The following is a 143,259-nucleotide window of genomic DNA, read 5'->3' as shown; positions in this document are numbered from 1 at the left end:
ATTGACATCTTTTATTTGTTACATTAAGCTCCTTAATTGTTTGAAAAATATTATAAATAACTATATAAGGAAAGTTATGTTAAAAGTAAATAAAGAAAAGTATTTTTGTAATTTTATGAAATCTTAGTGTAACTTAATTTTTTAAATATCTGTCTCTCTTTTCATTGGATAAAATAACTTTTTAATCGATGGTGTATTTTCCATTTTATATGGACAAATAAGGGTAATTTTTTTATATGCATATGTATACTTAAGTGTTAAATGAAAAGGGTTATATGCTAAGGAATTTTTTTACTGAGTAATGCAAGTTGTTTCAACTCTTCCGCTATTATATCATACTTGAATGCTAAACTGATCAGAGGAATAGGAATCACGATTAAAATACATTATGAAGTTTTATATATGATTTTGTAATTTTAAAATGGCAACAAAAGCCCCAAATCTGTGGTCTTCAGTGTGAAAGATGAAAGTGAAATTGAAGCGAAGTACATTAACAAGAATGCATTTAGTTTATGATTTTACACTGGATCCAAGTAATGAGTAATATGCTACTCTTAATTTAGTTGCTAAGGGACAAAAAGATGAGTTAAGGGGGTGACGATTAGTTATAATGATCTTTATAAAGCCTACGAAATTACTCTCCCTGTCGACAACGAAGGTTAAGATTTGCAAAGACGCGGTAAAACACTAGTTCTTCGATTTCTCAGGTTGACACTTTCAACGCTTCATGAAGGATTCAAAGACAACGGGATTAACCATTTTCGTCACCTGAACATACATATCCCACTTCTATAATATTTTCAATTACAAAAGAATTGAAATTAATAAATCATATCTCCTCTCAACCATTCCTTCTCCCTCTCTCACACAAGGAAGTTCGATCGATCATTTCGATTTTGTAGGTGAAAGACTTGATAACTTGAATAATTGATCATGATAATTTAACGTTGTAATGAAATTGAAGAGTAGAATATGTATGTTTCATAGTTACAACTAATTACAATTGATACAGAATATCTTGGTGCAGCTAGTAGCGCAACCAACGAATATTAAGCTATCGTAGTTAAGAACTATTCCTTGTTGCGAGAAGAGCGCTCCTTTCTTTGCCCACCAAGAATACGAGAAATTTGCAAACCTCTGCTGAATGCTTGGTTGAACAGCATACGGGTTTGAAATTCTGAAACAAAAGGAAACCAAGCCAGAAAAGCAACAGGAGTGAACAAAAGCAAACCCATCACAATCTCATAACCTCGAGCAAGAGTTTTCACTGAACCCCAAAACCCAGCCCGCCGTACTAAAGGTTTTAATGCTTGAGCAATCTGCAAAATAAAAACCACAGAAAAATAAAAACCACAAACAAGTCGAAGGCAACATATATAATGCAACTGAAACACACTATACTAAAACAAATTATATACACCAATATTTCCTTAATTCTTCATCTATCATTTTCAAAATCGAATGTCAACATGAGTTCATGTAAAAAAAAATCAGTCTTCGGCCCACGTTCAGAAAATTTCCAAATATAGATAGATAATGTGATCCGGGATGAACCCCTCCTGGTAGGGCTGGTAGTTCCACAGGAATTTTCATTTAGTAGGTTAGCAGTGGAAAGAGAAATTCACCTGCAGCATTCCCCAACCAGTTGGCATGAAAGCAAGAATGCAAACAACAATGTCCTGCACTGTCATATGCGGAAGGGCAATCAAAATGACTAGAATCGAGACAAAAGTGAGGAATATCAGTCCCTTGATTAGTCGGAAGACAAGTTGAAAGTTTGCACTAAATTTACGCCTCCCAACAGATACCGTCTGAGACAACAAGAAAAACAGAATACCCAAATGTGTCAGACCATAGAAATTGCATTTTCTTTTCAGGAAAGAGAAAAGAACAAGGGCATTAGTGCGATTCAATATTGTTTGTCAATTTAATGAGCAATGGCACCGGTTAGACAACAGAATGTAAGCATAGAAATACATTAAACATGCCCATAAAAGATACTCCCATAGCTTGTTACTAACCTTCATTACAAATAATATTACAAATATCACCAACCACGAAATGCCATAGACCTGTATGCCAATGAAAGGTATCGATAGTTCCATTAAGCTTACCACATTATAATCACTGAGATAAAAATGCAGGAAAAGATAACAGCGTAGGTTAAGAATTACCAGAAAACTTTTTTGGCCTTTCTTCGTAATATTCAAGTGATATACCAGACCATATTGGTAGATAAAAAATCGCAATGATAACAGTATCTCTACTATGATTCCCCGAATTCCTGAATATTGGAGATGCTCCTGTTCCTCTTCCCACCAAGATTCCCAACTTTTTTCAGGTAGAACACCTATACCCCCTCGATTACTAATCCATTTATTCCAATCAGTCCAATCATCGACAATCTTTTGCCATTCAAACCCAGAAGGATTGAACAAGAAAGGAGCAAACAGCCAGGTACCCACCATAAACCACATTGATGCAGTAATCAAGATATATGCAACAGCACTTCTGTAAGAATGACCAAAAATTTGATACACAATAAGCAGTATCATGAGCTCAATACCCTTGACGAAGTGGCTACGAGAGTAAAGTCTGTAGTTGTCAGCAAATTTAGCATGGAAAACCACAAATCCCCGACCAGTTGGTCTATATTTAGCACCTCCATGCAGCAACGTTCTTCCAAAATAATGAGTTTTTGTCCCAAGAGAAAATGTAAAGAATACTGGGGCCAGCTGCAGTTGCATTAATATGAACTCGCTGAGAGCAGTTCGGAAGCCCCTCTCCAAACCGATTTCCATCAACATGGGCAGGGCCATCAAAACCCCAATCTGAACAAATGACTGAGAAGCAAGAGCCACTTGAAGAGGCTTATTGTCTCGAATGGCTTTTTGAGTACTTAGACCTTCTTCAAGCCCACTAAGAACAAGATAAAGGCGACCATAGAGGAATATATACACAGTGAGAACAGTTATCTGCATAAAAATGAAGAGGGGAAATTTTCAAAATTCCATGGTATAAAAACTTCAAAAATTTGACCATTTAGCTCATTTTATCAAAAATGTACCCCTCCTCCCCAAACCTAAATTAGGGGGCCCAAGTTGGGTAAGCAGTTCAACCCCCACAACTGCCACTTTTCAATCTCTTTGGATTCCAACAAGGATCTTGCAAGTTGAAATAATAATAATAATTTTTAAAAAGTAAATTTAAATCTAATTCAATATCACAAAAACAACTTATAAAGTGAGATTTGCATTCTCTTATATACTAAATTTGGTCATATTTTAGTTAGTATAGAATCTCCAATACCCTCTCCCGCACAGAGAAGACATCTTAAGTGATAGACTATATAAGTGAACTTTAAATCAAATTCATCCTTACATACTAGTCAATGTGGGATTTTCAACAATAATAATAATCTACATAATATGCAAGTGAAAAGGTAATTTTGTGATAACGTACAAGGGTGCTGAAATAAAATCCAACTGTGGTGAAGTAACAAGACAACATTCTGAAGAAGTCGAAACGGTGCCCAAGTCTATATACATCTCGACTTAGTGTTTGCTCCCCATTGCCATTAGCTATTTTTGCTTCAAACATAGAAATCTGATTGAGACCCACATCTCTTCCCTTCCCTACTTGTATGTACTCATGGTGAGTGACATTTCCTTCACGTAGTGTAGAGTTGAAGCCTAATAGTAACAGAAAAAGTCCAATAAAAAAAGCATTCAATCAAACAAAAGTAAACAATGAGCAATTGGAAGACACAATACCAGCAAAAATATCTTCGCTTAGATTGATAACCTTGGAGGCTTTACACACACCCCCTCTTGTGAGGTGAAAAAGTCTATCAAAGACATCAGGGTGACCATAATGGAAACGAACCCTACATAAGTAGAGAGAAAATCAGTTTAGACACTTCTATTTATTTTTAAGTACTCCCAAGAGAGTAATAGCTTAACTTCCTGCAGAAATCCAATGTATTAATTAGTAGACCAAAAGCAGTCAAGAGTAATGCCTTAAACCAAAATGAGAGTGATTTGTTATTCTCCACCCTATTGACAAAGACCAAATGTCAATTATCTAACAAAATCTATCTACCAATTTCAGACATTCAACGTTCCTTTTCTATTTATGTTTAAGAACTCACTCTCTAGGAAGTTAGCAATTCTGTCATGAAAAAGTGGAAGTGCATTTATTCCAAAATTCTAAAAGAAAAAAGAGACTGTAGAACAGAACAACTTACTTCAAAGGATTAGCCAACAATCTCTGACCAATTGTCACAAAACTTGTCTCCTGATTTGACATGAACCATGCGAGGGAAGAAACACTGGAACCAGAACCAGACACTAGTTAGAAAGACAAAAAAATTGTATAGTTGCAAATAGACCAATACAGATTTACCTTCCAGTAAAAATATGCTCCCTAAGTCCAAGGATACTAGGAAACCGAACACCATCATGCTTTTTAAGAAACTCTTGCAGCAAATTTCTCATTTTCAAAGCTTCTTCCATGTAGTTATCCTATAAAACGTGCAACTCAATCACATGGCCTTAAGAGACCTCACGATTATGAGCACATATATGATAATCATACCTGATTCATATCTATTGTTTGCAAGCCCTCTCCACGTGTGAAAATTATGGCATGATTCTGATTTTCAGGCTTGCCCTCACCCAAAATTGCTGGTCCAGGAAGCTTTATTTTATATATAATCTGATTGAAACAATCAAACAAAGTATATTACTAAAAATGTGAATGATAGTTTAGAAAATAGTCAAGGTTAATAATTGCATTTAGTTATATAGAAATGGCTCGCCATTTTTTTTAAAATTAAATAAAACAATAATTGCCTATTTATGGAAGGGCGTATTCAATTTTATTCCACTGTTTGTGTATATCAGAAGAAAAAGGGGCCATCATCGTTTCTTCCTGTCCTGAATAATATAAACAGAAACATGTGTCATCCTTTTCCTTCTTCAACCAACACGTGTCATGGCATAAAAAGATTATCAATAAACTTTCGTAATTTGCTCAAAACCAAAGATTTTATGTTTGAAATACAGAGGAATTGTGCAACATTGCTACAACTCTAGTTTTTACATTCACTTTCTGTATGAATGTTTCCTCGTACTAGAGGAACTCCTGCCGCCCATCTAGCTGGAATTTCCAAAAATGTCTTCTAGTAGAACTTCTCCAATCAAAACAAAAACATTACTAGCAGGGAAAAAATAAGTAACACGTTCATCAAAATCCAAATACCTGGTCCAGATTCAGCTCAGGCTCTGAAGCACTATTTGATTTCGGCATAGCCTTAACCAAGCATGAGTAATAAACCTTGTTGATCTTTTTCTTACTGTCTTTGACAGGTTCCTCTACCTCATCAATATAGGCAACTCGAAGAGACGGATACCTGCCAAATGCAAACATATCAATTAAACACCCTTCTTGTTTACTTTATATTTCTCTCCTCAGCCAAAAGGATCATTAATGAGGAAGCTATTTTAGCCCATGCATTGTACTGATTCTTGCACCGGTTTTAAATATTAAAAATTACTATATAGCTAAAGTTGAAGTTAATATTTCAGTAATTTTATGAATGTTTAGGTTTTAAGCTACTACTAACTTAAAAGGTCTTGGCTAGTATGTTCATGGGTATTGGTCTTGGGGAAATGCAATAAAAAAAGGAAAAGCTCCCAAAACTAACAATAGAAGCTTTTTTGTTCTCTTACATACTTCAAAACTTTTGTACAGAGCTTCTACTTTTAAGTAAGAAAGAAACTTAAAATTACTGAAACTCCATTTTTTACCTTGTCATAAGCCTTAATATGTCCTGTGCACGGGGAGAACCAGACCGCTTGTCAATGCCATATTGTTGACATGATACCACGTATGTGAATTTCATATCAGCTACTGCTTGACATTGTGTCCACAATGACCTTTCCCCCCTTGAATTGTCATCTGAGTTTTCTATGGCTTTATAACCTTCCATCAAATCTGCCCATTGGTAACAATTCAGCCACACAAATCAAAAGAAAAAGTAAAAAAACCTTAAAGCTGTATATTTGAATAAATAATTAACTGAGTGGCAACCACAGTACATATAAATAAAGAAATTTCACTTAATCATTCCCAAAAGAAGGAGCATTACCTTCATCTTTCGCCATATCAAGAAAAGCCTGCAGTTCCAGAGCCTTTCTGTAATACATCATGCCTCTTACTGCATTAATTAGAATTTTATATAAGTCAATTGCAATGATATGTTACATTCTTCTAGGAGGCTATTACGTGTGCACATAAGTAAATANAAAATATGCTAGTATTAAAGATTTGTATCTCTTAAGTGTTAATCTTCCACTGATTTATTCAGTACACAGGTTTCGATATAATAACGAGACATGAATTGGCCATGGTGTATGTGAAAGGGTAGGTCCCCCTCTCTTCACTTTATAAATAATGTCTTTGGGACAGACAGAAAAGACTTGAGTAGGAACATCTTATCTTATAATTGAAAGTTACACAAGGACAGACCATTCCAAGGTGAATAATTGTAAACAGCATAGAACAAGACTCAAAGGCAACCTGAAGAACAATGACTTCAAGAGGTTTGTACCATGAATATTGTCTCATTAATTTGGTGTTGTAATTTTGCAACTGTGATCCTATTTAATCATTAATGAAGAGAACTAGGTATTCATGATGAATGAAAATTATTTAACACTAAGCACTTGAAATCATGAGTGCACAGGGGAGGGATGAAAGAGAGAGAGGGAACCAGTTCTGGTCAATGTTTGCCCTCTATATGATGCCCAAAGCCGAAGTTCTTCTACTAACTCGTCAGATTCACTCCCTTTAATATCCTCCTCAGTAGACTTCACACGCTCAAGAAAATTGTTCCACTCATCTGTGCATTGATAACCAAAAAGGTATAAAAAATACATTGGATATACTCAGAAATTTTTATATTTATGGAACAAAAGAGATATGGGAGTATTGGCAAACCAGGAAAAATCTTTTGCAAGTAGAACAGTATTGAAACACCATCCTCATTAGGTGAATCCAAATCTTGTAAGGAAAATAGAACTTCTTCTGTATAGTATGGTGTCAAAACCCTATAACCAAAATCCACAATAACTAAATTAACAATAAATTACAACAATAAAGCATTGCAAAGGATTTGGGACTAAAAGATTCCTTACGAGAATGAAAGCATGTTGCGAACTTTTGGTGCCATAGGCATGTCCATAAACAATGAATTTGAGAAGAAAGAAATACGCCTTCTTGCTTCTAAGTTAGATGGTACATCCATGGCAGATTCTTTTGTCGTAAGCAGCAAGTTAAGTCGTTTAATCTACCCAAAATGGGTAAANATGTCATTAAGAAAGCACTTCATTTAAACTTTTAGCAGAATAATTTAATTAGTAACAAACCTTCTCTGTCCAAGCTGCAGTAACTGGTTCAATTGGAAACTTGATAGCTCCTACAGATGCAAACAATTGGTGATGGGGCTCAGGCTCAAGGTGAAGCATCCCCTCATGTCCTGTACCACCATGGGTTGAATCCACCAAACTGAAACAATATGGTTATTATCATAATCAGGGGAGGGAAAAGGGTGCAACTAAAAGATATGGCACGTGTTTGGTTGAGTTTGAAAGCCAACATGTGCATCAAATACATGAAAATTAAAAGCTTGAAATGTGTACATTTTCTAAATGAACAATGAGAAACAAGATAGCAGAGACAACAATCTATGTGTACATTACCTGAAAATCTGATCCTGCTCCTCCATCATTATATCTCTCGTCACAACCTCCAGCATGTCCTGGAATAGAATCACAACTTGGTCCCTATCTTTTGGATCATTATCCAGCTGCAATAATTCAAATAACTTGGTAAGATTTTGACAAACATACTAAATTGTCATAGAGAAACAAAATGTACAAAATTTGCATGAAATAGTTCTGAAATATTACCAAATAGTTTATTAGCTGAACAAACTGTTTATAGAGGTTAGGAAGTGCACTCATTCTGAATTCAACAATAAGTTTATCGGATTCTATATTTTTATCCACTTCATTGAACATGTACTCTATAACCCTGAAATGAGCAACACCAACTAAGTTATAAACAAAAAATAGATGGACACCACCTTTCAGAAGTGAGGTTGAACTTGAAAAAATACATCCACAAAGTTATAAAGCTCAAAATTAGATAGACAAAGAACCTTTCAGATTTCAGTTAAGACTTCAAAATATACATCAACAGAGGTGATAAAGCTGACAATTTCCTAGAAATAAATAAATTCACAAAGTACAACTACTTACGCTGTCTCCCGTTCCCCTTGAACCAATAGCTTAATAATGCTCTTAAATGAAGCATAGCACTCACGGACAGCACAAGACATGTAGTTGTCAGCCCCAATTCTTTTCTTTAGCTCTCTATCCTTTCCATTGCTGTCCTTAGCCATATCTAGTGCAATTGGGATCTGAAAGGCACATGACCACAATCGCAATTACTAAATGATTGGACATGGAAATGATAGTAGCAAAGTCTATCAAAGTGAAAAAGAAAAACAAACCTTGCTAGCAAGTAGAAAGGGGGGCCATTGTATAAGATCCAACTGAGTATCAGCCCAATATGGTACAAGCAAAAGGTTCATTTCCCTAAAAAAACATAACCACATTAACACATATCCTTTTGAAAAAATACAGCTCTTCATTGATTGATCAACGGATAAATTAGATCAAGAACTACAAACATATTAAGTATCCCTCACATTACCTATCACTAATAAGATCTTCTTCCCTGAAACTAGTAATTATTTGGTTCCAAAGTTGTGCAAATCTTGCAGCCTCCTTCCCCTTGTTAGATGAGATCTGCATCAATCGATCAAGTATTGTAATGCAAAGTTATGTCATTTAACCTGAAAGCTAAATTAAGTGATGATAAAAGCAAAACAACTAACATTGGGAAATCTGCGGGACAAAGTGGCCTTTAGTCCTTTTTTCTTTGGCTCACTTGTTTCTTCCGGAATCAAACTGGCATTGAAGGCACCAGGCAATGATTCAAAACGAGACCTTAGCATTCCTAGTGTCCGTATCTGATATCAGGATACAGGATAAGCAGTAATGCACAATAATTATTACTGAAGAGAAATAGATATTATATTCAAGAACTACTGCTCAGTGCATAAAAAAGCCTACAACTACTGGATAGTCGTAGCTCTGTAATTAATCAAAAAGAAAAAGGTTCAATCCCATAATTAAGNGTTTAGAGTCAATGGACTCAATTAAGAGCAACTAAAAGTTAGTTGGTAGTCATTCAGATCCAGCCGTTTCCAGATATAAGTAATGGACCAACAATACCTTCAAGATAGATTTCCCACCCAAGTATATCAAAAAAGACAAAAATGAATTAACATAAAAAAATTAATTATCCAAAACAACCCACAATCTAAGTGACAATAGCAGTTTAAACAATATACTAACCTCCCCAAGCCGACGGAAAGCACCATAAATACCACCAAATAATGTTGAGAATATGGCATACCAAATTTGGGTATCCATGAAGTATACCTGACAAAAAAGAAACTATACAACTATACTACTGATGTTTAAAATAGAATATAAATGAAGTACATCATAAACCCATACCAGGATAATTGGAGACCAAAGAGCAATGACAACACCAATATTGTTCCTTGCTGAAAAACATACAAATAACTTAAAAAATTTCTCTGAAAAAATAAACTAAAATGAAAGTACAAACATAAATGCTTACTAACCATGAGGAAAGAATTCATGCCACTGAAAAGTTGTGATTTTTACACTCATTATAGCTTTTGTAGGTCCCACGAGAGGTTTTATCTATGGAAACATGGAAGAAGGTTATAAAACATGTAAAACAATTGACAAAAGAAGAAGTCCATTATGAAGAAAAGTCAAAGATCTGAAGCTGGAGGATAAGAGAACCTCCTAAACAAGAAAAGAAAAAAAAAAAGAAAAGCACAGGGTAAGAACAAGTAAAATTCATTGATTATTACAGAACATGCAGCTAAAATCCCAACTAAACGTCATTCACAAAAAATACAAAATTAGAATTCAATAATTGTTGAAATAATGAGACCAAAAACCCAAAAAAGAATTGACTATATTTTCTAACCATCATTTTGTGAAATTTTGAAGCTAAATATGCAAATTCAAATGACTTATAACGACAACTGAAAGACATGATAGCTTATACTAAGAGATAAAAGATGAAAATGAATAACCTCGATATAGTAACTAAAAGCCAACTTTGTAATTATGAGAAGCACCCAAAACATTGTGTACCTGACATAAAAAACGTTGATAAATTAATATCATATGCTAGGCATTTTGAATTGTACCATTCACATATAACAGAAACTATTCAACTTAAACTTACTTGAAAAGCGAAAAGGCGCTCTCGTGCATTCCCCTACCAACATACAAACGAGGCTGGCAATTATAAAGCATTAGAAACACCAAGTTATTACAAAACTAATATCCCAAAAGCAATGACACAATAGTTCTTAGAAACAAAAAATATAGTGAAAAAAAATGGATTATGGCCTACCTGTGACCACCATAACATTAGCATCACAACCCTATAGTTTGATCTCTCAAGATGACGACGAATAAAAGGGATCAGAAAGAATATTGCAGCAAGCATATTCGGTGACAGGTAAACAACAACAGCTAAAATAAACAATGAAGGAGCACTTGAACCACCACTTCCAAACCAACTTTTAATGGTCTGAGCAAACCCAGGAGGATTATCCCAAGTATATGCATAAGTAACTGACAGAACAATCACCCATGCTGCAGCTGAAACAACTTTTAGAACGTATCTTAACTTCACATACAGCGACATACTCCACTGTGCTTTCCAACTCAGGATCACATCTAGAACAGCTGCCATAGTGGGGGAGAAAAGATTAACGTGAGTAACAACACTTTATGAAATAACAAAGCATTCCTACTCACTCCTTTGATACATTCTCAGCAAGAAGAGAAAAAAAAAAACAATTGACATAGATATTGACCTCCCCCAACTCGTTTTCATTTTCAAGACAAACCCAATCTTGATATTTTATATAAATTGCTCAGCCAAGGAAACAAGGTATGCTAATAGCTCCCCACAATGAATTTTGGTCAGGCATCTTGAACACTACCTTCAATTAGCCAAAGTTCTTACACAAGTAGGTCATTTATTTAACAAAGAAATGTTGAAACTATAACATAAGTAAATGAATATTCCAAAACACTCTCGAGTAGTTATACAGGAACAGGATATTATTGAGTGATAAAGATCAAAAAATTAAAACAAGACCGCACACAATGAATATAGGGAAAGATGGACCATTTCAAAGTCACAGCGCCCATTTGGCTACCACATAAAAGCAGTTCCTCTTACAGCAGCACAACCAATATACAATCAATAATTGAGATTAACTTGGGCATAGCTAAACTACGTTCAAGTGCTCAGCAGTTCAAAATTAATTCTATCAAAATCTAGCCAACTTAAATAAGATGGTTTTCAATATACAACCAAAGAAGCCCAAAATGGCTTTCAAGCTGAATTGTCTCAACTTGCTAGGAAAACTATACGTGATGAGATATGCAAGGCATCGGATCCATAATTGGAAATTGAATGTAAATGCAACTAATTGACTTTTGCCTACCTTGCCCAAACTTCAATATAGCTGCTGTTATAAACACACTCAACACCTTCTTGAACACGTCACCTCTAAAGATCACACTTGGATCACCAGATCCATTCCAAGCAACAATAATCATAGCCTAGAAAAAAATTATCCATTTTCAGAGATAGACTCTATTCTGCAAAGCATTGAAGGGAAAAAATAACTGACAAGGTTGGAGAGCAACAAAATGCAAAGAATATTTAAAACCTGTAAACACAGAATGAAAAAACTCCACATTCGGTCGAAACTCCTGAAAATATGCCAAAATGATCTTATCTCAACAAAATTCACTTTCCCAACCCATCTGTCTCTGCTAGGTGGTTTGTCATCCTGTACATACAAGTTACAGCAAGACTTAAGATACAGCGGTAAATATAACATATAGCTACAAACATTCAAAACATCGCAAATGCATAATTTCATTTATTGCGTATATAGAAGCATCAGAAGAACCTTATATAATCAGGACAGAGTCTAAAGTTACAATGCTTACATTAGATTTATCAAAAAACAACTTTTCAGAAGGCAGGCAAAAGAAATCAGCATCAGCACGCATTGGCCAACCTAACCGAAAACAATCAGCAGACCTACAAGTATGTTGTTAAAAATTAAATCATTGACAGGTATGACAGTCAATACAGAGAAAAAGTAACATTAACCTTACCAAAAATATTCATTTAAATCGTCATAGTTCCTCCACTGTGAATGCTTTGACCTTCCCTTTTTGCTGCGTGCAGCTTCCTTTTGACCAAGGAAATATCAATTTATTCATCAATGTGAAAAATGAATGAAGATAAGTTTATATGGATCTGACAGCCACAAAAACAAAATGAAAGAAGGACAAGCAGACTGCAATCAATGCAAGACAAACCTTAGCAATCACATCGTAGATAGGAGTGACTACTTTCCTTAAAAAAGCTTCTTCTTCACCTCCATAAGCTGGCTTCACATTCTCTCCAGTCATTGGACTGACATTACCAGCAAGCATACCATACAATTCAAAAGCCATCTACAGGAACCATATTGAAAAGAACCAATTCATGTCAATATTCACAAAAAGTAGCAAATTACCATCAAAGTCTCATTCATTGACAACAAACAAGGCAAAGCAAAGGTGACAACGTGAGTAAATCCCAAAACCATAGGGGAGAATATACACACACATGCACATGGCCTGCTAAACAGTAATGAAAATAAGATTATGCAACACCAGGGTAAAAAACAACAAAATGACAACATGATAAAAGCGTCTATATATTATAACTACATGTTTCAATACAAACAGCCACAGAAAGACATTAAAACAGCATCACATTCAAAGGTTGAATCTCATTAGTTCTTACAAGTTCACTTTGTGTTTCTTCTATTTCTTACAATAACTATCCTTTACAAATTTAATATAATTTTCTTAGAGAAGAAATAAACAAATCCGAGAATACAGATCCCAAACATAGCCAGACATCAAACACTAGGTTAACACGTGTAACTCAAAAAACTTGTTCATGGACTTCATACAACTTAAAAATCTTTATTTAAGATTAGACATGGATATACAACCATGACAATTTAATGTAGTAAAAATCAAACAAGTACCCTATAGATCATTATCATTTTAATTTTAGGAGACTCTGGTTTACAGAGTGTCATTCCATTGGGCTACTATAATTTGAACTACATATCGTGAAAAAAACATGATACCAAGTTATCTTAGACAACAGCACAAGGCAGACAACACCCAACAATACTATACTAAATAGTGACCTCTAAAGATTATGATGAATGATGTGACGGTAAACAGAATAGAGACCAAATCAACCAGTTAGGCTATGATACATAAACACAATGTCAGCGAGTGACCAGAAACAAAACACAAGTCAGCAGAATGTATTTGTTATTTTTGTTCCTACGTAAAATCTACAGAACCAAGAACAGGCACACACAGATATATGTAGGGATCAATATGCTTGATAATGAATTCACACGTCATTGTATATACAAATTAGCTTTTCATTGCAAATGCATCAAAACATCCCTAAAAATACAAAACATTGGGAAACAACCCAAACATGCTGGGAAAAATAGATAATCATCACAAATCTATTCAAGTTACAATGCATACATGGTGATATATATAACAAAGGCATTCTGGCATGAATCGTAGGTTGGCAGCTTCACCCCATATTAGAAGATACAGTCCCATATATAGTAGTTTACGTTGCTGTACTTCTTGTTGTATAGTAGGTAACCTGCCAAATGCATCCACAAGATGTTACAAGGAGAACTTAAAATTTTTACATTTTCATTGTAGATAAGCAAAGTTAAGAGCTGCTAGTCAGCAAGACACGGTATAATATTTATCATCACTTAACATAAAGCAAAAACACTCACCAAAGGCTACTTTTCCGACCCAAATACTTGCACCATTTTTTGTAATTCTTGAAAAGTTTCTTCATCACTTCTGTGAGGGCACGTTCATCCAACTAATCAAACAAAGCAAACTAGTCACAAGTGGATAGAATACAAATTACAGTATTACATTTATACTGATGATAAGTAGGTAAAAAAATATTAAATGGTGTCTGTTTTATTTTCTTCAATTTTTCTAGATGTGTTTTCACTAACAATTAACAAAATATCACCTTATCTTCACTTTGTTGCCTCTTATCAAGGATTTCCAAATGGGGGAGTTAAAGCAACAAAATTTAGGGCCTGTTTCCTGTTTTCACAAATAATTACAAATATGTTACCGTGTTTTCACCTTGTTTCCTGATTTCAAAAATTTGTACTAAGATGTGGAGGAAACAAGATAAAATAAATAGGGAGCACGTTTTTCACCATTTACAGTACAAATCTTCAAAAGCAAGAACCCAAAGTAAAATAAGGTTCCTTTTTGTATTTAAGTAGTAAATAGTACGTGGAAACGAAATAATGCTCTAATTTCTCAAACTCAACAGCTCCCTAGTTTTCACCATTTCCTTCCCGGTATCATAGAAACAAGAAACAATGAAAACAAGGACGACTTTTCCTTTAATTCTAACAGGAAAGTTATCAACATAAAAAGAAAACAAGTCAAATGCTGCCTAGTTTTTTTTGTTCATAATTCACAGATGAAGATAGATTGCCATCAGAGATTCAAAATGGAATGTTTATGAAATGTGCAGGACCTTTGACCCATGATAAAAGAAATACAGTAATAAGGCAGAGGCTTTGTAGCATGAAGAAAGAAAGAATAGGTTGCACAGTATCGTATCAACAAAAGAAATCACCATGCCCACTTACACTAAAACTAGAAAACATTAAATATACCATGCATCCCCTACGCTCTAAACATACAAGTTCAAAGAGCATTCAAATTTTATGTATTAAACTGAGCCCAACAGACAGAAGCAGCCTTACAAGATTAAAAGGGAAATAAAATAGAAAAATGCTTGGAAGATATTGCAGAAGAAAGGACTTATACGGTATAGTGTCTTTGCCTCATGATCAACAAACAAAACATGTGTTTTTTTCTGTTAAACTTTTCTTCTTATATTAAAAAAATATAAACTGGGTTTTCTATGGAAATGAAAACTGAAACTATCCATAAGTTTAATTTAAAACTGACCTTTGGTTGCTGATCAGGCTTTGGAAATTGTCTTATGTGAACATTAGCCAGTAGTAAGATCAAATGCTCTCTCTGATTCGCAACATTGTGTTTCTGCAGTATGTATAAAACTGTATATTAAAACCAAGAGGAGGCAAAGAAGTTCAATTCAATTACATAGTAATGAAGATGTCAAAGTTTTGTTTAAAAAATAAAAAGTACAACATTAAAATAGATAAAAACCTCAGTTTCTGATTGTGTTATACCTGAAATCCAAACATTGACCCAAGCCAATCCAAAATGTCTTCATCCTTTTTTTTCTTGTAGTCCTTGGGCCATGGAAGACCCCTAGTGTTCCGAAGAGCATACACAGCAGCTTGGATCTATAAAGATAAATAAATAAGTATGTTTCACTCTAAGTAAAATGATCAGAATTACAATGTGTGGAACTGAATTTCATACCTCGGGAAATCTCATTATAGCCTGGTTAGCACTATCGGGATCAAGAGGAAGAATATTGTAAGGAACTAAGATCTCAGTTTTCTCAGCAACTTTATCTTGGGTCTCCAAAATCTGTAACAATGGCAATGGCAATCTAAATCAATCATGCATACTAGTGATGTACAATCCTGTAAAATCCTAGGAAGAAGGGGACCCCAATAGGGAAATGACATCTAGGGTGCCACAGAAAATAACCTCACGGTCAACTTCCATAGATTGTGTCATGTTAACAGCCTTCAAAACCTCAAAAAGAACATTAGCCGTGTTATATGCCTTGGTGAGCTGCGCACTGAAAGAGACAAACTATTAGTCACGCAATAGCAGGATAACATGTCAATAGGAAATCATCTAGAGAATTTACCGGTCAGCTTTATCGGCAGCATTTTGTAAAGCTTGGATATATTTTTTGTAGTAATGCTGATAAAAACTTTGCATCTCTCGAGCATCACTTTTCTTAACCCTTCCTTTCAGAGTTGGATCATTTTCCTAACAATTATGGAACAAAATGCCCAAAATAAAACATAGAGAGACTCAAAATGAAATCATTTAAACTAACACAGGATCATAAAATTTCATACTAGGCAACAACTCTTTCTACTCATACATAATTCGTTCTGGAGACTTTAACAGCTTGTATTTGTACTGGTGTCATCTTTTAAGTGGATAGAAAGCATTAAAACTTCAACATATACAAGGTAAGTGTAAAACACCGCAGCCTAAGTGCGGTAGAGTCAATACAGAACTTTCAACTAGTGCTGATAAACTTGATTCTAAGGTCCCACAGATAATAAAGAAATGAGCACCATCAATGATGACCATATTCCACTCTGAACTAAAGAATTTTCACAGTTCATAGATTATTTCCATACTTTATTAACAATAACAGCAAATGACAGACACGTACACAAGCACAGTGCATTTGTACAAGATCCATTTCTTCAGGTTATCCAAAATATTTAAGGGTATATTGGAGAAGATCAAGTGGGGAAGAGTGTATGCAGCAGAGGTGGAAAGAAAGGAAATAGGAGAATGATTAGTTACTCTTTCAAGGCGTTGAAGAAGTGCAGTCTTGAATTGCCGAACACCACGACCGCTTGAGTTGGGATCCAGCCTATGAGCTTTCTCAAAAGCGTAAAAGCGGCCTGCAATGCAAGATCAGCATGAAATTGATGCAGAAATAGAAGGAAGGATGATGAAAGTGGGAAGTGGAAAGTGAAGAAAGAAACATACAGAGATATGCAACCCTGGGATGAGTCTTTTCAACTTCGTTAGCGACACGAAGAATGGGAGCAATTTCGACTAGAGAGGAAGGCACAACCTCACTGTCAATGACCGACTCTCCCAAGGTCCCGGCTGTCTGCGTCCGTATGATCCGCCTCTGTGGCGGTGCCTCGGACGACGGCCCCGCCCCTCCTCTGGAAGCCGACATTCCGAACACACTGTGTAGACAAAGAAGAAAATGGTGATAATGAGTAAAGATGCAGAAGCATAAAGGCGAATGATAGAAGAGAAAAGTACCGAACAGAGAAAAAGGAAAGCTGAGATTCGGATTCTGATTAGGAATGGGAGAAGGAAACCCTAGCACAGAGACTGAGTGTGGAAGCTAAGGTGCTTCGAAGCTAAGGAAAAGGTGAGTGAGAGTGAGAGTTAGAGTGAGTGAGAAATGAAATTTGTATGAAAAAGAGAAAGAAGTTACTATTGCTAGTTGCGGACATATGCTTCGCTGTGCTGCACTGCCAAACAAATAGATATTATTTTCTTTTCTCTTCTTTTCTTTTCTTTTCTTTTCACCACATCTTATTTTTTTATTCTCAACTTTCATATGGATTAGTACTCATGAAAGACAAAGATTCCAAAATACACTTAACAAATTAACCTTATATTCTTCCACCCATAAAATAATATAATCACGTCATCTTACTCCAAAACATACCTTTGCAATGCAGTATAGCTTCTTCGGTAGTTTTTTTGTGTTACACTCAATTTTGAATAAGCAACTCCAAAAGTTAAGTCAAAAATGGAGGAGATTTAATTATATGATTAAAATAAATTTTATACATCTTCTTGAGTAAATTGATTTTAAATAAAAATAAAAGGCTAATGCTGAGTAAAAAAATAAATAAACAGTTAATATTGTGTGTATGAGTAGATATGGGTAATAAAATAAAAAGTTGTATAGTTTGAAAAGTTTGTTCTTTAGTAAGTTATTTTTAAAGTGACTCAAATATCAAATATTTTTAATTTAACTTCTGATTAATGAGTTTAAATTTTAAGCGAAAACTTCATCCTCTCAATTAATGTGCAAACAAAATGATAGATATCATTACGAGATATCTTCTTTCATTTTCTCATACAATGTATTCTGTTAGGAAAATATAAATTAAAAAATACTTTTCATATACACTTAATCAATTTAATGTTTAAAAAATATGTTTTTAAAATTGTGAAAAGCGTCTAGTTTTTTTAAATAAGAGAAAAAGGGGGTGCATATAACAAAAAATTGTGAGTTTTTTCGTGTAAGGCTCTGCTATATAAGAAGAGAGAGAAGAAGAGGAGCCGAAGAAGATAGTGAGTTGAGGTTTGAATTGGGAAGCGCTCCATTCTGTGTTTGTTTGATGCGTCGCTGTTAATTTATTGAACCAAATGTGTTTGTTGTTATAAATTATGAAGCTTTTTTTGAATAGGGATTGATCGGTAAGAAAGAAGGATGAATCAGAACCCGCAATCGAGTGATGGAAGAGGCGACGATGACACTGCTCTCTCCGATTTCCTTGCGTCTTTGATGGATTACACTCCCACTGTAACTTTCCTTTATCTCTGTTCTTCTAATTTCCCATCCTGCACAATTTAATCATTGTTCCCTTTGTTTAGATACCTGATGAATTGGTGGAGCATTACTTGGCCAAGAGCGGTTTTCAGTGTCCTGACGTTCGATTGTGGGTTCCTCCTCTTATCTCCATTTTTCTATTTTCTTCTTTGAGGAAACAGATTATTGATTACTATCGTTTCTGCTTGGTTTCTCTTGTCTTTTTGTGACAGTTATTGAGACATCTATTTATTTTTGGCTTAATTATGGTTGAATTTCCTAATAGATTTAGGTATTCTTAAGTTGAGTCTCTATTTAATTATTGTGTCCCATTGTCTTTGTAGTTTAACCCTAATCATGATATTGTTTTATATTTATATCTCTTAACCCTAGATACAAGTGATCAAGATAACAAGAAAAGATAACACTCAATACAGTTAGTTAAATAGAAAAAACATAATGAAAATATTGAGTATTTAATAAACCAAGAAAACTTAATAGGGTCTCAATTGAAAATAACCATGCATTTGCATAATGTTGACGGCTACAGTGGTTTCATATTATGATAGCTTGTCGATATTTTCTGTAAAAAAAATAAAAGGCAGAACCGATCTCTAGAAGGAAATAAAAAATACCATATTAGGAACCCAAATATGTCATGGATGTCATGGACCCATCTCTGCTGTGTCCCTCTGCCCTTGCAGCTGTTATTTTAGAGTTTTTAAGGTATTTAGATACAAGGGGATTAACAAACAAAGATACAAGATTAATAGTTTATATTTCTTTCATGGTTTTTGTGCAAATCACAACTCTTGTATTTATTTATTTTTAACGTGTCTCACTCTTTCATTGGGATTGTTTAACATGGTGCAGTCATTATATTGGCAATGAGTACCCACTGTTAATCAATTTAAGTGGGAAAATGATGAAATATGCTAGCTATTTTATTTTTCTTTTCACTCTTACTTGCTTGATTTTGTATTTCTTGTTGTGCATTGTTGTTTTAGACCCCCAACACAGTGGATAATATGTGCTTATTGTAAACTAAATTGGTTTTCAAAACTTTGGCATTTTGGTTGACTGTTGCTGACTGATTTATTGGATTCCTGACCCTTGCATTTCTTGTTCATATGCTGTGACCTTGACTTGAAACACTCATCATTTTTTCAGGACTAGATTGGTAGCTGTTGCCACTCAAAAGTTTGTTGCTGAAGTTGCAGGAGATGCACTTCAGTATGTTTATTTTACTTGTGTTTTTGGTTGAATCTTTACCTTCTAGCTTTTATTTGATTTATTTTTAACCTTGAATTACGCCATCACAACTAACAATTCCTGTGTTAGTTACCTTTAGACATATTCTTCTATTGAAGTTGATTTCTGGTTTCCTAAAAGTATTGAAATTTTTGCAAATGTTAGTTCATGCTTGCCAGAGGAGCTTAGGAGTGTGTCTGAATTCTAGTTTTTCTAATGAGTGTGTATGGGTATTATATAGCAAATGCATATACACATGCATTTCAATGGAACTATTTGCACTATTGCACTTAAGTTTTTGTGTGATTTTATCCCTGCTTATGTAAATATCCATAAATGTAGAGTCTACAATGAGAGGACAAATGTGAACCAAAAGCTTAATATTAAGGCTGTTGACAAACTTTTGGCCCCTTGGGATAGCAACTTTTGGTATTATCCATTTAGGAAATACTGCACTTTTATTGTAAACAACGTACATTCTTTTTTAAACTCATCATCTTAAGTAAAGTTGAATAGATGATATAAAATATTCTATATCAACTTAGATCTTTTTTCGTGTTGGTTATATTTTATTTCATTTGATTTCATGTCACTCTCTACTCACGTATGTCTGCAGAGTCTTACTGTCCTATAGTTTAGATAATAAGTGTTAATGTCTTAATAGAAATATAAGTGGCCAACTTGTTTTTTAATATTTGCTTTGGTCCAAGTGTTATTGATTTTCTTAGTTTTACCAACGTAGAATCCCACAAATTTCTTCCCTTTTTAATCATCCATGAGTTTTGTTCTTTGCTAAGTTATAAGTGCATTGTTATTAGTCATTTAGTTGCCTTGTCTTTCTTTTATGTGTCTATACTGGATGATGAGTTGACTAGATGTTAACTGTAGGCACTGTAAAGCAAGACAAGCAACAATTCCAAAAGACAAAAGGGACAAGCAGCAAAAGGTTTTGACAGCATATAACTGATTTTCTCTATACGTTCATTATGTGTATGAGCAGTACTCACATTTCATCATGTATAACAGGATAAACGTTTAGTTTTGACCATGGAAGACCTATCGAAAGCATTGCGTGAGGTAAGAGTAGTTTGCTATTTCTCTTCATTGTAGGGTCATTGCAATGCATTAGTGTATTATGGATGTTTACTCTCACTATGTAATATCTACTCTCCACTCCTGACTATATATATGAATAATTCACCCTCTTCCATGCAAGTCTGTGATAGCCCATCACTCATCTTTTAAACCTTTACTTTGCTAGCTTATCTCGATCTTTTTTTGCTCTTTTGTAAGTTTATAGAAAATGGTGATTTTGGTTAATATTCAATAGTGCGCTGAAGGTCTTAACCCAATTATGACAATTTACACATCTTCTGAGAGAATATAATTGGGAACAGAATAGTAGTATCATCTCCACTGCATTGAACACCGTCATTGCCAATGACATATTTCACTACTTTCTTATCTTAATTGGTTTAAATCCGTTCAATGGCTTTTAATTCCATGTTTTCTGCCATGTCTGACCAGCTGGCCTAGTTTCATCATTTTCTTTATTTTTGGGGGTTCTTCACAAAGAGTTTAGGGCGGGCAGTCAGTCTTAGACACATGCCATGTGTAAGCATGGTCAGCTGTCGGATCCCGTTCCCCTCTGGGCCAAGAGAAACAAACTGCAAATAATCGCGTCATCCCATTTCGGTGGTGTATTAGTGTATAATAAATGTTTTTAAGCTTCTTCTTAGATCAATATTATGTGTTTTGTTGAGATAGAAGAAGATAATATACCGTTCATGTTGGCTAATTTTGCTGCTATGTTAATATTCCTTTACTTTGAGTCCACTAATTATCTTTTATGAACAGTATGGCGTGAATCTAAGGCATCAAGAATATTTTGCCGACAGCCCTTCTACTGGAATGGATCCTGCTACTCGAGAAGAATGAGTATTATCTTGTTTATTTGTGTGTTCCGGCTTCTAAAGTTTTATGTGTAGTAAGTATTGATTTATATACCATAGCTGAATTGAGTACATTCTATTTATTGATATGTTGCTAGTTCTGTGTCTCTAGTTTTATGTTCAGTGTACTGAAGTCATAGCGCGGTATGCCCATTTTACTTTCAGTATACTGTTAATGTAGTACATTCTATTTATTGATATGTTGCTAGTTCTGTGTCTCTAGTTTTATGTTCAGTGTACTGAAGTCATAGCGCGGTATGCCCATTTTACTTTCAGTATACTGTTAAAGTATTCTATTAGCAATGAACTTAACTTAATCACGTTTTACTTTGGTTCTCAATTTTCAATTGGTATGGGTATAATGCGTTGGAAAAGTCATGAAGGTTTTTATATATTCATTCTGGTTCAATTTTAATGTTTTTTTTTTTTTAAGAATACATAGATAATATATGGTGACCACATCTATAAAACACTTTTTTGTGAGTAGTCTGCGTCATTGATCTCTGATTTAATTTGCCATTGATTCATGTTTCAATGTTTGTTCAGCCTTTATTCTCCATGGATTCACATATAACCAATAGTGGACAGAGTTTATGGGATAAATGTTTTTTATATACAATTATATTATGATAAAAATTGCAATAAAAAGGGTTAAATATGTTTTTAGTCCCTATATTTTGGGACGATTTTGGTTTTAGTTCATTTTCAAACTAAGGTACAATTTAGTCCTTCAACTTTAGAAAATTCTGGTTTTAGTTTTTTTTACCAAATTTTTTTAACTTTATTTGTTGTTTCAAGCACGTTTCATTATAGCATTTAGATTGTTTACACTGTTTGACATATTTTTGCTTCAATAAAAAAACAAATAAAGTTAAAAAAAAATTGGTAAAAAAGACTAAAATTATAGTTTTCTAAAGTTGAAAGACTAAAACCAAAATCTCTCCAAAATATAGGGATTAAAAATAAAAATATACTTTTAGAACATTTATGATAAAGAACCTTTATTATGATATAAGGTTACTTTACTTGTTGAGTAATTCTTAAAAAATTTAAATTTAATTCAAAAATAAAGATAGAAAAAAGTGGATTGAAAGAGACGAGTAATTTAGGAAATCAATTTTAGCTGTTAATAAATTAAAAGTTTGGATTAGTTGTCAAATGGAGTCAAATTTTAAGTTGAAGAAACGGTATTATAAAGTAGGTATAATGCTCATTGTATAAGTTTATTATAAGTTTATGATAAAATATTTTCGTGGCAAATATGTCTCAATACATAAGTTTGTGATTTTTTTGTAAATACGGAAAAGCTTATTATTTGGCAATAATTATATTTTAATCACTAAATTGGGGCAATGAAAAAGGCAGACAATTTACACAAATTTTTTTCTTAATTACAAATTATTTTAATAGATTGAGTTATGGATAAGATGAATAGTATAAAAGATATAAACTATGTTTGTTCGATTTCGTGTTGTTTCTTTAGTAAGAAAAAATATTTATTTGAGTAAATGCTAACCCCATAAAATATGGGGCAGTGAATCTACAAGAGAATTAATAAAATTGAATATTGTTTTAGTAAACCTGAAATTTAATGTATACCAAATATTTATATTTAAATTTTTATAAATGGAGACAGAATAAGGTTAACCTATTTACCAGAAAGTAGTAAGTTGTTTGCACAAAACATTTTGTGAAATTAATTATAATATGTGTGTGTGTAAACTTATATTTCATTTTTATCCATATTTTATAGACATGAAACCTTCTCCCATTTAATTGTGTTTTGTTTTTAAGTTATTTTACTTGAATAAGAATATCATTTCCATGGAAATTTTATTAGGTTTTTTACTCACTCCTTATTCGTGTATAAGAATAAAAATTATTTACTCTCTTTTCAAATATTTATCAAATTTCATGTGCAACAACTTATATTTCATATTATGGTGTTTAATTATAAGGTGAGGAAATAATGTCATCAAAGTTTGATTAGTCTGATGGGAAAGTTTGTTAGATATAATATCGTTTTTTATCATCCGTTTTCATTTGCTCAGTGTAATATTCAAGTGGTGATGAGAGTAAATATAATGTTATCGTGATATGAATAATAATTTAAATTCATCAAATTATTTCACGCACGTCAGAAAACATCCATTCAAAGAATTTGATGTATTTGGTTGTATATGATTAAAACAATCAAGTGTATTATATTCAACTTAGTATTATTTATCAAATGGTGCAATTTATAAAATGAAAAAAATCAAATTTTATTATAAAAAAGTTGTACCAACTTGACACAATTTTGATTTACTGAAATAAAATCATGCAAAACTAAAACAACTTCGACTAAAATCACGAAAAAAAAAAACTATAATGAAGTAAAGTTGTACTAAATTAATACGATTTCAGTTTATATAACAATATATTGAAATCATACAAAACTGACAACTTCAATTTATATTATGAAATATGTTTCTGATGTAGGTTTCGGAATAGAACTCAAACCGAACAGTTTTCCTTCACTTTCGAACGGGTGTGACTTGCACATTAGCACTCTGACGCTTAAGTCAGTAAAATTACGATAATATTCAGAATGAAAAAATAACTAGAACAAAAGTTCTTTACCTGGTAAATCCATCCTATATTTATAGGCCACAATCGTAACCCTAAAGTGCGATTTGTTCACAACCATCGATCCATAATTCCAAATATCTCGCCCACTAAGTGTAACTTCTTTACCTGCATCCGAAATTATCGCCTTCATATTCTCCCCCCTACCTCCACGTTGGATCCTTACTCTTGCAAGTTAACTTCAATCTTTCAACCGATCTATCCCTTGCCTTTCCCGATCGACCTCTATCCCCGACCGATCTTCCTCTTTACTCAACCGATCCACATACACTACAAAATATGATAAATTAATACAACTTTAATTATAATTAAAAAATTACAATACTGAAATCCAAATCCAAGTTGGCATAATTTCTTCAAAATGAAGTTGGAGTAAATTAACATAAGTGTCCATTTTAGTAAACTTTTTAAGTTTTACACTTTTTGATGAATTTAAAGAGAAAATTGAACAATTTTAGAGTTTTTGCCTAACATACACACTAAAAGGTTCATGAGAATATAATGTGACTTAATCTATGTTTATTATCATAAAAAAAAAATCTTAAAAAGTCAATTAAAAGGTAGTATGAATACTTAATATTTTTTATTTGCTATTATTATTTTTGAACATACGTGATAAACAAATAAAACGAATAAAATAATAGTTGTGAATTCTCTAATGACCTTATACAGTTAAATTAAACAAAAAATTGCTTTTATACAATATATAAAAAACACATTTTGTTTACAATTTTATTTTTTAAGTGATTTTTTTTTAAATTTAACTATTTTTAAAATTAAAATAACTATTTATAATAAAAGTATATACAAAATAAATAAAAATATATATAGTACAATTACAACCGTTCTTTATATTATTTTTATAATTATAATAAAAAAAAATCTATTATTTTTATTATCATAAAATAAAAGTAATCATATAACACATATTTCCACTTGTAAGAATGATTTTTGTATGTAATTTAAACAAATAATAATTTATTTTATTATTAATTATTTGTTATTACCGCCTTGTCAATGTCAATTCATCAAGATATATAAGAAAGAAAATATTTGAGAGTGTTGTGGGCCGGAGTAGGAATGACCAGTAGAAAGTTAAATAATTTTTCTCAATATATTTAATTTTTTATAATTTTGTATCCATATATTTTAATAGATATTATTATTTTTATAAACATTTTTTTAATAGATAATTATTTGAATAGAATATATTTGAAATCGTGGTTCGTTGGACCATATCGTGGCTTAATAAAATATCAAAATTAATAATAAAGTATTAGTTCACATTTATATATTTCTGTTTGTTTTTATTGTAATATTTTTATTTAAACATAACTTTAATACAGTATACACATGTTTTTTCTATTTCTAGTGTAAAAGAAAGTCGAATAAAATTTAAAACAATTATATATATATATATATATTATTTACCAAATATATAAATTAAAATTAAAATAATAACATAAAAATGTCCACTATATAATTTATCGACACTGATAGCATAGTCCAGTAGATAGATACAATTACATTTATGTATGAAATGAATAGTGAATTATGAATTTAATTTTTGTACATCTTTTACCATGAATTTATGTGAATGCTAAATACTATGAATATCCTTGTCCGATGAGCAAGTGGGGTCTGCAGTAAATTTGTTTCTCACCTTCTTACTCCTTAATGAAAATTTGCCATACATACCTATATATATATATATATATATATATATATATATATATTTTTTTTTTTTTTTTTTTTTTTTTTTTTTTCCTGTCTTAATATTTTTTCTTTTATCAGTTGTATTCCTTTTTTTCTTTTTCCCCTTTTTCATCTTAATCTTGTATGATATACTTTCCTCATCCACCACCGAACCCTAACCCTAACCTTCATCCATTTCTTCTGTTCTCTCTGCTTTTGCTTTGCAACAATTCCATCTATGAATAGCCAGTCGCAGCTTTCATGAGCATATAATGATCTTAGCGTTGCGAATCGATTGCATGGGTTTGGAGAATGCCGGAGCTTCGTAGTGGACCGCGACGACGTCGTGCTCCGGTTGGTCGTAGAAGCTCGGAACAACCGTCATCGGGGGGGAGATACGTGAAGACTCGCGCTGCAGTTGCCAGGGAGGCGGCGGCGGCGGCGGCGGAGAGGCCAAGGACTCGTTTGGCGGCTAAACAATTAGAAGAGGAGAAGCCGGTCATTGTCATATCCGATCATACGAAGAAGGAAGTTGAAGGCGGCGCGATGGGGGATGAGAGTGGTGGCCTGAGTGCAAACAAGGGTGTTGCGCAAGAAGATGATGCTAACCCAGCTCCTTTCCCGGATAGGGTATTCTATTGCTTTTTAGTCACTTGTTTTTTTTTGTTTGACCATTATTTTGGTGATGTTAATATGTGAATACTTATAATACTTGTTTCCACTCCGCAGGTTCAAGTAGGAGGATCGCCTGTCTACAAAGTGGAGAGAAAACTCGGCAAAGGAGGATTTGGACAGGTTTTTGTTGGCAGGCGAGTTACCGGTGGTAACGACCGTACCGCTGGTCCCGGTGCCACTGAGGTAAGAACTTATCCTGTTATCTGGCTGTTGTATTCGTTGTATGGCTTTAAGTTGATTGCATGTTTGTTTTCTTTCGTTTTTCAGGTGGCTTTGAAATTTGAGCATAGGAACAGCAAAGGATGTAACTATGGCCCTCCTTATGAGTGGCAAGTCTACAAGTAGGTGCTCTGTTTATTATTATGTTATAAGAAATATATATGTTGTCAGTTGCTTTTGATTATGTACAAGGTTTGCGTTGAAGTAAATTGGCCCGGTATTTGACCCTTTTAATGGTTTATGTGGAAAGCACCCTTGGTGGCAGTCATGGAATACCTAGAGTACACTATAAGGGAAGACAAGGAGAATATTACGTAATGGTATGGTCTACACAACAGCCGTTTAATATTTTCATCGCCAACTTACCTACTTAACCTTGGGTGGCTATGTATGCAGGTTATGGACATGCTTGGTCCAAGCTTGTGGGATGTTTGGAATTCTTCAAGCCAGGCGTGAGTATAAGCTAACCCCACTTATTATATCTGGTGTGTTGTTTATTGGTCTCGTGTTTTAAAAAAAACTAGTATAATTCTTCTTGTTTATTGTAAAGTTTTTATATGGAAGTGAGGTGACCCCTTTTTTAGCTTCATTTTCTTCCACATACATATACTACTAAATATTAAATAAATATACTAATGGAATGGACTTAAAGAAGTTGGAATCTTGTGTTAGATTCTTTGTGGTGTCATGTCATCTTTTGGTTTTCTTTTCTCTAAAAAGTTGGTTTTGTCTTGAGCTAAATTTGATTCCCTTTTTGTTTTTATATAAATGATACTTGAGTAAATACTTACTGAATTTAGCTTTTAATCCATTATATTCATTAATGACGTATATGATAACAAGATGCATACTTTTTCCCTTCCATTATGCATTATGCCATCTCTATTTCTTGCTGTGCCATTCTTTTTACGTTATGAACGATCCTTGAACTGCAATCAGCTAACAGTTCACTTATCTTGGCCAATCTTTGAGTATTACTGTACAGAGACACAAATGGAAAACAAGCAAAGGCAGTTACCATAAGTCCTATAAACTCTATCACAACAAATGATACATATACGAATTATTAGTATTCAACCTATAGGTTGCAACAAACAGTAATTATTGGAATTATGGGTCGTCATGTCATAAAGTCCACTTTGAAAAGTTGGAATCCGTATTTAGCGTACATTGTTTTGTTTAAAAACCATGAGAAAAACGCTTAAGGCCAAAACAGTGAAAAGATTAGATATTATACGTATTTTCATTCTCAAGCTAACCTAAGAGAACCTACTATTTTGGAATTTATTACTTCTCCCACAAATACCAACAAAATGTCATTAGGTAGATTGGCTATTCACTAATATGGGGAGCCACATGAATTCCTTCCAATGGTGTTAGGAGGAGCAACCACTATTGTCCAACGAATCTAAACACCAAGAATAAAACGAAGAGGTTAAACAAAAATTCCCAATTTTAAAGGTTTAGGGTTTTAAGGAAACTACAAATATCGCAGTATCAAAGTTTTCAACAACCCCCACATAACCCGTTACTAATCTCTTTCATATTATAATTTCTCTGTATTTATGGGTTATGAATTTAGCCCATGGAGGTCCAAATAAGGTTTTTGAGGGATGGATAAGGTAATGTTACTTTTAGATTTAATCACCTTCCCCATACTTGTATGCCTCATGGGTGTGAAGACTTTGAGTTCTGAAACAGTGGAGGGTGAAGAATGAGAGAAGGGAGAGTTCTGTTTTTTTGCTGGAAGGGGGGAGGGGGGTTTCTTGGGTTTGATAAAATAAAAGGGGGGGCCTTGATTCTTTTTACTATTATTATAGATTTGAAGCAGTTTGTTTCATTGTACTTCACTTCGTCCTTCCTTTTCTAGAGTGTATAAGTCGTTCATTGTTTATTCTTTGAAGTTCCGTTGACAGCTGTGTTTTAAATGTGTAGAATGTCTGCAGAAATGGTTTCCTGCATTGCAGTGGAGTCCCTCTCAATCTTGGAGAAGATGCACTCTAGAGGGTATGTTCGCAAAGCAATTTTTTTTTTTTTATATTAATTTTTTTCTTGTTGATTTGTTTTCCATAATCCAAGTTTGAGTTATATTGATTATTGGTTTCTAAACATGATATTTTGGTTCCTGTTGCTCATTATAGCTATGTGCATGGCGATGTAAAGCCAGAGAACTTTTTACTAGGCCAACCGTCTACACCACAAGAAAAGAAACTGTATCTTGTGGACCTTGGATTAGGTTAGTAGGTTCAATTCAAGGATGATACACTTCATCCGTATCTACACTTTCCTTTTTGACTTTTCTTATTTATTAGCGCTTCTTTTGCAGCTACGAAGTGGAGAGACACGTCCAGTGGGCTGCATGTTGAATATGATCAACGTCCTGATATGTTTAGGTTATCTTTTTCCTTTCAATTTTTTCTCTTGAATTCATATAATTTTTCTATTATAGCTTGTTTCATTTATCAAAGTGCTTCTGACTTACATTTGTAATTTTTGTAGAGGGACTGTTCGATATGCCAGTGTTCATGCTCATTTGGGAAGAACTGCTAGTAGAAGGGATGATCTTGAATCTCTTGCCTACACACTCATTTTCCTTCACAAAGGCAGGTTACCTTGGCAAGGTTATCAGGTATATACATTGTGAAATAAGTCTTGTTTTAGCAATTTATTTTGTTCCAATCATCTCAGGAAACGTTTATTTTGTTTCTCCAGTTTTTTGCTCTCCCTAGACTAGTGCTCATTATTTGTTTTTGTTCTGAAATATACGATATTCATAAAAATTCATAAAATATGATCCCAAGAAAAGGATAATCTAGGGTGTGCTTGGAAAACTATATTTGAGTTTATTTTATTATACATACACTAGCGTGTAAATCTTATTATTAATGATTCAGTATGATATGGCTACCAATTGAATCTGTGCACAAATCATGCAATTCAATGTTTCACTAATTTTCTAATTTTAGTGTTTCTTTTTTACCTTTTTTCCACTTCACTTCCTGACTGACAGCCTTAGATTGTTCAATAAAAGGAATTGAAGAAACACTTCCGACCACTTCTGAACTTAATATATTTGATTATTCCACTACTTTATTTGTCACCCTCTCATTCAATGCTTACCGTCTACTTGGTTATTTCATTGCTTGGTATCTATTTTTGTAAAATAAAGGCTTTAAAAACTCAAATATAAACTACAATTTTGTTTTATTAGACTTTTTTTGTGAAATTGTTTTATATATTTCTTTTTTAAAACTATTACATTGAACACTATTTATGTAATAATCTGTATGGTGTATTTGAAGTGATTGTTTATTTTCCTTGATTATTGCAGTTCAATACTTCTTACAACTCATGATTCAAAATTTAAGATGACGATTCATGATTTGAATCTCAATTTGATAACCTTGTATGGAAGAGCTTATGAAAGTAACTTAGAATGTGTTCACATGTCATAAGCTCTCCAGCTTATGAAAACAGCTTATAACTTGTATAAAAGCAATTTAGCCATATTTCCTCTTCATTTATAAAAGCTAAAAAATAATCCTTATATGTTACTACCTCCTATCTCATTTATAAGAAAAAAAATAGTACTTTTCTTATTCTCAAATATAAGGAAATGTTAACTATTTTTACTTCATTTCATTTAGTCATTTTTTTTCTGAAATACTTTAACTTTAAGTGATGTGTTTATCTAAAAACATGCATAGTCATATGGTCATATTTTTATATATAGAATTTATGATTTTTCATTATCCTTTTGCAACACTTGTACAAAACTTATTTTAGAATGGAGAGTGGTAATTGGGTTTTTCTACATATACTGTTTTAATCTGATTTTTCCTTATTTTTAGGGTGATAACAAATCGTTCCTTGTCTGCAAAAAGAAGATGGGAACATCGCCTGAGATGCTGTGCTGTTTCTGCCCTGCTCCTTTTAGGCAGTTCCTTGAGATTGTAGTGAACATGAAATTTGATGAAGAACCTAACTATTCTAAGTTAATTTCTTTGTTTGATGGTATGCTTGGACCAAATCCCGCATTGAGGCCAATTAATACTGAAGGTGCTCAAAAGGTATAATCATTACTGTCTGGTTAGATTATCTGTTTTTCTGAGTGATCAGTCTTTATTATTTTATTTTTTTTACATGTGTGCGCATGTGTGGAAACTATATTGAACCAAGTTGGGGAATTTTCCCTTTTTACAAACAATTTTCTCTTACTCGCTCAGATAAATGTTCTACTTTTGGAAAGTTAATTATTTAAGTTAAATTGTGTGGCGCAGTGTGACAAGCAAATTTTACTAGTAAACCATATCAGGCTTAATGGGCTTGGCTGAAGTTTCAGTAAATTTATCCACTGTCACACTGGTAGCCATTCATCTATGCAATTCTTATTATTAAATAGCTGGTAGTCAGGCATGTAGCAACCCTGTTTGTTGTGGTGCGGCCTCTCCTACTAATAAAGTATAGAGCTCTCTGTGTTTTGGCACTATTTTTATTTTCATGATTTTGGTCTGTGCTCATGGTGTGATCCTTTTGTTCCCTCAAATAAAATGTACCAGGTTGGGCAGAAGAGGGGTAGATTGAATATTGAAGAAGAAGATGATTCACAGCCCAAAAAGAAGGTCCGTTTGGGGGTTCCTGCTACACAATGGATTTCAGTCTACAATGCAAGACAACCAATGAAGCAAAGGTAGCTGCAGTCTCTTTTTGGCAGGACTTTGGTTTAATTGAATAATTAGATATCTGAATTTTATTTTGGTATGCACTTTGCTTAAATTAATATTTTAACAAAATGGTTTTCCAAGTCAAACAAAAATGTTTTCTAACTCAGACAAATGTTTGGTTTAGTTTTACGGGGCTCTACTCAACCTTGAATTTGATTTCACTTGTTTAATATCATAGTTTGGATATATTTATGTACAGACCCGGTTTTAAGTGCATTTACCCTTTTGGTACGGGAGATGTTTTTTCTTATACGTAAGTTGAGTCCTTCTAGTAGTTGAACTTATATGTTATTTCATAGCTTGCACTGAATTTATTGAATTCACTGTAGGAAAAGTATGAGTGCCAGTGCTAAAATATTTATAATATGCTAGAGTATTTTCTAAGAAATAAGTAATTTTAACAGTATTTATAGTATGCTAGAGTAATTTTTACATAAAATGCAGTGCTCCAAATTTCTGCTTTACCTTGAAGGCAAAAGTGTGTACCAAGGTTGTTAAAGTTCAGAGTTTACTTAAATCCTTGGAGGTTCCATTAACTTGCGGGAGTTTATTTAATCTTGAAAATCATAAAAATATCAATAGTAAAATAAGATTCTATATTTTAATTTCATGACAAAGCAAAATAGTAAAATAAAACATCTCAATAGAGTCGATACATTACACTCAAATTTTGAAGGAACAAAATACTATATTATTAAGTTTATTATTTTTTATTTTTATATCATATTATTCTTTTAGTTTTTAATTGTTTGGTTATTATATTATGTATGTTATGCTTTAAATATTTTTATCTTTTTAATACTTAATTTTTTATTCTTTTTTTATTTATTATATTATATAATAAGTAGCAATTATTGGTTAACAAGTAAAGAATTCATTCAAACCTTTATTTTAACGGACCCACTGAAAAATATATTGGACTTGAATACGATAGTAAGCAATCTGACCTGACCATAATGAAGTCACGACTCAACAAATATTAACAAAAATTCACATGGGCCTTAGTTGCAGCCTGGCCCACCACTTTCCTTCTTGCCAATGTCTCGTGTGCGGCTTAACGTAATGCAACTACACTATCGATTTGTTTTATTGTAATAGCCATGAAATCTCTTTTTTGTAATGCAATTCTGCATGTTATTCACCATTGATTACACCCGATGCAATGGGTTCTCAAAGCGTGAATTTTTCTCTGCTCCTCACATCTGTGACTGTGGGTGGCTCTTTTCAACGTTTATGCAACAAGTTAGAGATGACTGAACCAAAAAATCAACTTCCAACTGAAGATCCAACCAAACACGTATAGTATGATGTAGAAATGTAAACTTGACGTATAGTATGTTACGAGTTGGATAACCATGGTGTCTACTGCTTGAGCATTTGTTACAAGTGTTTTTGACTTCTGAATTGGTTGTAATTAGGTATCATTATAATGTAGCGGATGCAAGATTAGCACAACATGTGGAGAGAGGGATTGCAGATGGGCTCCTCATTAGTTGTGTGGCTTCTTGTTCCAATCTCTGGGCACTTATTATGGATGCTGGAACCGGTTTTTCCAGTCAAGTTTATAAGTTGTCACCATTTTTCTTACATAAGGTGAAATTATATGATATAATATAAATCAGTACATGTCCTATAATTTATTATTTGTTTTCATATGACGAATCTTACCCATGACTTTCTTTTCAGGAATGGATCATGGAGCAGTGGGAAAAAAACTATTACATTACTTCGATTGCAGGAGCTAATAACGGGAGCTCTCTTGTTGTGATGTCAAAAGGTATGCATTTTAACTTTTTATTATGAATGGTTGATAACAGACTATTTATTACCCCCTTAAAATGATGCTGTATCTTATTCAATACTATGATGTTTTTTTGATGGATACAAAATTCTTCCCCAGCTATACACATCGTTTGATGTATCGTTTTGGAACCTGAATCATAACATGAATAGGTGAATCGGATGTAAATTGTGTAATTCACGATTTGGTTTCCATTACATGTTATTCATGACGAGAAAAACTAAAAAAAATCAGAAACACATAGGAAAAGAAACTGAGTGAAGTTGAATATCAGATAATAGAACCAACACAGAAGGTAAACAGTAAAAAGAGAATGAGAGAAGGGAGAAGATGAGAGAAGATGAACAGATAAGGGAGAAGATGAGAGAAGATGAACAGATAAGGGAGAAGATGAGAGAAGATGAACATAAGTGAATCAGTATTTACTATATAATATTTATACAGAATTTACAGCCAAATTATCAATTTAATAATTTTAGTAGAGCTGTAGTAAACTAATTCAATTACTGCTAGCATTAATGTTTTTACTTTATTTGTAAATTTATGAGGGAGAGGGAGAATGTAGCCTTTTATTGTAAGGGATAAACAACACTTCTAAGTATTGATTGTCTTTACGTTCTAGGTGAGCTTTGCGTACAGTTCTCTGTGGACAAATATTTGAATTTCTGCAGATCTATTCTTACAAGCATTCACCTGTTGCTAGATTTGATTTTTGGTGATGTGTGGCATAACTTATGCAGGCACGCACTATACACAACAATCTTACAAAGTAAGTGATTCATTCCCATTCAAATGGATAAACAAGAAGTGGAGAGAAGGTTTTCATGTGACCTCAATGGCCACTGCTGGAAGTCGTTGGGGTGTTGTTATGTCTCGAAATTCTGGATACACTGATCAGGTTTGTTGTTGATATTCTACTTCTGTATATGTAACCAAGTTTCTCTTTGATTATTTGTTTTTCTACCTTCTGAATGTTTGTATGTTATTGAATAAAGATGTGTACCTTAAGATTCATTTTTCTTTGGAGTAGTAATAATTGTCTAACACTAACAGAATTTAACCAAATTGTGCTCATTTCCAGAGCTGTTTGTAAATTCAAAGTGCTAGTGTTCTCATTGAACTATTTTGGTTTGTGAAGAGAATTTTGGCTAGCTAATTTTTTCCTTTTTCATTAGTTCCAAGGTTTAGATTTGTCAACAAACTGTAACTTCAAGAATTAAGAATCACTGGTACATTTTAAACATCTCGGATTGCTTGATACTGATTTTCTAAGATATATATTTGATAACTTGTCTCATGTTTGGTCTGATATGCATTTTTCTTTCTGAGTGTCTGGCTCGAATTTTTCTTCTGAAATTAAATTATTTAAGTTGCTTATTGCTAGTATATATTCATTGCTTTTTCTAGTGGTTATGTACAAAAATTCAACTGCTTTTTTTGGTTGGAATAGTCTGTAATGCAATCGCTGAATCTGTCACTGGATCTAATACTTGTCTAACTATCCACTTTTTCAAATGTAGGTTATTGAACTTGATTTTCTCTATCCTAGTGAGGGAATCCACAGAAGATGGGATAATGGTTATAGGATTACAGCAACTGCTGCTACATGGGATCAATCCGCTCTGATACTGAGCATTCCTAGGCGCAGGCCAGGTGATGAAACCCAGGAAACTTTGCGCACATCTCAATTTCCAAGCACACATGTTAAGGTAATGGTTGTTGAATGAAGTAGTTGATTTCGTTTGTAAAGTCCGTACCGAGACTGATGTGTTTTAACTTGGGTTCTGTTTGTGTACAGGAAAAATGGTCAAAAAACCTTTACCTTGCTTGTTTGTGCTATGGGCGAACAGTATGCTGATTTGCTTTGTAGGCGAATGCGTACAAATCTTTTTGCGCCTCCTATTGGTTTCGGGAGCGATTTTTTGTGATGTAATTTTTACATTCCAAAAAGTCCATTCATTCTGAAATAAATAGGAAGTGGCAAAAGAGATTTAGGAAATTGGATCTAGTATTTGTTGTCTGTAAAATTATACATTTTGTAATGGCCCAATCATGTAATAACTTGGCTGAGAATTGTTGTATCTATTACAAGTTCCTTGGGGTGGGGAATGTGGCAGTTAATGTATACAGCTTAGCTTTATATGTTACTCCAATATATGTATATGGTTTTATCAAATTTTTTGTCAAGATTGTTTAACTGACCAGTCTTAATAAAACTTTGTATGGCTATTCCCTGTGCATGACATACATGAGTTTCTGTGCATCTTCACAAATACGAGTAGGGTTCGTGTATTTTGGTATCTGAAGGCTGTTTCTTTCCTATGTAGAATCCATCAATCAAAGAAACGAAGTCTTCCTTTCGGTTATTGGAAATGATTTCCATTACCAGGTTAGTGGGGTTTCATTAGTTATTATCGTTCAATGATCTATTGTAATTTTTTTACTAGAATATCGGGATGTTAAAGTTTTTTTCTTATAAATAGTAAATATATGATGAAAAATTCTAGCTGGATAATTCTAGATAACTTGAAATATTGTGGTAAACATATTTAGATAGAGAATTTATAAAAAGAAAAAAACTTTAAAATTTTAGAAAATATTTAATTAGGAAAGGTTATAGAATTTCAATTATCAAGGAACTTAAAATTCTTAATACTATATTGAAACTTATGTCTTAATTCTATGTCTCGCTGTTATCGTTTCTCTCATCTTACTATTTCTCTTATTTTGATTATTAAATATTTAGAAAACGGAATGTTTATTTTCATAGTCATTTATACTAAAAATTCAATTTTTAAGTACTTTTTTTGACAAATAGTACGAATTAGTTCTTTAAAAATAAAACTTTGTAATTTAAGAAGTTTTAAATTAAAATTAAAATTTCTAGTATTTTAAATTTTCTGAAATTTTAAAATTCTCATTCAAGTACACCATTGTGAAAATTTGGTAAAATTTAAAAATTCTAAGTATTCTACGATAAATATATTAGGGTTTGAAGTGGAAAAACTCTTTAAATTTAATATTTCAGTTAGTTTTAAAGAGAAGGCTTAACCCAAATAAGTATACCGAAAAAATAAAATGTAAGACCAAGTTCTAAGTATATGTAGAAATGTGATAGTGGCCAGATTTCGATATATATTATTAGTGATTTTATACAACAATTTAACTAAGTTTATTGGTTGAAATATCCTTAGTGATTTATTCTTTTACGTTAACTATGTTTTTTCTTAAACTTTTTTGTGATAAGAGAAAGTGACATAAAAAAGTTGCTACCTATATATATATATATATATATATATATATATATATATATATATAACATTCATATAAGCTGATTATTTATAAAATGGTAAAACTTATATTCTTGTCCAATTGCATTTTAACAATGTAATTATAATATATTTAAACAAAACATGACAATCAAATGAAAATGTTATATTATTATGGTTTTTTTCTTAATGAATCTAAATATAAGCAAATTCTATAAGATAGTTTATTCAATACATTGAAAAAAATGTGTAAATACATACATATGTATAATAAAAATAATAATAATACAATTATAACATACTTTACGACTAACTATTTTTACTTGATATTCTTTAACTGACTCTTACTTTTGGATTATTGCCTCTCTTTTTTTTTTTTTTTGTTTTATCGGCAGATGCATGTTTAAATATTTTAAAATGAATTTGGAAATTGAAATAACCTAACAAAAGAAATTTCACTTAACTTATTTTATGGTAGTGCACATTATCAATCTATAATTTTTCATATCAATGTACTCAATGAATCATCTAAAATGATTTCCCACTTTACATGAACTTTCCCTATGAATCTTATATCGGACAATCGAGTTCAAGCAATCTGTAATCTAAAGGTTGATTTCTTGCTCAACTTTACTCATCTAAACTTACATCTAACTTAATAGAACACTTCAGAGTATTCCCTTCCATTTTCACAGAAGAGGTGCAAATATCCAGCATTTACTTGTCGTTGAAGTTTATCTAATACAAATCCAGGTGTTAGTGGAGATCAAAACCAAGCAGGGTGATTTCATGTAGTTGGTGTCCTTCCACACGATTCTCTGCATTCGTCTCTATCAATGTGCTTTCTTTCCAAATGTGTAATAAATAATTTATAGAAGGAACTACAAATACAGGGATGCTGCAAAGACAATGTCCCTCTTTATCATGGATACAGCTTCTTCAAACTTTGCCTCAAGTTGAGTTTCCCCAATTGACTTAGCTGCTGCTATTAATTGCTGAAGAACTTCCTCAAGTCGTCTAATTGCTCTAATCAAGCTACCTTCAAAGACTTGTGTGATTTCCATGATCTCATAGAACTTTGAACCTTTCGCCCAAGCATACACAGCCTCCATAATGTCAGGCCTAAATGACTTCACAAAGCTCTCGACGTCAATTTCCACCTATTTATTTTTACAAAAAGTCAAAGAAAAAATAACTGTTAATGCATTTTACAACTGAAAATAAATGGAGACACTTTAGAAAGCCTACTACAAGATAGTGAACAGATACACTGAGACGCTTACAAAGTTAAGCTAAATCTAGTGTTCAAGGATATCCAATTCCTTTTCACAAGTCACTACATAAAAGTATTTAAACATTAAATATCATTTTCTAAGTCCACCCTTGATCACTAATATTGAAAAGAAACCTTTAACAAATTTAAACAAACTTCATCTATGTGAATTAGTTAAAGATGATTTACAATAAGGAATAGAGGGGAAACAGAATGGTTAAGACAGACAGAAAACTAAGACCTAACTCAGAATTAGGAGTATCAAAGACGACAATCAACGATTTCTTACTTGAAGATGTTACAGACAGTAGGAGTAATTTGTTAAAAAATTAAATGAAAAATCAGATCCTATACCAGGTTAGGAAAGATACACTCCTAAAGGAATGCGAGAATGGGACAGAGGATGTCACCAAAGAAGGGCGAAAGAGCGCAGCTGAACAAAAGGAATCCCATTACGTAAGTATGGACAAGTACTAGACAAGTCCACCATTTTGTCAAATCAAGTGGAACCATAACTTAAAATCTGATCAATTTGCATTGGAAAAAAATGAAGTGGTCAAAATGTCTATAAGGTTTTCCCAGTCATCCATCCTCAAAATGGAACTAACTTGTATAAAACTTTTCAAATTTTCAGTCGAAACAATAATTGACCAAGATTTTCCAAAATAAAACCTGAAAAAAAAAAGTGCATCTAGAGACCAGATATGCAATGCATTGTTATTCTGTCATTACCTTGCACTCGAGCTGGAGTTGGGCAACTCTCCGAGCCGTGTCTTGTAATTGCATAAAAAGCAGATCAAGTTCTTCCCGAGGTTTGGCACCATCATGAATTTTTTCCTGCCAGACAAAACAAGAGAGGAGAGAAACCATCTCTTCCACCTTGATGTCCTTAAAAACTCCATTGAACATTAGTTCTGTTAGGGTCAATTCATCTGCACTACTAATTTCACAAGCAACCTTCCCTTTTAACTCGACCACATTGTCACTTGTAGCATATCTGCAAGGATGATCTGACGTGAATATCATTTTCATCAGCAAAAGTTAATTAAATAGAGGGGGCTGAAATGATCCAATAGAGAGAAACAGAAAAAAAAAAAAACATACAAAATTTGTCAAATTCACAAATTGGACTTTAAAAGTTGGCTGTAAATGATTAAGATCTATTTGAAAGTTCTAAGAAGTATTCGCCAAATACATATGGGACTTTTGAGGTAAAGATGGTTTGGTGCCTTTGACTTAACGAGGTTAAAGTAAAGAAAAGTGATCACAGGCACACACACAAAAAAAAAATCAGAAAAAAATGACTAATCCATGTGGTAGCTTTAGGGGAGGGGAATAAGTAACACTACAAGAAAAAAGTAGAAAAGAGTGGAGGATGGCTAATCCAACTTATCGGGGGATAGAAGCCTTCAAATGACAAAATGGAAAGAAAACAAACGGTTTTTTGTTGCATTTGTGCACAAAAACTGTGATAATACTCCAAGAGAACAATTAACTCTTTCTAGGACTATTAGGAAGAAACTTTTGATACAAAGAGCTCAGAGCAGAACATGAACAGTTATTCAAGTCAAAAATTCAAGGTCTTGCAGCATAATAATAAAAAGAGGAAGGGTGGGAAAGGAATGAAGTATTAAACAAGTTTCTTTACCCGAGCCTCCGAAGAACTCTCTTTCTTGCTTTAAGTTCATCCTTGAAAGCCAAAGTAGTAGAAGATCTTAATGTTTTCTTAATGGACTTTATCTTTGCAGTAAGTTCTTGCTTCCTCTGTAAGACTTTCAATTTCTGTTTTATAAGTGGCGATTTCGCAATTTCATGTTTTTCAAATAGGCTCTCCAAAGCTTCTATCCTACGAGATGCTTTTTTATATGAGTTGTTTTGAATCTGAAAAAAAATTAAAATGACGATTGTGTTATCAGGAAAGATTCAAAAGGAAAAATAAACTAATGAATGAATAGATTATCACAATACCTTCATGTCTTCTTCAGGATCTAGAAGGGGCAGTCCTTTCTCACCAAATCTAGAAAGAGTTTCCAACACTTTCTTCAGTGTGTTTTCTCGTGCTTCCAATGGCAAAAGATCCTTCGGTATAAATAAACGCAGACTACTTATAGTATTGACCTGTTAACAGTAGAACATCAACATTAATCATAATTAAAAATAACGCATATACACTCCATTAAAATCAAACATTTTAACAATGGATTGGCCAGTATGAGATCACAAATACTGAATTTAAATCCCATGTAAGCTTCAAAGGAGCAACACTAAAAAGTAAAAATTAAGAATCTAGTGTTAAAAGTGTACAAGTGCAACTACATACTACAAATATAATGAGAGCAATTTTCTGGTTTTTCTATTTCTTCATTCATTATACCGTTTTTCAAGTGAAAGATGTGTTACTTTGGGCTTTACTATTCCGTTCTCCATGGAGATTCCATGTCATACGAAATACTATGATCTCTCCATCTCATGTTTCTTCCATTTCCCACTTGTTCACAATATTAACCATAACTAAACCTTCGGATAGATTTGGAAAGATCATATTTTATTGAAGTGCAATTTCATTAAAAAAAAAATCAAAATTTAAAAGTCCCAACCTTGCAGATATATATTACTTCTGTTAGCAGTTTAAAAATACTTACCTGAGAGATGGGAACTGAAACCACTAGAGGTTCTCCAACTTCTTTAAGAGGAACAATCTTCATAGATTTTTTTCCAATTTTGTCTTTCTTCACAACACATCTTGTAAGAACATCAACATTATAAGATGCGTCCTCAGGTCTCACACTTGCATCATCTGAAATTTTTATTATTACTTTTATGATATAAACAGACTAAAATTTCAACATACAAAGGTGTATAAAATCACTGGAAATCATTAAGAATTCTTACCATCAGAAACACTTTTAACCCTTTCAAAATTAATGACCAACCCCCAAGTCAACTGGTCCTCGATAAAAACGGGGGTTAGATCTTCATCACTTGAAGTGCAATCAAGAGAAACAAGCCTCCCAGGCTGTAGAAAAGGTAAACAGTGCCTTGGAGATAGCACAATGTCACGGACCTCCTTATTTAAACTTCTATGCTGCTCTAGTAGATTGAAATAATCCTTTAGACTGTTTTCTTCTTCAATAACAATGGATTCCCTCTCTTTTTCAAGCAACTTTATTTGTTTCTGTATAGACAAAAAACAGTACGAAAAGTGATACTTTTTTCTTCATATCATACCCAGATCAACTTAAAACAGAGGCATATTGATGGATTAACTTTTATGTAAGTAGTACTAGTATAATATCAAGAACAACAATTTAGACTTGAAGCATTGACAAAGAAAACACCTTCTCAAGATTGGAAGAGGGAAGGATAAAGTTCAGACCATGTGTTCAATTCGTAAGATATACCAGATGAAGGACTAATTAAACCAAATAGGATTTAGACCAACTAAATCAAAAAGTTTGACTCTGACAAGTTTACAAGACAGAAGTAAAGGGATATGCAATACAGATTGCTATTATCACAGAAGCCAAATGAGAAGCTCATTTATTCATATGGTGTATAGCCCACGCTTTTGACATGGGCTTCTTTAGAACCATTGAACACATCCCGTCCTAGGGTGTAGAACATTGTGTTAAGTAATTCCAATGGCCTGATTTCTGTTAATTGGGAGAGTCAAAGTCTTTTTAGTTAGGATTCTGACAGAATTTGCCAGAGAGAGAAGAGAAAGGGACAGAAGACTAGAGACATTCTGTCCTGAGAAAGATTGGACTGCAGGTGGTATCTCAGGTTCTAAAAATCCATTGTCGAATCTCCAAACCCGTAGCTATCACATTGAAACGAGGTGTAGACATTCTATTCCTAAGATAGAAAATCAGTAAAGACAAATGCACGATCAAATGGGTAGAAAACAGAGATGATTTGTAATTCTAGTACTCCACTGTAACCACTGGTAAAAGAAAGAAAAACTTTGTTCTAGGTTAGTGCTTCAATCAGGATAGGTGTAATAAATCCTTGTGATAATTGGCCAACAAACTGAAATATTCCCCTTTTAACTCTAAACCCATAGAAACAAGGTGTACACATTTTATTCCTAAGATAGGAGATCAGTAAAGACAAATACATGATCAAATGCGAAGAAAACAGATGATTTGTAATTCTAGTACTCTACTGTAACCACTGGTAAAAGAAAGAACAACTTTTTTCTAGGTTGGCGCTTCAATCAGGATGGGTACCATAAATCCTTGTTGTGATGATTGGTCAACAAACTGAAATATTCCCCTTTTAACTCAGATGAAAGTGGAATCATATGGAAAGGAAATTTCCATCTGAATAAAATTAGCCAACTGAGTTTGAAAGTAACAAGAAATATTTTAAACCCACAATCATAAAGAATATCGTATTCATCGGATGTAACCCTAAACTTTATAGAAATAGCAAACGATTTGCATAACCTCATCACACTACAGAACACCCAACCCCAAAAAAATAACAACACATATTTCTAGCCTTCATAAATTTAAACAAACCTCAAGATCAGGAATGGCACGATCAGCTTGGAACTGAAAAAAGGAATTACGAATCAATTTTTCAGGATCACCATCTTCACACCGCATTTGATTTAAAATCGTGTTGTAGCTTAAATGAAAGGCACTGAAACGCAAGTGAAAGCCAATGTGAATGTCAGAATAAAGATAATTTATTTATGCAAGCTATAAAATGAAAAATAGAAAACATGCTTTAGGTTTTAAAGTCTTCATTATAGCATTATCTTTTATGCAAAGTTACATCATCATAACATTCAGATACAATGCATGATTTTCTAATTACCGATAAAACCTATATTGCACTTGGTTGAGTTACTAATCATCAAGGTCACTCACACAATAAGCTGTCATAGAAAAATAGGGAGTGTAAGATATGTAAGTATATTTCCATTATTATATGATTTTTCATCTGTAACTTGAAGTGATATTATTTTAATTGCTGTTTATGTAAATAAAAGCTTGTAAAACAAGCTCTTTTGCTATAGCTCAAGGCACTATTCCGAACAAGATGCTAACTCCATTCTTCACCGTTTGGTTTATCTTTCTCTCCAGAGAATTACCAAGCTGGAGAATTAGAAGGATTTTTAAATGAGTAGAAAACTAATGACTGACGAAATATAAGGCATCAGCACGGTCAATAAGTAAAGAGCTTTAGAATGTCCATTCATTAATTTAAAAATACATAAAGCGTGCTTTATTTAATTTATAAAACAAGAAGAAAATCATTAAGATTGAGAAGATGATTACAAAAAATTAAGAGGATATGATAACCTCTTTAAAAAAGAAATAATGTAACAAACAATTAGAACAAAGCAAACAATAAAGATCTCTCAAAGTAACTGTAAGACAAACTCTCTCTCCCACACACACACACACCATGAGCTTGACATCAAGTGGAAGCCAAATGCCTAATCTATTCCAAAGATGCTACCCATCAAAGGAAATCTCAAGATGCAGGAATTGTCAAAAACACGGCACACTTTCATCACCTTAAGAAGATTTAAATTTAAATATCTTGTTATAGACTGTCCCTTTAAACCATGTGCCATAAGATAAAAGGCCTCCGACTCAGCCCTAAACCAGCATTCACCAGAAACATTGAAAAGTTTATGAGACAATAAGTACTGGATAGTGAAGTGCACCAACAAGAAATCCATTTTGCTAAGTTTCACTATCATTGAGACCATATCCCTAACAAAATGGATGAGTAAACCCTCATCTTGCAGAACCTTGAAAGATATGAAACTCTTTAAAATTAAATTAAACCAACAATTTACCTATTTAAACTATCAGCTGCCCCTTTAACCATGTTTTTAGCAGTAGAAGGCTCCATCTTTTCATCAACCATGAGGATACATATCCCACGCTCATCAATGCCTCTTCGACCTGCACGACCACTCATTTGAATATATTCTCCACTGGATATCCATCTAAACTTGTCCCCATCAAATTTCCGGACATTTGTGAAAACAACAGTTTTTGCAGGCATGTTCAAACCAATGCTGAATGTCTCTGTGGCAAACAAACACTAAGGAAAAATACTCTAGTTAGAATTGCAAGAATCCATAGTTTGAATCAAACAAGGATTGTTAACTGTATCAATAATATATGAACAAAAGATGAAAAGAAAAAAAAAGAGGACGGGGAACCCCCAACTAGTATGAGATTTAAACTAAACTTATGTGCCTTAACAACAAAAAATAATATTTTATTAAAATACCAACTTTTAGATTTATATGATTAAATAATATAAGGGTGGATACGATATGATGCCTGCAAACAAATTGCCATAATTGCTTCTGACTAATCAACCATTACCCCTAATAAAATTGTCTAGCAGAATGTAGTTATGTTTTTAGCATGGGTATGTAATTTTATGCCTTTAGCTAAGGTGTGAGCACACAGTTACATAACAGGTTCATGGCTTATACAGATGAAAGAAAGTATCGTATCCCGTCATTTCTTTCCACAAACCTTGATTAGCCCTTCTTGAAATAAGATCTCAATCACTTCCTTTAGAATTGGGAGTAAACCAGAGTGATGTACTCCTATTCCACGTTTCAGCAAAGGCAGCATGTTCGAAACCTGAAAATAAATATATAGAAAAAATAAACAAAGAATAAGGATACCTTATAAGTGACACAACATGCAACTACATTGCTTTTATTGTATTTCTAAACAGTTAGTTAGAAGGCAACGGTACTCAGAAAGGACAAGCTTAAACATCAAACAAGTTCTGAGAGGATTCACCAGCAGGTAATGTCTCCTGCTGGAGATTTTCCTCAACCATACAATCTATAGTTCCCCATAAACAATTTCCAATATCCTCATTAAAAGTGGAATTTACACTTCAGTAACAACAGGTGAATGAGTTATGGTCCCTTTACTCAGGTCAGACAGATAGCTATGGTTGTCCTGACAAGAATTCTGATCATGAACTCCACTGACTTTCTTCTTAAACACTTCCCCGGAGCCCACCCCCCTAACCAGAAAAAATTCCTTTAAAAAATTATCTATAGATAAAAATACTAAGCTGCAAGATTATGTGCTCTATGTACGGTAGTGCTTTTAAGCAAAATTAAACATGCTACAAAGAACAACTTTTGTGAAGTAATCCTCTTCTGGATTTTCCATGAACAGTGGACATTCCTGTTTACCATTGAGCAGTCCTACTTCTATCTACCTAGTTTTAAATACTTTGGCAAATCTAAGGTTAAAAAGATGTCAGCATACAGTCTTTACATTGTTTGGTGCATTAGTTTGGAGCAGTTAAATGGAACTTAAATGGAATAACATGGTTGGAAGGAAAATTTGATCTGGGCCAGGATTATATTATTAGTTTCTACTAAGTGCTCAGAACCTGATTGTTTCAAGTGTGTTGCAATATCCAATTGTGCAAAGCAAAGAAGCTGCTTAATGTCATTACCCCTGACTTTATTGCTTCCTGTGTTTTACTTTCTGCTGTTTTCATTTTGTGCAATGCTTGACTCTTGAGGATGTGAGGATATACCACATATCATCCTGAAAATAGAAATTTTAGTTCCCTCATAGGAACAGGGGATAAGGATCAAACTCTGGCCAAAGGGTAGCACGGGGCTCTATAGAGAAGGTTTGGAAACAAATGTGGAAACCAGTTACAAAGTTGTTAACGCAGGTATGTGTATGTGTATAGATATACATCAGATGATTTTAATCTACAATTTGACCACAATATGTACTGTGCACAAACTGAATATATGATCTTAACTTTTGGAAGGTCATGGGTGAATATATTATTTTGATAGACTAACATTTCTTTTAATTGTATTCAACAGAATAAAGCACAACTACAAGTATTTCTTAAATCCTGCATTCTTTAAGGATAGATTCTTTGCCACATAGGTTTTCTTAGAAGGCTTTAGCCTAGTCCCCCCACGTGCCTGTTTGGCTCCTTTAGTTGTTTTTTATGGTACGTACAGGCCCAACATAGTTGAGATGCCAAATAACATAGTGATGCTTTAGCACTTCCATCTTTTGATAAAAAATAAAAAATAGAACTACCAGAAGAAAAGTCTTATTTCACTAGGATAAGTCATTTATATGAATCACATGACACTATTGAGCTCGTCTGAACACCAAATTCAGAGGGAGGAAAGGAAAGCACGATTACAAAGTGATAATATATAATCCACAACAGCAAAAAAAAAAGATTCAGAATAATAGGGCTTTTGAATCTCTAGTACATGAGAAATGTCAGATGAAAACTTCCTTGAAACAACCATATCAAAATTAAAATGCTTGAATGTAAAATATAATCAAATATCGCCAGTGAGAAATAAAATGTTGAGTTTTGAACCACAACTACATCAAAGCTCGTCCAACAGGGACTTTGGTAAGTTCCCTATAGTCCCTAAATGTCCAGGCGTAATAAATCCTAAGCCCACTACTGTTGACATTCTTGCTTTCTTAGGGTGTAATAGAACTGATAAATGTAATCAGAGTTAGAGTCAATAAGAACCTCTACTTAATTTTATTTTTGAATAATTCAAGAAATGAGAAGAGCTAAAACTCAGCAATATGCATATGTAGTAGTCATGTGCCCCTGGCAAGTGGGGAGAACACCGAGTTAAGGAAGTATCTTGCCTGGGGTAGTTTCTTATCATCATCTGAAAGCATGTCCATAGCACTATTAAATATTTGCTCTATGTTGTCCTTCTCATGATCCCCATTAAGATCCATTTTTGCCATCTACAGACACAGAGGACATTAGAGATACACTGTTATATAAAGAGAGAATGAAAAGAAAATAAACTGTTTTTTTGACGATGAACTGTAAGTTGAACTTTACCTGCATTGCAAGAAGCTCACACTCCCTTTTGCTAAAGCTGAACAGTATCACAGGATCATATTGACGCTGAATGATCATTTTCACCATCTTGAATATGTCACTTTCTTCACCAACTCTACCCAGGGTCAAACCCTTTTGCCGCTTGCCGTTCTCTTTTCTCTTATCACCCTCAGTGGTAGGAACAAGAGCATTCAAAGATTTCTGAAAGCTGTCTTCGCGAAACTTTCCCTTATCATCCACAACCAGATATAGACCATCACCCCCAGAAGGAAAAATGTAATGTTGAAGGGGTGTTGGGCGGTAATCAGTATAGACAACATGACAAGGTTGTTTATGCACCTGTATGTAAGCTAAAAACATCAGAGAAACAGCAGAGAATTAATGTAATAGAAAGCAAATCAATCAACGACCTTTGCCACCCAATCAGCAAATTCCTTAGCGTTGGGGACAGTGGCAGACAGGAACACAAAACGCGAATTCTTTGGCGACAAAACAATACTTTCTTCCCAAACCACGCCTCTCTCACGATCACGCATGTAATGCACCTCGTCAAAAACAATCCAAGCCACCTCCCTTGTGATCTCAGACCCTTTGTACTGCATGCTACGCCAGATTTCCGTAGTCATGACCTGAATCAATTAAATTTCAAACTAGAGACAACATATTGTTCCCTGTTAAGGAAAAGTAAAAGCTGAAAAGCGGCGTAAGGTTGTAAAAACCGTCTGTCACCACAACACAAGGTTTGCCGGGTGTACATGACCACAGCATTTTGTCCACAACACGTGACAAAACAGCGACGGCAACCGCAATTTAAAACCTTGGAGCAGCGTACTTACCAAACAAGAAGCATTGGGATCAATGGTGACGTCTCCGGTCATCAAGCCAACGTCAGAAAATTCTTCCTTAAATTCTCTGTACTTCTGGTTGCTGAGAGCCTTGATAGGGGAAGTGTAGATGACGCGCTGCCCATCTCGGAGGGACATAGCAATAGCATACGAAGCCACTACGGTTTTGCCAGCAGAGGTATGTGCAGACACCTAAGTTAAGTTACACAAACAGCTCCAACAAGTGAGAAAATCAATAATCAAAAAATCAAAACAGAAAAGAAAACAGAATTTAGCTTTAATAATGACCATGACAGACTCGCCGTTTTCAAGGCAAGTGATGGCTTGGGACTGAAAGGGATCGAGAGTGAAGGGGAACTTCTTGGCGGGTTCTTCGTGTGTTTGAGTGGGCGGAGAAGAAGGGTGGGTGTAACCGGGAGGATATGAAACGTGGTGCACACAATCATGCAGTGGCAGCGAAGATGAAGTTGAAGGCTCTTCCGGCGACTTTCTCTTCAGTGACCCCATTGTTGGTTGCTGAGTTACTATGCCTTCAATCTGCATCTTCTTCAGCTGCTGCCTCTGAGCAAGTACAGAAGAATAAGGAAGTAGAAAGCATGAACCCTAAACCTAACAGAGAAATTTCAATACCTGAAGCCGACACGAGACGGGAGGGAGAGAGAATGCTACGCGCCGCCACACAACACAGCTTCGATGCCTTCGAATGGGCGGCAAAAGACGGGGACAGTGTTTACGTGAAAGGGGCTCTCCAATTGGTTTGTCAAATAGATATAACACCACGCCCTAAAAATTACTGATTTTTTGCATGTTCAAATAGTGGGAAAATTTATTCTCTTGTGTAATCTCCATCATTATATTTAAATTAAATAGATTTTAAAGCAATTTTACTTTTTTTATTAAATCTTAAATATATTATTTTTATTTTATATTTATTTTTTTATCTTAATTAATTTATTATCATTTTTATTTATATTTTATATTTAACTTATATTTTTTTTATTATAAATAAAAAATCTTGTGTATTTAGCATAAAAAAATTATAATTTCTTGTATAGCTTTTATTATATTCAACACTATCCATCAACTAAAATTATTTTAAAATTTGTAAAATGAATAATTAAAGACTAAAGTTATAAATTATTAACAAACTTAATCATTAAAATTACATTAATCCGTCAAATCCACCCATGCACCTGCAAAGTTATAATTATCTTTCAATGGTAATTCATTCATAGTTCCCATCTAATGTTTTTTTTTTTTTTTTAAATTGAATTTGTATTATATGATGTGAGAGATTTTGACTAATAAATTCTTGAGAATCAAAATAATATCCTTTAGGATAACTTTGGTTTAATTCCTCTTATATAATTTAATTCTTTAATTTTAGAAAACTTTGATTTTAGTTCTTTTTACTAAATATTTTTAATTTTATTTATTGTTTCAAGCATGTTTCATTATAGCATTTGGATTGTTTACACTGTTTGACACATTAACGCGTTTGAAATAACAAATAAAATTAAAAAAAATTGATAAAAATGACTAAAACCAGAGTTTTTTTTGAAATTAAACAACTAAATTGTATCTTAGTTTGAAAAAGGAACTAAAACCAAAATCGCCTCAAAATATAGAAACTAAAAACATATTTATCCCTAAAATTTATAAGTATATCGTATTGCTATTTAAATTCTTATGTTTCAAACATTATCATAAGAAAATTGATGAAAAACAATAAAATTCAGTATCAAATGTATTATAATATAACATGAAAGAGATACAAGTTGAAATAAATAAATAGATAAAAACTTGAAAAAACGTGTGATAATAATTTTGTAAAAGGAGATTTATTTATTTATTTATTAAAAACACTAAACAAAAGAAAGAAAAATAAAAGGAGCAAGAAAATAGGCTAGAACCTCATGTCAAAAAGTTTTTGAAAATACTTTTAGAGGCAAAATTTGAAAAAGAAACATTTTTATAAGTTAAAATTAAGTTATACAAAAAGACAAAGAGACAAACCTCGATTATTCATATAAGATGATTTTTACAAAATAATTTAAATATAAATTAATTTTATTTTTTTCAAATATACCGTTATATTTTCCTATAAAAGTATTTTTCAATATGTTTCTAAAAGAGAAATTTTATTAAACAGGTATTGGTTATATTTTTATCATTTTAAAACTATTTTTAACCAAAACAACCTTTCACCTCTATTTAATATCAAATACTTTTTCTAAAAGATATTTATATTCAAATATTTAGCCAACTATATTATAAATTACCATGATTACATTTTTTTAGACAAAAGGTTAAATATCTAGAAAAATAATTATGATCGATTATTAAATATTGCAGCCGTACGTAGTATCTATACATATATAGCACATCGCAACCTATATATATGTAGTCATAGTCATTTACATTGTGTTCGTTTCTGGTTGATTTATTGTTTACGTAGATAGATTCGTGATTTAAATAGATTTGTTTTGAGATATTTTGAAGCGAGATATTGCAATTTGATGTTATTTTGTTTGAAAATGTATTTTTGCCTTAAATATATATTTTTACCATTATAATTGATTACATTTGCAAGAAAAATAGGGAAAATTGATTTCCAATCACCTTGGAATTGATTCTATTAAGAGAAACACAGGTTTTCCTTTTATATTTTAGTAATAATAATAATAAATAATAATAATAAAAAGATTAATAATAATAATAATAATAATAATAATAATAGAAATAATAATTAAATTATATTGGATTAATTATTTATTTATATTTTATTGTACTATTTCAAATCATTTTTACCAAAATATATATTACTCACATATATCATTTTATATTTACCATTATTATTAAAAACAATCTAATAATCTTTATTTTTTTATCTATTAAAATATTTTTTAATTTACCATATCAATTAAATATTTCATAGTCTTTTACAAATTTTATTTTCAAATTTAATTTCTATTATCTATAATTCCTTAAAAACAACACAAAAGGAAACTTTTCATACGTGATAACAAAATGCATATGATGATAGTTACTAACATCAAATAAAAGAATTTATGAAAAAAAAAAAATCTCTTAAAATTAGTTAGTTGGAATCACTTAATAAATTCAGATAATATAACTTTTCTTATTTGAAGAGTTTAAGCAGCTTCTTCTTCGTCTCCTGTGGCCACCCGCAATTCCTCCAAACGCATCCACAATCAGCTCTGAACCACCAGAATCGATTTTCATGGAGGAGAATCGGTTCTCACCTCCCATTCTCGCACAGGCACAATGTAACACTTGTCTATACTCACGCATGGAACAAAAAAAATTAGGGGGGATTTTGTAATTTCACTCTTCATTCCCTCAAATCAGTCTCAACTCAAATTCCTTATCCTTTTGAAATGCTTGATGGGTTTTGCGCAAGCTTTCCCTGTAACCTCTATTAATAACCTTCCCTCACTCATTTGCACCTGTAAGAGGAAACTTTGTGTTTCTACTGCAAAACTCAGCCGAGACAATGACCCATTACTTCTTTCTGCCACTGCTTCTGCTTCTCTTCGCTACCATGAATCTCTTCGACCAGGCAAATCAACCCATCTCTGCCTTTCATTTTACTGTACTCTCTCTAGGAAATTCTATCTCATTTAGACATTTCATCGAACAGTTCAAGGGTTTTGATGAATGATAATAATACATGAGCACGGTTTAGTTTTCTTGCTTCAAAGTACAAAAAAAGCCTTTATCTTTATAAGAATGGTCCAACAAATGGTAGCGGTAGGTTCGTAGTGCTAAACTAGCATTTTATTGCCACCATTCAAAGTAGGTTGTTTGAGTTCACTGTTGGGAAAATATTGGTGGACACCAAATGCTTTTTAACATCGAGAGAGGAAAAAAGAAACGAGAAATATAGTTATGATAGGTGATATGATCTGTCTAGAAAATAGAGAGAAAAATAATAGGCATTGACGGAACCTTTGATTTAGAAAGGTGAGAATGCATCATTACTTTTCTCTCTCTATATGTGTGTGAGTTTGCATATATCACATTTTTTTGAAGCAAATAATAAAACAAGATGAACGTGTCTCACAATATCACTTCTTCGCAAGTGCAGAGCCTCTGTTTCTAGACCCATATGCTGGTTGCTTTGTCCGTGATAATACTCCCGAAGATGTGATTCAGGACTTGCATCCCTACTGTCTCGCAGCCAAGTTCATTGATGATAAGCTGCTTCATACAGTTAGTCTTATTGATGGACTAAAGCAGGTACCTGCTTAGTGTGTGTATGCTTCTGGGAATAATCTTGTATCCTCTTAAATTACTATTTTTCATTAAGTACTTAGGTAGTTATGTGGATGATATTGCATAATTTGTCATGATTTTTCCTTAATTGCAGTTAGTTTTTTTGACTGATGGCATGGATACACGCCCATACAGACTTCAGTGGCCCACTTCGACCATAATATTTGACATATCTCCTGAAATTGTGTTTAAGTTTGCAGCTGAGAAGCTTAAAGGTGATATTTGTTGAACTAGTGGACGATAATCTTTTAAGCATTATCATTGTCAAATCTAAATGTCATTGAACAAAGTTTATTATAGGGACAATAGTGTGAGCCTAAAACCTTGTAAGTACAAATGCAAGCTAGATGGATCAGGATTTGGATTCTCTTAGTCAGATAAGTATTTTTAAATGATTACAGCATACGAAGAGAAAGGTAGACACAAAGTAACTCAATATGTGCAATGAAATATTTGTTTATTTCTCTTTCGTCAAGGGAAAAGCTTAGGAAAGAATCCAAATCCAATTGGAAACTGTTCTATATAGACTACAACGTTCTTACTATAAATTCAACAAAATCAGTTCCTTGGTTAGTTGTGCGTCAGAAAAATCCGTAGAAAAGGATGCAAGAGTTGGTTCTTTTATTTTGTATTGTGCGTTCACTGTGATGAAAACATCTAATTGTGTCTTTTTTAAAAGTTTCAGATGTTGGGGCTAAGATACCCAAAGGTTGCATATTCTGTCATATTCCACTGGAATCATCTGACATGGAGCAGGCTATGCAATTTAAGGGCTACAGTGGTAGTAGACCAAGCATATGGGTCCTGCAGGTAATTAATCCTATCATTTTTCGTAAACTCTCGAAATCAAAAGCAAAGTTGGTGTTGGGGTAAGAGGGAGTCTTTGCTTGAGAGGTTAGTCACGTTGGTTTATTCCTGCTCAGGGATTTCCAATGATGACGCTGGCAAATTTAGAAGAGGTTTTGTCAATGATTAGCAGTTTGGCCATGAAGGGATCCCTTTTTTTAGGAGAGCTTCCTGCCTGCTTAACTGAGACAGACCCAGAAATCAAGGTCAGTGCACAAGTAATTTAATTAATTCCTTAAAATAATTTTCTTCACCATGCAAAAGAAAGCAAAAAGAAATCTTTTATTGTCTCTTGCACAGTCCAATACAAGGCAATGGATGGATAAACTATTCATGAGCAAGGGATTTCGGGTGGAAATGATCAACTATGAAGGGATTGCCGGGAGTTATGGTAAAGATTTTGCATCAGGGCACAATAATAATATACTGTTTGTAGCAGAGCAGCTTTTACATTCTGATGATCAGGTGAGGCACTTAGTATTCAGATTTACATGGTATATCGCAGTGGTGTGTATAGAGCATAACAAAGCAATGATACTATGGCAGATGGAATCATGGAGACTAGAATTTCAAAGGATAGAGAATGAAGGTGACGAAGATGGTTTTGAAGAGTTATAGATAAGCATATAAGCTTCATCTCACCCTCATTAGCCTCAAAAGGACACTTCTATTGCTACAAGGGCCTTTCGTGGCATTATCCTCTATACAATTGATGGTGTGCTTTTATATCTTTGAAGGAGTGACCAGTTATGACTAAAGTGCAATATAGCTTCGCTGAGCTGATATAAATTAATAATAATAGTTGAAAATAGTAAACGTGGTATTTTGTCAAAAAGAGAGGAGGAAACGTGTATTTGAGGCCGGATAGGAGCTTGTGTGAGACCCCAAAATATTATAATATATTTTTCTCTTCTCTGCATAACTCAAATAGTAAACGTTTCTGGTTATATGATAGTGAACATGTGTTTAAGTGTTAAGTGTATGAGTCTAATATTTTTAGTCGGTCTGTGAGAATATCATAGTACGTACCGGTATTTTTTTAAAAAAACACAGAAAATGTATCCATTACAGTATAAAATTTATACTGTCTATGATTTTAATACAGTACATATAATCCTTGCTTTTGGATAAGGAAAAACCGTAGCTTCTGTCATTTCTCATCTTTCATGTTGGTTGAGCCTAGATGTAAGAAGTAATGTATGGATTTCATCTAGTTCATTTGCCTATAGAAGATGTATTGACTAATAGTTTTATTTCGGAATTTTCGATGTTGGCAGAAGCGTTTTAGAAAAGGCAGGGAAAGAGATAAAGTTAAGCGGTATAGAATTTAGAGTAAAATAGTGTGGATGTAGTTAGATGCTACTGGAATTTTCACTACCACCTTATATTTTTGTTTATAAACGATTGGTAATGGGATCTCTGTGTAGCATTCTCGTAAGTATAAATTGGTGGTTTTAAAGAATTGGATAAGTTATAAAAAGGAGGCATGGGAGGGCCGTGAGGGTATTTTTTTTTAATAACAATATGTTAAATATCTAATTTAGTTACTTTAGTACGTTAGTTTTCTTTGTTTGGTAATTAAACTAAAATCATAAAAGTTTAATTAACGTATTTTATTTAAGCCATGACGCTTTTAAGAAAATATATTTTTGGTGCAATATTTGGTGGAGTATTATTCCAAACATACAGCATTAGTCATTTTGTTGTCAGAAGTTTTGTTTGATAAGTGTACATGTTGTTTATCTAGGCTAGCAAATGACGTGCTACAAATCTAAGAGAATGCATTCACCAAAGTATGAAATAAACTTTTAAACACTGAAAAATGATCTGAAGAAGGTATATTGTGAGAAACTCGTTGATTGTTTGTAAGAAAAGACTTAAAAACAAAAGAAATTAGCTTGTGGTGGAAACTAAGAAATCATTTAACAAGATACAAATTTAATCGGTATCGTTATGATCAATAAGCAGAATCATTTCAGAATGAAAAGTTCCATCTTGGTCACCAGCTACTACTGTTCCTTTCCATCTTATTTTATCAGTTATTTCTTTTACTTTAACAATTACATCTTTTTCATCTCTAATGATAACAGCTCCTTTCGGACGAACAATACGATGCATCTCCAAAACAATATCACTTATGTCACACCTGCAACAGGCCAACACAAATTTTCATATCATAAACTTATAAATTACAAACTTTTAAGATCCAAAGAACTTTCTCAGTAGTTTGCTTACTTGTCCATATACATGCTGAATATACCACTAGCATGTATCAAGTCATATGTTCGTGGGTATGTAGAAAAGGGCTCACACCTACAAGAAAGACAATGTTTTTCCTTCATCATTCACACACTTCGATGCAGACAGAGACAAAGGTAAATATGTCCCAAAATAGTACAGTATCTAAAGGACTCAGGACAATTTGCAAGTAATTAACTTTAGATTGAAGAACAAAATGGGGAAAGAATATTCACACCAATCCATGTAAGTTCCAATAAGGCCCCGTTCAAAGATGATGCCAAGATTGCTGCTTTTTGCATCAAAGGGAACAACATTCATAACCCAAATAGGATATTTCACCATTGCAGCGGCAAATCCTCCGAAGCCAGCATTCATATCCATAACATTTCTATATTTACCAGAAGAAATGGATTTTAGCATGACTTCATAATCGGACACTCTTCTTTTCCATGCTCGATTATCTTTAATATAGGCTTTGAGTGTGAAACCGTCATCATTTTCACTTTTAACCCTTGGTGGAACAGTTTTCAACCTCATAGGCCATTTCTCAAGAACGCCACCAGATACTTCGTGGACATCTTTCATGTCTGGAAGAGGAAAAATGCATGCAGTCATTTTGGTATACCTGTTGAATGGTTCATAACTATGAAGTATAAATATAATACGACAGAAAACGATGAACAAACCATGAAAGAAACTGATCCCAGAAATCTTAGCAAAACAGAAAAGTCAAAGTTTTTTATGGATACACGACAGTAGAAAGAAACCATAGCAAAACACAAACTTCCATGAACAATAATGGTATGACAACAAAAATCATGTCCTACTACGCTTAAAAACCAACTTTTTATAAACAATATTCCCCATGAGATAAGTTGAAATAAAGAAACTTACCATCCAGCATCAGGGTCAGACTCTGATGAGTTGCAGAACTTGGGGGATCTCGAAGTCTTAAGCTTTTCCATGCAGCTTATGCAATCTATGCATTTTTGCCAGACAGCAATCTGATCTCTCTCAGCAACTTTTTCCCAACACAGCTGCTTTGCAAGGTCTTCCAAAATGTTTTGCTCCTTTTCTAGCACCTGAGGCTCTGTTTCCCAAGCTTTGTAGTTTACCCTCCAATTTATGGGTGGCCCAGACAGTACCCAAAATCCACCAGGACGCAAAATCCGGTCAATCTCTCTTAGGTATAGTCCATCTTCAACAATTAAAGAAATATCAGAGCAGCATCATAAGTGGAGACCAAGTTTTCTACAATAAATGAGCTGAATTAATCAAGTGCAGCTTCTTATATTAGAGCAATTAATTGTAGCATTAAATGAAGTTGACCTATAGATATATAATATAAATCCCATGTCATGTGAGATTCCATGGTAAATCAATCAATGTAAAGTAAAATGCCCACATCCCAATAAATGGGATACCAAATAGAAGTTTCCAACACTCAAAATGGAAGAAGGATTTAAAAAAAGATAATTTTTTTGTAATGCATATATGTAAGTGAAAACATTAAAGTAATACCATAATCAGTCCATGGGACAAGGCATCTAGAGCAATGAACCATATCAAATGATCTTGAAGGGAATGTTAGCCTGTGAGTGCTTAGTACTCCAAGCATTGCAGGGAGTCCCCTTTCTAGGGCAAACTGTACTTGAGATTGATGCTCATCACTTGGCGCCAGTGACATTGTCAAGATATCATAGTCAGTCAAAGCGGCTCCAAAGCTTGCAACCTGAAATTATGCATATTTGGAACATACATTCAATACCAGTAAAGATGAGTAGGAGTTTGATTTTTATATATACATTATCAACATGAAAAACACATAATGTTAATTAAAAGAAATCAGTTATTATTTTTTATTTATTTAAATCAAGTTCTGATAAATAAACACAAAAAGATGAACCAAAGCTTCATTAGGCAAGTGAAAATTTTCCGAGTTACCTCAAGTTTTTTACTGGTTAGTACAACTAAACAGGTTCAGTATGAAACAAAACAAATCAAAACATGAAAGTGAAGTTTAAAGAAGACATGGCAACTCAACTACAAAACATAAATAAATCCTATTAGTTATGTTGTTTAACTTGCTTTAGTAAACTTCAGTGCATGAAAAAGTTTGTTACTGCTATCCATAAGCTCTTATCAATAATAGCTTACCGAGATAATAATAAGTACTTAATGAAACTACTTAACCAAAGACATCCTAAAACGTCTATGTTGTCTTCCAAATGAAACTCCTCCCTCGACAAACTGTATTTTCCACTATAGGCCAAACAAGAGAGGACAAAGCAAAATAAAGATAAGGATAAGAAAAGAAAAAGCACAACACGAGATACAACACATATATATAACTAAGCTATATTTAAGCTCACCCCACATCCAACATCAAGCACTGTTCTGATATACCCGGATTTCAAAGACACAGGAAGAAGACGGTTTAGAGCATGAACATAAGCATCGACACCTTCGGTAAACGAAGTGCCACCTCCTGGAAACACAAAACGGTCACCTTCCAACTTAACCCAATTCTGCGACTTCTTATACTCCACTAGCTTGGGAAAAGGCACGTTACTGAACCATGCAGTGTCCTTGCTCTTAGGCCAAGGAAACGGGGTTTGGTAGTTCGGTGGGGTTGGAATGAGGCACCTCAACCTCTGAGTTCTCTCAGGGCAGTGACGCTCTTTACGGAACCATTTGGCTTTGGAGAAGCGTCTGGCCCTTATGGGGTCTTGGCATGGACAATGATTGGTGTAGTTACTTGGGCAGAACTCAAAATCTTGAGCTTGCAAATGCAAGTGCTTGTAGAGCTGAGGCGAAGCGAAGAAAGAGGGAGCAACGAGGATGTAGATGAAGAGAGAGGCCAAAAGAAGAATGGTGGACAAGATTTTCAGAAACGGGTTGCTCATCTTTATCATCATCAACTTCGAGGGTGTGGTGCTTTCAGTTGCTGGCTTCTTCAAACTCTTGTAATGTGTGTTTTCTGTTTCTATCTATCTATCTGCTATTTATGGTGACAGATGAGAGAAGAAGATTATCCTGTGTTTATTTGTTTTAGTGTTCTTGCTAGTGTTAATGCAGAATCTTAGTCCTTATCAATATTTTAGTGGAGAAAACGGCATGATGCACGCAATGGAAAGCGCTGTGTGATAAAAATAAAAATTGACAAGAAAGGAATCCTTGGATATTATGTCATGTGAACTCCCACATCGGAGATTGAACTTGCATTTTAGGTTAATAGTCGAATGAGTTTCAGCAAAAAGAACAAGAGAGATAGAGACAAACAAAGTTTCTGAGACTGCTAAGAATTTTTCATAAGTTTATGTTTCTTCTGTCGTGTAACTTATTCACGGCACCGGATGTGTAAAACTGTAATTTTTATTTTAAAAAAATTATATTTTAAAAATAGATGGTACCATCTTGAACCTTTTATCACATCACGTGATTCAAAATGTTTAATGGTTGAAGTAGTATGGAGAAGGCTCATAAAATGCATAATTTGAAATTATTTATTTCATTTTTATATTAAAAATTCATATTCTTTGTCTTATCTTATTCTTATTCTTATAGTAAAATAAGTAAATTTCTACATGTTCATTTCTTCCTTCAAATAATAATTATACAACAAAAGTTATTATATTATAAAATATTTAATATATATATATATATATATATATATATATATTGATATTACGTATCAAGAAAAAAACTATAATTATATAAATATTAAATAAGAGTATTATACAGATAAATGTAAAATGATTATAAGAAGTAATAAAGTAATGAAATGTGTGTCTTAACGATAAATTAAGAATTAGAAAAAGTTAATACAAATTTATTAGATTATTTAAAAAAAAATTAAAAGTGTTATAATAATTTAAAATATAAAAAAATAAATAAGATGAGACAAATATGTATAATTTTTCTGCTTTTATATCAAATTTAATTTTTTTACTATTATTCTTATACATACTAATATTATATATATATATATATATATATATATATATATATATATATATATATATATATATATATATATATATATCATCAAAATTGAAATAAGTTGAGAGAATAATTTGATTTGTAATTCCTAATTATAGTATATTTTCAAATTGGAGAAAATACATTTTTAAATTTTGTAAATTCAAATCTAAAATTACTATCTAAAATTTGTATAATTTGGTGAAAAGTGCAATTCAAATCTTATTCTAATTATAAGTTGAATAACATAGGATGTTGTTTTTAAAACATATAATATATAGCAATACTGAACTTAATTTATTATTATAGATTTTTGAATTAAAAAAGACTTCAATATTATACTTTTAAAAAACCCTTCAGAAACCAACATGGATATCAATAATATAAATAATAGCTGTTATACAATAGAAAGGACAAAAAATATTAAAAAAAATGTGGATGCAGCAAATCCTGTGGTGTCAAAATTAAAAGCCTAAACAATATTTGAGTGTTTCAAAACTTATAAGATGAGGTCGTTTCTTTTTGCACCTCCCGTAAGTTATTTCCTGCATCTTCATATGAATTTTTTCTTCAATTATGCCATCTAAACATAAAAAAATATCTTTGGTGTAATTTTAATAATTTTTGAAAAAAAAAATGAATTTTATATTAAAAAAATTATTTAACTTTTAAGTTATAAAAAAAGTCATTCAACTTTCAAAACGGACGCCTAACAAAATTACATCATCATAGTCATTTTCCAAAATTAATGATGTTTGTACTAGGATGGTATTTTCTTAAAACATGAGATACTAAATTAATGCTTTTATTTATTTATTTAATAAATAATTTGGTCACTATATCTATATTTAGACATTTTTTTATCGGTTCTTATATGTATTTTTACTTAATCAAGACTCTATTTCTTTAAAAATATTTAACTGTTTTTATTTTCATAAAAAATACTTAATGTGATTATTTTTATTAAATTCACATCAATATGTTTGAAGATATCAAATATCAAAATTTGGATATTTTTTATTTGAAACTTGTCATATCTCAAACTCAAAAGAGATTTAAACTAAAACATAATTCGGATCTAAAAAATCTGAATTTTAACCTACAGTACTTTCAAATAATATTAAAACTATAATTTAATGTAAATAACGACATTAAGTATTTTTACAAAAATAAACATTTAATTAAACGAATATAAAATTAAAGACTTAATTACAAACGCCAAATTTCTAATTAGTTTTTTATTTTGTTTGATTGAAGGACGGGTTTAACATTTAAGAAAATTGAAAAATAGATTGAGATCTGTGATTGTGATTGGAAGAATGAGAATATGCACTAACAGAGTGTAATCATGAAAGAAAATAAAATTAAGCATTGTTTAAATGGGTATTAAAAATAGCTAATGAACCATATTCGATGATCCAACATGCTTTTGAATGTTGACCTTTTCCTTTTTGGTTAACATTTTGGCACGTTTAAAGGTGGAAGGAAGCAGAACCCAAAAAGTAAAACGGCGGAAAAGGAAAGCACCTTACGCGGCTCAAAGAACATGACTCTCTTTTTCTTCAAAGGATAAAGCTCAGCTCAGATACTCTCCGTCAAATAAGATATGGAAAACAAAAAAAAAAAAAATCTTTTTCACACAATAAAATAAAAACCTCATTTTTTTCAAATGGGTAGTTCATGATTTTGACAACAATGTTTTACCTGAAGAGAAAAGAAGCAATCATGATGAAGTTTGCCTTCAAAAATTTTACATAGCCACATACAGGTAATCTTGAACCTTAAACAATACTAATTCGTAACTGAAAATCAAAGGATATTAAATTCGGTTTATTTATTTAATGTGGTTATGTCAATGGTGGATGGGGTGAGAGAAAGAGAAAGCAAGAAGTGATGTAGACTATGCAGTGATAATTGACGGCTGAGAGAGGTTGCTTGAAATTCTGCTGAAACCTCTCCTTTTCACTCTCACTTTCTCACCCACCCAACAACGTTCAATGCTCATTCCCTCCCAAACACAATTCTAAAACATCCTTGCATTCATACTGTTGCAGATTGAGTTGAGTTGAGTTTCAGTTTTGTTCCTTTCCCAAATACGATGTTGAGTTTTGGTAGGCTTTGGACTCCAAACACGCTTATTGGTTTGGGTTTGGGACAGTTTCTTTCTCTTCTCATCACTTCCACAGGCTTCACTTCTTCTGAATTGGCTAAAAAAGGTTTCCTTCATCATGTTTTTTGTTTTTTCTTCTAATGTTTAAACCACTGATACAACTCTTCACCCTTTTGTTTCCTCATCTTCGTAGGAATTAATGCTCCCACTTCACAGTCCTTTCTCAACTATGTGTTCTTGACGTTTGTCTATGGAACTATTCTCTTATACCGAAGGAAACCACTCAAGGTTATAATACTGTATGCTTATTTCACAAATTTGTTCTTAATCTTGAATGAGTATCAGTTGAGATTGGTATGCTGTTATCCAAAACACAAATATGATTTGTTTCTGATTTTCCTCCGTTTCTCTGAACAATAACAGTTGATCACAACTTCACTAACTTCACATGCTTCTGACACAGGCAAAATGGTACTATTATGTAATTCTCGGATTGGTTGATGTGGAAGCAAATTTTCTTGGTTAGTGTTTCATGTTGCTGGATGGAGACATGATATTACTTATAAAAAAACATTGCAGAAATGAATATATTTATATGCTATCTGGTCAAACAATCAAGTGTGACCTTCATTTCTTTGTATGTTTATTGGACTGCTACTATATGCTGGAATTGGATGATCTTGTTACTTGCAATTTTATCTAAACTAGTTCTCATCTACTGAACAGTTGTGAAGGCATACCAATACACCTCACTTACAAGTGTGATGCTACTTGACTGCTGGTCAATTCCGTCTGTCATGCTTCTTACATGGCTTTTCTTAAAGACTAAATATAGATTCAAAAAGATTACAGGTGTAGTTGTTTGTGTTGCTGGCCTTGTCCTGGTTGTGTTTTCTGATGTTCATGCAGGTGACCGTGCAGGTGGGTGAGATTTTATGCACTCTGTACTGTTACTTCCCTAGCTTTATGCTTAGAAATCTTGCAAAACTAGCAAATTTTTATCTTATGTTTATTATCATCGTCAACATGCAGAATTCCATTGGTAGTAGTTCTCTGATGTCTTACTCACCTGTTACAGGTGGAAGCAATCCTCGTAAAGGGGACCTTCTAGTTATTGCTGGTGCTACACTGTATGCAATAAGTAATGTCAGCGAGGTAAGCTGATTGTACTTCTGCTTTAAAGCCTTTTTCAACTCTCTTGCAGCTTTACATTGTGTATAATTGTCCTTTTGTTGCTGCTATTTCTTTGTTTTGCAGGAGTTTCTTGTGAAAAATGCGGATAGAGCTGAGCTTATGGCAATGTTAGGTCTCTCTGGTGGAATTATTAGTGCCATTCAAATGTATCCTTCAAATTGACTATACTGTGAGAACTATGGGATCTGTCTGTTCTGACTTTTATGCTAGCTTACTGCATGATCATATTTGTTTAGCCTTTCAACACATTCCTGTTCTGTTGCATAACTTGTGCATCTAACTTGAATATTTATGCCAAATATTATCGGTTTGCTCTATGGTTTAACAAATTGTTGTTGAGGGTTTTGATTTGGGAATTAACTTTGAAATGTTAAATTGATCAAGTTGTTATCACAGTCGAATTTAATGCAATTTTAATTAAGTTCCAAATTCAAGTTAATTTTAAGAGTTGGAGTTGCAGTCTCAATTCATGACTTATTTTTCTGAGAGTCTGGTGAGGTTTTTTGTTAATTGAAGCAATGACGATTCTGGTATGTAATTTAATCAAGGAACAATAAAGTCTAGAATTATTTACATTTCTTCTTCGTGTTGTGCTCCTTCATTATTATTACAGAAGCATTCTTGAGCGCAATGAACTTAAATCTATTCATTGGTCGGCTGAGGCAGTAAGCTCTCTTCACTACGATTAAGTAAAAGACAGAATTTCACTTCAACTAGGATGCCTGATTCAATTTATTATGTTGTTGTCACAACATGTCAATCTGTATGTGTGATGTAAGATCTTCAAGCATTATTATTCATATTCATTCCTTTCAATTTTCATTTCAGGCGCTTCCTTTTGTTGGATTTGCAGTGGCCATGTTTATGTTTTACTCTTTAGTTCCTGTTCTGCTTAAGGTATGGATTCAAACCATAACTACTCTGTTTATATCTTTTTTAAACATCATATATCTAATAAAGGTACCAAAACAAAGCTAAATAGATTGAACTAATAAAAGTAATTGATCAAAAGGAAAATCTATGATGCAGTTATTTGGTTTTGTTATCCCTCTAAATGTTTCTCCATCATTTCTGACACTGATGTTTTATTCTGAACCAAAACAATTTAACAGTTATTTATGTACTACAGTGAAAAACATATTACCCATCAAAATTCTTGAAATTATTTCCTAGCATTGGAGAAATTTAACCTGATTCTATAGTCTATTAAACTATGGTCTCTTGGTTTGTCACAGATCAATGGTTCTACCATGCTAAATCTGTCTCTGTTGACCTCAGACATGTGGGCTGTCTTAATTCGAATTTTTGCTTATCACGAGAAGGTCTGATAGTAATGTTGCATCCTTTTTATCCTTTCCTACTACATTGTGTACCACATCTTAACGTGCTAACTTTTCTAGAGCTAATCATGCTGTCCAGGTTGATTGGATGTACTTTGTGGCATTTGGTGCAGTTACCATTGGCCTTGTCATCTATTCAGGGTAAGCATCATTGCACACACTTTCTTTTGGTATAGTTTCTGTTAGAACAATTGAGTATGAATGAACATCAACCACACATTTGGATCAGAAGTGTTGGGTGGTGTGTACTTTAACATCAGTAATAGATTAAGTTTTGTTCATTTAGTATTGTTATTTTTAAGGTCTGGTGTTTCATCGTATTGCAGTGGGGACAGAGACGAGGATCAGAACACAAATTCTGGCGATGATCTTCGCCCTGCACTCAAACAAGATGAGGAAGCCAATTCAGGAAATCGGAGTAAAGGAACTATGGCTGGAAGCTCAAAGACCTGGGTAGCATAGAATAGACCTACAGATTATTCGTACATTAATTTATGTTCCTTCGGATGCTGTTCTTTGTTCACATGTCTTGTAATTTTAAGGATGCTTTGATTTTCGTTACATTGAATTTTGAGAAACCGTCAATCACCTCTGATCAATATCCATTTTTGAGTAGTATTTTGCTAATTATCTATTATTTGCAAGAATAAAATAATGTGAAGAAATGAGTAGTATCTGCGTGTTTTGGATTAAGGTTGCATTGATAATTGGAAAGTGAGATGAACATGGAGATGTTGTATATAAGATGATCCAAAGTCATATTGAAATTACTGTATTATGAGGACCACCGACACAATAAAATAAAGGTACTGTATTGCACGCGGAAGATAAAATGTGATTTCATGAAAATTTAAAAAAGAAATAGAAAAGAAGAAGAAAGAAATAATAGTATAAAAGCATGGTGTTGGGTCAGTAGGGAAGTGAAGTGATAAGATGGCAAAGGCGAAGGTGCTCAGAGAACTGCTGCAAACCCCCGGCGTTCACCAGGGACCGGCGTGCTTCGACGCTATCGGCGCAAAGCTCATTGAATCCGCCGGTTTCCCCTACTGCATTACCAGCGGCTTCTCCATCGCCGCTTCAAGGCTGGCTTTACCCGACACCGGCTTCATCTCTTACGGCGAAATGCTCGATCAGTGCCAACTCATCGCCCAAGCCGTCTCCATTCCCATCATCGCCGACGCCGACAACGGTTACGGCAACGCCATGAACCTCAAGAGAACCGTCAAGGGTTTCATTTCCGCCGGCTTCGCAGGAATCCTTCTCGAAGATCAGGTCACTTACTCCTGTTTCTTTTCTCACATCTTCCATTCATTCATTCATTGTTCTTTTTCTTAATGCCCGACTCGAATTGGACAGGTTGCGCCGAAAGCGTGTGGGCACACTCGCGGCAGGAAGGTGTTGCCCAGGGAAGAGGCGGTGATGAAGATTAGAGCCGCCGTGGATGCTCGAGCGGAGAGCGGCTCCGATATTGTGATTGTGGCGCGCACCGATGCTCGGCAAGCCGTATCCTTGGAGGAAGCGTTCATCAGGTGCAAGGCATTTGCGGAGGCTGGGGCCGATGTTCTTTTCATAGACGCACTCGCTTCCGTTGAAGAAATGAGAGCATTTTGTCAAGTTTCTCCCCATGTTCCTAAACTGGTATCTTCATCTCTCTTCTAGTAATGCACGCCTTGCCTCTTCAATTGCGCACAAACTGTTCTGCAAAATGCTCTTTGAAAGATTTCCGCATGCCTGATTTGCTCTGTTTCTCATTTAACTTGTCCAATTAACAGCTTGAACTGCATAAATTGATTTTCATTTACCAAGATAAGTTTAATTTCTTTTCTATCAAGTTTTTACAGGGAAAGTTTTTCCTACAGGATAATGATATTTTCAACATTTTAACCTTATCTTATCCACGTGTGTTGGTTCAAAATTACTATATAATCTATAATTCATAATAATAATCATAAACACTGAGACATGAATACGATGTTAAAATATCGTTATCTCATAATCTAATCCGGTATCAAAGTCTCTGCATTTTTAATGTTGGACCATTCCCATATATCTAGTCTTACAATTTGTACAATCCTACTCTTATGAATCAGTCCATTCGTTTCTAGTAATTTAATAACTTAGTTGCTGATCATTTTTTATTACGAGTCAAGGTATGAAGTATAAACGCATTGAGGATGTTGACCCACACTCTCGTGTTGTGTAGGCAAATATGCTTGAAGGAGGAGGCAAAACGCCTATACTGAGTCCTAAGGAACTTGAAGAAGTTGGTTATAAACTTGCTGTTTATCCACTTTCCTTGATTGGGGTTTGCATAAAAGCAATGCAGGTGAAACTTCTTTCCCATTTATTGTTTTATTACGTTTATGATGCCTGGTTGCGTGATAAGTTCAGGCTTTAGATCAGACATGCAGAGATATTTGTGGTGCTTCCTGTGAATTGTTGTTAGAGGAGTTCTTCCTCATATAACAGGCCAAAGTATCGGATGCACCATTCTTTTGATGTTTTAATTTTGTGTAGTTTCATTTTCAGATAATAAATGTGTATATATATCTGACTGAATTTGTAGGATGCACTCATTGCAATTAAAGGAGGAGGTGTTCCTCCTCCAGGAAGCATGCCGTCTTTTGAAGAAATTAAGGACATTGTAGGTTTCAACACTTACTACAAAGAAGAAGAGCGCTATGCTTCAAACACCAATCAAAAGGCTTAAAAAAGGATGTTTTAGAGACAACAATCCTTTCTTTACGAAGAAGGGTATTCTAGTGTCGATGATGTGCTTATTCAAGTGGTAATTGAATTATCAGTCATGTATTTGGTGTGTTACTTCTATTCTTAAATGTCTATGGGATATGTTCGAGACCATAAAAAATAAACAAAACCCTTCTGATTAGCCGTTGATGATTTTCACAAATTTTATTAAGTTTCCAAGTAAATTAAAAGTTTACTTTGCAAGATATTATTTTAACATTATAGACTAAATTATCGTCAATACCTTTATTTTAAGGATGGTATAAGATCTTTTAATATTTCCATTAATTTGTGTTAACGATACATCTTATTTTAAGATCCAAAATGTTCTTCTAAGTCTTACAATATATTTTTTTTAATTAGGATTTTTCAATATCAAAATTGTTTTTTTTTTAAATATTGAGAATTTTTGTAAGAAAAATTATTTCTCATAATGGATATGTTATCTGTTTCCTTCATATCAGATTTTGGAAATAGTAAATCTTATATTTAAGATTGGTATAGAATATCTCTTTTAGCTTTTAAACATAGACTTTCTTCAATAGTGTGAATACTTCGGGTTGATCGTGTAAATTTATTTTTAATTGCGAATAAATATTACAGATTCAAACACATATATCAAAGACCATTGATATCAAAGTTTTTTAACACGTTAAATATTCTAATTAAACTGGAATTTGTGTATATATAATGCTTTTAAGAAACACGGATACAAAATAATCTTTGTAATAAAACAATGTTGCTAATAAATGATTTGAATAAATATGTTATTTTTGTTATTATTTTTACAAATAAAAACATTGATAACAAAATATGTATATTAAACATTGATTTAATTTAGAATTATCGGTTAAGTTTTAAATAAGACAAATTCTCGTGTGTGTATATATATATTATCGATAATAGATAAAAAATTAAAATAAATCATTTTTAAATAATAGACTTAAATTCATAATGCACACCTGTCATCTATGTTCAGTTGTTCTTAAAGTAAAAGTAAAAGAATACAAATTATTCTATATTATTTTAAGTGATTCTAATTGTTTCATCAAAACTAAATTCATGAAGTGAAAGAATTTTAAACTATAAATATTAATAACAATTTCAAAAAGAATGTACATATACTATTAAGTGATAATTTAAGTTGATTTTTTTCTTTTTCTATTAAAATAATTAAAAAATAACAATTAAGATCATTTAAATATTATTGTAAATATTTATTATATACCAAAGTCTCTACAGAAAGTACCTTTTAACAAAGACACCATACTTTATTATTCAATTTATTCCAAATTTAACCTATTACTTTATACGGAGTAATTATTGACAAAAATATTTAAAAGCAATTTATGTCATTATAAACAAACTCATCATAGTTTTTTTTAATTATTGTTATTATTATTCTAAATAAGATGTCATATAATTTTATTACTTTTTATATATAATAAAATATATTCTTATAAATGTTCAATAATAATTTTAAAAATACCCGTAATACTAGTTGAAATGAAATGAAATGAAATGAAATGAGTGGGAGTGAAGAGTAGAGAGAGCGATGAAGATTTCAACGGTTTGCAGTGCCTCTGTTACGGTCAGTCTCAGTCTCAGTGGTGGTAGCGGTGGCGGCGGTGGAGGCGGCGGCGGTCCCCTCCCATTTCGATCTTCTTCCATTTCGTTCCTCCGAACATCCAAATCCTTTCCCTCCATAGCGTGTTCTTTGGCTGGGAATGATGCTTCTTCTTCTTCTTCTCCCGCCAAGCTCCTTCGCCGAATCCTCGACTCCCCGGGAGTTCACCAAGGTCCTGCATGTTTCGACGCTCTCAGCGCCAAGCTCGTTCAGACCGCGGGCTTTCAATTCTGCTTCACCAGCGGCTTCTCCATCTCCGCTTCCAGGCTCGCCTTGCCCGACACCGGTCTCATCTCTTACGGCGAAATTCTCGATCAAGGCCGCCTCATCACCCAGGCCGTTTCCATTCCCGTCATCGGCGATGCCGACAATGGCTACGGCAACGCCATGAACCTCAAGAGAACTCTCAAGGGATACATCGGCGCTGGTTTCGCCGGAATCATTCTCGAAGATCAGGTTAGTTAGGTTTCATCAATGAATCTCAGTATTTCGAGAAATTAGTCTCTGACGCACAGTTGGAACATGTAGTTGGTTAGTTAGTTAGTTAGGTTTCTCCCGTCATGGATTCAGCTTATCGATAGTATTGAGTTGATTATGGTGCTGGTTAGGTTGCGCCGAAAGCGTGTGGACACACGCGTGGGAGGAGGGTGGTCTCGAGAGAAGAGGCAGTGATGAAGATTAAGGCGGCCGTGGATGCGAGAAGGGAGAGCGGTTGCGATATTGTGATTGTGGCGCGTACGGATGCTCGCCAAGCTGTGTCGTTGGATGAAGCGCTTGTTAGGTCAAGGGCGTTCGCGGATGCCGGAGCTGATGTTCTTTTCATAGACGCGCTTGCTTCCAGAGAAGAGATGAAGGCTTTCTGCGAAGTGTCTCCGCTTGTTCCCAAAATGGTACGATTCTGTCAATTGAAGAGATGAATGAATGCATTGAAGCTTCAAATGATTTGTTGGGATGTGCTCTTGTGTAGGCCAATATGCTTGAAGGTGGTGGCAAGACGCCAATACTTAATCCTATGGAGCTTGAAGAGATTGGTTTTAAGATTGTTGCATATCCCCTTTCCTTGATCGGGGTTTCTATACGAGCAATGCAGGTCATTCGTCTTCTTTTTCCCATTTGAACTGATTGGTTCATATTATGTTTGCGTAAGTTGAGGTTTTAAATGAGATACGCTAAGTAATTGTTTGTAAGCTTTTAACATTCACCACCAAATCCCGGCTCGTCACTGCACTGCAGCTCGTACCGAGGACTTTGGAGGCAATATCCCTTTATCTTTTGAACTCCTTTATTATAACAAGTCATGGTGTTGAACTCATTATTCTTGATATTATATCACTTTTTTTCTGATGTTTCTTTTGCAGTATCCTTTATATATATTTTATTTACTGATACATAATATCTATGGTTGCATTTGTAGGACTCACTCATAGCCATTAAAGGAGGTCGTATTCCTCCGCCAGGAAGCATGCCTTCTTTTGAAGAAATTAAGGATATCTTAGGGTTCAATGCCTACTATGAAGAAGAGAAGCGTTATGCTGCAAATGCCAGTCCGCAGCTTTCTAAGGGAGGTAGGATAGAGAGAACTTAACGTAAAAATAAGTAAATGTTAACTCTTCTTCTATAAAGGGACATTGTAGTTAATGGAGAGTCACAAGCAATCAATATCTCTATAAAATTTTAACTTAATGGTTTCAGCACTTTACTTTCATAAACATGTGCTGGGCTTGGGCGGAATCTTTTAGTGATGAATAACCTTATGAATTCATCTGCATGTGGAGAGAAGCATTTAAACTTTATCAAATCAAGGTCTATTATGTGAAATGGAGTTGTTCAATGCAGAATATAATTAAATATTTGATTAGTATTTTTTCAAAATAAAGAAAATCCGTTTAATTAATCATAGATAGTGGTGACTTGAGAGAAAATTAGATCTCTATCTTCACTCTATATGTTTCAGCTCTGGGGACAGACAGAGGTAAAGGTCTCGTGCTGATTTTCACGTTGTTAATATACATTGTGCATTCCATTCTTGCATTCTCATAGTAATTAGTTATTTGTCAGAGAGCAGTAGCCTATACAGTATACGAGGGAGAGATCAAGTTGATACTGAGCAGACAAGTCAAAGTTTCAAATATCCCATTGTGGAAGTTATAACACCTGATGCTGGGTACAATAAATATGGTGCAGATAGTTCAAGGAACCCTTTTTCTGGTATCTGGTCTCGAACTCTCAGAGTAAAATTAACGGGCAGAGATGGTTTTGAGAAACTTGATCTTAGGATTCCTGTAAGTGATCATACCTTCCAGATGCACTAAAAGAAGAACAATGATTTATTCGTATTAGTTGTTCAGATGACTCAAAACTAATTAAAAATGGGGCCTACTGATTTCCAGTTTTGATATGAATGATTTTATCATAAGTTGCTGCATCTGTCTCTAGAATTCCAAATACACTTTCTTTTTTATTCTAGCACAATTTCTAACATACGTAAAAATCCATGTGTATTTCTATCTATTCTAACTTTTTATGCTAGTACCTTATGTTATCTCACCATTCTCTGCCGCCACCATTGAAACCTCATGAACTATCATATATGTTGCATTCAACTTAATATTTGAACTTATCTATTTGGAATCCTAATAGTGGTGTAAGTAGGATAATTGGATGTTCGAATATCCCAAATTAATCACCTTTCTTCCACCATTTTGTGCTTACCCTTCTCCTTCCTTCCCCATTATTTGGAAGAAGAAAGAGAAATGGAATATAGTATGCGACATTTGTTTTATAAATGCATATCTGCAACTATTTTTCTCTGTACTGCATCATGCCAAGGCTTTATCTCCTTATATTGTGGTTATGCATAGTTTCTGTGTAATCCCTCTCAGTCAATCAGTCATTCATCTTTAAATTATGCGCATGTTCAATTGAATGTTGCTCCAATTAAAATTTCTTGTTTCATTTTCTCATAATACATATATAATTTGCTATACAGGCTGGATTTCTGGATGGAATCACGAACATAGTTCCTGGTACTACTACTATTTAGAAATTATTACACAGTATATAAATAGACATCTATTCCAAATTTGCAATTCAATGCTTCTTTTTCACAATTTCTGTTAATTGAATTTTCATAACTTTATACAGCTTTGGGTGGCGTAAACATCAAAGAACTGTTGGATGATGCAGCTGAGGAAGTTGGGGGAAAACTCTTGTTAGATTTTGAAGACAGAATGGGGGACAGGATTCAAATATTTTTGGAGTGATTCCACATTGCTTTTCTCAACCAATGGTAATATGCTCTTGACCATTATTGCTTTATTAGAGATATAAAAGAAAAAGAAATTAATCGAGATAAAAAGATATTACGGAGAGATTGGTGAATAAGAGATTCTCCTTGTGAAAGAATCATAAAAAAAGTCAGTTGAGAAAATAAATTCAATCCTTAAACAAAGATATTTGTTAAGGGAATCCCTTTTAAAAAGAAATTGTGAGATTTACAGCGAATAGAGCAAAATGCTGTATCCTGAAGAAGCTGCTCATTCAGAGAGCTTCACATATATAACGCAGACAGCACATTGCCAAAAAAATTTCGCTTTCCTTTTTGAATGTTATTCTTGGCTCCCTCGCTATCATACCCCATGGTCCTGATTTTATAGTTTTTTTTTTCCCTGGTGGTGGTGGTTTCTGGGTGTGGGTCTGGCAGCTCCTTCGATTTGTTATTGTCCTATTCTACATTTTGTTGTTGATAGTGAATAGCACAGTCTAAGTTTTTCAATCGAACTTGTGAGGTATCAGTAATTATAGTTTTATAAGCTCGTTTTATGCTCTTTCCGGTGGTGGAGAGTATGTGATCAGTCACTGAGCAAATGAAAAAATTTAGAAATTAACCTTTTCTGAAACTTATTTTGCCCTGCTAATAGAGTATAGATCATCTAGCTCACTTTATTGCTCTGATATTTATTGACACAATAAAATCTTTATTTTGGCCATAAATCTATGTAGCAAATCTGGAAGTTTATTCTGAAACCATAATGAAGAGAGATTTTTGGTTTGACAACCGAACTGTCTCTTATATTTAGCCTATGAAGCACCGAAATAGAAAGTTGGGAACATTTTTTGACCCGGGAGAACCAAATTAGAAAAGATAATTCCAAATTATTCATGTTGCGTATTGACCCACAATTCAAACTACCTGACACATAATGTCTATACAACAACTATCCTTTCTATAATTAATGTTACATTCACCATTGAAAAGTGTCCTTCTATATTTTGCATTAATATAATGCTTGTAAAAGCATAATCCAACAAGAAAACTGTCTGTTGTTGCTTCCTGGGTCACTGGTGTTACATTTTCAAAATTCTAATTTCTTTCCTCTCTTTTAATATGTTACCCGGTTAAAATTTATTTGTTCCCTAAAGAAATAAAATACTTCCTGTCTCTGGATATCCGAACTACCTTAAATCTGTGTGCATTTACCTTTTTTGTTTATCTCATCTTTTTTTGTTATAACAAAGAATTCAAAAAATGGAAGCGCTCTGGACTGTCTTTTCTTTCATTTCGTCTGTGTAATTTCGGATTTATGAATTGTACTATATTTTAAGTAAAAATTAGAATAGGCTGACTTGTTTAAGTGCCATTCTGAACTACCATGCTATAATACCCTAATTTAAAGTAGGGAAAGTCTGAGGCCAGTAGTGATGAGGTGAAGCAAATTCCTGCAATATCATGTCATTTGGATGACAGGCTTGTTTGTTATATTCGTTGATAATGATGTTCCAGGACATATTGATTGTTTACATTGATGAAGATGGTGACTGGAAGGCAATGGTTTAACCTGAACAAGGATCGACAGCTTGGTTGTTGATGGGGTACAAGCATGGTCCTCTCTGCTCGTATCATCCGGAGTGAAACCAGAGTTTCAAATATTACATGAAAAAAAAAAAAGGTTTTGTTACCACTATAGTCAGTTATGCAAAAGTAATAATACGACTAGTGTAACTTTTCCGTCAATTTGTCAAACCCAATTTTACATCCTTGTGTGGTAAGGAGAAAAATGTTTAAGTCCTATAATCCGCCTTGATAAGTAGCTCAAGTTTCTAGTTACTAGTTATGTCCAACAACTTCATCGTTTATTTTGACTTTAAGTAAATTATTTTTTAACAACTTCGAATAGTATTTGGGTAAATTTGGGACGACAACGGAGGCTAAATGATTTTAAAAAAGGTGATTAAAGTTTGTATAATTTGTGAAATGTCGGACGCAAGATGAAAAGCATGGCATCGGATTCGACACTCGAAGTCCAGTGTTTTATGGTATCGACGTCACCAAAGTCACGAATGTTCAACACCAAAAGCATGGTGTTAGCACCATTCATCTAAAGTAATAAGAATCAGATAACTTTAAACGAAGGTGGAAAGCATACAACTCCAATAGCATCTATTAACTATGCATCTTTACGTGAACTTTTTAATGCTTTCTTTTGGCAGTGCCCCGTGTGTTAGTAATTGTTACACGTCTACCAATGGCTTCAAATTATCCAATAGGAGGCCGTAGAGATAACTGCAGAGAAAATAAAATTGTAAGCCAGAACCAATCTCAAGTAGTTAGAGAACACTCACGTAGGATGCGGTTTCCATTACACGTATCATGAAGTCTCCACGAATTTTCAGCAAGAAATTAAAAAGCTTAAAGTCAATTCCAATTGTTAAATTTGACACATGAAAAAAAAATATATTGATATCAAACCACCTGTTGGTGTTTAAAAAATGTGGAAGCAAAGAAAGTAATAACCCAAGTAAGGTTATTCCATCCAGTCACTGGTACACAACAGTGATGCTTAAAGCACCTACAGAAGGGTGACCCGAAAAAAGAATGGTAACAGCATATTTATAACAAAAATACAAATAACTGGGTCACTTTACAGAAAATTGCAGCTTTAACTGCTATAAATCCAAATATCACGATGTAGTCTACTAGTAGTAGCACTTGTATTGGCACTTTTTCTCTCAACTTGCAGCAAAACAATCAGTAATACTTGCACTTACTATCTCATCTATAGCCGCCATATGGCTGTTGACCATAGCCACCATATGGCTGTTGACCATTAACACCAAATGGCTGTTGACCATTAACACCATATGGCGGTTGACCATTAACACCATATGGCTGTTGACCATAACTACCTGGACCCATCATGGAGTTATTATAATTACCTGGCATGTTGGAGCCAGGATGCATTCCAGTTGGCGGTTGCATTTGGTACCCTTGTCCCATACCCATCCCTCCCATTCCCATACCCATCGATGGATTCATGCCTCCATAGCCTCCTCCCATACCCATTCCAACACCAGGACCATTGCCCATGCCCACACCCATTCCCATGCCAGAGCCCATCATTGGGTTCGAAGGAGCCCTGAGAGCACCAGCACCAGCACGGCCCATACCTGAACCTGATCCCATAGCTTTACCCATAGTTATAGTTGATGTAACAGCTGCAGTAGTGGGCTTCTCCATTCTCTTTTCCTTCCTGTTAATGGCCTCAAAGTCAACGCCAATATCTGCTAAAGGATTCGTTTTAGCTGCATGATAAGAAAAATATTTTAGTTAACAATATCCCATACAAGATCAACATTCTAACAACTACATGTGGAAACTGAAATGTTAAAAGAGGGATTTGGGGAGGGAGGTCTAAGCACTCACGTCCAGATATATTCAAATTAACCAATCCCCTGCTTAGTGTATCAGCCCACACTGTTGATTTTGTCTCAAACTTGTCCTTGGATGGTTGAGAAACTAATGGAATTGATTGTGAAGCATTCGAAGCAAGTGACTGATTGGTAATTGGTGAACTAAAGGGTCCTGCATTCCCTTGTTGTCCAATGAAGTGGTTGTTAAACTGCGATGCCTGATGAGTTGGAGACTGGGAAGACATATTTGGAGCAGATCCTCCATGATGGGAAAAGTTGGTGACCGCTGACAACTGTCCTGTTGGAGTCACATTTGAAGGAAAAGCTGCTGTAGATCCTGATGGCAGGAAGTTCCCGCTGTTCATATGCCCATTATATCCATTTTGGGAATTAGGAGATCCATCTTGGGAGTGCAATCCACCATACATACCACCTGATTGTGCAGATTGTCCACCTTGAGAAGCAAAAGGTGGTTGAATATGTTGGCCAGTAGGCGATGAAAATCCATGTTGACCAGTGTGAGATGAAAAGGGTTGTTGTGCATATTGACTGGAGGGAGATGAAAAGGATGGTTGTACTTGTCCTGGTTGGCTACTAGGAGCGGAGAAGGGTTGTTGAGAGAATTGATCTGTAGGAACTGGAAAGGTTTGTAAAGGTTGACTGGCAGCAGCCGAGAAACCTTTAGGGGTAAATTGGCCAGTTGGTTCAGAAAATGGTTGTGATGTCATTTGACCAGATGAAGCTGGAAGGGAAGGTGAAGAAGAATGGCCGAAATCAGGTGCTGAAATGTTCTGCTGTGAACTCATCTCAGGTAATGGTGCAGGAGGAAGAATATCTGCAAGAATATCAGTTTCTGGCTGTGCAGATGACACATCTTGAGACAAAAACTGAGAGTTAGTAGAAAAAGGTTGAGTGTCAGAGGCAGGTGCAGTGTATGGTACAACAGAAAATGAGTCTCCAAACCCAAAGTTTGTTTCTGCATTAAGAGCATTTGATTGGGATGGTTCAATACTCTGATATGTCACAGGTTGAGATGGAGCAGTTTCAGTGGAAGTAAAAGCTTTGAATGGCCCGTCACCAAATGGATCCTCAAAAGACTGTTAAGAAGTCAAACCAATAAATATATTATTTTCACAAAATGTGACGGACAGAGGGACTGATTTAAACTACACGATGCAGATGTATCAAAAAGATTGTTCAAAGCTATGTTATGAGATAGATATGCCATACATGCTACATCAAAAAGAAAAAAGATGACATAAAGCTGACAAGTTCACAACTATAAGAATTCCAAGTCCGGTACAAATCCATTATTTTTAGTGCAGGTCAGATTGCTTTCACTATAAAGAGCTTTAGAAATGGAACAAATTCATGCCTGATTGAAATTATTCGACCCAGATGATGGTGCTGCAAAGGAAGCTGTGGATCCCACATTTGCATCAGGGGCTGCAGTTGCTGATTCAGATGGTACAACAGCCAAAGCATTTGAGGAGAACGAGTCTGAGAGGGAACCGAGCAAGTCCATTTCAACATTATTAGCGGTGGCAGGGGCAGCTGGACCAGCTGGGGCAGCTGAGGATGCTGAGAAGAAATATAAAGATGTCATGAGTACAAGACCTACGAAATGGTATTTTTCAAAAGACCGCTAATTATGCTTGTTTAAACATACTTTTGAGGAAATAATAACTTTTTTAAACGCTATCTCAAGAAGCAGGCAAGAAAATTAATTGTTTCTCCAAAATAAACAAATACAAACAAGTACTCATATTAATATCAAACTCCCAAATCTTGCCAATGAAAATTCATCAAATGTCAATTACAGTTGAGCCATAGGTTTCACAAGTATATCAGATCAAAGTCTGACTTGTTTACATATTGACCACAAATCATGACCTATAGCTGTCTCATACCACCCTATGTATAAATGAAAAGAATTTCAATCATGAGCCACATCAGTTAATGGCCACCTTTTCCCACTAAAGGATGCAGGAAAACTATTCTTATTAATTGATCTTAGAACTCAGTTTCAAATTTCAAAATTTTATGCCTGGAACAGTTTGTATGTACCACTTCAAAGTCTGCACAAGACTAACTTGTCAAAGGATAAAAATCTAAAACCACAGAAATCATCAAAAAAAGGTAGCCAGCACCTATTCCACAGTCCTGGTTACCAGAATACACGGTCAGCAGAAATTTCTTAAAATTTTCATATTGCTAAACAATTTTCTGAGTGTTTAGGACAAAATCCATATTTACCAGGACTAGGGAGATTAACACATATACTCAGAAATGTCTAAGGGATGATCCAAAGAAAACAATACTAGTATGGCATATACATATGCCAGTCAAGTTATCGATGAGATATGTATTCCAAACTTTCAACGCAACAATTAAAATACAAGCCTGTCCCTTCACCTATGAAACTAAGACGATCTAATGAACAATAATTTGACAAGAACCAATTCAACTCAAATGTGTACGAACTCTTCAAAACAAGAAACAAGGAAGAGCTGTTGCAGAAATACTGATTATAGAAGACCGACCAACATAATACTGTATAAACACCTGATAAAGGACCACGTGGATCAAAAAAATCATCAGTTGCTTCGGCTTCCTGGGCTCCAGATGCAGCAGCAGTTGCTTCTGTGGTATTATTGTTTACAGGAGAAGATCCTGTAGCAGCAGATGTTTGACTAGGACTATCATTTACATGAGGAGGGGAATCTCTTGGAACAGATGCTGCTGAAGTTTCCACATCTCTGAAATCAAAACAATATAAGTAATAGATTCTGTTGGAAACAAGTGTTGTTGTAGTGTAACAGTTCTTACCTTTCACTGCGTACAGGGCTGCGAGATTCACCAACAGCTTCTTCATAGCTAGGAGGAGCAGCACCTATGTTTTGCTCAGAAATTTTCCGCTCAAGCCTGCCGTTTTTTGTATTGTGCATTATAAACCTTGCAGCAATTTGGATAAATGACAGAAAAGGTATTTCAATGACGAATTTACCTTGCTTCCAGAGATTGGTCTTCAGCTCTAGCATTGCTTCCGCTGAGAGATCATTGCACAAAAAGATGAAGTTAGAAGCAAAGATTAACATCACAGAGCGATAACATCACATCAATTGCCATGTTTTCATGATAAATGGAAACAAAATATGGGAAGAAAATAATTTGCACCTTCAAGCAGACTGCTACCGAAATCAAGACCAAGTAAAAGTTCAGTTCACAACTCTATCTTTATAGTATCTTGAGTACAAGGATAGAACTAAAGCCATATTCATATTCTGATAATTTAATGGCCAAGGACAAGACAAGCAAGAAAAGATCTGACAAGACTCCACTATAATTTGGTACAAATGTAAACATTTTCTATAAATTATCATGCATAGATAAAATTTTGTTCCACTAATTATGTTAACAGGCTAAAAATCAAATGCCGTTTTTTGTAAGTTACTTCTATACAGTAAAGATAAGACTCTGTTCCTTCTATACAGCTCTTATTTTGTAAGTTACTTCTATACAGTAAAGATCAAAACCACTAAGGTGGTGAATACTTTGGATTCTCCAGACCAACTGTTAAATTTTCAAACTCAGAAGCTTGAAAATGTATCCTGATTTCTAAAATGAAAGCCAAGAGTCACTACTAATGAACAAACATTAGTACAAGATTATTCTGCCAGAACTCAACAAAAAAAAAAACTTCGGAACTAAATGCTAAGACATAGAAAAAGGATCAAAGCCTAGGTACATACCGAGAAGAGTTTTGTCCATCATCATCATAGCGATCTCTATCTGAGCTCCTGCTTCTTGATTCATGTTGGTGACGGTCAGCACTTTGACTTCTTCCCCTGTAGTCATCATCTCTGTAACCATCCCTGCCATAACGATCCTCATAATCTCTGCCATAACGATCTCCATCACGACTATTTCTATCATCATCTTTATAGCCCCATTCTCTATCTTTTCCATAAGCATAGCCATTTCGATCTTCCTCCCTGCTTCCATAACGATCATCGTCATATCTGTCACCATAGGCTCCACTGCCTGAATATGAACCCGGTCTATACATTCCACCAGCTGCATTGTTGCGAAACCTGGTGAATAATATAAAACAGTTAATATCTCCCAGACACTGATACTCACAGACATACACAAGTTCACAACAATTTCATATACCCAACTGTATTTTAATGAAATCTGGGGAATCATATAAAAGACTTGATATCTCCTAGAAATTGTGAACTCGACAACATACATTCATTCACAAATTTCAAATACCCAACTGTATACTTTAGATCTATATTCCAGAAACCCAAAGGACATGGAGAATCATATTCTACAAAATCATGCCTTATGCTTGCTAAACAAGGAGGTATATATAAAATTTACATTTCAACTGGGAAATAACAAAGTACAAAATATCAATAGAAGTAATGAGAGGAAACTTACTTGTCCCTGTTAGCAGCAGCCTTCTGCCTAACTTCTATTATTCTTTCTTTATCATTCACGAGAATAACCAGACTTTGAGATTTCCTCCTGACATTGTTTCCTTGATCCCTTCCACTGGAGTCAATGTATTGAAAATCGGACAACGTCTGTTCATATATGATCAATGTTAACAGGTCACATTATATATTTTAGATCACATTACCAAACTTGGGACCTGAATGGCAATAAGTATATAATTTTTTTAAGTAGGATTGGGTAAATGGGAATTACTGATATTTGATAAGCATGTTCTCTGATCTCATCTATGACTCGCTCTGACCCATGAGCCACCAAGTACTCTAGTACTGTCAAAGCCTGGAGTTGAACAAAGGATGGTACGTGCAGAAACAAATAATTTAAGAAAGTAAGATCATCAGTAAATGCAGTAGACAAAGAACATTATTGCTGATGTGCAACAACAACCCATCATTATTGCAGAGGATACAAACAAGTATCAAAACAGATTTCACAAACTGGCATATACATTGTAGTGTTGATGGTGGCAAAAAAAAAAAAAAAGGTCAGCAGCATCCGCTAGCAATTGCATATAAAACTTAAAATAGTTTGTCAAGACCTTGTAGACATGCCGCCAATTCTTGCCAGTGTCATTAATTCGCTTCCAGATTACTGACATGATCATCTGGTATTCATGACTGCATGGGTGCTTAAGAATGAGATTCAATGTACTCAAATACACAATATGTCAAACATACAATTAAGAATCAAAGCTTACGGGTTTCTGGTTGCCTGAGAAATATCTGCAAGAAGTGATCCATGAGGACCCCATGGTTCGTTGCTGGTAGCATCAAGAACCTAGAAAAGGGTAGAAAATATAATGAATCTGGTTTAGGTTTTGAAAAAGGGGATCATATATCATAATTCATAAATTTAAGGATATTAAACACCTATTTCATGATTAAGAATACTATAAAAACAAGTCAGACTTGGCACAACCATTACTATAATTGTCTTGCCATGATAGTAGAAACAGCCATAATTTCATAGCGAACTTAAAAAGGAATTACCTTCTGTTCAATCCCAGGAACTTTCAGCACTTTCTTATTCACTTCTCTTTTACTGCAAGAACACAATGAAGAGCAAAACATTCATACACGATACATAGAATCAAATATTAACGAATAATAAACAGTTATACTTACAGGTCCCTAACAGTTTGACCAATAGCTTTCTTCATTGTAGCTGGTATTCAGCACAGGCTACAAACCAGCACCGAGGGCCCGAACTGCCATGTACAAAACAACGCTCACATAAAAAATAAATTCACTCAGCGGTTCAAGAAAAGGTTAAAGAGTTTCTCAACAATATCATGGCTAATTGAATTCCAGAAGGACATTTTCAAGCATTATTATCTGTTTGTTGTAGCTCAACAGAGCAGTTCAAGATAATTTTAAAAAAAAATGTCAGTTTATCAGAGACCTGGTATATTTATAAATAGGAGAGGCAACAGTAATAACCAAAATTCATTGTCTGTACGCTTTAAGATACGAGAAAATGGAATAAAAATCCAAGGCCGTAACCTCAAAATTATACACAAGATCGAACAGAAAACTTAAAACTCTAGAAAGGAATCCAAAACGAGCCGAACAAACATTTTCCGAGAACAATCCAAAATCTGGAACGTCAATAAGATCATAATCCCGTTCCACATCTGAAATCTGGCACCGTGATCTATCAGAGATAAGTGCAGCACAACACATTGAACGAAAGTCTTAATTGAAATCAGAGAAAATAAACGAGAAGATCCAAACACCACCGAACCGAGGCCGAATCCGAAGGAAGAAAAAACACAGCAACAGAGATATACGAGGGAGAAGAGCTAAACGAAAGAAGAAATCTAATGATTGAAATGAAAGAACGAAATCCAGATCTGAGAGATCGAACCTGATCCACAGGTACAAACAAGATCGTCGGCAGAAAGGGGAAACCAAAGCCAACCTTAGAGAGAGGTTGCAAATTGCAAGAACTCTCTGAGTTGTTATGTTCCGAACTCAATAATAATAATAATAATATTACGCGACAGAGAAACACACACACAAAACAAACTCACTCTCTCTCTCTCTTCCTCTCTCTACAATTTCGGAGCTAATCTCAAATGGAAGCATAAAGGACGAGCAAGACAGCGCAACTTACACGCGGGGAACAATTAAGAACATTTACCTTTTCTCTCTCCTTTTTTTTTTTTTTCAAATTAATAATCACTCTAAATTATTTTACATATTTTTATTCGCCATTAAATAAATTATTTTGATATTGGCATCTACTTTTGAAAAAAGTAATGGTAATGATATAATGATGGTGGATGGTGAATGGGTTGAAGTCCCTCTCTCTGTTGACACCAATGTGCCAACTTATTCTTACCTCTATTTCTTTTTCTTCTTGCATCTTCCTTTTTCTATTTTCTATGCTTTTTGTCAAAATAATTAGGCGTGTTCAAAGCAACCCAGCCAGCTTGTTGACACTATAACCAAAAACAAACTATATTTTACATTTCGTCGTGAAATTTTGGAGCATAGGATCCAATCACTTTCATCCTTCACTGTTCATTTGAAACTTAATAATAATAATAATAATAATAATAATAATTGTTATTATTATTATTATATTATTAATATTAAATAAATAACATTGCTATGTGATATGTGTGTAGGATAGGACTAGTGTTTTGACGTCTTCTGTTATCTTCTCACAGCCACAGTTTAACTGTGATACGTGTTTTCTTCCTATGTGATCATGTAACACGGTTTATTTGTTTATCCCTCATTTCTTAAATATAGAAAAACAAAGGTGCATGATAATACGTTAATATTAATCTAATAAAAGAAATTCGCAAATTGCCATAAAAGTAGGAATTATTTAGCTTTTTTTTATTTATCCCACTGCAAAAATGGGAATTTTTTTCTCAGCTGCACATTGTAATTAATATTTAAATGGATAAGATGGTTTTTTAACATATCAGAATTTGATTTTTGAATAATCAAATTTTAATTTAAATTTTTGTGAATTTAACTAAATTGTACTTTAGAATTCGAATTTCGAAAAATTAAATTTTGAAATGACTTTTGGTAAGTTTAGCTAGAATACACCTTAAAATTCTATTTGTAAGTAATCAAATTCTTACTTGGTTTAAAATCATGAAAAACTAAGTTAAAACTTCACTGTCCAAAATATCAAGTTAAAACTTAGTTGTTTGAAATGAGTTTTGGTAAGTTTAGCTAGAATACACCTTAAAATTCGATTTGTAAGTAATCAAATTCTGACTTGGTTTAGAATCATGAAAAATAAGTTAAAATTTCACTGTCTAAAACATCAAGTTAAAACTTAGTTGTTCGAAATGAGTTTTGGTAAGTTTAGCTATAATATATCTTAAAATTCGATTTATAAGTAATCAAATTCTTACTTGGTTTAAAATCATGAAAAACTAAGTTAGAACTTCACTGTCTAAAACTTAGTTGTTCGAAAAGCAGATTCTAAAATATATTTTGACCAAAATTACAAAAATTTATTTTAAAACTTGACTTTTCGAAATCCCAATTTCTAATTACAATTATGTTAGATTAACAAAAATTTAAGTCAATAAATACTATTCAAATAAATATTAACTACGGCGTGTTATCTTGAAAAATAAAAAATAAAATAAAATATTTTATTTCAGAAAAAAAAATTCCAAAACTAGGAAAGAATAAGAATTTAGAAAAATAATATAGCCGGTATTTAAAATTTAAAAGAAAAAAAAAGGGATAACACGTCCACCTCTATGAACTCTTATGGAAGTGATCTATTACAATTTGCACTGCCTTATCATGGTAAGAATTTACTTATGAATTACCATTTCTTTTTATTTTCGCATACACTTTTTATTTACTTATGAAATAACAGTCATGCATATAGATGAAAGTTATTCATGAAATGAAATATTATTTCTGAAATAATAAAAAAAAATGTGGTTTTCTTGTTTTTAATCAAAGAAGAAGATCTAGTGGAAAAAACGCTTTTTATGACAGGTAAAATAATCTATTATGACGGATAATCTAACATCATAGTTCTGGGCGTCATAATAGGTCTGCGCTTTTTATGACACACAAAAAAGTCCATCATAATAGGTCTAGTATATTATGACGAACTTTCTATCACTTATCATAATAAGTCTAGTTTATTATGACAATGCAACTAGATTTACCTATCATAATATGTAGCGTTTTATGATGAAGATTTTTTTCACCTATCATAATATGTAGAACATATTATGACAAGTAATTATTCACCTATCATAATATATACTTTTCAGAAATAAGTTTTTATTACATACATTGTTCACCTATCATAAAAACTTGTTTTGTAAAAAAAAAAAAAAATCATTATTACATTTGACATATCCATTCAATTTACAATTAATTTCCTATATTATAATTTCATCAATCAATTTATAATCAATATAACATGAAATGAACCGATTCAATTAAACTAAGATAATGAAATTCATTTCAAACATTATATTGTGTAATAATATTTAATACATAATTTGTACATCAAATCATATATTAAATCCAAACATAACATTAACCTACACTATATTGTAGTCAAGTTTCTACAATTTACTAACACTTAAAATAAAAAAAAAATAGTTATGTGTCTGACATTTCTTATCCCGAATGCAATAGTATAACCATCCATTGAATCATTTTGGAAACTCAAGCTTTCAGCATTTCCCTTCACCCATACAAGGGAACCATCTTCTCCAAAACCTATTATAATAAGCAGAAAATATTCATTCATAGTAAATGAAGATACATAACCCTTTATGAAATATGAAACTATTGACAGAGCAAAGATAAAAGTAGGTACCTCTATGCGGACTCTAAGGTTTTCCTGAAGAAGTTCTTGGCCATTTAGATGTAACAAATCAAAACAAATACTTATACATTAACCTTTATATCTTCAATTTCTACTTTCTTGCGAGCTCGAGTACAGATACCCCAGAAACTGATACCATGTTAGTAGTGGACTTTGTTCAAGCCACAAAACGTATTACGGGAAACAGATTACAATATCAAGGGTTTTCATCCCCGTTTTCTGGGTTTCCACCACTGTTTCCACCGTTTCCAGCTCCTGGGAGTTCCCCTTCATTTGGCAGTGGGCACCAAGGAATACCTTTCAATACATCCAGCGACTTCTTCAATAAAAGTAATTCCTTGAAGGCTTGCTGATAATCATATTCTTCGACCAATCTCCTTAATCTGGCTGTGTGGACAAAGAATGTTTCGCGGTAAGCAGCTTCAAGCATTTGGTTAGTCATAGGGAAAAAAATTGTTCTATATGCTGCCCAAAAAAAAATAACTGTCATCATAGCCAAATGACAACCAAGAATTATTCCAGTGGTAAAGATCTCTACCAACTTCCAGCTATCTGAATATGGAGATGGTTTTACCTGTCCTTTGATATTGTCATAATGGTGGTTTTACATAATATAAACAATAAAGAATATATCAATTATTTAAGACAGAATCAATTAGGTAAAAATTAAATAAGATAAACATAATTAAATATATTATTTTCTATAAAAAATTTACTTAATTTTTATGTTATCTATAAGTAAATAATATATACATTAGTATAAAAATAAACTTTTAACGCTTTCAATTTGAATGATGGTAATAAACATAATATTTGAAAACATTCTATTTATTCTGTGTAGGTTAATTTTGTAATTATGTTTGGTTAACCAACTAAACAAGATGATATTAAGTATCATTATAAATTTTGATATTTCAACTATGTTTACATCTCAAAATTTATTGATCTTTTTTCATGGTATGAAAATTTATGGAAAAAAAAAAATAATGCAAAACATAACCGATATACCAAATTCATGATAAAATTTACATTTCACTAAACAAATTATATTTATTATAAAATTAATATAAATAAATACAAATAAAACAATAAATCACTGATCACAATAAATTAAAACTAAATTAACTTATTACCTATTTTTCACTAACAATTTAAGAAATTTGAATAGTATATATTTACAAATATGCAAGAATTTGACATTATATTCCTCTAAAATAATTACTTTCCAATTTAAGATCTTTATTTTTTTTAAAAAATATGCTTTAAAACATAAATAATTCTTATAAATTCGATATAAATAAAAGTTTATATTCCTCTAAAAAAGCTGAAAACTTTAAATCTATGTATTCATCCGAACTTGTATATAAACATTATATATATATATATATATATATATATATATATATATATATATATATATAAATACAAATAATATTATCATAGTAACTATTAAAATAAAAAGTATTATGATATCATAAAAAAATCATAAAATATAATTATAAAAAAAATTGTAGGTACATTTATTTATTATAAGTAGCTATTCTGATTAAAAAAACATTATTTACAAAATAAAATAGTAAAAAATTACGTACGCTAAAAAAATGAGAATTTTCTTTATTAGAGCTAGAGGGTGTTATGACACTTGTCGTTAATATAACTAACATTTTATGCATTACACATAAAATAAATGTTTAAATATATCAATCGTATTACATATTTGAAATAAATTCTTTAAATGATGAGATGGTTTCAAATTGTTTTTATTTTTTTAATACTATTTAGGTTAACATAGAGATAATAATAAAAGAGGTTAAAAAAATAGATAATTTTTTACAAAAACTACGAGGAATTTTAAATTTAAAAAGAATTGCTATTTGCACTCTTCTATACTCTACACACCTCCATCTACATGTAAATATGTAAATTACCCCTTTGTTAATTCACCCTCTCTAGTCCCTGTCACTTCCTTATTCTTCTTCTCCCTTATATTCTTGTTTATTTCTTGGTTTGTATCTGGTCTCCGAAGAATTAAGAAGAAGAACCATAAATAAGAGAGATGGAGAAGATGGGATCGAGAACGGAAATCTCTCATATTTGACTCTCAAACATATCCTAAGACAATATCCGGTCACAATATTAGTTGTTTGAAATTATTTTGGAGTCATTTTAGTCTAACTTGCATATCACATGCTTTTGAAAATAATGCGGTCGAGGTTTAGCATATGTGTATTTATTATTTGTGTTCCATTTTACGTCAATTATTTTAACATTTTATTGCAAACAATAAAAGATGATATATAATCAAAAGAATTTATTAATTTGAATGCAATCATTATATATAGATAATCTACAAAGAAACAAATGAAAGAGATCTCTAAGAGTAGCCTCCGTTAGCATCAAGATTTCAAATCTTGGCTCATTTTCATTTGTCGCTCTCTTGAACTTAGTAAGAACAAGACGTGCAAGATGACGACCAAATAGACGGAAGCAGCCTCGTCCGAATCGTGAAGATTGTAACTTAGAGATGATACATTCAGATCCTTATTCGAAGAACTTGTACAACAAATTAGATGCTTAACTCTGCTCCAAATGGAACTTGACTTTATTCCACAATGAATACTAGAACCTGAAAGCAAAAGTAAAAGTTTTCAATATTTTCAAGATCCATACATGAACGTCAAACAAATACTTTTCAATATATTTGGATTAGTAACTTACATGACTTGTAGTCATTTTTGCTTAATTCGAAGCTTAATGGTAGATGGGTGGTGGAGGGGAAGCATAGATGTATGCCGGTGGTGGAGGAGACTTGGTTGGTGGTGGGGGACTCACGTAGTAATAAGGAGGTGGGGGAGACGGTGATGGTGGGGGAGGAGATTTGTAGTAGTAGGGAGTATGAGGATCGGGAGATGGTGGAGGAGGACTCTTGTAGTAATATGGAGGGGGTGGAGAAGGTGATGGAGGTGGAGGTGACTTGTAGTAGTAGGGTGGTGGTGGTGATGGAGATGGTGGTGGTGGTGACTTGTAATAGTAAGGAGGTGGCGGTGAAGGATCTGGTGGTGGTGGTGATTTGTAATAGTAGGGAGGTGGTGGCGATGGGGATGGTGGTGGAGGTGACTTGTAGTAATATGGAGGTGGTGGTGAGGGGGATGGTGGAGGAGGTGACTTGTAATAGTAGGGAGGTGGTGGTGATGGATCTGGTGGTGGAGGTGACTTGTAGTAGTAGGGTGGTGGTGGGGATGGAGATGGTGGTGGAGGAGACTTGTAGTAGTAAGGAGGTGGTGGTGATGGGGATGGTGGAGGAGGAGACTTGTAGTAGTAGGGAGGAGGTGGTGATGGATCTGGTGGAGGAGGTGATTTGTAGTAGTAGGGAGGTGGTGGTGATGGAGATGGTGGAGGAGGTGACTTGTAGTAGTATGGAGGTGGTGGTGATGGAGATGGTGGTGGAGGTGATTTGTAATAGTAAGGTGGAGGAGGAGATGGTGAGGGTGGAGGGGGGCTCTTGTAGTAGTAAGGAGGATAATATGGATCCTTGGGAGGAGGAGGTGGAGATTTATAGTAGTAGGGTGGAGGTGGAGATGGTGATGGTGGTGGTGGGCTCTTGTAGTAGTAAGGAGGATGATATGGATCCTTGGTGGGAGGAGGTGGAGATTTATAGTAGTAAGGTGGAGGTGGAGATGGTGATGGTGGAGGTGGGCTCTTGTAGTAATATGACGGTGGAGGTGGTGATTTATAGTAGTATGATGGTGGAGGTGGAGGTGGTGACTTATAGTAATAAGGAGGGTATGAGTGTGAGGGTGAAGGTGGAGGGGGAGAGTTGTAGTAGTATGGTTTTTTGTGTGAATGCTTGTGTTTCTCACAATCATATGGTTTTTCTGGAGCATAAGCAAATGGCTTAGCCTTCAGAACAACTTCGTACTTATCTTTTGACTTCAACTCCAACTTGGTTCCCTCGTTAAGCTTGGTGGGTATGTTGTAACGTGAGCCCTTAGGAGGAGCATAAAGTTTGGCCTTGCAGACTGTGCTTCCATATTTAACATAGTCAAATCCGTCAACAGTGATGCTGTATTTTCCATTGTTCTTAGTTTTACCGTAAGCCGTTATGGTCTTGCTACCAACTTCACAGGTCACTTCGACCGTGGCACCTAAGGTGAAAAATGCATGAATTTCATATGTTAAAACAGAAATCAATATAGCATATAAAGATGACATTTGTATTTTTATTTTAAAGGAAGGAACATTTTGTTTTATGAACACAAAATGAGACAATAAGATGTTATTTCTTTTAATTTTTATAGTGTATTTTAATGCACCTGTATATGGAAAATTTAGGAGTTTTTTTTTTCTTTTTTTAATGAAAAGTGTTGTGTAAAATGTAGTAAAATATGACCTAAAAGTAAAGGTTCCTGTAAAGTGTAGATAGTCACATACAACAACATCAATATTCATAGAGTTATAAAAATAGGAAAATTAGTTTGACTAAGAAAAATCAATGAAAGGAACATAAGCAGTTAATGTCCTAGATAAAATATTTTAAAAAAAATGCTGTTAAATATTGCCAAACAATGACAAGTTTGAGTGGAAAATAATATAAATATTACTATTGTCAATGTCTCAGAATAAATTAATAATAATGATAATAAATTAATAATAATATAAAAGTAATGTTTGCACCTTCGAGGTGTTTCTTGTTGTGCGATTTCTGAGGGTATTTCCAGTCATAACATCTGTAAGAGTAGACTTTACCGACAACCTTAACGATCAATGAGTGGTGATACGGGTGAGGGTGAGGATATGCAACCGGTGGAGGAGGAGAGCTGTAGTAGTAAGGCTTAGGAGATGGTGGAGGTGGAGATTTGTAGTAGTAAGGCTTAGGAGACGGTGGAGGAGGAGATTTGTAGTAGTAAGGCACGTGTGGAGGGTATGGTGAAGGAGGTGGAGGAGACTTGTAGTAGTATGGCGGAGGAGGTGAGGGAGATGGAGGAGGAGGAGATTTATAGTAGTAAGGTGGTGGAGGAGACTTGTAGTAGTAAGGATCATGGGGTGGTGACTTTTCAGGTGGGGGAGGAGACTTGTAGTAGTATGGAGGGGGTGGTGAAGGTGAAGGAGGTGGTGGGGACTTGTAGTAGTAAGGATCATAGGGTGGAGACTTTTTAGGTGGGGGAGGGGACTTGTAGTAGTACGGTGGGGGTGGCGACGGTGAAGGTGGTGGTGGAGATTTGTAGTAGTAAGGTGGTGGAGGTGAAGGAGAGGGTGGAGGAGGAGATTTGTAGTAATAAGGAGGTGGAGGGGGAGACTTGTATTGGTAATGCGGATCCTTGTGTTCATATGGTGGTGGTGGTGACTTGTAGTAGTAAGGTGGTGGAGGTGAGGGAGAGGGTGGTGGAGGAGATTTATAGTAGTAAGGAGGTGGAGGAGAGGGAGAGGGTGGTGGGGGAGATTTATAGTAGTAAGGAGGTGGAGGAGAAGGAGAGGGTGGAGGAGGAGACTTGTAGTAGTATGGGGGTGGAGGAGATGGGTCTGGGGGAGGGGGAGATTTGTAGTAGTAAGGAGGTGGAGGTGAAGGAGAAGGTGGAGGAGGAGACTTGTAGTAGTATGGTGGTGGAGGAGATGGGGAAGGTGGTGGAGGAGATTTGTAGTAATATGGTGGTGGAGGTGAGGGAGAAGGTGGTGGAGGAGATTTGTAGTAATATGGTGGCGGAGGTGAGGGAGAAGGTGGTGGAGGAGACTTGTATTGATAATGTGGATCCTTGTGCTCATAAGGAGGTGGAGGTGAAGGGGAAGGAGGCGGTGGAGAGCTGTAAACATACGGTGGTGGTGGAGGTGGTGAATAGGTGTAAGCATCAGCAGCCACGGATGCTACATTGAAGGAAACAAGGACAATGGCCAATGCAATGGCCATTTGAGGCCTAAGTCGACCCTTAGTAGGGCCGTAGCTACCGGCGGTCATGAGTAGAAGGAGTAGCCTCCAACCAATGTTTATGGTAAGATATGATCCTTGATGGTTCAGTGATGATTAAGAAAGCTACATCAAATGCATATTTATACTGAAATGTCTCATACAGTGTTGAGACCGTCTTATAATTTTAATGCTTAAATGGAAGCTTCCCCAGCTGGCCTTGTGACTTTTTAAGAACAATATCTTAATTCAATTTTCTTAATTTTCTCCATATGGCTCCATTTCAACTAACTCGTTTTTAAAAAATCGAAACTCCAACGACTCATTTAACTATTAAATCACCCTTTTGATCTACTCTATACAATATAAGCAAAAAGCCTCCCAAATAATGCTACTGTCTTATCTTTTCTCCTATAGCTGCTCAGTTGCCTCTCTTGACTCAGAAAATTCAAAATGCTTTTTTCATCCTTTTCTTTTCTTCTTGTTTTCTATTGCTTTTTGTTTAGAGGGAACGTAATCATTTGATTTGTTGAAGATCTTGCAGGCAGCAACCCCTAACAACCTTGGATAATAATGTACATGTGTTGCTAATTGCGGGGCTACACGAAGATAAAAGTATAAAAATTACAACATAGAAATGATATTATTAACTTTGAGAAAATCAATCAATGGCTATGTATGTGTCTAATTAGCAGTAAGATTTAAATAGTTTACATCATATAAATACAGTACTTGATAATTGAGTGTCGGCTTTGTAGAAAAAGGGACGCAACTTTTTTCAAAAATGAAACGTATATGCACACGGAATTAGTGGAAGTTAGAATGTATATTCATCTAATAAAATAATAAACAGTTTTATATAATATATCAGATATTCTAATGCATGTGATACGTTTATGAAATTATTATATATAGCTCCAGTGTTGCACTTGCACTGATTATTATTAAACAAATATTCTTTTACTAAAACTAAATCTACATTGTATGATTAAGCAGCGTTAATCAGAACAGAACAGACTATTTTTACCCTGTTTTGATTATAACGGGAAGAAAAAATGCGCGAATGAAATAATAATTGTTTCATACATTAATTATCCTAAATCATAGATAAGACTTTCTTTAAGTGAGTTACAGTTCAAATTTGCATATGTCCCCATGTGCTTTTAGCTACCATTGTACCATGCATATGTTGTAATTAAGAACCATGTTATTGCTTTTCTTATCCTCTTTCTTTTGTTCTTAATTGCAGTCAATGGCGTGTAATATTACGTCTCTAAACTCAAGTGTAGATGTTTCATCGAATTTGTGGGGCTTGTTGGAAAAATAAATAATCAATATATTTAATTTGGATTTCTTTTTTTAATTCAACTCCATAATTAAATATTATACGTCAGAAGAATAACGTGATAGTGGCAAAAAAGTGGATGGGGTGTCGTTCATAACTCCTTTTTTATGCTTATAATAATATGTATATACAGGATCTCTATATATATTATATGATAAAATTAGATAAAGTCAAAGAAAGAGTTTAGCTTTAGGAGGAGGTAATTATGTTAAAGTCATTCAGAGGACCATTCGATTTACCTACATTTTTGCATAATTCTCAGGTTTAGGTATACTTGTAAAAGGTTATTGCAATTATGAACAATGAATTATCCATTAATCTAAAGTCAGTAGCTACACTAAATAATTTTGTGAGATATGACTAATATTTCTTAAACACTCCCAAGTCACTAACTATAGGAAAACAGTGCAATAAGTTCGTTAGGCAAACTTCATAATAGTATCTAATTTTATCATAATTATTGCAAAGTCAATCATTGTGTTACGATATATATTTATGATATTTTAAATTTCTTGATATCCTGAAGTAAAGTGCATAAAAATTAATGTGAAATTGTACGTTTTCAGAGAAAAATGATGTATGGGTTTTGAAAATGTCTCTTATATAATGATTTTCTGGTCTTTGTATGTATAATATAGAAAGAACTAATTTGATATTTAAAAAGGTAAAAATACCAAGAAAAAAAGAAGCTAAAAGTTGGACACATGAATAAAGACAATTATTGCACTGACTAGAATATTATGTAGAGTGAAATAAATAATATATATAAAAATTTCATCAAAATTCAACAATTTAAAATTTCGTGAGGACAGTTTCGTTTCATCGTCTACATAAGCGTTGAATTTCATTACTCATTTCAGATTTAATTTAGCATTACAATATCAAGAGATGCATATATATTACCTCATGCCAGATTGGTTGATATATAAAGTCACCACCAAAGAGTTTGACATTTTTTCTAATTTTGGTTAGAATTTATGGAAAATGGTAAAAATTGAAGAGAATATACATGCAAAAATTAGAAAATATATTTTAAATTTAAAGTGATACGATGGTAAAATTACATATTAAAAAGAGAATATACATGCACTGAAAAAAAATATATAAAAAAAATAGTGGTCATGATCTAATCGTGTGGGAAAAAAGTAAAAAATCATCAATTAGATTAATAATTGAGTATAGTTTGGCTGCCTACGTTGAATTCCCACGTAGAGATGTTCATATTTCAACACCACCAATTATGCTAAACTCCATGTGCATCTTCTCATTAATCACACATAGTTGAGGATACTCTTCATTATAAACTACACTCTATACACCTCCATCTCGTTTTCACGTTCTCATTTTGAAATACATACTTAATAATATATCACTCGATTCAACTTTCCGTACATACTTAATTAACAATTTGGTTAAATAAAATTAATTATTATCAAGCAAATTAAACTCTCAATAATTTAGAGTTAACAAGGAAAATCCATAGTGGGTAATCCAAAATTCAAGCTGGCTTCACTTATTTGCGTTTTGAAGCAATGTTGTACATAACATTTTTGGAGATTGCTTAGCATTAGACGTTCTATAATTAATTAACCAGTGAAAAAAAATCACGGAAATCACGTTAATTATATTGTTTAGGTCTTAAGCTTATCCATATCATGCAGCTCAAAATCAAAGTCTAATCTCGTGCCAATTCAAATCTCTGCTAATTATATATACACCATATTTTCATCGTCAATCTCTTCGAAAGGAAGCATGTTGATTTTTCGTTTTTCAATTATGATCACTTCTTATTCATACACTCTTTGAGCCACATGATAGCTCGTTCCAATAACCAATCTTTTGACCTAAGTAAATTACTCAAAACATCTATTTTTGGATTCTGTAAAAATGGATTTTTGAGGTTTGGTAATTTAATGAAAATCTTCATTTGGGTCATAAAGTTTTTATTTAAATGTGGTGGAGATCACGAGTTATTACCAAATTTTAATCCGTTGTGTTTCTTACAAATGAAGAAAAATTAAACAAATAAGCATGTAATTAAAAGGACAAATATCCACTTAGTATTATGATGTGATTTTTGTTTTGTATAGTAAACATATGCGTGCTCCATGCATGCATCTTGTGCTTATTATTTTCTTGCTTGGATAACAAATATTCCATGTATACTTCCAAGAAAAAACTTAAGTAGTACTCTACGTTGTCTTTGTCTTTTTGTTACATTATTCCTCGTGTTAGAATGAATGTTGCAGTAAATTATCAGAAATAATTTTTTAAGAGTTGTAATTTTTCTGCCGATTATTTCCAGTTATATTAATTTATTACGATTAAGGTAATTTTTATTCATGTGCATAGTAGGCTGTGATGATCATATTCTAGTGTATAATCATTGAGTTGATCTGTTCAAAAAATTCCAATAAAACGACAAACACTTTATATAGCACGTGATTAGCGATGAATGGGGAGGAATGGTAGGGATGAACAGGGAAATCATAGAAAAAATTGGACAAGTTTTAGTATTTTAAGTGTTTTAAAATGTGTGATCAGATAGCATATTACTGATTGGAGACAGGACTGAAAAAATATACATTGCACTAACGAGAGGAGAATGAGCATACAACGGCTAGTTGGAGAATGTATTCAAGCGGTGTTTAATTCATTTTTGTGTTTCTTAAAGACTAATAATATCATGACACACTTTTATACTCATTAGATGCGGAATATAAGGATAAAATAGTATAAAAAATATAAAATTTTATAATTTTTTAAGAAAAAAGAGAGTAAAATGTAAGTAAAGGTAATTTCAGATTAATGTAAAAAATTTAGATGTGTCAAAAAATCATTTTCCTTTTTTGAAATGCGCATGATATCCATCCACTTTTAGGATGATTATGACGAATTAGATTTTTCAAAATTAAGATTTCATATTAATTTAATGAAATATATCGAATTTAAAATTTTATATTTGTAGTTTTTTATCTGATGAAATTTGAATAGTCTTAATTTAGCGGGTTCAAGTTAATATGTGATTTAATATAATTCAATGTAAAATGGATTCATCTTAACTTTAAATAATTTCTAACATGTGAATTCAATTTAATTTGACATGATCTGAATATTGTAATTCAACTTGACATGATCTGAATTAATGTGAGCTCAATAGTTTTATTACAATAAGTTTGACATTATTTTTTTATTCTGATAATATATTTTGATATAAAATTAGAAATTCAACCTGATCTGATTCAATTTAATCCAATTTAATATGTTCAACTTAACCAAATTTATTTCATTTCACCTAGATATCATTGACTTGGATTTTATTGGATAAATCTAATTCAATTGTTTTGTTGGACTCATTATGTGGTGCAAGTTAGATTATGGCTATGTTAATATGTGTTTCCAGCAACTTTAGATTATATATGAATTTCATTGATATTTAAAACCATATTCTGAAATGACGCCAATTTCTTTTAATCAGTGTTATTGTTTTCTTAAGACTGCTGGGCTTAGTAGAGATTCTTTGGGCTTGAACACACGGCCCAAAAGTTTGAAGCCCATGTATTGTCTCGCTCTGAATCTCGATTCTCATAAGGCAGCAGCGAGGAGTTTCTTTCTTTTTCTGCTTCTAACTCGTATATTGGTAGAGGTGAATTTTTAGTGTTATTTTTAGTGTAGTAGATAATCTTTGAAGTTATTTCTTGCATTTCTGGTCTTTAAAGGTCTCGCTAGAAATCAGGGTTAGGGTGAGTGTATCTTAATTCATGATCTGATTACTTTCAATTTTTTCTTATGAAGGTTTGTTCATCTGGCGTTGCTTTTCTAATCAATTATGGCGTACGAGTTAACTGAGATGAAGAGTAAGAAGCATTGCAATGCACGTTGTGTGTGTAATTTATTGTAATTCAATTTTCTGAACACGACACGACTCATACTGCGTGTGTTTTGACATTGGAATTTTTCATGATCTCGCAGAGGCTGGTATAGGCCTAATTGGTTTCGGCATTTTGTTTACATTTCTTGGCATAGTTCTCTTCTTTGACCGTGGTTTGCTTGCTCTGGGAAATGTGAGGCTTACTTTTACAATCTAAGTTTCCGTAATCTTTTCCTTTCGAATAGAGGTTGGTATTTCCCTAATTTTGGTTTTGGCATCTGTTTTGTGGAATCAGATATTTTCCTTGGCAGGGGTGGCCATTTTGCTTGGTTGGCGTTCTACGTGGGCACTTTTCACTAATAGAGCGAACTATAAGGCACTCTTCTCTCCTTTTCTCGTCATAATCATCAGTGGATATTTTGTACAGTACTAGAATGTCACTCACATGTTACACAGTTGTTATGCGCCAGGGACATAGCTGCTTATTGGCTTTTGAGCTGTTTTCTTTAGATCAAAGGACATATTTATTTATCATTCCTAAACTTGAAGTTTAATTGTGGATCTGCTAAACGAGATAGACTGCTTTGCCTATCATATAAGTGTGAAATTTAGTAGTGATAGTCTGGTATTTTGTGGTAACGAATAGTTGCATATATTCATAGGACAAGAAGCGTCTTCTGGTTGTCTTCTCTTATTTGTCTTTCACCAATACATTTATATGTTTGATAGTTGATACCGTAGTAAACTTTCTGCACAAAGTCTGCATAAATTTCTCTCCTTTTCCAAACAATATTTGTATAGTGTACAATGGAAAATACGGTTGTCGAATTCAAAATCATGTTCAGAACTTTTTTTACTGAACTGTAAAGTGTGCTAGTTGTGATCTATGAAATAACTGATTTATTTGACAATGAATCCTTAAAATTTCCACTTTTTCTGATGCCTTAATGATTGAGAGCCTGTTCATTGTTGATTTGCAACATACTGTTTTGCCTTCTGTTTGTGGACAAGGATAGTTTGGAACAAAGAAATGGAATTTTTCCGCAGTTAGCTCCTGGTTGTCCACTTCCCTGTCAGAAATTGTTTCCCAGTTCCAGTTGTCTTTAGAAACCAATATAATTCTTACTAAAATCGCGATTCTGTTAGGTTTGGGTCAGTATCTGTTTTAATTGAAGTACTAACACCGATGAATTAAAGAACTATTTGCTTTGGACTTCCCGCATGTCTTTCTGTGATGAACCATTAAGCCCAACATATGCTTCTGAATTGATGTCTGTCTGATGTATCTGTCATCCTTTGTTCTTGCACTACTGCATCATATATTAACCTTAGTTCTGTAGTGTTTTTCTCCACCTTGATGTGAAATTTCCAAATTCTGTGTAAATGAATTAGGAAACACTATAAATGGTAATAACTATTTTTCTTTTCCTTTTGTTTTTCAGGGCACTGCATCATTTTTTTTGGGTCTCTTTTTCATTTTTGTGAGGTGGCCAATAGTTGGTATAATACTTCAAATATACGGTTGTTTTTTTCTCTTCAGGTTAGTTCATGACATTGGCATCCTTCTTGAACTTTACATGATTACAAAACTTATTCTACACCTAATATTGATGCTTTTGGTTGCAGTGGTTTTTGGTCTTCTATCAAATTGTTCCTCTATCATATTCCTGTTGTTGGATGGATTATACAGTTTATATCTCGTAAGTTTCCCTATTAAAATTCATTATCAAGATTCCATGGTAATATTAATATATTTGTCTGAAAAATATGTTAATTTGATTAAGTACAGATATTATAATTTTATGGGGGCTTCTGACTACTAATTCAAATGAAGATAGGATGGTATTGGTCCTATAAGCGTGCCTATCAGTTCACAATCTTTTTAATTTGATTTAATTCAATGCAGAGAGAAACTTAGTGATATCTATAGCTGATTGTAAGAATAAGGTTTGTAACCTGCTCACATGGCATGTGGAATGTGAAGTAGAGTTCATTTGACTAACATGGTAAAGAAAATGAGGGAGTGGTGAGGATGATATGAAAAATGAATTTAGGACATGGGCAGCTAGGAAGTGGAACCCTTGTATATTTTTTTGCTATCAACACCAATACATTTCATCAACAATATTTCCCTACACGCCCAACATATTGTTTTCTCTACTTCAAACTTTGAATCGCACCTTTGATTGAATCCTCGACCTCCTCTAGTCTTTTCTCTGAGTAACATCCACCCTCACTTTTTGTTGAATGTTTAAGATATCTTTTATTTGGAATATCAATATGTCTCTTTAATTTTGTTTGTTTCCGTGACTTCTATCAGTTTTTCTCGGGATTAAACATCTTTTTAGTCTCTAAGCATGAATAGGTACATTCTTAATCCTGCATTTTAAAAGACCTGTTTCTGAAAATGTATCACATTAAACCCCATTATAAAGTCCGTAAGTAAGGGTTAACGGTGATACCAACAGTGTGGTCAGGGAGAAACGGAGTTCAAAAAATTATATATTAAAATTTGGAATAGTGGACATCCCACTATGTTAAAGGGCCGTAGCATTTTTGGTATGGCCACTATGTACTGCCAACTAAGGTTGATAAGTATTCAATTGTAGTGGATGATTCTGGTGTTAATAATTTTTCGGCCCCGATTGCCAGTCCCTAAAGATGGGAAAACCCCGTAAAAACAAATATCAATAATCTTAGTAGTACTAAAAACAAAATGCATATTGACATTCTTGCTCTGGGACATTCTAAGTACTTATTTTACCTCGTTTCTATATGGCATGAATAACTTTGCTACAAACATATATGGTGATTTGGATAGTGCTTAATATCTGTTTCTACTGTGTTGCAGCACCTTGATTGTCACATATGGCGATATGATTGATTAGCTTACTGAGATGTATGTAGCATGTAATTATGTAAAAAAGTTGTACTTGGTAGCAATATTTTTTTGCTTCTAGGCTCGTGATGACCTTAGATTTTGTTTTAACTTTTAATGTAAACAAGAATACAAGCTAGTTATCATGTAAGTTCTGCTACTAACATGACGAGAAATCATATTTGTGCTTCTAAAGTTTAGCAAAATGTGATATTGTCTTTGACCTGTTGTTGATGTTAAGGGGGAAGTATATGGATTAGCATTACAAAATATTATAGTTTATTAGAAGTTATAAAGGATTGCATAATTATTTTGAAATGGTAAAGTATAGAATTTGAGGCAATTAGAAAAGTGAGATGAAGATATTAATAATTAACCCACACCAGAAGCATCTTGACATTCGCAATTGTATATGTTGGTCCGCGAACGAAGGAAGATTCGGGCTTTCTTGAAAGAGGTGAGATGGAGGCTTTGGACCCAAAAGATAGATGTATGGGCCTTGAATGGAATAGAAATGGGCTTCTTCCTGCACCTCCTATATTTCTTAAATCCCAAAACTGACCTTAGACTTTGACTAGGATAAAAATCCTGGTTTACTCTGCTTATTTACTTTCGCTTTAGCGCCGCAGTCATTCTCACCCACCTTTGCCCAAAGACCTTGCACCCCATGTTGTTGCCCAAAGAGTCTTTGTTGAAAAATATTATTTGACACACCTAAATTTTTATATTTATTTGATATTATATTTATTTATTTTTTACTTTTCTTTTTCTTGAAAAATTACAATTTTTTTATTTTTTAAACTATTTTACTATTACATCATGTATCAAATGAATGTAAAAGTCTATTATGGTATTATTATTTTTTTTTTCCTTCACTTGTTTTTTTCTCTATGCACACGTGCACCTCCCATCCATTCTTCTGTCCATCTTTTCGTTGAGGTGAGTTTATTTATTTTTTTTATTTTAAGAATGATGATTTAGACTGATTTATGATATGATGGGTAATAATAATGTTACGTAGGTGAAACGAATTTCGAAATCTGAGAAATCCAGTTAGTTTGGTTTGATAGAGAAATCATATTTAGAAATGTGGTGCAAGTTTTGAAGAGGTGATATTGGATTTTGAAATCTGGTTTTATTTAAATGTATATGAATTTGGAAAACCGATTTAGTATACAAATTGGTGAGTTGCTAATTAGATTTTGAAAGTCGATTCTATATAGTGTATGCGAATTTCTAAAGTCGATGAAGTGCTTGAGATTAGATGAGGTGTCACTCAGATTTTTTTTTAATAGGTGGGTAAATCAAACCATTTCTTATAAATTTATTCAATTTTTTCTTTTGAAAACTTTATTTTAAAGCTCTTTTGTCTGAATTGGTTATAAACTATGTACAAGGAATCGATCCCTACATTTTATGAAAAAATGTTAAACACAGGTATTTACGTATATAAATTTTACTTTATGATTTCTTTTAGCATATATTTTAACATGTAAAAACCATCATTTTAAGAAATATAAAAAATGATATATATAGTTTTAATATTTTAAGATAATAGATACAAATTTTACATGTACACAAAATTAATTTTAATATAATAAAAAAAAATAAAAAATGTAAATATATTAAAGTTATGTGTCACTTCCATTGATGAGTTTGGTGTAAAAGCACCTATAGACTAACTTCAGGACCGACATTCCGCGTATTAACATAATCTAAAAATAGGATTTCTTAACGCATGAACTAATTATTATATATTTTCCTTATTTTCACTTTTTTTCTTATATTTATGAAATATGTAAGTTAATAGTTGCAGTAACTAAATGTTTAAAATAATAAATAAGAAATAGAATAAAATATGCCTTTTTATCATAAAAGATTTAGTATAACATAACTTTAGTTTCAGGTGACATCCTCATGACTATAGGAACATTATAAAAATTTCATATATTAACATTATATAAATTTCACGATAGTTACTATAAAAATTCACAAACTTATCATCTATTACTATCATTATAAAAAATTAATTTATATTTATAAGGAAGACGTACATAATAAGTTTTTTAAACCCAAGAATCATGATTTTTTAGGAACCATAAATCCTAAAATTGGTAATCTACAAACGGCTAAAATGGTTTTAGTTGCTCATAAATATTTTTTAAAATGTTGTTTATACGTTTTATGAGAAAAAAACAACATTCTTATCAAAATTTTAATCATTTGCGACATTAAATGATTTAATAAGAATAACACGATATTTTCTTATAGCAATAAAATTTTCAACTTGGGAAAAGATTAATTTCTACATTTTTCATGAATTAGTCTTTTTTAGAAAAACAACTAATATTTTATAAAAATGTTATTCTTTTGAGAATATTAAATTTTAATCATAAACCAAATAAATACTCACAATTTTAATTATTTAGGGGACCAATTTTTTTTAATGAAATAACATTATAATTACTTTCATCCCTTATTATAAATGTTGAGGAGGGTAAATAATTAGCATTCTGAATGTGTTGTTTAAAATCAGATATAACTGTGTAACACTTTTTTATAGGAAAATAACATACTAATCAATCAATCACTCGTTGAAATTATAAGATATCACTCCAACATTCATCATTGTGTCTCATACTTCATTTTCATTACAATTTTATTTTGTCATTATTTTTTTTCCACAATTTTATAAGTAACATCTGGAAATCATACTTAGTATCATTTCTAACATGAAGTTTTAAACTTTAATAATATACTTAATCTTATTTTTTTATACACTAATTCCATTTTTCCTTTTTTTTTATCAAAATGAATTGAGTTTTATCATAAATTTCTATTATAATAAGATTATGTTATCTATTTATCTCAACTCACTTTCATTCATCTCAGTTACAATTGGATCTACAATAAGACAAACAGTAAGCCCTAATACAATTATTAGAATATATATATATATATATATATATATATATATATATATATATATATATATATATATATATATATATATATATATATATGGATTTGTTAATTTATGGAAGAAGGTTTTTTAGTTAGTACATTTTAGTAGAGTGTATCAAGTTTTAGGTTACAAAAATGTCCCTGTCAAAAAAAGAAAACCAACTTTAAATCCAAGGGTATTTTAATAATTTTAAAATTTAATTTAAAATAAAAAAATAAAAGGTAATTATTAAAAATTCTGATTGGTCCACGTGTACAAGAGAAGTTATTAGCTTTTATTATATATTTTTTAAAAGGTAGTTGTTTTTTAAAATAAAAAATAAAATAAAAGGTAATTATTTTTTTAACCGATACGGGTTTTATAAACCCAGACGAGTTTTATAAACCCAGACGGGTTCTATAAACCCAGACGGGTTCTATATACCCTGATGGATTATATAAACCTAGACGGGTTCTATAAACCTAAACCCTAAACCATTATAGTTTTTGAAAGGTAGTTGTTTTTTAAAATAAAAAATAAAATAAAAGGTAGTTGCTTTTTAAAATTAAAAATAAAAATTAATAACTTATCTCAACCAATTAATAACTACCTTTTATTTTTTTATTTTAAATTAAATTTTAAAATTATTAAAATACCCTTAAATTTAAAGTTGGTTTTTTTTTTAACAAGAACATTTTTATAACCTAAAATTTGATACACTTGTTAAAATGTATCAATTAAAAAATTCTTTTACAAAAATTAGCAAATCCTATATATATATATATATATATGATTGTCAACTTATCATTTATGATTTTTTTTCTCCATGTATATCAAACTGTGTGATTCACACTTGAACTGACTACACTACATTGTTGGCGAAAGATTTGTTGTGATTATGATGAAACATCCTTTGTTTTTTATATCCGACACACTTGAAGTTTATTGCAGAAAACAGTTATATTTTGAATAACATCCACTAATGTTTTAAACATCTCAGGTTCATTATTTGTCTCACATTCCCATCATGTTCCTGTTTTAGGAGACACAACATAATTAATTTCCTTCTGAGTCAACATTGCCATTTCCTGTTTCACATGCATTTATAGTTTTTACTTAAACAACTGGAAAAAAGAAGAAGAAAAAGACAGAAATTCGTAAGCTTGCACTTCCAACTCCACCACCTTCTCATATCATTACATTTTCAATAATTTCTTTTTATTTTTTATGGAGAATCCACTTTTCTGAGTAATGCTTTGCTGCCTTACTACAGAAAGCTGCTTTCAACAATAGAGTGCACCACATAAGGACCCAAATAATTACATAAAAAGTTATGTACTGGTTTAGCCTTTTTAATTTCATATTATAATATATATATATATATATATATATATATATATATATATATATATATATATATATATATATATATTTTATTTATTTGTTGTTGTTGAAGACAATGGTGGTGGGCACGCACCCATGTGTGTATTTAATGTTTTATGTCTTTTTTTTTGAGAGATTGAGAGATTTTAGAAGTGTTGTGAATGAGAACAAAATTAGTATAGAATTAAGAATGAGATGTGAAGTAGCTATAATTTATGATTTCAAAAGTAGTTTGTCGCGAAAACTAGTGTCACGTGGGCCAATTGAATAGAATCTCTTCATCTTCTTCTTGCGACCAACGAACCAATATAAAAGCTAAATAAAGCAAATTAATGGCAAACGTGGAAGCTCAATCTTCTCTTTTGTCAAATAAATGCTTTAAATCGGTTTCAAATATACACCATTCTTACTCTTTTCCTTTCATCATCATTCCATCGTAAAACTTTCATTAGGTTTTTATGAGATAACATGCTCAGAATCGATTATCCTTTCGTTTTAGAATACCAAGTTTTATTACATTTTCATCTTTAAAAAACGTCTTAAAAAGTTAAAAATTTAAATTGTTATTGATTTATATAATTATTGACCAAAAAAACATTTAATTAAGTTATATTATTTTATGCATGAAATGTATAAATAAAATTTGAAGTAATTATTATAAATCTTAATAAACTTATGATATATATTATTATGTGATTATATGATGATAATATAGATTTTCTCTTTCTCAATGCCTTTAAATTCATTTCCTAATAAATTTGTGTTCAAACTTATATTAGCTTGAATGATAATTTCAGTGCTTTCAAATTAGTATTCATTGCGTTTATATTGATTATCATTCCTAAAGATTGGGATGACATGCCCCTACATATATTTAAAAACTTCTTTAAGATAATATGTTAAAGTGTTGGAAACCTATGTGACGCTTTAGCCTTTAAAAGAATAGCTAAGAAGGTCCTACCTATGGAAGCATGCCCTTATAGCATAAGCATAAAGTGTGAATAATATAGCATAAGGTTAAATATATTTAAGAGTATAATTAGAAAAATGTAGATGGAGTGCTATATAATAAAGTTTAAAGAAAGAGAGATCTTATTTAATACAAAAGATGCATACGACAAGTGTGAAAAACTGTTTTGGTTTTTTGGTGCTATTCCCACCAGATGATACAGATGATTCTCTCCAATAATTTTATGTTTACGTATGTAACCAAACAAAAAGAATCACCTAAAATAAGCAAACTTAGACACGATTAAGGATCAATTAGACATGACATAAATGTTTATATTTGTTTGTATTGATAGTAAAATGTACAGTGAAAATTTTATTAACTTTTATTAGAGATATATAATTATTAATTATCAATATTTATTATTTGTTTATAAATAAATTGAATACGATATCAGATAAATATTTATTGGGTTTTGTTAACTTACGTAATTTTTCAAAATCTACCAAATTTTAGTTGATAAAAGTATCCTCGTAAAGATTCTAAGTTTAAAAATTAAAGATATTTAAATAATTATTATTTTTTATTTTAAATTAAGAATAAAAATTATTAAAATATTTTTATGTTTAAGTATGTTTTTTTAGTCACAATTTTTTTGTCAACTAAAATTTAATATATTTTAAGAAATTACATAAGTTAGAAAACTCCATATTAATTATTTAAAAAAAATAAAATAAAAATAAAAAATTAATTTATATTTTATTAAATTAAATTTAATTAAAATTAAAACTAATGGAAAAATTGTATGCATATGACGTGACCTATTGTCAACCTTCTCTACAAAATTGATTGTACATAAATGTGGGTGTTGAAGATTCTTCATTCTCTTTTTAATTATTGCAATGCTTACATCTTAAATGAACTCTTTTTAATTATATATGCAATACTTATCTTAAGTATCTCTTTCCTTACCTTAAAGTCTTTGAAGGGTTTCTTCAAGGAATGTGTCAAAAAATTACGTAAACAATAGGTAATATGTATGCTACTCACTGTTTTCATGTATTGGAATTTAGAGATTCTACCAGAAAACCAAAAATAAACTCAAAATATTAGTATAGACTAAATTGTAATTATATTAGAGTTGGCTAAAAAAATATAAAGTTATTTTTTATTAAGAAAATTAAAATTGAAAAATTATTTTTAATCTCTTTTTAGTAAATAAATAATTGCGTTGTTATTGGATTAACGTCCCTTTAACCTATCCTAATAAAATTTATTTAATGTTACACTATTTAAACTTAGTTGACTGTGACGTAACACAAGTTTTTAGTATTTATATTTATTTAAATTATTTCAACTAACACTAATTTATATATTATGTGAATCTATATGTATATATGGCTTAGAACAACTAAAAATCATAAATTACTTTTAACATAAAATCCTAAATTTAAAGATGATAAATCTCTTTATTTTGTTATTTCTCGTTTTCGCTTTTATATAAATGCTTTCATATTTATTTCTTTCATTTACATTTATTTTTATCCATATTCATCTCTTCTTCTACTCATATTTTTAATTCACACTAATTTCTTTCATTCACACTCATACTTTTCATTTATTGCAAATCTTTTTTCAATTTTTTTATTTAAATTTTATTTTTTCAACATGGAAGACATTTTCTTAATTACCATCATTAGTGCCAACAAGACTAACGCAAATTAAATAAAAATTGCAAACCTATTTTATTTAGCATCAACCAAATGAATATATATTAGATTAAATAACTTTCAAAATACAAATACTAACATTAAATTACGTTAATTAAAAAGTTAGTGATGAATCGACATCAGCTTAGTTAATGCTACGTAGAGTTATATTCAAATTCGATACTACATTTATTTGTTAATTAGCGTAAACTTAGGATTAACATTAAATGTCTATTTGTAGTGAGAACACTTTCCTGATAATTATCTTCAGCTTTGAAAATCATTTGATAATTGTTGGATAAGATAGTGGATATGCTATCAATAAACAAATTCAAAAGAAAATTGGTGACATATTCATATTACCACTATTCTATTATTAGCTTATGAAAAGAGTATATTATACAAGGCGTATGTATAAAATTATAACTTATGTCTAATCTAACAACTAATTCTCATTAAGAAAAAAAACTTTGTATTTATTGTAACATTAATTAATATATACATGTAATTTGTATTTATTATGATACCAAATAGTTACCTTTAGAATTATTTGTATCTTTGTCGTTTTGTTATATTTAATTGTTTTAATTTAAATTATTTTATAATTTTAATAGAAAAGGATAAAAATATTTTCAGGTTTTTAATGATATTATGGTATGAGGTGTTGTTACAAAGTTGACGTAGGGTTGATCTAATCATAATTTTTAATATTACGCAATCAAGCGTAGTGGATGTGTACTTGTAAAAGTTCACACTACAATGCCTAATAACTTAATAATAAGATCTATAATTATGGCTTCCCCACTTATATAAGATCAAATATTGCAATTTGAAGATACTTAATTAATATCTTTATATAAGTGGAAAATTAGCTAATTATAAGGATAATAGGATTTTTCCATCTTTATTTTATGAGGTCTTTGGGAAGAAAAAAACTCCTTAAAAATATTTTTGTTATATATACTAGCGTAAACAAGTTCATGACACAATTTTTAAATATTTCGTTCGTATAGTTTTTCAAATTAAGTTAATATTATTTGTAAATAGTAAAATAAGATGTTAAAAATCTTTAAAAATAATGAATAATTAGTGATATTATGAAAAAATACAAATTTTTGGAATTATAAAATTATAGCACATAAAATAGAAAATGTAGATTAAAAATTTTAAATTTGTAAAAGTAACTAAATTATAATGGTGAAAAAAATGTAAAATACGGAAGTATTATTAAATAAAATATAAATATTTTTTAATGAAAAATTTAATCCAAATTTAAAATATAATAAACCGCAATCGTAATTATTCATCCTATTTTTTGTTTATTTTTTTCGTAAACCGATGATTATGGATCTTTCCATGGTTTTTTCACATCAACTTCTATCCCCTCGTATTTTGACATTACTTGGCATCCATTTCACAGCTATTTAATTTGATGATGTATATCTTTAAATTTCTCGTAAATTATACTAAAGTTCATTTTATTTTAGATTTAATTTTTTATTTTTTGTCTCTCTTTACTTATTTATTAATATTATTTCTATGTTTTCGACTTAAATTAACAATAGTGAAGAACAAAATTTAAAAGAAAAAGAAAAAGCCAAAGATAACTTAAAAAGGTAAAATGAAGAAATAAAAATTAATTGAATAAATAAATAAATAAAAGTAAAATTGAAATTCTCGACAACTTTATACAATCACCTTTGACAAATAAGTTTAAAACTATATATTTATATGAAAACGGTTAAGTATATATCTATAAATAATTAATTTTAAAAGTAAAAAATTAACTTTAAAAAGTAAGAAAAATTAATCATTGTTCCTCCTCAAAAACAAACTAAAAGGCATTTTCTTAGTAAAAATATTGTGTAACTTTTATATTGAATCGCATAAAACAAATTTAATTTGATGAGTATAGAAGTTCATGTCATTTTATATTTACTTTTATAATGTTACTACTTATTTGTCTCACAAAATTTCATATTTCAATTTATTTATTTATTTATTTATTTATTATTATTATTATTATTATTATTATTATTATTATTATTGAAACGTATATCTCGAACACATCTGTCTTTTATCAATCAAATTAATTTTAGAAGTAGTTGTTAATAGAGTAATGATGTTATGATATATTTTTACATTCATTTGACACATACTACAAAGGTAAAAAAAGTGTTAAATAAACTTAAATTTTAGAGTTTTATTATTTTATTAGTTTTAGGTTTAGTAATATTTGGTTTATTTTGACAGATAAAATGAAGTTAGTTGATATTCTATTGTCAATTTTTATTATTTGTACTTGACCAAGGTCCTATTTACACCTATTTAAAGGTTGTCAAAGTTTAATGAAAAAGCATCCACAATGGATTGAAAAGTAAAATTATTTGTGTGGATCACATTATTTTTAACAAAAAGGTCATAAAAGTGTAAACTTTTGTATTATTTCAAGAAAAAAGAAAGTAAAAAGTAAATAATAATTTAGGTGTGTCAAATAATCGTATTACTGTTAATATTATGAAATGAAATGAATAAAGAAGGTGAAAGGCTATCTGCATGCATCACCCTCTTGGTTATAAATTATTGTGTTGAAGAACTAAATAATAACATCATTAAATAAGAACAACACATGCGAATTGTTTATTAAAAACAAAGTTAAGAATCAGGAAATGTTTGCATGCTCAGAACCAACCACATTCACACGACAAATTTTGTTTACATTTGTACTAGCAAAAAGTGAGATATCAAAGGAATAATATGAGATAGAGAGAAAGAAATGAGTTGTAAAAATGTACGTGATGAATATAATATAACTCTGTATATACATAAAGGAAAAAGCACTACACTGTGATCCTAGTTAGAAATAAATTAGATGCCTAACCTTTTCTTACTAAAGTTATCAGCAACAACCTACCACATGTGCATATCAAACTAATTTAAACTTAAACTTGCCTAACCCACACTCAAACAAAAACTATTAATAAATTAACCTATAATCTTTTAAATTTTATGATGTTGGTTTCAATAATTCAAAAAATATTAATACTTAAATTTTGTTACTTATGCATTCATTTTTTTGTGATGATAAACTGCATCTATTTATAAATATCCATATTCAGATTTATCACAGATAATTCAAACACCCATCTCATAAATCATTGGCAAACTAGTCATTTAATCATCTTATAAATAATTCTTATTTTTTTCATATCAATAATGAAAATAACATTGTTCTCGAGAAGAAGATGAGTTTATTCGTGATTGTTCTTACTGGAATGTAAAGTGTGACCTTTCGATAAGTGGCAAAAGATTATTGGATTGAGAAATTTTGATGTATGTTCCTGAATGTTGAAAAGTGAAGAAGAATGCATCTAAAAAAACTCTCAAATCACTAAGAAATTTGGATTTTTATCTGTAAAATAGCAAGTACGAGTTTAGTGTGTCCTTCCTAAATAAATACAAGTGTATTTATAAGGTTTAGGGTCCTATGTAGTTTATGTAATTTAAATAAAGAATATAACGGTTAGAGAGATGAATAAAAAAACATTTAATGACTATTAAAAGATATAGAAAAACTATCGATATTTAGTAATGGATTCTCGCACCACTTGACACATTTAAATCAAATATTTACAATGGTTTCTATTAGAAAATATACTTTAAATCTAATTTAATTTTAAAAAATTAATTTATAATATAAAATTTAATTTTATTTATATATTATAAATTAATCTTATATTTTATTAATACGAGACTTCCAACCATTTTGCTCTAAACATAAATCAAAACATATATAAACTTGAAGCATAGCTAGAGGTTAGAGTTGTCAAAATAGATCATAATCTGTGAACGAACTCGGTCCACCATGGGTTCGGACTGGATTGGATTTAAAAAAATTGTATTTTTTTTATGCGGGTTAGATTTCAACCTGACTCGTTTAAATCCGGCTCATGCGGGTTGAATTTGTGGTGCCCAGGTTGACCCACCAACCCACTTACCTAAATTTATTTTATTAAAATTTAATTTTAATTTTATAAAAAAATATTTATTATTTTCTTTTTGCTTGAAAAAATTATTTAAGTTCCCTATTTTCAAAATTAATTAAACACTCATGTTGGAAGTGAAGTTTGGGAGTAAAATTTGTTTAGATTTGAATTATAGAAAATTTATAATTTTTCTTATTTTAAAAAAATTGTAATTAAGTGAGTTAGTGAGTCAACCCGTTTACCCACCAACCCGTGGTGGGTCAGATCGGATTCGAATTTTTCTGACTCGCTAATAAATGAGTCGAGTTGGGTTAATTCACTAAGTGACTAACCCGTAATGGACCAGGCAGGAGCAGACTGAGTGATCCGTTTTGACAACTTTACTAGAGGTGCAACTATATTGAAAAAAAAAAAAAAAGACTTTACTGTATGTCTAAAATTTACACGATCGAAACTATAAAAAGTGGTGGCTCTGAGAAAACCTTGAAAAGTTCAAACGTCTCCCATTATGGTCATGTTTAGAGATACTGATTTATGTATTAGGCATGCTTCCACATACACTCTACACAACTAAGAAATACTTCCACATGAATGAAAAATCAATTTTCATACATGATGGACATTAACCATTCGAAGTTGCATTGTATATGCATCATTTCTAGATGTTTTCGCAATGCAGGCTTAACTATAGGCCATAAATAGCATTGTAAAACCACTCTTATTTTGTAAAATAGGTTAAAAATAAAAAGAATACGATCTGTTTGGATAAAGCCATTCGGGAAAGATATTATAGACGTTATTATAATGTAATGACATGTATTTATACTCTTATAACTTTTCATGATATACAATAATTTTTGTTTCGCTATTAATTAATGTATTAATCCCTGTTGATAAATCATATTACTAGTAATACGAAATAATAAAGTTCATTTTGACGTAATAAATATGATTCTTTTGACTCGTATTTAACATTGATTTGTATGATTAATTGTGAATATGATATTTAGCATTCTGTTGGCTGCTTTGGATAGTCATATACTAGTTATTGATATTTAAAGAGCAATTTGTTATTGATAAATTGTATAAAGTTATAAAGAGGATGAATGTAGTTGAAATGTAAAGTAAGAAAGTGGATGATATGCATGCAATCGTGGGCGGCATACTAAAAAGTTGGATATTGAATTCAATCGTATCATTGCTAATACAGACATCAAAAACACTGATTATTCCGTTATTGGCAATTCGACATGGACCAAACAATCAATTCAAAATGTTGAATTTCTTTCGTTTTGTCATGAATTTATAAATATTAATTAATGGCTTGTTTCACTATAGGAGGAATTGAATAACTGTTTGTTCTTTTACTTGGAAAATTTTAGTAGTCAATACAAAGTTCAATGAATGATATGAGTGAGTCGTTTTAGTATCATTGTGGAAGATTCTATTATTTGCATGCTTTAGTAAGCACATCTTGAAAAAGGTTGAATTGAACGTTCTTAAAGCAAAAAAAAGCGAATTGAACGTTCTTAAAGCCTTCAGTAGTTTATATTCCAATATTGAATATCTCATAAATGGAAGAAGATACACTAATTGCATACCTATATATATAAAACTTTTTTACCAATATCTAGAATGTGCTGATCTTTTAAATTTCAGACTTAACACTTAAGATAACCTTTTTTTATTTATATCAATCTAGAATGCTGATATATTTACACTAAATTTAAATTATAAATTTAATTAAGCTTTATTCTCATTTCATGTCACACATTTTAGATCTATTCTTATATACGTGATTATGGAATCATTTATTAAATAATCTAGAGACCAATTGATTAGGTACGTAAACTGAACGATCATCATTAAACAAAAATTAAAATAAATGATAATTAATTTAAGTTAAAAAATAATAATTATCAATTAGAGTGTGATTAGATAAATGTTAATTGAAAATCTATTCCAAAATTTATAATTCCGAAAAGACATTTTACAAAAAAGTTATTTATAATCTCTACATTAACCAATGGATAATAGTGTTTGACATTAACACGTGTGAGAATTAGACTTTAGTAAAAACGAGGACAAGAAGCCTGTACTTGCTGAGGGGACCTATATATGGTAATTTATCATGACAAAGGACAAATGTTAAAGAAATTCTACATAATATTTCTGAATGTTGTTGTTATTTTGGATATATATATATATATATATATATATATATATATATATATATATATATATATATATAGAGAGAGAGAGAGAGAGAGAGAGAAATAGATAGATAGATAGATAAAAAAATTATACATTATAAAAAAATTATCAAGAAAAAAAATATATAGATAATTTCATAAATAAAATAAAACTTTTGATAAAAAAAATGGTGACAAAAAAAAATTGTTTATGAATGGTTGTTAATAAATTCTACCTAATAATTTTTTTTATCCATAAATAATTATTAACAGTCATAATTTATCTATAATTATTTATTAGAAAAAAATTATTTTAAAATTTATTGATAAATTGTTTTTGTTAGTAAAATCTAGTGACAATTACGAATTTTGTACAGTGGTAGGCTGAGAGTAAGGGAGAATGTTATCTCGATGTGTGTCTATATATATATAAATTAGGGTTGATGAATATAAACTTTTGATTGTACATAAATTGAAGCACTCCAAATATTTTTTATATAATAAATTGTTTTTGTTGAAATAAAAAGGAAGGCCATCTGACAATAAAATCACACTAATTAGAGAATTGGTAACCTAAAAATTGATAGGTTACATTGATTTGGATGTTCTTCCATTAATGATGAAACGTTTTTTTTTTTAAATTAATTCTAGTCATTGGTGTCAGTTAAGTTGACGTAGTTTTTTAACTTACTTAACTACTAGTAATTTAATTTTAACAATTTTGGAGTTTATTTCAAATATAATGCAAATTTAACTTATATCTATTAACATCAACTTTCTTACATCATCGTAGACTTTTTATTAATGCAAATTTCACATATACCGGAGTTATATAAAATTGTGTTACGCAAAACATGTCAATAAAGAAAAAGATTAAAACGTATGAGAAGAAACAATAAATATTATAAATTATTCCTAAAATTATTCCATGGCTGCGCTGAATCAAATGTTATAACGCAAATTTTTATTCGTGCCCATTAACTTCAAACACATTAAAAATTGACAAATTTTGCAGCCTCTTCGACAGTTTAACAAAGTATTATTTAACATCAATGCTTAATATGGTTCATAGAGTTTTCAATACTTTATAAGACGTCTTAATTTTAATTTGCATTGTCGAAAATTTAAAAAATTAGAAAAATGGTCAATGATAGGGTTAACATGGATTCAGCATGTTTATTTTTTAAAATAAATAGTATCTTATTATATTTCAAAAAATATTAAAAAATATATACAAAAATATGATAAAATAGAATAATACCATGTTCTGGAAAGAGTACATTGTTAATAACTTTATAATAGCATCGTATAAGGAAAGTCTACCAGTTGACTTTTTAAAAAAACAAAAAAACTCTTACCAGAAATAGTAACCTTTAAGTTAACTAAAACACAGAATTTGTATAACATCGGTTACAGAACATTACAAGGAATTCTAATATGTTACCTGTAATGGTTTTTTGGTGAACCTCTTCGATGCTAATCTCTTGCTTATAATTATAATTAAAATGTCCTTAATTTTTCACAAAAAACAAGGTGTTACTATCCTGAATTAATTTTGAATCTAATTAATATATTAACTCTGTCAAACTAAACATAACTTGCAAGCAATTTAATTCAACATCTGTACTTCATTACGTGTTATTATAAACTATAAGAGCTATGTTTTTCTTAAATTATCATACCATGCGTTCTTACTATGTTTTCGTGTGGAAGTGTTTATTATGAGCAGATATATATAAAAGTAGAGTATAACTGATATCTTATATTTCTTCTATCAACCATCTATATTATAATTTTCCCATAGTCTTTATCTATCCACAGTGTAAGGACTGGCTGCTAAATTAATATGTAGTTATCTCCACTTTTGCATATTTATTTTTGAACAGTTTCACGTAATTCATTAATTAGTAATGAATAAAAAGTTCACATTAATGGAAAATAATGACAATTTATAACATTTAATTTGGTATGAAATAATTTAATTTTGTAAGTTTGAATTATATTTAAATTATATATATACAACTTTTGGTTATGAATGAGCAATCATTCTATCATTGGGTTTGAAAGATAAATGAATATGATAAGGATAATGATATTTAGACCACATTTTTTTGACAATATTTGAACCTTGATTACGTGTCAATTTGTGATTGACACGTAATCAATGTTCAAATGTTGTCAAAAAAATGTTGTCTAAATATCATTATCCGATTGATAATAATGTGATGGCACTAGTGAGAGTATTTAAATGTTAGTGATAAGGATAATGATACTTAGACAACATTTGAACATCATTTACATGTCATTATGTGATTGATTTAAAATTATTTTATAATTAATAATAATAATCATAAATATTACCATGAACCAATCACATAATAACAATATTTAAAGATTGTCAAGAAAATGTTGTGTAAATATACTATATAGCATAATGCATAAAGAAAAGCACGTAATGGTGAGTGAAGAAAGTGGTAAGTGTGCGTGGGCGTGGTGTGTGATAGTACGTGTTGAAAGACCATTCATTCCATTTTACGTGTGTGCTTCACTTTTCTATGTTCCCATCACTCACAAACCCAATCACACTTTCACAATTACTCACACCTTCAAGCAACTCTGCGTCAAACAACAACTGCCACTCCCCACAATGTAATTACCCAATTTTTCAGCCCCACATAAATAAATTGTCGGCGCTTCACTATTTATCTCCTACACCCTCATCTTTTTACAATTTGCATTTTCCCCCACCACCATCAACTTTTCTAATTATAATATGTTAATCATAAAAATTTAATCTTCGGATAAAAAACAACAACCTCCTTCATTCTTAATTTAATATAAAAGGTTAATTCTTATAACCTTTCTCGATTGCGAACAGTGTGATGAGGGGTAATTTTTAAATATGAAAACTTCAAGATAAGAAGTTTAAATTCGATATAATTCAGGCCAAGAAAGTTCAATATATGTAATTGATAAATTATTGAATTTGTTGTTAGCTGAACAAAATTTGACTCTTGTCGTGTGAATTGCACTCTTCAAAGATATTAATTTTCAACCCTGATAAAGGAATGCATTTTTGAAAATTTAATTATTATTGTAAGTGAATTAGTTGCTCCATGTCACAGTACTGTACTCAATATTACAAACAATTTGACTTATTTACCTTATGCATGTCTCTCTTTTTCTTTAATTGTGTTTAGATTTGAAGATATATTTAAAGGAATGAATTTGAATAGATTTAAGATAAAATAAGGTAGAGATTCTAGATTCATTTAAGAATAAGATAATGCTATTTGAATGAATTTGAGATAAAATATTTTAGTTGATAAAATTTGATAATTATTATTTACATTTTTTTTATTATTATTATTATAGTTATTGTTTATTATGCTGTATTATTTTATTATAAATATATAATGTTTATATTTCATTAACTTTAACTTTCTCCCTCAAATCTTCGTTCATATGCGAAGACAGTTTTTGAACAAAATTGTCTCGTTTTACGTGTTTTTTAACATTGAAAATCTAACTTTCATTGCAAAGAAGAGTATGCTTGTGTTTCTGTCGTCGGAAACAAACAAAACATAAGTCTTTTTAGTTTTGCTTTTTTAAATGACTGACACAACTTTAAAAATTTTTAAAGGTTTTTATTATGTAGACGAGTTATTTTAGTTAACTAAAACATTATTTATTAATTAAATAAGTTTAAACATTATGTAAATTAACAAGAAGAAACTTTAAATCTCATTAAATGAATAATATGAAAAAATATTGTAGAAATTTATTTGTACTTATTTAAATAAATCATTATATTAAATTATATGTATTTTTATTTATAATAAATAAATGAATGTAAATTCAAGTCATTATAAAATTGAATTACATTTAAAGTTTATTTATTAATATAATCATGGAATAGAATTTATTTTAGGTTACTGTTTGTATAGTTTTTTATTTTACTCGTCATTAAATTGCTTATTAATTTATAAATAGCATAATACAAATTAATTTTATGAGATTGTTTTAGATTTAAAATTAATATCTCAAAATTCAGTTGTCCAATTACATATAGATATAGAAAAACTGATACAACATATATCACTAACAATCATATTTGGAATCTTCAAATATCATTATAATTGTGCTAGTAGCCAGCTTTCTCCTTAAAAAAATTAAAATTCCTTTTGTATCTTTAAGCTATTGTGTAAAGTCTATGATAGGGATGTAATTCAAAATACTGATGTTTGAATATTTGCTCTTAATACATTAGTATAGATATATATTATATAAGGGTTGGAGCATCTCAAATATTTTATTTAATTAAAAATTGTTGTCAATAAAAAAAAACAGTTCTAAAATAACATCTGAGCAAACATATTTGATGAAAATAAGTTCAATCTAACATTGACTTTATGCAATTTTATTCCTAAATAGACTGCAATAGAATTGATTAAAAAAAGACTATTGTACGCAAGAAACAAAAATTCCTAACCCCTGCTGCCATTAAATGTAACCTAAACTTCCCACTGAAAATTAATTTTTTAATCACTCTTTGGTAGTAGAAAATTAACATGTATACTATAACCTTTTGCCACCTGAAAATAAATAACACTTTTCTTATTAAGAAATACATAAATTTATAATGATTAAACACAACTAACAATATTTATTTATTTCGTATTCCGTACAGAGAATGGGCGTACATCAAATACAATGAATATTAGAGATAACAAGAGTGCCACGCATCCTAAAACTAAATATAGGTATACGAGCTGAAAATGAAATTTTATGGTATTCAAAATTTATGAATATTTCACCTAATTTTCTAGCTATTCTCACTTCTACATCAATATCACATATTTATATACACTCGTTAAAGAAATATATACAATGGTTATTCTAATTTTTTAAATATAATTTAAAACTATTTCAAGTTCATTTGTATTTTATCTTATTTGCATTTTAACGGGTATATGCAAATGAACGAAAGTCAATGAAAGAAAAAAGAAAAAAAAAACTACATATTCTTATATATATGTTTACACGTAAAACCAAATAACAAACTATATTGACTATCAGAGAAACCAAAAATTAAGGAAAAATTATAAAATTTTACAAAATATTCCAAGGAAAAATCAGAGAAAATACGATAAAAAATAAAAAGTATATTAGTAATACGAGGTACAGATAGATAGAAGAAAATAATAAATATGTAGAAGAAGAAAGTCAAGGATGTATACATGAAATATGAATATGGTTACAGCTGCGGTTTCATTGAATTACTAGAGAAATAATTTTGTATATTTTTGTTCACTCGTGGCAGAGGAATGTAAACTGTTTCTTTGGCATATAGAGTTGAAGTCAACCTCAATCAAGGGAAAAAATATAGGGTCCACTTGATCATGTTCATCATTAATTAAAGCATTCTCTTGTTTTTCACTCCACTCACCCAGCCGCAACACAGACAAAAAAAAAAAAAAAAAAAACAGACCCAACTCGTGGCATAATTTCCAACCGACCACATTAACAAAGAAAACTATTCGAAAAATAGGATTTTGAAGTTCTCGGTCAAATCCTCGCCTAACATGCTTTTCTGGTCTCCTTTCACGCACAATTTCCCTTCTCCACTTCATATAAAACTACACTGTATGTCTCTTCTTTCATCCACGAACAACCCTCTTACCTTCTCTCTTCAAATTCTTCATCTCCTTTGCTTCTATGGCTTCTGTCACTCACCCACCAACTACCACACTCAACACCGACCACATCACATTCTCCGAAACCTTTCGCCCCACAAAGTCTCATCCTTTCGCCCAGGTTTCACTTCCCACCAGAAAAAACCACTTCTCTCCTCTTAACCACTCCATCGTTATTTCTGGTTCCGCCCTAGGAATCACCGCCACTAACAACGTTAATAATGTTTCAAACAACACTGCAAGACCCTCGCTTGCCGATTTTTGGAGAGAGGTTCAAGGGTGCAACAACTGGGAAAACCTTTTAGACCCCTTGCACCCTCTTCTCCGCCAGGAGATCATTCGCTATGGCGAGTTTGTAACCGCTTCTTACAAAGCCTTTGACCTCGACCCAACTTCCAAACGCTACTTGAACTGCAAGTACGGCAAGAAGAGAATGTTGACTGAGGTGGGAATGTCCAACTCCGGCTATGAAGTCACCAAGTACATCTACGCCACACCCGACATAAACCTTCCCAACATGTCCAACTCTTCTTCTTTTTCCTCGTCCTCTGGTCGGTGGATTGGTTACGTGGCCGTGTCGTCAGATGAAGCAGTGAAGAGACTTGGACGGAGAGACATACTGATAACTTTTCGAGGAACTGTTACAAATCAAGAATGGATTTCAAACCTGATGAGCTCCTTGAGTCCCGCCATGCTTGATCCTTATAATCCTCAACCTGAAGTGAAGGTGGAGTCAGGGTTTCTCTCTCTTTACACCTCTGATGAAAGCTCTTCCAAGTTTGGACTGGAGAGTTGCAGGGAACAGCTTCTCTCGGAGGTGTCAAGGTTGATGAACAAGTACAGAGGGGAGAACGAGAGCCTCAGCATATCGTTGGCCGGTCACAGCATGGGGAGTGCCTTGGCCATATTGCTCGCCTATGACATAGCCGAGCTTGGATTGAACAAAAAAAAAGGTAAAAAAAGAAGCACCAGCGAGGTGCCAGTGACTGTGTTCTCCTTCGGGGGACCGAGAGTTGGTAACTCCGAATTCAAAAACCGATGCGAGGAGTTGGGTGTGAAGGTGCTAAGAATAGCGAACGTGAACGACCCCATCACGAAACTACCGGGTGTGGTGTTCAACGAGAATTTTAGGGTTTTGTTGGGAGGAAGGTACGAGTTCCCTCGGAGTTGCTCCTGTTATGCTCATGTGGGGGTTGAACTAATGCTTGACTTCTTCAACGTCCAAAACCCTTCTTGCGTTCATGATTTAGACACTTATATCGGCCTTCTTAGGCGTCCTAAGAACGATGAAGTGCTAAATCAACAATGGGATGGAGTGATGAACTCGTTCTTGGAGAAGGCAAGAGAGTTAATCTCTAGCTCGCAAACCATGAAAATTTTACCCCATGTGGTAACTGCATGTAACTATCATGATCTTCTGAATTCATTCTCAAGAGACATAGTATGTTCTTGGAGCGATGAGTTGCTTTTTGGCCTGGTTCTTTTGTTGTTGTAAGTAGTATATATATATATATATATATAGCTGGTAATGAAACTAGGTAATTAGTTAACATGTTGTTCTAGCTAGAACTAGGAAATTGTAACATGAAGAGTGAAGACGGCTAGGAATCGCTCTCTGAAAATATATGTATGTAAATCCTTGTAAATTGATGGAGCTTTCAAATCCTTGTTTCTAACTTGCACGTATAGTTTATAACATTATGCAACTTCTACACTGAGTTTTCAGCCACTGAACTCTGTGTAATTCACTCGATTTTTCTCTTCACAGGAAGCGATATGAGGAGAAAATGACGCGTGAACTGAAAATCTTTCGTACGTTGTTCATCAATCGGCCGTGTGAAGATAACAAGTAGGGCATATACAATAATGGATGAAGTTTTCTGAAACAAGGAAATAAAAGAGAGAAGGTAATAATAATCATGATCACTTTCCTCAATCATGTCTCTTTCGTTCTTTGTAAGAGCGATGATTAGACACCTAATAATTTCAAACACCACAACATAAGATCGTAATTTTACAACTTGTTGGGATGCAAACAAATTTCATATGCACTAAAAGAAAGACTCGTCAAAAGATTTATATATACATAGATACCTCCAACGATAAAAAGTCTTTTAATCAAAAAGTAAAACCATGAAAATATGTATGTATGTGTCGAACCTCCCAACACAAGTGTAACTGAAGTTATGTTATGTAAAGTTACGTCTCTTTCCATTGTTGTATGATTTTTTGTTTTGTTTCATGCACTTTTTCTTAATTACTTTTACTAATTTTAACTTGAATAATAATAACATGACACACTTTTACATTTATTTGACAAAGAATGTAAAGGTAAAATGGTTTAAAAAATATAAAATTTTGTAGTTTTTCAAAAAGGAAAAGAGTAAAAGATAAGTAGAGATAATATCAAATGAATGTAAAAAATTTAGGTGTGTCAAAGAATCATTTATCTTTTAACTTTTCAGTTTTGCAACATTTAAGTTTCTTTCTTGCATGTTTTGACTCAGAAGTTATCCGTCTAAATGGTCTCAATCTGAACTTCCTACTTACTCGCACCACATGTTTCATGTTAAATGACTTTCATGCGAACATGTTTCTAGATGGAAAAATGATCCTTCGATCTGTACCCTAAAGGCTTAAGCTTTTAACACATTTCGTAATCAACTTTGATATTTTCATACTCTTTTATTTGATTTGCACCCTCATTTATTTACTCTTTCCGTCTTTCTTTCCTTTTCAGTTTTATCACTCATCCATCACATCTATGCTTCTTTCCTTTTCATTTCTATCTATACACTAAGAATACTTTTAATAAGAGTAAAGATAAATAATACTATTCTAATGTAGATCCTACAAGCATGTTATTTTATTTTGAAGAGTTTCTTAAATAAGTAACCTTTTTTATTTTTTAAGTAATTTATATCTGAGAAATATTCATTAAAATATTGTTTTTTTACTTATAAGAAACTCAACTAGAAATGATTAGGAAATAAGCAATTAGAATATGGTAAAATAAAGTATTTAAAAGAACATGAACTAATGAGTGTGTATGCACCTTCACTGTAGAGAAAGAAAAACTAGGAAAGGATAAAAGAATATGAAGACTGATTTAAAACAAGAAAGAGAAAAGTTAAAAGAATGATGTTAAAAAGGTAGATAAACAAAAAAAGGAGTGTGGGAACATCAAAATTATGTTGTAAAATGTGAAAATACATGAGAAATAAAAAGCGAAAAAGTAAAAGAGACTCCTTTCCAATTAACATGAGGATGAAATAACACAGATTCTACAAAGCTTTTATTTTTTCCTTTATCCTTTTAATAATATCAAATCACCAAGCAAATTAAGAGGGACAAAGAAAAGGAAAAAAAAATTAAATGATGTGATAAAAAAATTAGAAAGAAAAAGATAAAGACATTAGGGTTTTATATGAAAAATAATGCAAGTAAATATTAAAAAAAAGAAAGAAAAAAGAGAGGCATTTAAGGTAGATTTCATGAGGAATGTAAAAGATACTGAAATTAAATAATCCAAAACCAAATTCTGCGCAGAATTTTATTTTTTTTAGCGTTTATTTTATAGAAAGCTTAATAATCTAAGTAATTACGCAGTACGTTTGAATTCTTTTTCAAATCGTTGCAGTCATAAACGTCAAATGTTATGACTTAAAATGTTTATTAATATTTATTTTTTTTATAAACAACACTGTATTTTAAAACATATCCTGGAGTGCATATAAAAAAATTATAAAATTTAAATTAACGTATTTCTTCTTGATGTTGACATTAGTGAGGGCGGATAATCGTATACCATAGACAAAATCCATAGTTTTTACATTTCCTGCCCTAAAACATACTAGTATGAAAATCTCTTTGTCTTGACACTTGACTACATATGAATAAGATATAGAGATATTATTAAATCTAAAGACATATCCAAACATTTCTTTTATACAGACCGATGTAAACTATACAAGTATAAGAGTTTAATGATACTTTGGTAAGTGTTCAAAATAATTCTAATTAATAACAGAAAACTGAATTATCTTAGAAACTCCAAAACCACTAAAGTGTATTTACCTTACTCGAAAAAAAAACATTTTTCTATAGACATTATTGGAAATTAAGATATAATCAATAAACATTTTACATAATTATATTAGACAATTTGTAAAAAAAAAAAAAAAGTGTGAAGCGAACTGAGTAGTTAAATCCGTTAATTTGTTTAGAGTCATTTTACACACACAAATCAATGATTATACGATGATAACCAAAAAATTTCTTTTATTATATTTTAATTTTTATGTCAAAAATGATTATTTTATTGTATTTTATTTTGTTATATCTTTTCTTTATGTTTGAATACTTGAACTAATTTTCTTACCTATATTGAATATTTATTAATTATTATAGTTTTTGAGTGATTTAAATAATAATTCATTTTAGGTTTAACTTTAAAATATTTATTTAATGTGGATTTTAATTTTATATATATTAAGTTTATTTTATTTTTTATCAATGGTAAATTCGTGCAATTTTTAAAATTGTAAAATATTAAAACAACAAGGTTATTGTTACTTTTTATATATATATATATATATATATATATATATATATATATATATATATATTAAGTTTACTTATGTGATAAATCATATACCGGGATAAGAACTAGAAAACTAAATCGCAATTTTTGTGAGGGACAATTCTGTTGGAATTATTTTTTTTTTTTGGACTATGATTTTTTTAATAATTTTTTTAATAAAATACTATGTATTATTATTTTATTGATCCATATATTTAAAATGGATCAATAATAAATTATTATATAGACAGTTATAAAAAATTATCAAAAAAATTGTTAAAAAATATTTATTTTTTTTCATACTAAGTAACTTACCTGTATAAGTCCAATAATTATTTAATATTAATTAATTGATGATATTCGGTAAAAAAAAAAGGATTTATTAAAAGAAATTGTTATAAGCAAAGAATTCATCCATAAAAATTACAATTTATTTATTTTTTATAATATTTGAATTAGATATTTGTGCATTTTAAAGAAGCATAGGGAACTTGATGTTGTATGTTTCGTTACATGTGGCAGCAGAAATACCACAGTCCAGCTATGGACGGTTATACGACCACCCTTTATTGTTTGACAAACTATTTTCAACAGTTGTTTTTAAGGTGTCGAAAAAAACATGTTTGTTCGCATGAGCCGTTTCTAACAAAATTTTCTTCGGAAAATGCGATAAAAGCCACTAAATTTGAAAATTGGATTGCTCAATATTTAAGGGCAAGTTGGTCGGAAAATAGCTAAGCATTTTCCATGCAGGGTATTGCACCAACATGTGTAGATTATGTACTTGAGAAAATGTTTAGTAAGCTAAAACTGAGTTATTAGAAAATGTCTATGATACACAGAATTTGGACAGTTTCCCTTTTGGAAATAATTTGGATGGATCTCTACAGTACCGTAGCAGAGAATTTTAGCTTTTCATTAAAATTATAGTTTATTTATAAAGTACTATCAAATTAACAATTGGATCAAAAAAATTTCACCGTCTCATTTTATTTATTCATCATTGGAAATTTAAGCCGGAAATTGGATTCCCTTATAATTTTTATTATATAATTTTTTTTTCTAAAATAACAATTAAATAATTCTTTTTTTTCTAACAAAAAACAATAAAGTCCATCAAATATTTTGTACAATAATATGTTAAAATTGTTATAGGTAATATCTTCCCTGTTGGTTGTATTAAAAGAATTTATTTCCTTTTTCTTTTCAAATCAATTTTCAAAATTTCTTTTAATTAATTAACAAAATTATATGAGATCCATTATTAAAGTCCAAATCAATTGCAAAAAAAAAATTAGATAAAGAAAAATAATAAGGCACAATAATTTTATATTTATTCGATCCTAATAAATCTATATCTAGTTTTTCTAATGGCTTGAACTAGAAATTCTACTAAAGATCAAAAGTTTTAAATTACAAATGTACCTATATAATTTTAAAACCAAGACATAAAGAGAACCTTAAAGAAACCATTCATGAAACACAAGATTGGGTGATGTTTCACACAATCAACACAAATAATGAAACTACATAGCAAAAATTTAATAAAGTTATAACTGAATTGAAGATTTTATAATTCAAACCTATAGTCAAGAGAAAAGACTTTCAATCTTTAATCTTCTTGAATAAAAATGTTTTCTATAATCTTACGACACTTATATCTCTTCCACTATCATTCTTTTGATCTTAGAATATCAAAGAGTTAAAATAAAATAAGAGAAATGTAAGATTTAAAGAAAAACTAAGTAATTATCAACATTAATAAATTATATTAGTAACTTAATTGATTAAAACATTCTTTGAAAACCTAGAAACTGAAATTAGTTTGTATTAATCAATTATGTTATTCACTTAATCGATTAAATAATTACTTAATCAATTATGTAATTGATTAATACATAAATGAAACAAGATTTCAACTTTTATTAATCTAATCGATTAAAGTTAGACTAAATTGATTAAGAGTGGTTTTTTTTTTTTGGCTTTACATACATTCTAAGACATATACTAACATTAATGTTGATCTACTTAAACTCCTATATCACTTGTACATCATAAAAAAAGACTATCATTTGATTCATTATAAGAAGAACTTGAAGAAGAAGCAATACAACTCAAAGAACCTATGACAAGATCAAGGACCAAGAACTTGGAAAATAAATGTTTTGCAACTATTGAAGCTTCACGAAAATGAGAATTTAAAGAACATGAGGATCATGGCTTTGAGAACATTTGAAGAATAGTTTTTAGTAAATTATAAGTTTTTTAATTTTCTTTTTTTTTTAATTTTCTTTATTTTTTTTATATTTTCTTTATTTTATTTTGTGTCTAAAAATTATGTTTTCGGTTTTTATTTTATGTTTTGGGCTTTGGGTTTTCTTTTGATCTCACATAAAACATGATGTGCAATATCTTTGTGATAAATGTCTTACTTGTAAGCATGCCAAATCTAAGTCTATGGATCATGGGATATTAATTATGTCATTATTATTTGTTCTTAACTCTTCTTGGATTGATATATTTTATGGATTCTGCTTTGGGTCTTCCAAGGTCTAAAGTAGAAATTTTTTTTGTTTTTGTTATGGTTGAGAGATTCTCAAAGATAACGTACTACATTCCCTACCACAAGAGTGATGATGTTAATAATGCATAATACCAATTTTTCAAATAAGTGGTAAGACTATATGAAAATCCAACAAAAATTGTGTGGAATAGAGACGTAAAATAATTATCTAATTTTGGAAAGTTTTGTGGGGTAAGTTAATTAGAAAACTTTTATTTTCTATAACTTGTCTTGCTTAAACGGATGAACAAATTGAGGTGGTAAATAAAACTTTATCTCAACTCCTTAGATGTTTTGTAAATAAAAATTTAAAAACTTGGAAGGAGTTTATATCTCATGTTGAATCTGATCATGATAAAGTAGTTCATTTTATTATTCAAATGTCTCCTTTTGAGTATGTGACTTTAATTCTTTAGCTTCTTTAAATTTGTCACCTAATATTGACTTTATAACTAACAAAGTTCATCTTACCAAAGTTGTTTTTGTCAGAAACTTGAATAAGAATGTAAAGGTCCAAATAGAAAAGAAGATAGAGAAGTTGACTTTTAAGGTTGGCCAAGAGAGAAAGAAGATAAAATTTGAACCCGAAGATTTTGTATGGGTTTATTTTAGGAATGAAAGGTTTCTTTCCAAAAAGAAATTTGAACTCTTACCTAAAGAAGATGATCCATTTCAAGATTTTAAGAAAATTAACGATAAAACCTACATTATTGATTTACCTGAAGATTATGGCATAGGTAATAGTTTCAATATTAATAATTTGTTTCATTTGATGTAGGTGCAAAGTTGAGCATAACTTTGCTTCAAGAATAAGGATATTATAGATGACTATTAGAAGAACTTGAGGAATAATCAATGCATGTGACAATGTAAGTGTTATTTATCAATGTCATGTGTCAATATCAATATTATATATAAGTATCCATGTCAAATATTCAATTTAGTATATTTGAAATTTTAACTCCATTGAATCTTAGAGCAATGTCGTCCATCTAAAATGAACCAAAATAAAAGTGAAACCTAATTGAAACTTAGATATATTTACTAAAATAATTTTTTAAAATTTATTAATCCAATCACTCCGCCTAATATTAAAATTAATTGTACTTTTTAATTTAAGTTTTAAAAAATATCAATTTTAAACTTATAATTTTTATAAAGTATTAAAAATTTAAATGTAATGCAACACCATTAATTTTTAAATTTTAATATTTGAAAAAAAAATTAAAAAATGTACTTTCCTTTGTTAATTAAATTTTTTAAAGAACTGTCACATTGAATTACAATATTGACCTCATTGTTTTGTTCCAAAAATGTCTGTTTTCATTTCACAATTAAAATGCTTTCAAATATCCATTCAAGAAATGAATGTGATAATAATTTATATCTCTAATGCATATGAAAAATACGAAGTCAACGGTCTTAAGTTGTACATGAGATAGTAAGCATGCATGAAGAAATTAATGGGTTGGTGAGAAACCTACCAATGTACTTTTTTTACGACAGCGATGCGCACAAACGTGTTAGAGATATATAATACATCTTTATAGGTCTATTTCTTTGTTTATCATACTTTTATATTAAGTTCTATTTTTGGATTCTTTTAAATAATTAAAACATTAAAATTCATTAATAACAATTGCAAAAAATAAAAAACCAAAATGTGTAGGAGGGAAACTCTCATAAAAGTTAATAATACAATCCTATGTTAAAATTTGTAACAGTGATTTAGATTTGACCCGGACTAGTATTTAGGCATTTCCACAATATTGATGTCTTATGATAATGCCATTAAGGTTGTTGTTCTGCCAAAAGTGGATAATGGGATTATTTCAAATTAATTAATCATATTTCAAATTAATTAATCATGTTAACGTCACCATGTATATATCATTCTTTCTATCTTTTCTTATTCATTCAATTCAACATATTCAGATCGAGTTTTTATTTAACACTATACCACCGGAAAGTTTTCCTTTTTAAAATAATGATAATAATAAATTAGACTATAATCCTCATTTGGAGTATTTATAATAATGTTAATAAAATCAAGAAAGAGGTTTATTTGTTAAAAAATTTAATTAGGATGTACTAAGTTTATATATACGATTTAATTACTGATTTTACAAAAAAAATTGAACATGAATTTGTAACAAATATTTAAGATTTTACTAATAGCTTTGAGAGCTCTGTTTATTGAAATGAAATTTCTTATTATTGAGGAGTTAGAGATTTATTTGTAAAAAATTTTCCAATATTTAAATTACTAAGAAAGTTTAATATTTTTATGAATATGGTAAGTATAAATGATCATGTAGTGAATATTCTTTGGAGAATAGTAGTTATATTTATATGATCAACTTTGATCGTGAGCCTATGTTTTAATTAGAATAATACTTACATCAAACATATAATAAGAGTCTATTTTATAATAATAAAATGATAAATAGTGATCTTAATAATAAATTGTCAAAAAATTAGTTATGATATGTGAATATTATTCAAATAAACGTCGATTTGGACTACATGAAAATGCTTAATAGAGGTCCGTAGTATTTAATACGACTATTAAACTGGTATTTGATATCATTCACTTTTTTTCCTTTTCACTACAAAAAGTGTCACATTTAGTATTTTTCAAATTCCAACAAATGAAAAAGAAATGAACATATTTTCCACCCTCTAACAAGAATGACGAATGAGTTTCGTGAGGATTTAAAAAATCAACTTGGATAATATCTATCTAACCATCATATATACAAAAAAGTTAATATAATATAACACGTTGTATTTATACATAAAAAGATTATAAATATAAAACGAGCTATGACGTACAAAAATCATATTTTATGACGTACAAAAATCAATAAAATATGATTTTTGTACTAGTTATATTATTCGAAAACAAAGACAGTAATGAATCAAATCCAATTCCAAACTATTCTATATTTGAGAAGTTCTAAATCAAATTGGGATTATATAAAGCACATTATATACAGAGCACATTATTACCTAGCAAAAGCAACAGGTAACTATTACCTAGCAAAAGCAACAGGTAGCCCAATCAACCTAGTTCTTCATTGTCTTGTGTTTACAATTTTCTGAGTTTCCAATTCTCTCTCGCTTTAGTTTTAGGTTTTACAGCTTTCGTAGAGAGTAGAACTTTGCTTTGCTGGTGTCTTTGATCTCTCCATTGGGTGACAGACGATGGAATCTTGGACTCTGGTATTTTGTACTGTTGATTCAGATTTTAATTCAAATTTTATGTTTTCTTTTGATCCAGTTTACATTGCCTTTCAATTTCATTTACATTCCCTGCAGTTTCGTTTACTGTTTTAGCAATTTCATTTTGTTAATTCTACATTGTGAGTTTGATTCTTGTTTCCTGTTAGGATTTTTAAACTTTGCTTTTAAGTTTTCAGCATTTTATTACATTTAGATGATTGCTTTAGGAACCTGTTTCATTTCCTTTAGATTTCCAATATTTTTAATTGTTGATTTTGATATTACGGTGTTAAGATGTGTGTATATAATTTTGATTTCAGCTTTGGCCCATTGTTCTATATTCACTTTTCTTTCATTTTTATTTTGTTTTAATTCTGTTTTGATCTCTTTAGCATTGAATATACCAATTAGAGTTTGATTTTCTTCCCATTAATCTTTGCATTTTCAATTCATAAGCATGCATTACTGGTTCTGGTGCTATTACCCCTAAGTTTCTTTATTTTCCATATTCAGGTTTTAGCATATTAGGTTTTATACATCCTTCCTTCATTGCATATGTTTTCTAGGATTAGGCAAGTGTTTTCTTTAATTGGTTTTCATGCATCATTCATTCAGATAGGTTAAGTCATGCATCTGCATTTAGTTTCTTTTATCCTTAATAATTCATTTTATTCTTTCCCAACTTAGTTTTAGTTTTATTTTTAAATAATTAGGCTATAATTCTACATTTCTAAACTTAACAAGAACCAAGTCCTTGGATTAGACCCTAGGTTACCCCTATATACTACATTAATGAAGAATTTAGGTTTGTTGAGATTTTAGGCGACAAAACCAAACCGCATTTTCTTTTTCTCTATGTGCTCATCCCGATGAATCACCACGCTTTCTTTTGTGATCAGACATTTTTTTGTTTCTGCTTGCGTATGATTGGCGGGTTTATTTATAGTGAGAATTTCGAGTTGAATTCTGGCGCACTTTAGAATGTAGATAATATATCACAAATATTCAAATAATAAAATTTATATTAATAAAATTTTATATTAATAATAAAATTTAATTTGTTAATTTTGTATTGGTATTCAAATAGTATTTAACAAGTTAAATTTTTTTTAATAAATTATAACTTTTTAGATAAAAGAGAATGATTAGTTATTTGTATTATCTTATAATAAATTTTGATTTCTATTTTCTTTCTTTATCTCTGTGTGACTTTTCATCTATTGATTTCATTTTTTTTCTCTTCTTACTTTTTCTATTCTATAAACATTCTTTTAAGAGTTTTGACAAATCTCATTCTTGAATTTCATATTGTTAATGTGTATCAATTTTTTTTTGTTAGTATGTTTTTCTTTGTATGTGTTATTGTTTTTATTTTATTTACTGAATTTGCATTAGGATTAGAAAGTATTTCTTTTGTCTGATTTTATTTTATTTTAACTTTTCGATTTATGGATTTTTTGAGTTTTTTTTCATATATTTTGATGAAGAATTGAAATTTTTGTTTAGATTGAATTGCAGAATTATGAACTAAGCTAATGTTTAGTCTTTTGGTAGATAATGGAAACCAAATATTTAGTAAAATAAACCATGAACAATAGTTGTAATTGAAAGATGAAAATTAATACGATAATTTAATATATAATTTGACATAAAAAAAGTTGATAAAATAAATTTTAAATAAAAGACTTATTCTTAAGTTTGATTTAGGTCTTTTAAATCATTGAGTTATTTTTAAATATAGTACAATAATATAAATATAAGAAAAGTGAAATACAAATTTAAAATGTCTTTAATTATATAACTACCGTCATTCACTTTATGTAAATGATATAAAACTTCTCAAAATATATTATTTTCATTAGAAAAAAATTACTACAACCTAATATGAACACCAACTAAATAATATTCTCTCGTATAATTACTAGGTATAATGTTTAAACTTTTTTAAATAATAAATAAATTATAATTTAAAATTAAAATATATCAAAATTTATAACAAAAACAAATTTTAATTTTACATAATCAAGTTTTAAAATTACAAACATATTTAATCTATAAAAAATTAATACACGTTTTAATAAAAACAAAATTATGTAAACATGCAACTCTGCATAAAACAAAATTAGTTACGATAAATGCCCATTCTATCATAACTTCTTTAGTTGTTTACCATATTTTTTATTAATTAAAATATTGTTTTAATATAGGTAAATATAAGTTAATTTAAAATTAAAGAATATCACGTGAACAGTAAACTTTTTGTTTTTAATAATTCATATTAGAATGAAAAGTTTCTTTATAAACACATATTTTGAACAAACGCTCTTAAGAAACATTTATAAAGGTGATACACTAAAATAATTTGTCTAAGTAGTTCATATTTTAGTGAACCTCATTTATCTTGAAAGTGCAAAAGTTGTATACTGGGATAGACTTGCAAATCAAAAAAAAATACCTGTTAGAATATGATACGAAATATATTCAAGTATACAAAAATAAAGTTTAACTTCAACCTATATCCAAATAAGAAAGTTTAAATTTAAATTAAAAGTACATTGAACACTAAATTGTATAACAAAATATAAAACAATAAATTTTGTATCAGTGATATTTAATCCTAGTAGTCATGACGTAGTTTTTCCAATTTTTTATTATTTGAATATTTGTCCACATCATTTACAATACAATATATTATAAATAATAAATAATAATTTTAAATATATTTTATTGAAACTTTAAACATAAAATTTTATATTATTTACTTGAGTTCTAAATATTATTAGTTTCCTAAATCCACATATTAAATAATTTAATCTATCAATTATGCAAATCAAACTATTTTTTTTTTATGTAAAGCATACTAAAAAAATAAAAAAAAATCTATACTAATATGTGTGTTTAAATTTTTTTATTACGATTTTATTTTTAAAAGACATATTTGAGAATAAAAGAAGAAAAATATATTTAAATTATTATTGACTTCAACTCTTAAATAAAGTAGAATTATTATATGTAGTAGAACAAGTTCTTCAGTTGAAAGCTAAGGAATTTTCTGTTTCTCTAACCTCAAGTCTGTCAAGATAAGTTAATTACTTTAATTGAGGTATTATCCATTTTTGAGATTAAAACTTATGTTATGTTTGCTTTCTTAGCTAAATGTGTTTTTTTTATCCAAAAAAAAAAAATCTCCTTCTTATCTCAATCACAATACAAGCCTTAAAAGTCCTTGTGATGATAACATGCTTGTGAATATGTTTAGTATTCTTGAAACAAAGAGCAAAGTTGAATTGTGTGAAATTATGACGGTAGAGATAATGACACACATACCTATACACCAATGTGCTTTAGTGAAACACTTCTTTGAGTAAGGAATGGTTCCATGTGATTAAGGAAAATATTTTGCCATGATTGTTGACCCCTCATAAAACTCCTACATCTGCTTAGTCAATTTTGTTTGTGAGCATTATAGTTGAAGCTTGATTTGTCAAATAAACACAATTTCTCTAGACTTTTTTCAAGAGGAGCAAGCATGATCGATATTTTTATTGTGATTGTTTGAAATTATTTTATTGAGTTGCCAAACCATTATAGATTAAATGTTTTCAAGACCAAGTTACCTTTTTTTTAGAATGAACAAGATTCTAAGTTTCAGAGAGTTATAATGTTAATTTGTACCATTATCTCAGTCTTATTTTATTAACAAAATCAAGTTTTCTCTAACCTTTAACCTTTTTTATCCTTAACTTATCTTGTTTTTGTAAATAATTACATTTTAGGTTACGTTAATTCATTTATATACCTAATCCTCATTTTTTGTATCTAATTCAGTTACAGGGAGCTTTTGTACCAAACTAAAGAATTGACAACCAAGAAGAAGTAAGATGAATAAAAAAAAATAAAGTTCACCTGACATTGAGTGCCACATTCTTGTTGTTGAGCACCACCTCCTTATCGTTAAGTGTCGACATTATAGAGGCCAACCTTGGAAATTCAACATCCACCACTAAGAGATAGAACCACAATGTAAGCGTAATAATATTGGCAAAAGTCACGTTTAGCACCAAGTAGATAGCGTTGAGAGTTATTCGGTTTGCACATTGTGGCGTTGATCAGTCTAAAGGTTGCGCTTAGGAGCACTTATGCCGATGTAGCAAGTTTGCCTTATTTCTTCTTGTGGCTCGAAGGAAACTACATTTTAGGTTGTTGGAGATGCAAAAACACACCTTTGGAGAACTTGGAGATCTGCTAGAACTTGTGGAAACAATCTATTTTTCCTCTTTGTATCTTCATCTTCTTCCATCTTCCATTTTGCAAGCCTAGGCTCTCCATGACAATGGAGAGCTAAACCTTTTTTTTTTTTTGGGTAGATGTAATCATTAAACTCTTTTGTATTTTGCAAATGCTTTGAATATATTTATGCCTCTTCCATTAAATGCTAGTATTCTTCTCTTGTACTTAATGTTTGTTTTGATATGACCATTCATAGCTTGATGCTTGGTTCATCGGGTATTGAAAAATATCTTTTGAAACATAAACTCAGAACAAGATACCTAAAGGAGTTTGTATCTAGGGGTGGAACTTAACCCATTAGTTGTCTTAAACCCTAATTCATAAAGCCAGTTTGCTTATTAGGAGTTCAAAGGATTGACTCATAATAAGGTTGCAAATGAGGTTAGAAGAAAAACAATAAAAACTTTTAATATTCAATCATTTTTTGTTAGAAATGAAGTACAAAACCTATTAATATGTACTAGTATAATAAAATATTATAAAAGTTAAGTAATTAGTTCTTCAAATGCTTTTTTATATTGTGGAACGTTTTAGAGCTCACTAAATATCTATCCATAGAAAAACACTAACATATAATAATTTGATATTACTTTCGATACAAAAAGTAGATAATTTGCGATTAACTTTTTTTTTAAATCACTCATAAATTGTCTTAATAATTTTATTAACGTATTACTTTTTAAGCGTGTCACTTTTATCAATATAAATTATCTATATTAATTTATTATAATTTATTGATCATGATCATCCGATTAGCAAAAGATCAAACGATTCTATCAATATGAAACTTTAAACGAGTTGATATTGGTCAATTGAATAATGGAATTAAATAAAAATTAATGTTAAAGATAATTATGCTATTACTAAACAAAACTATTACTAGTTTAATCGCAATTATACTCTACAAGTACAAGTTTGATGATAATTCATTTCTATTTATTTACATTATTTTATTTTCATCTAAAACAAAAATCTAATTTTATAAAACATATTTGTAAAATTAATCCATAATATAAACAGTTTATACATTAATTTTATTTCAATTATTGAATTATAAATTAAAGGATTAAAATTTAAGTCAAGAAACAATTATTTGTTAATCTGTTCATAAAGAATTCACATCAAATTAATTTGATTTACTAGGCATTGAGTCAAAATCCTAAAGAAGCAATACCATAAATTGAAATAATTTTACAGTATTATCAAAAGTGAAACGATTTAAATTAATACATCTTATTATAAATTTTAAATAGGTTAAATCGGTAAATTAGGTCCTAAATATTATTATTTTCAAGTCCTTAACAATTATAAACACACTCATCTTTAAATGAAATGCCAACAAGTATAACACACCTTCTGCTAATTAAATTAAAATATTAAAATTACCATTCTTAAATTTGTTTGGTAGACTTTTCAGAATACTTTGAAAAAGGACATTATTGATGTAATATTAGGTGAAATTGTAAGACTTTATAAGAATAATCTATATATATTAAATACAATTAGATCGTTGATATAATATATGATGGCAAACCTAGCAAGCCTTTTGGTGAGAACAAGTCTAGTTACATCTCTAATTGAAAAAAAAAATATATTTATTAACATCGAAAATCTCAATTATGACTTTATTAGAGATACTAAGGCCCTGTTTGGATCACAATGAAAGATTTTGATTTGGGAATTATTATAATTGAATAAAAGAGAAATGAGTTTTTGAAGGATATTTTATGGTGTAAACACAGCATTCAATTATTAGATTCCATTAAAGCGGAACTCTAGGTTGATTACGATGTCTACTACCATTTATTATTAGGTTTATTTTGTGGTCTCATTGTAACATATCATTGTCAAATTGAAACTTTATGATTTAAAAAAAAATAATAATAATTTGAGTATTTATTGAAAACTGTCTGTGTACGTAATACTTGCCTCCATTGCACAAATCTTTTGCTTGACTTGACTTCCACAAACCTTAAAGAGACCCAAAAACAATCAAAGTATTTTAAATTCTTTAACGTTAACACTGTTCAACTGGTGGCTGTGTGTGGCCCATGCCCAATAATTAACTAACACAATTACATTAAAATACACTTTAGTTTCTGTAAGCTTTTTTAATAGACAAGACATTTTTCTAGAAACAATCATATGACTATGCTTTACTTTCTCTAAATTATTATTGTAAAATATTTTATACTATTTGTACAATTCGGATTGTCAATCATCAAAGTCTTTTTTATTAATTAGTATTGAATAGAGTTTCTTAAAATGGTCACAATTCGGAGGTTAATTTAATCTACCATTAGTTTCATTAGTTTGAATTGGGTTAGATTTGAAAAAATAGTATTTTTTTACGTGGATTATATTTTAATTCGATTCATTTAAATCTATCGTGATGGGTTAGATTGGTCTATCAATCAATCTATCTAATTTTATTTTATTAAAATTTTAATTTTATAAAAAATGTTTATTATTATTTTTTTGTTTGAAAAAATTATTTAAGTTTCTTATTTTCAAAATTAATTAAACACCTATGTTGGAAGTAAAATTTGAAAGTGAAATTTGTTTATAAAAAGTTTGTAATTTTTTCATTAATAAAAAATTGTAATTAAGTGGGCTAGTGAGTGAATCCGTTTACCCCGCGTGATAGGTCGGGCTGGGTTCAAATTTTTCTGGCTCGCTAATAAATGAGTCGGGTTAGTGAGTCGACAGGAGGATCCTTTTTAACAGCTCTAGTATTGAGACAAATAATTATTAAGTCATTCAAACAGTTATAATTTAGACAGTCAACCATTAACATGTTTGAACAATTTTAACTTAAATAATTAATTATTACTTAGACGACAAGTCATTGAATCTAGAAAATCACCTAACAGATTTACATTAAACTATCAGTCTAAATAAAGTCAAAATAAATCAATCATAAAAATCATCTAACTCAAGATTAAAGCATAATTATTTATATTTAAATCAAATTAATTCGTTCTTAATTAAAAGTTTATTATAAAATAAAAATATAAGTTACACATTAATTATTCATTGTTATATATCTAAATTGATCTAACTTTTGGCATTAAAATATTTACTAAAATTACTTTCCGAAGGCATAAAAGAGTTATCACTGAATAGAACTTAAACTTTAAATAACACATATCACCCAACAGAACTTAATCTTTAAATGACACATCAAAGATTGAAAGTTAACCTTAACTCATACCCGGAACATTAACAATTATTCTAATTATTCTATAGTTAAGAAATAATTTACAATAGGATAAAATATAAAATCATAAATCAATTACACAAATAGTTCTTGAAAATTTGTGAAATGATACAACATTCTCCTCATTTTTTACTCTCGAATTAACCTTTTTAATTTATCTGAAAAACATTACTAATACTGTATGCACTGCACTAACTCTCTCAATAGTGAATTTTTCTATGGGAGAGATCGTTGTAAATGTTAAACAACAAGAAAAAGAAAATGGTGTAATTTTACAAAAGTATAGGAGTGGTTAATGTAATTTAGTATAAATAAAAACAAAATGATGGGGTGAATTTAAGCTGAGTCTCAAATGAACACCACCAGAATATCGACAAATTAGACATTTTCTTGTGTTGCTATCGTATCAAGACTCTAAAAAAACATATCATTGTGATGTGATGTTAGTGATTTAGTAACAGATATGTCTAAATCGTGCAATATTTGCTTTTTTTTTCATAACCGGAATCTTTGACATTTAAAATAAGTAATGTAGTGTGGGGAGAGATAAAAAATTGCTTCATATTTTATTCAAATATTGTTTTATTTATAGTAATTTGACTCTAATTTAATAATTGAAGCTTTGTTCAAGATGTTAATGAATGATTAATTTAGGTTTAAAGCTTTGAGGGTAAAAGAAAAAATGAAGGCACATAAATGATTGGAAGAAAAAATGAGTGTGACAGAGAAGTTAAAGTCTTGGGCATAATAGAGATACAGTAATATTATATCAATTTTGTCACATCATTGCTTTATATTGGGAGACGTCATGATTTACAAGAAGGATATCATATTTTCTCCAACATTTTCTTATAATATTTCAATTTTATTTGTCTTATTATCTTATTGATTTAAAATTATTTTATAATCAATAATACTAATTATAAATAATAATATATAAAAATAATATTAAAATATTATAAAAAATATTATCAAAACATTATTATTTTTATATAAATGAGTTTGTCCATAAAATTTATCGATAAAATTTGAGATGTCAAAATTAGTTAATATCTCTAGATTAATTTGGTTCCGCATTCTAATTTGGATAGATTAAAAAAATTTACAAATAATAATGAATTTAAAATACATTTGAACTGAACTTGTATTGAATTGGTTCACCCGTACATAAAAAAGGAAATAAAAACAATTTTTTTTGAGGTTGTAAATATTTTAATTAAAATTATGATTTAGTTTTTAGATTAATAATTTATTTATTCTCTAAAATAAAATAAAAATTAAAAGAAATATAAACTTTTTAGATTTTAGGCACATGTTAAAAAATAAAAATGCTAGATTAAAAAAATAAATTGTATTTTTTTAATTAAGAAAATTCGTTTTCTCGTTATTCTGTAATGAGTTATACCAAACTCAAATTTCTTCACTAATAAGTGAATTAAATTAAATTTGTTTATTAAGTGAATGGTACTAACAGAGTCATCTTGAGAGTTCTAATACAATTCAGTCATTAACTATTATTTCTTTTATATATAAGTAAGAAATTATTCAACAATTCAAACAATTCAAATATTTAATTTAAAGTATTTTATTTTTCTTGTATAATTTCAGTACATATTATTGTTTAGGAATTGAAATAGTCAATTTAAATATTCTTTTAAAGATAAAATTTTAGCTTCTAAAATAGATAATATTTTAAATATAATATCTGATATTATTTTAATAAACTTAAAATTGAAACGTTAATATCATATATAACAATGAAATATTATATAAACTTTAAATTGAAGTATATTAAGACAGTCCATTAACGTCGGTGTTTGAGGAGATCGACGTCTACTAGGTTGCAATTAATGTTGCACATCAAATTCCCAGGAGCTTAGACGTCGGCTAGAAAGGGCACGGACGTCTACGTCATTGACAGGAAATCAAATGTCAACCAGTTCAGCTTTAGACGTCGAATAGACGTCGGATCCCGTGAAAAAGCAACATCGATTGGGCTACAATTAATGTTGTTCACCTAATGCCCAGGCAATTAGACGTCACGTAGTCAAACGCCGACGTCCAAGGCCTGTCTGGAAGGCGGGAAGACAAAAATTCTTCAATGTAGACGTCAGTTCTGAGGGCACCGACGTCTACGTTCATGTATTTTCACCAAATTCGAGGGTTTTAGACGTCGGCTTTGAGGGGCACCGACGTGAACTACCCTGACAGGAAACCAAAACGTCACTCTTTTCAACTTCCTAGACGTCGGTTTCTGGAGCAACCGACGCCCCATTTCATTTTAAATAAACCGCGAACTCTTCTCGCCATTCAGTTTCCGATCGCGTCTTCATCTCTTCTCCTTTTTCTCTGCTTCTCCTCTTCTTTTACTCGCTTGCGCACCTCTACTTTTTATCTCTTGCGGCATTGCATTGTCGTTTCTCATAACGTCATTGTCTTTGTCCTCTCCTTTTTCTCTTTTGCATCCCAGGTGCGTGGTTTTTTTTATGCTTACCGTTTAAACTTTCTTTAGTTTTTTATCGATAATCTTTTCGTTCAACTGATTAAAATTTACTTTCTTTGTATTGTGTTTTAGTGCAGTTTTGATCCTCTATTTGGGTAACATAGTGTAACATTTTCCCTTTGTTGGTTTCCTCACAAGAAGAGTGACGATCTTTTGAGTTTTCTAGTTCTTCCGACCCAAAATGGAACTTGGGTCCTTGTCTACTTCTCGACACCGTAATTTTTTTCTGTTGTAGTTGAATAATGGGAAGTAGCCATGGACTTAGGTTTGGTTTTGGGTTGAAAGCACTAGAAGATTCAAAAGATGCAAGCTTTTTTTGTGGGAAAACTAGCGAGAGGAGAGTGTTACACAATGCTACTGAAAGCCTGAATCAAAACGGTACTAAAACACAAAATTGTTGTTAGACGTCGGTTAAAGTCATGTCCGACGTCTAGAACAACATAGACGTCGGTTAGTGTCATTTTAAACCTCTTTATATATTAATGTTGACGTCAGTTTAGTCATAGGTGGACGTCTATATAGAGTAATTAGACGTCGGTATGAGTATAAGCAGATGTCTATATAGACGTTGGTGTATATCGTTATCCAACGTTTATATGGACGTCGATTCTGAAGAATTGCGACGTTCCATAGACATCACATGTATAGACGTCGGATGTGAAAATGATGTTAAAAGTCCAAATTAATCGACGTTAAACAACTTTTTTTTTTTGCATTAGTGTATCGTCTAAATCTAGTTTGCTGGGTATTATAATGTAACATGTCCTTTTTCATTACTAACGACTTTATTTATGCACGAAGAATTAGATAAATTCTATGAGAAAATTGAGAAAGAATATTAAATTTAAAATGCGTCGAAAATTATCGTAGGAACATCAAACACATGTTTTTCCTTTAAATCTTATTTCACTAAACATTAACTTTTGCTGTAATCAATATTTCATCGCAGCAAACGATGACTAATACGTTAAATCTGTGACTTGACATTTTCCTACATTCCGCTACAGTTAAAGTCAAACAGTAAAAACTTTAATATAACACAAAACATGTTTTATTTGGGAAAATAATATTTTAACACCATTTTTTATACTATTTTGATAATGTACACGTGTCAAAATGTGGTTAGATGATTTTAAATTAAAAATACTGAGACAAAAATATATTTGAAAGAGAAAAACCAAAGTTTTATTTTAATTTAAAACTGTCTAATCATATTTTAACACGTGTGTAGTGTCAAAATGATGTAAAAAAAATGGTGTTAAAATATCATTTTCTTTTTCTTTTTTATTATTCATCTTATAATACCCTCTCGCTTTATTTTTTTTCAAGTAAAAACAATTATTTAAACAAGTTTAACATTTCTTCATAATTTATTTTAGGAAATTCACATCATAGTTTAAAATCAACTCTCTTGCGTATTTGTATTTTTATATTACAAATCTTAAGATATTATACGGGATGATTGATCAGCATTTATTTAAACAGTTAAATGGTACGTTGTAATTAATGAACATCAAAACGTATTTTAATTTTATATTTAAACGGTTAAATGGTACATTGTTACTATAATAATCAAGTTTATAAATTATTGAATTATGATTAAGTCTATGTTAATTATAAATCATTTTTAAAACATATAAATATGAGTCTCAAATAAAAGTTAAGTATTTAAATTTTATTTTACTAACCGAAGAAATTGAAAAAACGATGTTAAAAACTTATAAAAAAATGCAAGATAAATATTTTGATTATAATCTATGTCTTACTTCATTTATTATAAATTTAAGATTTTATTATGCTAATTAAACAAACAGAAAAAAAACATTAGAAAATTAAAAGAAAAAATATTGACGTAGAATATTTTGGCTGTGATCCCATGTTTGATGTTGTTTGCTTTGGATTGATTGAAAATATATTTTGTTTTTTATAGTCGGGCATTAATATTTTTCACTAATTTGTGGTATAAGATTTGACTAAAAATTCTAATTTTTTTTTCTAGTATTGTCCAAAAGAGCAGTTAATGATATATGATATATCCTTTTGTGGGTCAGATTCTGAGTAACCACTATTTTTTTGCTCACTATCTTTTCAAAAATTTTAAAGTAATATAAATGGTATCAGTGGTGAATGACAAAGCTTTTAAAGCACGTGGATAGAAAAGGATTAATTCTTTTTAAGAAAATCGATAATCATAATAAGAATGACTTTTTTTGTTGAAATTAAAATGTATTAATATATTGGTATATTTATAAGTTCGTTAGCAATGGATTTTCACTTCATTTTAAAATATTAAGGATTAAATATGTTTTTAGTCCTATACTTTGGGATGATTTTGGTTTTAGTCCCTCTTTCAAACTAAAGTACACTTCAGTCCTTCAACTTTAGAAAACTATGGTTTTAGTCCTTTTTACCAAATTCTTTTAACTTTATTTGCCGTTCAAGCACGTTTTATTATAGCATTTGGATTGTTTATACTGTTTGACACATTTTTGTTTCAATGTTAACTGATAAACGCGTTTAAAACAACAAATAAAGTTAAAAAAATTTGGTAAAAAGGACTAAAACCAGAGTTTTCTAAAATTGAAGAACTAAATTGTACCTTAGTTTGAAAGAGGAACTAAAACCAAAATCGTCCCAAAGTATAGAGACTAAAAACATATTTAACCCAAATATTAATAGGTAAACCGTCCGTAATAATAAATTTAGAACTTCTATTTTTTAAAACAATATAAAAATTAAAATTATAAAGGAAAATAAAACTAAATTTAGTATATTAGTAAATAAATAAATAAAAATATGTAAAAATTAAGATGAATTATGATTTGTCCATGAGAGATGATAATCATAAACATAAAAAATACATTTTAAAAAGTAGATTACAAATAATTTAAAAGGGACTCCTCAGTTATCATTAGAATCCACAATAAGGATTAATATAAAAATAATAAACTTGACACTTTTTAATTCGAGTTTTTTTCATTTTTCATGGATGGAGACAAAGAGAATCTAATCTCTTACAAATCTACTTTGTTGTCATGTTTACTTTACATATATAGAAGTTCATGTATGTGTATTTTGCTTTTAAGATTGAAGCTTGCTTGAAACAAATGGTACAACAAGATTGATCTTTTTTAGGAAAATATATTCTTATATTTTGATTTATACAATTAGAATATAAGTAGGTTATGATGATTTTAAAGGTATTTATTTTAGAAAACCTGTAAAATGAAATTAAGAGAATAAACAAAAATATTATATTTATAATTAATATGAACCATATCAAAAATTGGTAATTGTGCTAGGATATATGTGATTGAGCCCCAAGTTGTTGAGAAAATTAGTGTTTGATAATCAATTAAAGAAAAAAAAAACATTTAATGAAAGATCACATCTATTGAAATAAAAGTTTATTTTATGTCTAACATTTGTAGGAGTGTTTATATTCATTTATTTATTTTTAGTTTGGAATAGTAAAACAATATGAGTTTAGGGTTTTATAATATTTTAAAAAAAAAATACAGTTCACCAAAACTATTTGTAGTAAAATTTTAACAATTCTAATAAACTTAGGAACAAAAAATGCAAAATATGATAAGTTACAATTTAATGTATCAAATTCAATAATAATTATTGATTTAATTTTAAACATTCAAATTTATTTATTCAAAATACTTTGTAAGTTAAATTTGTAAATAATAATAAGACATTTTAATTTAAATTATTTTTTAATTATTAAATTAAAAATAAAATAAGTGAAGAATATACTATAACAAACTTGGATAATTATTTATCATCCATACACCATGTCTTCCTCACTCAAATTGGATATTTTTTTTTAAATAAAAATAACCAACCCTGATACATTATGTTTTATAAAAATAGTATTCGTAATTAAATTTTTTAACAAATTTATTAATTACATTTTATAATAAAATATAATTAATTAAACTTATTTTTTAAAATTTTTATTGAAATTGTTTTTTATACTATTTATATCAACAATTAAAATACAATATTAATAACATCAAGATAATATTACTGGCAATATATAAAATAAATCACAAAAATACTTTATTAATAATGTAATAAATACAACTCTCTCTTTTTCTAAACATTGATATCGAGTTAAATTTTTCTAATATGAATAATATATGCAAACATCAACTAGAAAACTTAGAATTTGACAAAGATATCAAACTTCACATTCCCAACAAAACCATATTATTATATATATATTTTTTATATAAGTTTTCTAAATTTCACCAAGTCAGAACATTAAATTCAAACTAATCTCAAAGTATAAATGACAAAAATTTAATATTTACTTATATTCGTAAGTTCATTTAAATGATAGTATATAAAATTTTCACATTATCAATCACTAAACTTGGTTAAGATTAAATTCAAAAATAAATAAAAAAAACTAAATAGATGAGAAAGAAAAATGAACATGCCAAAAAGTATTTCTTAGTTATTTTATACGTAAAAGTCCTAAAAAAGGATAGAAAAGAGATTTTAGGTCTGAATTTAATCGAGGAGAAGGAAGAAAAAAAATTAAAGGAGAATGAATTTGATTTTCCTTTGGTAAAGTAAGAAAATAAATGTTTATATTACTATGGGCACCCAACACACCTACTAAGCTCACTCCTATTTTGTGTTTATATTTGTTTCAGTCGAAAACACAAGAGCCCGACAATGTTTACTACAATCCATTCTGTAATTGATGTTCTCACCCCCTCGACTTAAATACAAATGTCACATACAAATTAGATATGAAATTAATTCATATATATCACAAACTTTATCTTCGTAACTAAATGAATTAAAACTTAAAACATATTAAATTTAATTATAATTTTTTAATTTATGTCGTACAAACTCATATGGTTGCTTGAAACTTAAATAAAAATGATCTCGACACACTTCATTTATTTTGACTTCACATGAATTTCTTTTAAAGGACTTTATTTATGAGTTCGAATACTTTGCAAATGAATTTAAGTTATTTATGAAGATATTCTAAAATCAATCGAAGTTTGAATCTCCTCTAAATATTTTAGATTTTAAAAGAAAATTGTAAATTTTATTAAGGTGCTTGTGAGGATTAGTCCATATAAAGTTGTAAGATAGAACCATGTAAAAACTTGCAAGTCAATTTAATTTATTATAGGTTCGAGTTGAATTAGATTAAAAAAATTACAAATTTAAGCACGGGTCAAAAATAAACTTAGTTCACTAAATTTTTCGGTTCATTTAAATTGAATTATACTGAGTTGGGTTGAATCAATAATAAGTTGGATTGACAATTAATCCATAAATTAAATATATTTTGATTGTATTGTATTTTTAAGATTTTGGATTTTATTTGAAGTTTAATATCATTTTAGATTGAATTTTATTTAGATTTCAATTAAAAAAATTATAATTTTATCATAATTGAGAAAAAAAATTGTAATTAAATGAGTTAACCCGTTCAATTTACTAATATGTGAATGATCAAAGTGAATTTAAATATTTTGAACTTATTAATAAATGAACTAAATTGAATTAATTTTCTTAATTTGAGCCAAATAATATGTTTTGACAACTGTATTATAAAATGTCATTAAACGTGATGAAATATATAAGATAAACTCGTATAATTATTGATAAAGGAAATTTCTACAATAAGTCGTTTACGTTGGTTGACGAGATGAATTATCTGTGATTTTTGTTTCATTTACAAATTTTAAACTCAAAAGCTCAAACCGACTAATCTAATAAAACTAATATG

The 143,259-nt window shown here is 31.1% G+C and overlaps 13 protein-coding genes across 22 annotated transcripts; 8 read left to right on the top strand and 5 right to left on the bottom strand.

The window, feature by feature from the left end:
* Positions 1-927: 927 nt before the first annotated feature.
* On the bottom strand, positions 928-17,497 carry LOC106759150 (callose synthase 3-like). Of its 2 annotated transcripts, none has more exons than XM_014642157.2 (43): positions 17,328-17,497; positions 17,040-17,248; positions 16,851-16,951; positions 16,171-16,295; positions 16,005-16,098; positions 15,771-15,881; positions 15,575-15,691; positions 15,330-15,422; positions 14,114-14,205; positions 13,845-13,971; positions 12,597-12,734; positions 12,390-12,466; positions 12,219-12,312; positions 11,933-12,055; positions 11,705-11,822; positions 10,597-10,934; positions 10,426-10,478; positions 10,271-10,331; positions 9,785-9,866; positions 9,654-9,703; positions 9,489-9,575; positions 8,966-9,100; positions 8,782-8,876; positions 8,579-8,663; positions 8,325-8,485; positions 7,974-8,097; positions 7,764-7,870; positions 7,431-7,569; positions 7,200-7,351; positions 7,003-7,112; positions 6,776-6,904; positions 6,152-6,220; positions 5,811-5,997; positions 5,263-5,413; positions 4,597-4,716; positions 4,405-4,523; positions 4,247-4,330; positions 3,774-3,886; positions 3,463-3,692; positions 2,175-2,975; positions 2,022-2,072; positions 1,626-1,811; positions 928-1,319 (listed from the first exon to the last, which is right to left on the bottom strand). In XM_014642157.2, exons 2-43 carry the CDS (start codon positions 17,236-17,238, stop codon positions 1,071-1,073), a joined length of 5,877 nt encoding a protein of 1,958 aa, XP_014497643.1. In that variant the 5' UTR covers positions 17,239-17,248; positions 17,328-17,497; the 3' UTR covers positions 928-1,070. The 2 variants fall into 2 exon arrangements, with proteins under 2 accessions (XP_014497643.1, XP_014497644.1); XM_014642158.2 differs by having other exon boundaries at positions 17,333-17,497.
* Positions 17,498-18,287: 790 nt separating this feature from the next.
* Positions 18,288-22,001, top strand: LOC106758746 (transcription initiation factor TFIID subunit 10). Of its 2 annotated transcripts, none has more exons than XM_014641724.2 (7): positions 18,288-18,387; positions 18,494-18,609; positions 18,681-18,745; positions 19,786-19,848; positions 20,755-20,812; positions 20,893-20,943; positions 21,724-22,001. In XM_014641724.2, the coding sequence occupies exons 2-7, from the start codon at positions 18,517-18,519 to the stop codon at positions 21,802-21,804; spliced, it is 411 nt and encodes a 136-aa protein (XP_014497210.1). In that variant the 5' UTR covers positions 18,288-18,387; positions 18,494-18,516; the 3' UTR covers positions 21,805-22,001. The 2 variants fall into 2 exon arrangements, with proteins under 2 accessions (XP_014497210.1, XP_014497209.1); XM_014641723.2 differs by having other exon boundaries at positions 18,357-18,377.
* A 4,257-nt stretch (positions 22,002-26,258) lies between these two features.
* On the top strand, positions 26,259-35,803 carry LOC106759278 (casein kinase 1-like protein HD16). Its single transcript, XM_014642370.2, has 16 exons — positions 26,259-26,771; positions 26,871-26,999; positions 27,084-27,157; positions 27,286-27,355; positions 27,432-27,487; positions 28,971-29,042; positions 29,177-29,271; positions 29,362-29,428; positions 29,535-29,664; positions 30,887-31,105; positions 31,595-31,725; positions 33,178-33,352; positions 33,446-33,536; positions 34,301-34,458; positions 35,081-35,269; positions 35,359-35,803. Exons 1-16 carry the CDS (start codon positions 26,454-26,456, stop codon positions 35,416-35,418), a joined length of 2,034 nt encoding a protein of 677 aa, XP_014497856.1. The 5' UTR covers positions 26,259-26,453; the 3' UTR covers positions 35,419-35,803.
* A 1,510-nt stretch (positions 35,804-37,313) lies between these two features.
* On the bottom strand, positions 37,314-48,616 carry LOC106759389 (DExH-box ATP-dependent RNA helicase DExH9). Of its 3 annotated transcripts, XR_002667607.1 has the most exons (16): positions 48,446-48,615; positions 48,104-48,376; positions 47,807-48,007; positions 47,381-47,599; positions 46,971-47,309; positions 46,766-46,870; positions 44,618-44,728; positions 43,921-44,171; positions 42,626-42,749; positions 40,995-41,277; positions 40,745-40,899; positions 40,071-40,220; positions 39,751-39,983; positions 38,835-39,099; positions 38,457-38,535; positions 37,852-37,989 (listed from the first exon to the last, which is right to left on the bottom strand). XR_002667607.1 is itself a non-coding variant. In XM_014642543.2 (15 exons), exons 2-15 carry the CDS (start codon positions 48,356-48,358, stop codon positions 37,711-37,713), a joined length of 2,970 nt encoding a protein of 989 aa, XP_014498029.1. In that variant the 5' UTR covers positions 48,359-48,376; positions 48,446-48,613; the 3' UTR covers positions 37,314-37,710. The 3 variants fall into 3 exon arrangements, 2 of the variants coding, with proteins under 2 accessions (XP_014498029.1, XP_022635850.1); XM_014642543.2 differs by lacking the exon at positions 38,457-38,535 and having other exon boundaries at positions 37,314-37,989; positions 48,446-48,613; XM_022780129.1 differs by lacking the exons at positions 37,852-37,989; positions 38,457-38,535 and having other exon boundaries at positions 38,946-39,112; positions 48,446-48,616.
* A 2,356-nt stretch (positions 48,617-50,972) lies between these two features.
* On the top strand, positions 50,973-54,084 carry LOC106758760 (putative S-adenosyl-L-methionine-dependent methyltransferase MSMEG_1480/MSMEI_1444). Of its 3 annotated transcripts, none has more exons than XM_014641742.2 (7): positions 50,973-51,398; positions 51,927-52,078; positions 52,209-52,329; positions 52,794-52,924; positions 53,038-53,166; positions 53,261-53,425; positions 53,507-54,084. In XM_014641742.2, exons 1-7 carry the CDS (start codon positions 51,224-51,226, stop codon positions 53,576-53,578), a joined length of 945 nt encoding a protein of 314 aa, XP_014497228.1. In that variant the 5' UTR covers positions 50,973-51,223; the 3' UTR covers positions 53,579-54,084. The 3 variants fall into 3 exon arrangements, with proteins under 3 accessions (XP_014497228.1, XP_022635849.1, XP_014497229.1); XM_022780128.1 differs by having other exon boundaries at positions 52,791-52,924; XM_014641743.2 differs by having other exon boundaries at positions 50,974-51,398; positions 52,800-52,924; positions 53,507-54,083.
* A 719-nt stretch (positions 54,085-54,803) lies between these two features.
* LOC106758850 (probable methyltransferase PMT19) lies at positions 54,804-58,273 on the bottom strand. Its single transcript, XM_014641848.2, has 6 exons — positions 57,574-58,273; positions 56,723-56,933; positions 56,096-56,399; positions 55,437-55,826; positions 55,196-55,273; positions 54,804-55,106 (listed from the first exon to the last, which is right to left on the bottom strand). Exons 1-6 carry the CDS (start codon positions 58,117-58,119, stop codon positions 54,899-54,901), a joined length of 1,737 nt encoding a protein of 578 aa, XP_014497334.1. The 5' UTR covers positions 58,120-58,273; the 3' UTR covers positions 54,804-54,898.
* A 2,569-nt stretch (positions 58,274-60,842) lies between these two features.
* Positions 60,843-64,431, top strand: LOC106759321 (solute carrier family 35 member F1-like). Of its 3 annotated transcripts, none has more exons than XM_022780126.1 (12): positions 60,843-60,950; positions 61,237-61,398; positions 61,486-61,580; positions 61,756-61,813; positions 62,019-62,213; positions 62,371-62,447; positions 62,550-62,632; positions 63,100-63,151; positions 63,315-63,383; positions 63,722-63,808; positions 63,906-63,967; positions 64,153-64,431. In XM_022780126.1, exons 2-12 carry the CDS (start codon positions 61,281-61,283, stop codon positions 64,286-64,288), a joined length of 1,032 nt encoding a protein of 343 aa, XP_022635847.1. In that variant the 5' UTR covers positions 60,843-60,950; positions 61,237-61,280; the 3' UTR covers positions 64,289-64,431. The 3 variants fall into 3 exon arrangements, with proteins under 3 accessions (XP_022635847.1, XP_014497925.1, XP_014497924.1); XM_014642439.2 differs by lacking the exon at positions 60,843-60,950 and adding an exon at positions 60,996-61,112; XM_014642438.2 differs by lacking the exon at positions 60,843-60,950 and having other exon boundaries at positions 61,008-61,398.
* A 291-nt stretch (positions 64,432-64,722) lies between these two features.
* LOC106759322 (2,3-dimethylmalate lyase-like) lies at positions 64,723-66,722 on the top strand. Its single transcript, XM_014642441.2, has 4 exons — positions 64,723-65,098; positions 65,183-65,464; positions 66,030-66,152; positions 66,393-66,722. Exons 1-4 carry the CDS (start codon positions 64,760-64,762, stop codon positions 66,534-66,536), a joined length of 888 nt encoding a protein of 295 aa, XP_014497927.1. The 5' UTR covers positions 64,723-64,759; the 3' UTR covers positions 66,537-66,722.
* A 1,358-nt stretch (positions 66,723-68,080) lies between these two features.
* Positions 68,081-73,215, top strand: LOC106759143 (2,3-dimethylmalate lyase). Of its 2 annotated transcripts, none has more exons than XM_014642151.2 (8): positions 68,081-68,657; positions 68,810-69,091; positions 69,169-69,291; positions 69,616-69,766; positions 70,386-70,483; positions 71,191-71,227; positions 71,346-71,490; positions 72,985-73,215. In XM_014642151.2, exons 1-7 carry the CDS (start codon positions 68,130-68,132, stop codon positions 71,462-71,464), a joined length of 1,338 nt encoding a protein of 445 aa, XP_014497637.1. In that variant the 5' UTR covers positions 68,081-68,129; the 3' UTR covers positions 71,465-71,490; positions 72,985-73,215. The 2 variants fall into 2 exon arrangements, with proteins under 2 accessions (XP_014497637.1, XP_014497636.1); XM_014642150.2 differs by having other exon boundaries at positions 70,260-70,483.
* A 699-nt stretch (positions 73,216-73,914) lies between these two features.
* LOC106759142 (clathrin interactor EPSIN 3) lies at positions 73,915-81,523 on the bottom strand. Its single transcript, XM_014642149.2, has 14 exons — positions 81,282-81,523; positions 80,540-80,622; positions 80,405-80,456; positions 80,113-80,192; positions 79,954-80,032; positions 79,611-79,694; positions 79,341-79,486; positions 78,644-78,985; positions 77,899-77,940; positions 77,721-77,816; positions 77,457-77,650; positions 76,267-76,472; positions 74,905-75,988; positions 73,915-74,783 (listed from the first exon to the last, which is right to left on the bottom strand). Exons 2-14 carry the CDS (start codon positions 80,572-80,574, stop codon positions 74,254-74,256), a joined length of 2,970 nt encoding a protein of 989 aa, XP_014497635.1. The 5' UTR covers positions 80,575-80,622; positions 81,282-81,523; the 3' UTR covers positions 73,915-74,253.
* A 5,019-nt stretch (positions 81,524-86,542) lies between these two features.
* On the bottom strand, positions 86,543-90,273 carry LOC106759499 (extensin-2). The gene is made up of 3 exons (XM_014642689.2): positions 88,926-90,273; positions 86,970-88,396; positions 86,543-86,877 (listed from the first exon to the last, which is right to left on the bottom strand). The coding sequence occupies exons 1-2, from the start codon at positions 90,199-90,201 to the stop codon at positions 87,003-87,005; spliced, it is 2,670 nt and encodes an 889-aa protein (XP_014498175.1). The 5' UTR covers positions 90,202-90,273; the 3' UTR covers positions 86,543-86,877; positions 86,970-87,002.
* A 4,801-nt stretch (positions 90,274-95,074) lies between these two features.
* Positions 95,075-98,484, top strand: LOC106758925 (vesicle transport protein GOT1). The gene is made up of 7 exons (XM_014641939.2): positions 95,075-95,141; positions 95,291-95,352; positions 95,468-95,559; positions 95,662-95,742; positions 96,809-96,906; positions 96,993-97,066; positions 98,218-98,484. Exons 2-7 carry the CDS (start codon positions 95,325-95,327, stop codon positions 98,223-98,225), a joined length of 381 nt encoding a protein of 126 aa, XP_014497425.1. The 5' UTR covers positions 95,075-95,141; positions 95,291-95,324; the 3' UTR covers positions 98,226-98,484.
* An 18,641-nt stretch (positions 98,485-117,125) lies between these two features.
* LOC106758532 (galactolipase DONGLE, chloroplastic-like) lies at positions 117,126-118,598 on the top strand. The gene has a single exon (XM_014641447.1). The coding sequence runs from the start codon at positions 117,126-117,128 to the stop codon at positions 118,596-118,598; it is 1,473 nt and encodes a 490-aa protein (XP_014496933.1).
* The last annotated feature ends 24,661 nt before the right edge of the window (positions 118,599-143,259 follow it).

The sequence above is a fragment of the Vigna radiata genome, chromosome 4 (assembly GCF_000741045.1).
Source record: "Vigna radiata var. radiata cultivar VC1973A chromosome 4, Vradiata_ver6, whole genome shotgun sequence".
NCBI lineage: Eukaryota > Viridiplantae > Streptophyta > Magnoliopsida > Fabales > Fabaceae > Vigna > Vigna radiata.
Note: the sequence above shows the minus strand (reverse complement) of the source record. Positions and strands in the feature narration are given on the sequence as shown.

Bases quoted from the DNA above. Each gene is read 5' to 3' on its own strand.
- LOC106759278 (XM_014642370.2), top strand. From the start codon at position 26,454: ATGCCGGAGCTTCGTAGTGGACCGCGACGACGTCGTGCTCCGGTTGGT. The intron at 29,429-29,534 runs GTTATCTTTTTC...TAATTTTTGTAG, and splicing joins CAACGTCCTGATATGTTTAG to AGGGACTGTTCGATATGCCA. The intron at 31,106-31,594 runs GTATAATCATTA...AAAATGTACCAG, and splicing joins ATACTGAAGGTGCTCAAAAG to GTTGGGCAGAAGAGGGGTAG.
- LOC106758760 (XM_022780128.1), top strand. From the start codon at position 51,224: ATGGGTTTTGCGCAAGCTTTCCCTGTAACCTCTATTAATAACCTTCCC. The intron at 51,399-51,926 runs GCAAATCAACCC...TCGCAAGTGCAG, and splicing joins CCATGAATCTCTTCGACCAG to AGCCTCTGTTTCTAGACCCA. The intron at 52,330-52,790 runs GTGATATTTGTT...TGTCTTTTTTAA, and splicing joins TGCAGCTGAGAAGCTTAAAG to AAGTTTCAGATGTTGGGGCT.
- LOC106758850 (XM_014641848.2), bottom strand. From the start codon at position 58,119: ATGATGATAAAGATGAGCAACCCGTTTCTGAAAATCTTGTCCACCATT. The intron at 56,934-57,573 runs GTGAGCTTAAAT...GCATAATTTCAG, and splicing joins TGCTTGATGTTGGATGTGGG to GTTGCAAGCTTTGGAGCCGC. The intron at 55,107-55,195 runs GTAAGCAAACTA...GGCCTGTTGCAG, and splicing joins TTCAGCATGTATATGGACAA to GTGTGACATAAGTGATATTG.
- LOC106759389 (XM_014642543.2), bottom strand. From the start codon at position 48,358: ATGCAGATTGAAGGCATAGTAACTCAGCAACCAACAATGGGGTCACTG. The intron at 41,278-42,625 runs GTTTGTTTAAAT...TTGTCTATACAG, and splicing joins GTGCCATTCCTGATCTTGAG to AAACAAATAAAGTTGCTTGA. The intron at 40,221-40,744 runs GTAAGTATTTTT...TACTGTTAACAG, and splicing joins TTTCAGTTCCCATCTCTCAG to GTCAATACTATAAGTAGTCT.
- LOC106759322 (XM_014642441.2), top strand. From the start codon at position 64,760: ATGGCAAAGGCGAAGGTGCTCAGAGAACTGCTGCAAACCCCCGGCGTT. The intron at 65,465-66,029 runs GTATCTTCATCT...CGTGTTGTGTAG, and splicing joins CTCCCCATGTTCCTAAACTG to GCAAATATGCTTGAAGGAGG. The intron at 66,153-66,392 runs GTGAAACTTCTT...CTGAATTTGTAG, and splicing joins TTTGCATAAAAGCAATGCAG to GATGCACTCATTGCAATTAA.
- LOC106759150 (XM_014642157.2), bottom strand. From the start codon at position 17,238: ATGTCGGCTTCCAGAGGAGGGGCGGGGCCGTCGTCCGAGGCACCGCCA. The intron at 15,882-16,004 runs GTTATTTTCTGT...CCATTGTTACAG, and splicing joins CTATGGAAGTTGACCGTGAG to ATTTTGGAGACCCAAGATAA. The intron at 9,704-9,784 runs GTTAGTAAGCAT...TATGTTTTTCAG, and splicing joins GCATGAATTCTTTCCTCATG to CAAGGAACAATATTGGTGTT.
- LOC106759321 (XM_022780126.1), top strand. From the start codon at position 61,281: ATGTTGAGTTTTGGTAGGCTTTGGACTCCAAACACGCTTATTGGTTTG. The intron at 62,448-62,549 runs GTAAGCTGATTG...TTTGTTTTGCAG, and splicing joins CAATAAGTAATGTCAGCGAG to GAGTTTCTTGTGAAAAATGC. The intron at 63,968-64,152 runs GTAAGCATCATT...ATCGTATTGCAG, and splicing joins GGCCTTGTCATCTATTCAGG to TGGGGACAGAGACGAGGATC.
- LOC106759143 (XM_014642150.2), top strand. From the start codon at position 68,130: ATGAAGATTTCAACGGTTTGCAGTGCCTCTGTTACGGTCAGTCTCAGT. The intron at 69,292-69,615 runs GTCATTCGTCTT...TTGCATTTGTAG, and splicing joins TTTCTATACGAGCAATGCAG to GACTCACTCATAGCCATTAA. The intron at 69,767-70,259 runs GTAGGATAGAGA...GTTATTTGTCAG, and splicing joins TCCGCAGCTTTCTAAGGGAG to AGAGCAGTAGCCTATACAGT.
- LOC106758925 (XM_014641939.2), top strand. From the start codon at position 95,325: ATGGCGTACGAGTTAACTGAGATGAAGA. The intron at 95,743-96,808 runs GCACTCTTCTCT...TTTGTTTTTCAG, and splicing joins CTAATAGAGCGAACTATAAG to GGCACTGCATCATTTTTTTT. The intron at 96,907-96,992 runs GTTAGTTCATGA...TTTTGGTTGCAG, and splicing joins GGTTGTTTTTTTCTCTTCAG to TGGTTTTTGGTCTTCTATCA.
- LOC106759499 (XM_014642689.2), bottom strand. From the start codon at position 90,201: ATGACCGCCGGTAGCTACGGCCCTACTAAGGGTCGACTTAGGCCTCAA. The intron at 88,397-88,925 runs GTGCAAACATTA...TTTTCACCTTAG, and splicing joins CAACAAGAAACACCTCGAAG to GTGCCACGGTCGAAGTGACC.
- LOC106758532 (XM_014641447.1), top strand. From the start codon at position 117,126: ATGGCTTCTGTCACTCACCCACCAACTACCACACTCAACACCGACCAC.
- LOC106759142 (XM_014642149.2), bottom strand. From the start codon at position 80,574: ATGAAGAAAGCTATTGGTCAAACTGTTAGGGACCT. The intron at 80,457-80,539 runs GTAAGTATAACT...GTGTTCTTGCAG, and splicing joins GGTCAAACTGTTAGGGACCT to TAAAAGAGAAGTGAATAAGA. The intron at 76,473-77,456 runs GTGTTTATACAG...ATTTCTTCTCAG, and splicing joins TCCACGTGGTCCTTTATCAG to CATCCTCAGCTGCCCCAGCT.
- LOC106758746 (XM_014641724.2), top strand. From the start codon at position 18,517: ATGAATCAGAACCCGCAATCGAGTGATGGAAGAGGCGACGATGACACT. The intron at 18,746-19,785 runs GTGGGTTCCTCC...TCATTTTTTCAG, and splicing joins CAGTGTCCTGACGTTCGATT to GACTAGATTGGTAGCTGTTG. The intron at 19,849-20,754 runs GTATGTTTATTT...TGTTAACTGTAG, and splicing joins GTTGCAGGAGATGCACTTCA to GCACTGTAAAGCAAGACAAG.